The sequence below is a fragment of the Amblyomma maculatum genome, unplaced genomic scaffold (genome assembly GCF_055883805.1).
Source record: "Amblyomma maculatum isolate TAMU_Amacu unplaced genomic scaffold, ASM5588380v1 scaffold_23, whole genome shotgun sequence".
Lineage (NCBI taxonomy): Eukaryota > Metazoa > Arthropoda > Arachnida > Ixodida > Ixodidae > Amblyomma > Amblyomma maculatum.
The window spans coordinates 3093603-3236529 of record NW_028146748.1 but is presented as its reverse complement, the minus strand read 5'-3'; the positions used below and the strand labels follow the sequence as shown (position 1 = coordinate 3236529).

The 142927-nt window shown below is 41.6% G+C and overlaps 3 protein-coding genes, 8 non-coding genes and 30 pseudogenes across 11 annotated transcripts; all 41 read left to right on the top strand.

Moving 5' to 3' along the window:
- The first annotated feature begins 1271 nt into the window (after nucleotides 1–1271).
- On the top strand, nucleotides 1272–1442 carry LOC146171392 (U2 spliceosomal RNA; annotated as a pseudogene).
- A 5409-nt stretch (nucleotides 1443–6851) lies between these two features.
- On the top strand, nucleotides 6852–7024 carry LOC146171391 (U2 spliceosomal RNA; annotated as a pseudogene).
- Nucleotides 7025–10912: 3888 nt separating this feature from the next.
- LOC146171390 (U2 spliceosomal RNA) lies at nucleotides 10913–11083 on the top strand (annotated as a pseudogene).
- An 816-nt stretch (nucleotides 11084–11899) lies between these two features.
- On the top strand, nucleotides 11900–12092 carry LOC146171389 (U2 spliceosomal RNA). The gene has a single exon (XR_014702924.1). It is a non-coding gene; the product is annotated as a U2 spliceosomal RNA (small nuclear RNA).
- A 3192-nt stretch (nucleotides 12093–15284) lies between these two features.
- Nucleotides 15285–15455, top strand: LOC146171388 (U2 spliceosomal RNA; annotated as a pseudogene).
- A 418-nt stretch (nucleotides 15456–15873) lies between these two features.
- On the top strand, nucleotides 15874–16056 carry LOC146171387 (U2 spliceosomal RNA). The gene has a single exon (XR_014702941.1). It is a non-coding gene; the product is annotated as a U2 spliceosomal RNA (small nuclear RNA).
- Nucleotides 16057–16287: 231 nt separating this feature from the next.
- Nucleotides 16288–16478, top strand: LOC146171386 (U2 spliceosomal RNA). The gene has a single exon (XR_014702919.1). It is a non-coding gene; the product is annotated as a U2 spliceosomal RNA (small nuclear RNA).
- Nucleotides 16479–19210: 2732 nt separating this feature from the next.
- Nucleotides 19211–19381, top strand: LOC146171385 (U2 spliceosomal RNA; annotated as a pseudogene).
- A 3795-nt stretch (nucleotides 19382–23176) lies between these two features.
- LOC146171384 (uncharacterized) lies at nucleotides 23177–24631 on the top strand. Its single transcript, XM_084586548.1, has one exon. It carries the CDS (start codon nucleotides 23354–23356, stop codon nucleotides 24629–24631), a length of 1278 nt encoding a protein of 425 aa, XP_084442674.1. The 5' UTR covers nucleotides 23177–23353.
- A 168-nt stretch (nucleotides 24632–24799) lies between these two features.
- LOC146171383 (U2 spliceosomal RNA) lies at nucleotides 24800–24972 on the top strand (annotated as a pseudogene).
- Nucleotides 24973–26589: 1617 nt separating this feature from the next.
- Nucleotides 26590–26762, top strand: LOC146171382 (U2 spliceosomal RNA; annotated as a pseudogene).
- Nucleotides 26763–31198: 4436 nt separating this feature from the next.
- On the top strand, nucleotides 31199–31369 carry LOC146171381 (U2 spliceosomal RNA; annotated as a pseudogene).
- Nucleotides 31370–31845: 476 nt separating this feature from the next.
- On the top strand, nucleotides 31846–32018 carry LOC146171380 (U2 spliceosomal RNA; annotated as a pseudogene).
- Nucleotides 32019–36456: 4438 nt separating this feature from the next.
- LOC146171379 (U2 spliceosomal RNA) lies at nucleotides 36457–36627 on the top strand (annotated as a pseudogene).
- A 379-nt stretch (nucleotides 36628–37006) lies between these two features.
- LOC146171378 (U2 spliceosomal RNA) lies at nucleotides 37007–37198 on the top strand. Its single transcript, XR_014702966.1, has one exon. It is a non-coding gene; the product is annotated as a U2 spliceosomal RNA (small nuclear RNA).
- Nucleotides 37199–40396: 3198 nt separating this feature from the next.
- LOC146171377 (U2 spliceosomal RNA) lies at nucleotides 40397–40567 on the top strand (annotated as a pseudogene).
- Nucleotides 40568–45338: 4771 nt separating this feature from the next.
- Nucleotides 45339–45511, top strand: LOC146171376 (U2 spliceosomal RNA; annotated as a pseudogene).
- Nucleotides 45512–48270: 2759 nt separating this feature from the next.
- LOC146171375 (U2 spliceosomal RNA) lies at nucleotides 48271–48441 on the top strand (annotated as a pseudogene).
- A 4767-nt stretch (nucleotides 48442–53208) lies between these two features.
- Nucleotides 53209–53381, top strand: LOC146171374 (U2 spliceosomal RNA; annotated as a pseudogene).
- Nucleotides 53382–56139: 2758 nt separating this feature from the next.
- On the top strand, nucleotides 56140–56310 carry LOC146171373 (U2 spliceosomal RNA; annotated as a pseudogene).
- A 10790-nt stretch (nucleotides 56311–67100) lies between these two features.
- LOC146171372 (U2 spliceosomal RNA) lies at nucleotides 67101–67273 on the top strand (annotated as a pseudogene).
- A 4450-nt stretch (nucleotides 67274–71723) lies between these two features.
- On the top strand, nucleotides 71724–71894 carry LOC146171371 (U2 spliceosomal RNA; annotated as a pseudogene).
- A 413-nt stretch (nucleotides 71895–72307) lies between these two features.
- LOC146171370 (U2 spliceosomal RNA) lies at nucleotides 72308–72489 on the top strand (annotated as a pseudogene).
- Nucleotides 72490–72720: 231 nt separating this feature from the next.
- Nucleotides 72721–72911, top strand: LOC146171369 (U2 spliceosomal RNA). Its single transcript, XR_014702928.1, has one exon. It is a non-coding gene; the product is annotated as a U2 spliceosomal RNA (small nuclear RNA).
- A 2368-nt stretch (nucleotides 72912–75279) lies between these two features.
- On the top strand, nucleotides 75280–75450 carry LOC146171368 (U2 spliceosomal RNA; annotated as a pseudogene).
- Nucleotides 75451–86240: 10790 nt separating this feature from the next.
- LOC146171367 (U2 spliceosomal RNA) lies at nucleotides 86241–86413 on the top strand (annotated as a pseudogene).
- Nucleotides 86414–90863: 4450 nt separating this feature from the next.
- Nucleotides 90864–91034, top strand: LOC146171366 (U2 spliceosomal RNA; annotated as a pseudogene).
- A 413-nt stretch (nucleotides 91035–91447) lies between these two features.
- LOC146171365 (U2 spliceosomal RNA) lies at nucleotides 91448–91629 on the top strand (annotated as a pseudogene).
- Nucleotides 91630–91860: 231 nt separating this feature from the next.
- On the top strand, nucleotides 91861–92051 carry LOC146171364 (U2 spliceosomal RNA). The gene has a single exon (XR_014702927.1). It is a non-coding gene; the product is annotated as a U2 spliceosomal RNA (small nuclear RNA).
- Nucleotides 92052–94419: 2368 nt separating this feature from the next.
- LOC146171363 (U2 spliceosomal RNA) lies at nucleotides 94420–94590 on the top strand (annotated as a pseudogene).
- A 5420-nt stretch (nucleotides 94591–100010) lies between these two features.
- Nucleotides 100011–100183, top strand: LOC146171362 (U2 spliceosomal RNA; annotated as a pseudogene).
- A 3255-nt stretch (nucleotides 100184–103438) lies between these two features.
- LOC146171361 (U2 spliceosomal RNA) lies at nucleotides 103439–103609 on the top strand (annotated as a pseudogene).
- A 6204-nt stretch (nucleotides 103610–109813) lies between these two features.
- Nucleotides 109814–114027, top strand: LOC146171360 (uncharacterized). Its single transcript, XM_084586530.1, has 3 exons — nucleotides 109814–110187; nucleotides 112445–112536; nucleotides 113313–114027. The coding sequence occupies exons 1-3, from the start codon at nucleotides 109957–109959 to the stop codon at nucleotides 113803–113805; spliced, it is 816 nt and encodes a 271-aa protein (XP_084442656.1). The 5' UTR covers nucleotides 109814–109956; the 3' UTR covers nucleotides 113806–114027.
- Nucleotides 114028–115898: 1871 nt separating this feature from the next.
- On the top strand, nucleotides 115899–116071 carry LOC146171359 (U2 spliceosomal RNA; annotated as a pseudogene).
- A 4440-nt stretch (nucleotides 116072–120511) lies between these two features.
- LOC146171358 (U2 spliceosomal RNA) lies at nucleotides 120512–120682 on the top strand (annotated as a pseudogene).
- Nucleotides 120683–121262: 580 nt separating this feature from the next.
- On the top strand, nucleotides 121263–121455 carry LOC146171357 (U2 spliceosomal RNA). The gene has a single exon (XR_014702922.1). It is a non-coding gene; the product is annotated as a U2 spliceosomal RNA (small nuclear RNA).
- A 7270-nt stretch (nucleotides 121456–128725) lies between these two features.
- LOC146171356 (U2 spliceosomal RNA) lies at nucleotides 128726–128896 on the top strand (annotated as a pseudogene).
- A 580-nt stretch (nucleotides 128897–129476) lies between these two features.
- Nucleotides 129477–129669, top strand: LOC146171355 (U2 spliceosomal RNA). The gene has a single exon (XR_014702921.1). It is a non-coding gene; the product is annotated as a U2 spliceosomal RNA (small nuclear RNA).
- A 5646-nt stretch (nucleotides 129670–135315) lies between these two features.
- Nucleotides 135316–135486, top strand: LOC146171354 (U2 spliceosomal RNA; annotated as a pseudogene).
- A 3817-nt stretch (nucleotides 135487–139303) lies between these two features.
- Nucleotides 139304–140758, top strand: LOC146171353 (uncharacterized). The gene has a single exon (XM_084586547.1). It carries the CDS (start codon nucleotides 139481–139483, stop codon nucleotides 140756–140758), a length of 1278 nt encoding a protein of 425 aa, XP_084442673.1. The 5' UTR covers nucleotides 139304–139480.
- A 168-nt stretch (nucleotides 140759–140926) lies between these two features.
- LOC146171352 (U2 spliceosomal RNA) lies at nucleotides 140927–141099 on the top strand (annotated as a pseudogene).
- Nucleotides 141100–142927: the final 1828 nt, after the last annotated feature.

Sequence of the window (142927 nt, the reverse complement as noted above, 5' to 3'; positions counted from 1 at the left end):
ATAATTAGTAAGTATACTATGCAACTATAAATAATTAGTAATAATTGTTTATCTAGCCAATGTGGTTGGTTTTACAGTGTGGTAATAATTAGTAATTATATTTTCGCAACTGTAAATAATTAGTAATAGTTTACCTAGCCATTGTGGTTGGTTTTGCAGAGTGTGGAAGTAATTGGTAATTATATTTACGCAAATGTAAATAATTAGTATTAAAAGTTTACCTAGCCATTGTGGTTGGTTTTACAGTGTGGTAATAATTAGTAATTATATTTACGCAACTGTAAATAATTAGTAATAATTGTTTACCTAGCCAATGTGGTTGGTTTTACAGAGTGTAGTAATTATTTACGCAACTGTAAATATTTATTAATAATTGTTTATCTAGCCAATGTGGTTGGTTTTACAGAGTGTGGTAATAATTAGTAAGTATACTATGCAACTATAAATAATTAGTAATAATTGTTTATCTAGCCAATGTGGTTGGTTTTACAGTGTGGTAATAATTAGTAATTATATTTTCGCAACTGTAAATAATTAGTAATAGTTTACCTAGCCATTGTGGTTGGTTTTGCAGAGTGTGGAAGTAATTGGTAATTATATTTACGCAAATGTAAATAATTAGTATTAAAAGTTTACCTAGCCATTGTGGTTGGTTTTACAGTGTGGTAATAATTAGTAATTATATTTACGTAACTGTAAATAATTAGTAATAACTGTTTACCTAGCCAATGTGGTTGGTTTTACAGAGTGTAGTAATTATTTACGCAACTGTAAATAATTATTAATAATTGTTTATGTAGCCAATGTGGTTGGTTTTACAGATTGTGGTAATAATTAGTAAGTATACTATGCAACTATAAATAATTAGTAATAATTGTTTATCTAGCCAATGTGGTTGGTTTTACAGTGTGGTAATAATTAGTAATTATATTTTCGCAACTGTAAATAATTAGTAATAATTGTTTACCTAGCCAATATTGAGTAATTAGTGCAATAACCAGGACATAGCATATAAATAATTATTTACTTATTTATTTCCTTTTTAATTAGTAACTGCTCATTGATTGACATATGGACATATAAGCTATGCATTTGCACATACTGTGGTGTTGCTCTGTGATTGGTCGACACCTCCACGACGTCTTCCCTTCGCGACCAATAAGTGCTGTGGCAAAAATGTGACACTTTTGCTAACGACAACTATGAGGCAATAAAGGCTTTTGCCTTAATAGCAGTAGGTATCTGCAATAAAGCATTGCTTGCAAATGTACAAAACATTTCTGGAAAACACTGTTTTAACAGCTTGATATCAGTTGCCAGTTGTAATTTGTAACCCTGACATTATACTATTTTTTGTAATGCGGCAGAGCATTCTGGGCTTGCTGTACCTCTGCCACGGGTCTACCCGGTACTGCACTACTTCCGGGACTAGCTAAGCGACTCACGGTTTTTGGGGGAGGACAATCACAACTCAAAGATGAGGCCAACTAACTTTTTTCATTCGAGCTCACTGCTATCCATGTGCCTAACACAGCAATCCTCTCAATGCCTGTCTTATTGCATTGTTGGGCGCCTCGTGCATGCAGTGACACCTTGGGTTACTTTTTCCGCATGTCATTGCATGTGAGTCCATTATTTGAGGCAATAAAGAATGGTTTGATTAAGAATCCCCTTCAAGGGATGTGTCGAGATTTGGTAAACCATAGCTCAAGTGCTACAAACAAAAAACGGTGGACCGACGCTGTTTCTGCAACAACCGATAAGTGGCACCACTTGGGCATACATTTTTGATGGGATCGAACTGCAGTTCCTTGTCAATTTATCGCTTCTCGGCCTTTTGGCTAAGATCAAAGTGTAGTAGTATCCTGGACCCCTGGACCCCCTGCTGTTCCTGGACCCCCTGCTGACCCTGGACCCCCCTGCTGACCCTGGACCCCTGGACTCATGGACCATCCGGACCTGCTGTTCTTGGAACCCCTGCTGTCCCTGGATTCCCGGTTGCTGTGAGAGCTTGGTGAGAGCTCTCTTTTTTTACTAGTTCATTTAGTGTTTCCTATCCCCATTGTTGGCTTGTTTATGTAGTATCTGGCAGTGTTTTTTGTCCTTCAAGTGTTCTTTTTGCTTAATTTGCTAGTTTATTTTTTTTTTTGGTCCTTCTAGTTTTCCTTTTTTTTTCTTTTTTTTGCTTGTTCTTTAACCTCTCCATTCTGTTTGTGCTCACATTCTTTGCAATCGGTTTATTCATGTAGTGCTTTCTGCCCTTAAACTTTTTTTTTACTTTTTTGTTTGTGTTCAAATTCTTTGCCATCCTTGTTGGTTTGTTCATGTAGTATCTGCCGCTGTTTCTCTCCGGTTGTGCCTTTATTTATTATTATTTTATTACTTTTTGTTGCATTGCCACCAGTTTTTTTTTTTTTTTCTTTTTTTTTTCTTTTTTTTTTTGAGAGCTTAGTGCAAATTCTTTGCATGTGTGCCCTTTTATTTTAGTTGAGGTGCTGATTTATTGGGTTCCTGCAATGTGATTTCATTGACAAGAGCCGTTTTCCAGTCAAGTGTGGTGTTTCCCATGTCTCGCTCCCGTTAAACCTCTTTTTTTTTTTTTTTTTTTTCTTTGAGCTTGGTGAGGGCTCTTTGCCGCGTCTGCCTGGTAATTGAGTGACGATTTTTATTAGTTGCTGCGTTGCTCTTTTTCACTTGTATTGTGTTGAGGGTGATTTGTGTGTGGTGTTTACTGGTGTTTCTCTCCTGTTCAGCTCCATCTTTTGTTTTGCTTTGCTACGAGCTTGGTGAGGGCTCTCATATTGTTTTTTTTTTTTTTTTTTTGGTGTTGAGCATTCTCCTTTTTTTTTTTTTTTTTTTTTCTGCGCGCACTTTGGTTTTTCAGTCTCATTATTAGTGTATGTTAGCTGTTCTTTCTGGATAGTCTTTTTCCCCGTGGGAGCTGCAGCGCTGACCTCTTCTGCGGAAGGAAATCCATTATCGCAGTATGTCGCGCGGATACACCCCGCCATTTCTTCCAGACGACCGCCGCCGCTAGAAGTGATGTCATCGCCCCCGACAAGCAGCGCCTTCACCGCCAGCAGAAGCCGCATTCCAGTCCGATCGCCGTCCACCAGTCCAAGCCCGGCCAACATTCAAGAACCGCCACAGCCCGGATCGCAACCTCGCCGTGATGGGAACAGCCTTACGCTGTTCTTTCCGCTGGCGAGGACGTTCCGATGTACGGAAGAGGGATGCGCTACCGCGTACTCCCCGGTATTGTGGACGTCCAGGCGGCAGTCCCTGACTCGGCATCTTGAAAGTGAGCATGGGGTGCGCATAAGCCAGGTCACGCATTTTTGCACTCTCTGCCACAGAGAGGTCGGTCCTCGGCCAAAAGCGCATCCCTGTCTTACTGGAGAGAAGCTCGAGGTGGCCAGCACTGACTTGCACAGCCACAAGTGCGGTGATTGCCAGCTCTCTTTTCCTCAAAAAGAGGGCTGGAAAATCATCACATGTGGCACCGCAAACAGACTGCCATGCAGGGATTACCGCCTCGTCCCGTGCCACCGTTAGCGGCGACGAGAAGACTAAGACGGACGCCATCACGGGACGCACGACCACCGGATCTAGAGCCCCCACAAGCCGAGGACATCAGCCAAGATGCAAGGACACCACCAGCAACGCCTCAACAAGACACCAATGGGGAGGAAGCGGGCCAGGAAGAGCCACGAACGCTAACCCCCATCTCTCCTCCTCCAGAGAGCAGCACCACGAGAGCAGCAACACCAGCACTAATTTTTCCCACCTCCCCATCCCAGCAGGATGACCAGGGAATTCCCGTGCCTGCCAGCAGCACACCCAACAGCAGCAGGGAGATGGAGAATTCACAAGATTCTCCTTCCTTGCAGGCAGGCGACGGACTACAGGCTCACCTGTCAACAATCAGCGAGGAAAGCAATACATCGCAGCTTCAAGACGACGACGGCGGCGGCCACCATGACGCAACTGCCACCCAGGGAGCACTAACTGATTCTCTTTCTGATGAACTGGAGTGCGAGGGCATACTCGTCGACCACACCAGGCGCCTCCGGTGTTTGCTGCGTGAGCCTGTGTCTGCTGAGGGTTGGGATGGTTTTCTTTCCATCTTGGAGGAGGCCATCACCGAGGTTGGAAAGGCGGTAAAGCTGCCAAAGGCTCCGGCCGGAGGTAAGCCGCGCCGTCCGACCAACCCCGACAACGCTCAGCAGATCCAGTCTCTTTACCGCAGGAATCGCCGCCGAGCAGTACGCCTGATTGTGGACGGCGAGTCGCCTATGTGCACGGTTCCTTTACAGGATCTCGAGAACCACTTCACTGCAATGTGGGGCCCCAAGGAGGTGGACACCAGCCTTCTTCTCAACAAGGCCAAGAGCAGCGACCTCACGGAATTCCCTCTAGACAAGTTCACCGAAGAGGAGGTCCTGACGAAGCTGAGGAAATGTGAGAACACCGCGCCCGGCAACGACCGAATCACCTACCAGCACTGGAAGACGACAGACCCTGAAGCAGCCTTCCTGACAGCAGCATTCAACGCCTGCCTCAAGTTCAAGAGAGTGCCCCCAGCATGGAAGGAGTCCCGGACCATCCTCATCCACAAGAAGGGACCTGCGGAGGACGTCACAAACTGGCGCCCCATCGCACTCGGGTCGACGATTTCAAAGCTGTATGCTGGGTGTCTCGCCACTCGGCTGCAGCGATGGATCGCTGAACACGAGCTGCTCTCTCGTTGTCAAAAGGGGTTCCTGCCGCACGATGGTGTGTTTGAGCACAACTTCGTGCTGCAGGAGCGCCTTGACGCAGCGAGGGGTGGCGGTGGGGAGCTGTGCGTGGCGTTCCTTGACTTCAGCAACGCCTTTGGATCTGTCGCCCACAACGCCCTCATCGACGCACTACGTGGAGCAGGCGCCGGCAGCGAATTCTGTTCGATCGTCGCTGACCTCTACAGGGACAACACCACCACCATCATAGGACAAGAAGGATCAACACGGCCGATCGACATTTCTGCAGGGATTCGACAGGGATGCCCACTGAGCGGGCTCTTGTTTAATTTTGTCATTGACCCTGTTTTGCGTGCTGTGCAGGGAGGCGAGAGGCAGCACAACATCCTGGCCTACGCCGATGACCTCACCCCCCTGGCCAATGACCCGGAGATGCTTCAAGCCCGCATTAATACTGTTGAATCCCTTTCTTCTAGGCTGGGACTACAGCTTAACCCAGCGAAGTGCCGCACTCTTCATCTGAGCGGCAAAACACCGGTTGGTACAAGACTGACTCCTTTTTTTATTGCAGGAGCTGAGATCCCAATTATCCAGGATTTTGAAAGCCAGACGTTCCTGGGCCGCCCTGTGGGGTTCAACGTCTTCCCGGACAGAGCTACTGTGGACCAGGCCATCAACACCGGCCGCCGCCTGCTTAGCTCAATGCTCGCCCCTTGGCAGAGATTGGACGCTGTGAAAACATTTGTATATCCAGCGCTCAATTTCTCCATGCGGTGCGGTGTGTTGGGCAAGTCAGAGTGGGCGCGCCTCGACGATGCACTGCGGCCACTAATCAAAAAATCCCTTTATCTTCCAGGAACCGCAGCCAATGAATACCTCTACGGCAGCGCAGCATCGGGCTCGGTCGGCATCCCCCTCGCAGCGGAGCTGAGCGACATCTGCCGCATTGACAATGCATTTAAGCTCCTCTCCTCTCTTGATCTAGAGGTGCGAGATCTAGCGCTGCATGCCGTTACTGCCATCACGACGAAGAGACTACGCCGACCAGCCACGGATGAGGACATCGCTGCCTACCTGACAGGGGAGACGGAGGGAGACTTCCGAGCTAGGGCAACGCAGCTTCAGTCTGTATGGACGGAGGCTCGCAAGGCTTCCCGGCGCCTGGCGGTCACGTGGGAGATGCAGGAGGGGGGCCCCAGCATCACTCGCGCCGACGTGACCGTCACGCAGAAGCAGCGCACGAAAGTGGTGAGGACACTCCACGAAAAGCCTAACCAGGGGAAAGTGATGGAGTGCGTAGCAGCCGACCGTAGCAGTTCCCACTTCATGAGGACGGGGCGCTTCACTCGCTTCTGCGATTGGCGCTTCGTGCACCGTGCGAGGCTGAACCTGCTGCCCCTCAACGGAGCCAGGCCGTGGGATGTCGCTGCTGACCAGCGGTGTCGGAGATGCGGGCAAGACAAGGAATCCCTCCCGCATGTTCTCTGTCACTGCATGCGCCAGAGCGTCGCCTACACCAGCCGACACAACAGGATCGTCGACCGGCTGAAGACAGCCGCTGAGAAGCGATTCACCGTCACCCATGAGAACCGGCCCGTGGGTGACACGAACCTCCGCCCAGATCTTGTTCTGGCGCGCGGGGAAACGGCGATTGTCATTGATGTCACATGCCCCTTTGACAATCGCAAAACCGCCTTCGATGCTGCACGGGAGAGTAAGGTCGCCAAGTACGAACCCGTTCGCCAATACCTGCTCCGGAAATTCCAACGGGTCAGCATTGAGGCAGTCGTTGTTGGGGCCCTGGGCTCCTGGGACCCCAACAATGACAAAGTGTTGAGGCGCCTCTGTAGCAAACGCTACATGCGTCTCTTCAAGAAGCTGGCGGTGAGCGATACCATCGCAGCTTCTCGTGAAGTCTATGCTAAACACGTAGCTGCAAATTGAAGGGCTCGCACTTCGGTGGACTTCAGCAGCTCGAGTTAGAAAGACTTCCTACACGCACAACAATACACTCACCCCACAGCAGGAATAAAACTTTACAGATGAGATTTCCCCTAAAAAGGAATGAACAACAACAGTAGGTGTCTGCAATAAAACTGCTAGGAAATGTACAAAACATTTCTGAAAAACACTCTGTTCTTAACAGCTTAATATCTGTTACGGGTTCTAATTGTACCCATGATATTAAACTGATTTTTGTAGCGCGGCGGAGTGTTCGGGGCTTGCTCCAACTCCGCCACGGGTCGACCCGGTACTGCACTACTTCCGGGACCGGCCCAGCATCTCCCCCTTTTGGGGGGAGAAGGCACAATTGAAAAAAAACAGAAAAACTGCTTTGTTTTGTTCTAGAAATTTTTGGACTTTTTTTTTCCGACTTTTTTTTCCGACTTTTTTTTCCGACTTTTTTTTCCGACTTTTTTTTCCGACTTTTTTTTCCGACTTTTTTTCCGACTTTTACTGTTATGTGGTTGGTTTTACAGAGTGTAGTAATTATTTACGCAACTGTAAATAATTATTAATAATTGTTTATGTAGCCAATGTGGTTGGTTTTACAGAGTGTGGTAATAATTAGTAAGTATACTATGCAACTATAAATAATTAGTAATAAAAGTTTACCTAGCCATTGTGGTTGGTTTTACAGTGTGGTAATAATTAGTAATTATATTTACGCAACTGTAAATAATTAGTAATAATAGTTTACCTAGCAATTGTGGTTGGTTTTACAGAGTGTGGTTATAATTAGTAATTATATTCACGCAACTGTCAATAATTAGTAATAATTATTTACGCAACTGTAAATAATTATTAATAATTGTTTATGTAGCCAATGTGGTTGGTTTTACAGAGTGTGGTAATAATTAGTAAGTATACTATGCAACTATAAATAATTAGTAATAATTGTTTATCTAGCCAATGTGGTTGGTTTTACAGTGTGGTAATAATTAGTAATTATATTTTCGCAACTGTAAATAATTAGTAATAATAGTTTACCTAGCCATTGTGGTTGGTTTTGCAGAGTGTGGAAGTAATTGGTAATTATATTTACGCAAATGTAAATAATTAGTATTAAAAGTTTACCTACCCATTGTGGTTGGTTTTACAGTGTGGTAATAATTAGTAATTATATTTACGCAACTGTAAATAATTAGTAATAACAGTTTACCTAGCAATTGTGGTTGGTTTTAAAGAGTGTGGTTATAATTAGTAATTATATTCACGCAACTGTCAATAATTAGTAATAATTGTTTACCTAGCCAATGTGGTTGGTTTTAAAGAGTGTAGTAATTATTTACGACTGTAAATAATTATTAATAATTGTTTATGTAGCCAATGTGGTTGGTTTTACAGAGTGTGGTAATAATTAGTAAGTATACTATGCGACTATAAATAATTAGTAATAAAAGTTTACCTAGCCATTGTGGTTGGTTTTACAGTGTGGTAATAATTAGTAATTATATTTACGCAACTGTAAATAATTAGTAATAATAGTTTACCTAGCAATTGTGGTTGGTTTTACAGAGTGTGGTTATAATTAGTAATTATATTCACGCAACTGTCAATAATTAGTAATAATTATTTACGCAACTGTAAATAATTATTAATAATTGTTTATGTAGCCAATGTGGTTGGTTTTACAGAGTGTGGTAATAATTAGTAAGTATACTATGCAACTATAAATAATTAGTAATAATTGTTTATCTAGCCAATGTGGTTGGTTTTACAGTGTGGTAATAATTAGTAATTATATTTTCGCAACTGTAAATAATTAGTAATAATAGTTTACCTAGCCATTGTGGTTGGTTTTGCAGAGTGTGGAAGTAATTGGTAATTATATTTACGCAAATGTAAATAATTAGTATTAAAAGTTTACCTAGCCATTGTGGTTGGTTTTACAGAGTGTGGTTATAATTAGTAATTATATTCACGCAACTGTCAATAATTAGTAATAATTGTTTACCTAGCCAATGTGGTTGGTTTTAAAGAGTGTAGTAATTATTTACGACTGTAAATAATTATTAATAATTGTTTATGTAGCCAATGTGGTTGGTTTTACAGAGTGTGGTAATAATTAGTAAGTACACTATGCAACTATAAATAATTAGTAATAATTGTTTATCTAGCCAATGTGGTTGGTTTTACAGTGTGGTAATAATTAGTAATTATATTTTCGCAACTGTAAATAATTAGTAATAATAGTTTACCTAGCCATTGTGGTTGGTTTTGCAGAGAGTGGAAGTAATTGGTAATTATATTTACGCAAATGTAAATAATTAGTATTAAAAGTTTACCTAGCCATTGTGGTTGGTTTTACAGTGTGGTAATAATTAGTAATTATATTTACGCAACTGTAAATAATTAGTAATAATTGTTTACCTAGCCAATGTGGTTGGTTTTACAGAGTGTAGTAATTATTTACGCAACTGTAAATAATTATTAATAATTGTTTATGTAGCCAATGTGGTTGGTTTTACAGAGTGTGGTAATAATTAGTAAGTATACTATGCAACTATAAATAATTAGTAATAATTGTTTATCTAGCCAATGTGGTTGGTTTTACAGTGTGGTAATAATTAGTAATTATATTTTCGCAACTGTAAATAATTAGTAATAATAGTTTACCTAGCCATTGTGGTTGGTTTTGCAGAGTGTGGAAGTAATTGGTAATTATATTTATGCAAATGTAAATAATTAGTATTAAAAGTTTACCTAGCCATTGTGGTTGGTTTTACAGTGTGGTAATAATTAGTAATTATATTTACGCAACTGTAAATAATTAGTAATAATTGTTTACCTAGCCAATGTGGTTGGTTTTACAGAGTGTAGTAATTATTTACGCAACTGTAAATAATTATTAATAATTGTTTATGTAGCCAATGTGGTTGGTTTTACAGAGTGTGGTAATAATTAGTAAGTATACTATGCAACTATAAATAATTAGTAATAATTGTTTATCTAGCCAATGTGGTTGGTTTTACAGTGTGGTAATAATTAGTAATTATATTTTCGCAACTGTAAATAATTAGTAATAGTTTACCTAGCCATTGTGGTTGGTTTTGCAGAGTGTGGAAGTAATTGGTAATTATATTTACGCAAATGTAAATAATTAGTATTAAAAGTTTACCTAGCCATTGTGGTTGGTTTTACAGTGTGGTAATAATTAGTAATTATATTTACGCAACTGTAAATAATTAGTAATAATTGTTTACCTAGCCAATGTGGTTGGTTTTACAGAGTGTAGTAATTATTTACGCAACTGTAAATATTTATTAATAATTGTTTATCTAGCCAATGTGGTTGGTTTTACAGAGTGTGGTAATAATTAGTAAGTATACTATGCAACTATAAATAATTAGTAATAATTGTTTATCTAGCCAATGTGGTTGGTTTTACAGTGTGGTAATAATTAGTAATTATATTTTCGCAACTGTAAATAATTAGTAATAGTTTACCTAGCCATTGTGGTTGGTTTTGCAGAGTGTGGAAGTAATTGGTAATTATATTTACGCAAATGTAAATAATTAGTATTAAAAGTTTACCTAGCCATTGTGGTTGGTTTTACAGTGTGGTAATAATTAGTAATTATATTTACGTAACTGTAAATAATTAGTAATAACTGTTTACCTAGCCAATGTGGTTGGTTTTACAGAGTGTAGTAATTATTTACGCAACTGTAAATAATTATTAATAATTGTTTATGTAGCCAATGTGGTTGGTTTTACAGATTGTGGTAATAATTAGTAAGTATACTATGCAACTATAAATAATTAGTAATAATTGTTTATCTAGCCAATGTGGTTGGTTTTACAGTGTGGTAATAATTAGTAATTATATTTTCGCAACTGTAAATAATTAGCAATAATTGTTTACCTAGCCAATATTGAGTAATTAGTGCAATAACCAGGACATAGCATATAAATAATTATTTACTTATTTATTTCCCTTTTTAATTAGTAACTGCTCATTGATTGACATATGGACATATAAGCTATGCATTTGCACATACTGTGGTGTTGCTCTGTGATTGGTCGACACCTCCACGACGTCTTCCCTTCGCGACCAATAAGTGCTGTGGCAAAAATGTGACACTTTTGCTAACGACAACTATGAGGCAATAAAGGCTTTTGCCTTAATAGCAGTAGGTATCTGCAATAAAGCATTGCTTGCAAATGTACAAAACATTTCTGGAAAACACTGTTTTAACAGCTTGATATCAGTTGCCAGTTGTAATTTGTAACCCTGACATTATACTATTTTTTGTAATGCGGCAGAGCATTCTGGGCTTGCTGTACCTCTGCCACGGGTCTACCCGGTACTGCACTACTTCCGGGACTAGCTAAGCGACTCACGGTATTTGGGGGAGGACAATCACAACTCAAAGATGAGGCCAACTAACTTTTTTCATTCGAGCTCACTGCTATCCATGTGCCTAACACAGCAATCCTCTCAATGCCTGTCTTATTGCATTGTTGGGCGCCTCGTGCATGCAGTGACACCTTGGGTTACTTTTTCCGCATGTCATTGCATGTGAGTCCATTATTTGAGGCAATAAAGAATGGTTTGATTAAGAATCCCCTTCAAGGGATGTGTCGAGATTTGGTAAACCATAGCTCAAGTGCTACAAACAAAAAACGGTGGACCGACGCTGTTTCTGCAACAACCGATAAGTGGCACCACTTGGGCATACATTTTTGATGGGATCGAACTGCAGTTCCTTGTCAATTTATCGCTTCTCGGCCTTTTGGCTAAGATCAAAGTGTACCTTTTGGCTAAGATCAAAGTGTAGTACTGTACCTTCGGGTCAGTATATCTCGGCCTTTGGCCGAGTGTTGCGCTTTGACTGATGCCAGGGGTCGGGATTCTACTCAAGGTCTTGGTTCTTAGAACCAGCCTTTAACCATTCCCTTTCCGGGAATGCTTGGGACCCCCCTTGCCCTTCGGATGATTGGGTGCCCTGAATGGCTGGCGTGAAGGCTCGGTGCTCCGGCACCGGTTCTTCATGCCACCGTCACGACACTGCCCGATCGGCTGATCTCTTGTGCGGCCGGGTCTTTTGTATGCCACTGCAATTGGTCTCCCATTTGCATTGACATTCCGAAGACTTGGTAAACCTGGAGATCCCCCCCCTATGGATGTTCCCGCTCTAGGGGAACCCATGACCATTTTCTTGTTCCAATGTCCCAAGCATTGTCGAAAGCCATCTCTGTTCTTAACAGCTTAATATCTGTTACGGGTTCTAATTGTACCCATGATATTAAACTGATTTTTGTAGCGCGGCGGAGTGTTCGGGGCTTGCTCCAACTCCGCCACGGGTCGACCCGGTACTGCACTACTTCCGGGACCGGCCCAGCATCTCCCCCTTTTGGGGGGAGAAGGCACAATTGAAAAAAAACAGAAAAACTGCTTTGTTTTGTTCTAGAAATTTTTGGACTTTTTTTTTCCGACTTTTTTTTCCGACTTTTTTTTCCGACTTTTTTTTCCGACTTTTTTTTCCGACTTTTTTTTCCGACTTTTTTTTCCGACTTTTTTTCCGACTTTTACTGTTATGTGGTTGGTTTTACAGAGTGTAGTAATTATTTACGCAACTGTAAATAATTATTAATAATTGTTTATGTAGCCAATGTGGTTGGTTTTACAGAGTGTGGTAATAATTAGTAAGTATACTATGCAACTATAAATAATTAGTAATAAAAGTTTACCTAGCCATTGTGGTTGGTTTTACAGTGTGGTAATAATTAGTAATTATATTTACGCAACTGTAAATAATTAGTAATAATAGTTTACCTAGCAATTGTGGTTGGTTTTACAGAGTGTGGTTATAATTAGTAATTATATTCACGCAACTGTCAATAATTAGTAATAATTATTTACGCAACTGTAAATAATTATTAATAATTGTTTATGTAGCCAATGTGGTTGGTTTTACAGAGTGTGGTAATAATTAGTAAGTATACTATGCAACTATAAATAATTAGTAATAATTGTTTATCTAGCCAATGTGGTTGGTTTTACAGTGTGGTAATAATTAGTAATTATATTTTCGCAACTGTAAATAATTAGTAATAATAGTTTACCTAGCCATTGTGGTTGGTTTTGCAGAGTGTGGAAGTAATTGGTAATTATATTTACGCAAATGTAAATAATTAGTATTAAAAGTTTACCTAGCCATTGTGGTTGGTTTTACAGTGTGGTAATAATTAGTAATTATATTTACGCAACTGTAAATAATTAGTAATAACAGTTTACCTAGCAATTGTGGTTGGTTTTACAGAGTGTGGTTATAATTAGTAATTATATTCACGCAACTGTCAATAATTAGTAATAATTGTTTACCTAGCCAATGTGGTTGGTTTTAAAGAGTGTAGTAATTATTTACGACTGTAAATAATTATTAATAATTGTTTATGTAGCCAATGTGGTTGGTTTTACAGAGTGTGGTAATAATTAGTAAGTACACTATGCAACTATAAATAATTAGTAATAATTGTTTATCTAGCCAATGTGGTTGGTTTTACAGTGTGGTAATAATTAGTAATTATATTTTCGCAACTGTAAATAATTAGTAATAATAGTTTACCTAGCCATTGTGGTTGGTTTTGCAGAGAGTGGAAGTAATTGGTAATTATATTTACGCAAATGTAAATAATTAGTATTAAAAGTTTACCTAGCCATTGTGGTTGGTTTTACAGTGTGGTAATAATTAGTAATTATATTTACGCAACTGTAAATAATTAGTAATAATTGTTTACCTAGCCAATGTGGTTGGTTTTACAGAGTGTAGTAATTATTTACGCAACTGTAAATAATTATTAATAATTGTTTATGTAGCCAATGTGGTTGGTTTTACAGAGTGTGGTAATAATTAGTAAGTATACTATGCAACTATAAATAATTAGTAATAATTGTTTATCTAGCCAATGTGGTTGGTTTTACAGTGTGGTAATAATTAGTAATTATATTTTCGCAACTGTAAATAATTAGTAATAATAGTTTACCTAGCCATTGTGGTTGGTTTTGCAGAGTGTGGAAGTAATTGGTAATTATATTTATGCAAATGTAAATAATTAGTATTAAAAGTTTACCTAGCCATTGTGGTTGGTTTTACAGTGTGGTAATAATTAGTAATTATATTTACGCAACTGTAAATAATTAGTAATAATTGTTTACCTAGCCAATGTGGTTGGTTTTACAGAGTGTAGTAATTATTTACGCAACTGTAAATAATTATTAATAATTGTTTATGTAGCCAATGTGGTTGGTTTTACAGAGTGTGGTAATAATTAGTAAGTATACTATGCAACTATAAATAATTAGTAATAATTGTTTATCTAGCCAATGTGGTTGGTTTTACAGTGTGGTAATAATTAGTAATTATATTTTCGCAACTGTAAATAATTAGTAATAGTTTACCTAGCCATTGTGGTTGGTTTTGCAGAGTGTGGAAGTAATTGGTAATTATATTTACGCAAATGTAAATAATTAGTATTAAAAGTTTACCTAGCCATTGTGGTTGGTTTTACAGTGTGGTAATAATTAGTAATTATATTTACGCAACTGTAAATAATTAGTAATAATTGTTTACCTAGCCAATGTGGTTGGTTTTACAGAGTGTAGTAATTATTTACGCAACTGTAAATATTTATTAATAATTGTTTATCTAGCCAATGTGGTTGGTTTTACAGAGTGTGGTAATAATTAGTAAGTATACTATGCAACTATAAATAATTAGTAATAATTGTTTATCTAGCCAATGTGGTTGGTTTTACAGTGTGGTAATAATTAGTAATTATATTTTCGCAACTGTAAATAATTAGTAATAGTTTACCTAGCCATTGTGGTTGGTTTTGCAGAGTGTGGAAGTAATTGGTAATTATATTTACGCAAATGTAAATAATTAGTATTAAAAGTTTACCTAGCCATTGTGGTTGGTTTTACAGTGTGGTAATAATTAGTAATTATATTTACGTAACTGTAAATAATTAGTAATAACTGTTTACCTAGCCAATGTGGTTGGTTTTACAGAGTGTAGTAATTATTTACGCAACTGTAAATAATTATTAATAATTGTTTATGTAGCCAATGTGGTTGGTTTTACAGATTGTGGTAATAATTAGTAAGTATACTATGCAACTATAAATAATTAGTAATAATTGTTTATCTAGCCAATGTGGTTGGTTTTACAGTGTGGTAATAATTAGTAATTATATTTTCGCAACTGTAAATAATTAGTAATAATTGTTTACCTAGCCAATATTGAGTAATTAGTGCAATAACCAGGACATAGCATATAAATAATTATTTACTTATTTATTTCCTTTTTAATTAGTAACTGCTCATTGATTGACATATGGACATATAAGCTATGCATTTGCACATACTGTGGTGTTGCTCTGTGATTGGTCGACACCTCCACGACGTCTTCCCTTCGCGACCAATAAGTGCTGTGGCAAAAATGTGACACTTTTGCTAACGACAACTATGAGGCAATAAAGGCTTTTGCCTTAATAGCAGTAGGTATCTGCAATAAAGCATTGCTTGCAAATGTACAAAACATTTCTGGAAAACACTGTTTTAACAGCTTGATATCAGTTGCCAGTTGTAATTTGTAACCCTGACATTATACTATTTTTTGTAATGCGGCAGAGCATTCTGGGCTTGCTGTACCTCTGCCACGGGTCTACCCGGTACTGCACTACTTCCGGGACTAGCTAAGCGACTCACGGTTTTTGGGGGAGGACAATCACAACTCAAAGATGAGGCCAACTAACTTTTTTCATTCGAGCTCACTGCTATCCATGTGCCTAACACAGCAATCCTCTCAATGCCTGTCTTATTGCATTGTTGGGCGCCTCGTGCATGCAGTGACACCTTGGGTTACTTTTTCCGCATGTCATTGCATGTGAGTCCATTATTTGAGGCAATAAAGAATGGTTTGATTAAGAATCCCCTTCAAGGGATGTGTCGAGATTTGGTAAACCATAGCTCAAGTGCTACAAACAAAAAACGGTGGACCGACGCTGTTTCTGCAACAACCGATAAGTGGCACCACTTGGGCATACATTTTTGATGGGATCGAACTGCAGTTCCTTGTCAATTTATCGCTTCTCGGCCTTTTGGCTAAGATCAAAGTGTAGTAATCGCTTCTCGGCCTTTTGGCTAAGATCAAAGTGTAGTACTGTACCTTCGGGTCAGTATATCTCGGCCTTTGGCCGAGTGTTGCGCTTTGACTGATGCCAGGGGTCGGGATTCTACTTAAGGTCTTGGTTCTTAGAACCAGCCTTTAACCATTCCCTTTCCGGGAATGCTTGGGACCCCCCTTGCCCTTCGGATGATTGGGTGCCCTGAATGGCTGGCGTGAGGGCTCGGTGCTCCGGCACCGGTTCTTCATGCCACCGTCACGACACTGCCCGATCGGCTGATCTCTTGTGCGGCCGGGTCTTTTGTATGCCACTGCAATTGGTCTCCCATTTGCATTGACATTCCGAAGACTTGGTAAACCTGGAGATCCCCCCCCCTATGGATGTTCCCGCTCTAGGGGAACCCATGACCATTTTCTTGTTCCAATGTCCCAAGCATTGTCGAAAGCTATCTGTTCTTAACAGCTTAATATCTGTTACGGGTTCTAATTGTACCCATGATATTAAACTGATTTTTGTAGCGCGGCGGAGTGTTCGGGGCTTGCTCCAACTCCGCCACGGGTCGACCTGGTACTGCACTACTTCCGGGACCGGCCCAGCATCTCCCCCTTTTGGGGGGAGAAGGCACAATTGAAAAAAAACAGAAAAACTGCTTTGTTTTGTTCTAGAAATTTTTGGACTTTTTTTTTCCGACTTTTTTTTCCGACTTTTTTTTCCGACTTTTTTTTCCGACTTTTTTCCGACTTTTACTGTTATGTGGTTGGTTTTACAGAGTGTAGTAATTATTTACGCAACTGTAAATAATTATTAATAATTGTTTATGTAGCCAATGTGGTTGGTTTTACAGAGTGTGGTAATAATTAGTAAGTATACTATGCAACTATAAATAATTAGTAATAAAAGTTTACCTAGCCATTGTGGTTGGTTTTACAGTGTGGTAATAATTAGTAATTATATTTACGCAACTGTAAATAATTAGTAATAATAGTTTACCTAGCAATTGTGGTTGGTTTTACAGAGTGTGGTTATAATTAGTAATTATATTCACGCAACTGTCAATAATTAGTAATAATTATTTACGCAACTGTAAATAATTATTAATAATTGTTTATGTAGCCAATGTGGTTGGTTTTACAGAGTGTGGTAATAATTAGTAAGTATACTATGCAACTATAAATAATTAGTAATAATTGTTTATCTAGCCAATGTGGTTGGTTTTACAGTGTGGTAATAATTAGTAATTATATTTTCGCAACTGTAAATAATTAGTAATAATAGTTTACCTAGCCATTGTGGTTGGTTTTACAGTGTGGAAGTAATTGGTAATTATATTTACGCAAATGTAAATAATTAGTATTAAAAGTTTACCTAGCCATTGTGGTTGGTTTTACTGTGTGGTAATAATTAGTAATTATATTTACGCAACTGTAAATAATTAGTAATAACAGTTTACCTAGCAATTGTGGTTGGTTTTACAGAGTGTGGTTATAATTAGTAATTATATTCACGCAACTGTCAATAATTAGTAATAATTGTTTACCTAGCCAATGTGGTTGGTTTTAAAGAGTGTAGTAATTATTTACGACTGTAAATAATTATTAATAATTGTTTATGTAGCCAATGTGGTTGGTTTTACAGAGTGTGGTAATAATTAGTAAGTACACTATGCAACTATAAATAATTAGTAATAATTGTTTATCTAGCCAATGTGGTTGGTTTTACAGTGTGGTAATAATTAGTAATTATATTTTCGCAACTGTAAATAATTAGTAATAATAGTTTACCTAGCCATTGTGGTTGGTTTTGCAGAGTGTGGAAGTAATTGGTAATTATATTTACGCAAATGTAAATAATTAGTATTAAAAGTTTACCTAGCCATTGTGGTTGGTTTTACAGTGTGGTAATAATTAGTAATTATATTTACGCAACTGTAAATAATTAGTAATAATTGTTTACCTAGCCAATGTGGTTGGTTTTACAAAGTGTAGTAATTATTTACGCAACTGTAAATAATTATTAATAATTGTTTATGTAGCCAATGTGGTTGGTTTTACAGAGTGTGGTAATAATTAGTAAGTATACTATGCAACTATAAATAATTAGTAATAATTGTTTATCTAGCCAATGTGGTTGGTTTTACAGTGTGGTAATAATTAGTAATTATATTTTCGCAACTGTAAATAATTAGTAATAGTTTACCTAGCCATTGTGGTTGGTTTTGCAGAGTGTGGAAGTAATTGGTAATTATATTTACGCAAATGTAAATAATTAGTATTAAAAGTTTACCTAGCCATTGTGGTTGGTTTTACAGTGTGGTAATAATTAGTAATTATATTTACGCAACTGTAAATAATTAGTAATAATTGTTTACCTAGCCAATGTGGTTGGTTTTACAGAGTGTAGTAATTATTTACGCAACTGTAAATAATTATTAATAATTGTTTATCTAGCCAATGTGGTTGGTTTTACAGAGTGTGGTAATAATTAGTAAGTATACTATGCAACTATAAATAATTAGTAATAATTGTTTATCTAGCCAATGTGGTTGGTTTTACAGTGTGGTAATAATTAGTAATTATATTTTCGCAACTGTAAATAATTAGTAATAGTTTACCTAGCCATTGTGGTTGGTTTTGCAGAGTGTGGAAGTAATTGGTAATTATATTTACGCAAATGTAAATAATTAGTATTAAAAGTTTACCTAGCCATTGTGGTTGGTTTTACAGTGTGGTAATAATTAGTAATTATATTTACGTAACTGTAAATAATTAGTAATAATTGTTTACCTAGCCAATGTGGTTGGTTTTACAGAGTGTAGTAATTATTTACGCAACTGTAAATAATTATTAATAATTGTTTATGTAGCCAATGTGGTTGGTTTTACAGAGTGTGGTAATAATTAGTAAGTATACTATGCAACTATAAATAATTAGTAATAATTGTTTATCTAGCCAATGTGGTTGGTTTTACAGTGTGGTAATAATTAGTAATTATATTTTCGCAACTGTAAATAATTAGTAATAATTGTTTACCTAGCCAATATTGAGTAATTAGTGCAATAACCAGGACATAGCATATAAATAATTATTTACTTATTTATTTCCTTTTTAATTAGTAACTGCTCATTGATTGACATATGGACATATAAGCTATGCATTTGCACATACTGTGGTGTTGCTCTGTGATTGGTCGACACCTCCACGACGTCTTCCCTTCGCGACCAATAAGTGCTGTGGCAAAAATGTGACACTTTTGCTAACGACAACTATGAGGCAATAAAGGCTTTTGCCTTAATAGCAGTAGGTATCTGCAATAAAGCATTGCTTGCAAATGTACAAAACATTTCTGGAAAACACTGTTTTAACAGCTTGATATCAGTTGCCAGTTGTAATTTGTAACCCTGACATTATACTATTTTTTGTAATGCGGCAGAGCATTCTGGGCTTGCTGTACCTCTGCCACGGGTCTACCCGGTACTGCACTACTTCCGGGACTAGCTAAGCGACTCACGGTTTTTGGGGGAGGACAATCACAACTCAAAGATGAGGCCAACTAACTTTTTTCATTCGAGCTCACTGCTATCCATGTGCCTAACACAGCAATCCTCTCAATGCCTGTCTTATTGCATTGTTGGGCGCCTCGTGCATGCAGTGACACCTTGGGTTACTTTTTCTGCATGTCATTGCATGTGAGTCCATTATTTGAGGCAATAAAGAATGGTTTGATTAAGAATCCCCTTCAAGGGATGTGTCGAGATTTGGTAAACCATAGCTCAAGTGCTACAAACAAAAAACGGTGGACCGACGCTGTTTCTGCAACAACCGATAAGTGGCACCACTTGGGCATACATTTTTGATGGGATCGAACTGCAGTTCCTTGTCAATTTATCGCTTCTCGGCCTTTTGGCTAAGATCAAAGTGTAGTAGTATCCTGGACCCCTGGACCCCCTGCTGTTCCTGGACCCCCTGCTGACCCTGGACCCCTGGACTCATGGACCATCCGGACCTGCTGTTCTTGGAACCCCTGCTGTCCCTGGATTCCCGGTTGCTGTGAGAGCTTGGTGAGAGCTCTCTTTTTTTTACTAGTTCATTTAGTGTTTCCTATCCCCATTGTTGGCTTGTTTATGTAGTATCTGGCAGTGTTTTTTGTCCTTCAAGTGTTCTTTTTTCTTAATTTGCTAGTTTTTTTGTTTTTTTTTGTCCTTCTAGTTTTCCTTTTTTTTTTTTTTTTTTTTTTTTTGCTTGTTCTTTAACCTCTCCGTTCTGTTTGTGCTCACATTCTTTGCAATCGGTTTATTCATGTAGTGCTTTCTGCCCTTAAACTTTTTTTTTCTTTTTACATCTTTGCTAGTTTTTTTTTTTTTTTACTTTTTTGTTTGTGTTCAAATTCTTTGCCATCCTTGTTGGTTTGTTCATGTAGTATCTGCCGCTGTTTCTCGCCGGTTGTGCCTTTAATTATTATTATTTATTACTTTTTGTTGCATTGCCACCAGCTTTTTTTTTTTTTTTCTTTTTTTTTTTTGAGAGCTTAGTGCGAATTCTTTGCATGTGTGCCCTTTTATTTTAGTTGAGGTGCTGATTTATTGGGTTCCTGCAATGTGATTTCATTGACAAGAGCCGTTTTCCAGTCAAGTGTGGTGTTTCCCATGTTTCGCTCCCGTTAAACTGTTTTTTTTTTTTTTTTTTTTTTTGAGCTTGGTGAGGGCTCTTTGCCGCGTTTGCCTGGTAATTGAGTGACGATTTTTATTAGTTGCTGCGTTGCTCTTTTTCACTTGTATTGTGTTGAGGGTGATTTGTGTGTGGTGTTTACTGGTGTTTCTCTCCTGTTCAGCTCCATCTTTTGTTTTGCTTTGCTACGAGCTTGGTGAGGGCTCTCATATTGTTTTTTTCTTTTTTTTTCTGTGCGCACTTTGGTTTTTCAGTCCCATTATTAGTGTATGTTAGTTGTTCTTTCTGGATAGTCTTTTTCCCCGTTGGAGCTGCAGCGCTGACCTCTTCTGCGGAAGGAAATCCATTATCGCAGTATGTCGCGCGGATACACCCCGCCATTTCTTCCAGACGACCGCCGCTGCTAGAAGTGATGTCATCGCCTCCGACAAGCAGCGCCTTCACCGCCAGCAGAAGCCGCATCCCAGTCCGATCGCCGTCTACCAGTCCAAGCCCGGCCAACAATGAAGAACCGCCACAGCCCGGATCGCAACCTCGCCGTGATGGGAACAGCCTTACGCTGTTCTTTCCGCTGGCGAGGACGTTCCGATGTACGGAAGAGGGATGCGCTACCGCGTACTCCCCGGTATTGTGGACGTCCAGGCGGCAGTCCCTGACTCGGCATCTTGAAAGTGAGCATGGGGCGCGCATAAGCCAGGTCACGCATTTTTGCACTCTCTGCCACAGAGAGGTCGGTCCTCGGCCAAAAGCGCATCCCTGTCTTACTGGAGAGAAGCTCGAGGTGGCCAGCACTGACTTGCACAGCCACAAGTGCGGTGATTGCCAGCTCTCTTTTCCATCGAAAAGAGGGCTGGAAAATCATCACATGTGGCACCGCAAACAGACTGCCATGCAGGGATTACCGCCTCGTCCCGTGCCACCGTTAGCGGCGACGAGAAGACTAAGAAGGACACCATCCCGGGACGCCAGACCACCGGATCTAGAGCCCCCACAAGAAGAGGACATCAGCCAAGACGCAAGGACACCACCAGCAACGCCTCAACAAGACACCAATGTGGAGGAAGCGGGCCAGGAAGAGCCACGAACGCTAACCCCCGTCTCTCCTCCTCCAGAGAGCAGCACCACGAGAGCAGCAACACCAGCACTAATTTTTCCCACCTCCCCATCCCAGCAGGATGACCAAGGAATTCCCGTGCCTGCCAGCAGCACACCCAACAGCAGCAGGGAGATGGAGAATTCACAAGATTCTCCTTCCTTGCAGGTAGGCGACGGACAACAGGCTCACCTGTCAACAATCAGCGAGGAAAGCAATACATCGCAGCTTCAAGACGACGACGGCGGCGGGCACCATGACGCAACTGCCACCCAGGGAGCACTAACTGATTCTCTTTCTGATGAACTGGAGTGCGAGGGCATACTCGTCGACCACACCAGGCGCCTCCGGTGTTTGCTGCGTGAGCCTGCGTCTGCTGAGGGTTGGGATGGTTTTCTTTCCATCTTGGAGGAGGCCATCACCGAGGTTGGAAAGGCGGTAAAGCTGCCGAAGGCTCCGGCCGGAGGTAAGCCGCGCCGTCCGACCAACCCCGACAACGCTCAGCAGATCCAGTCTCTTTACCGCAGGAATCGCCGCCGAGCAGTACGCCTGATTGTGGACGGCGAGTCGCCTATGTGCACGGTTCCTTTACAGGATCTCGAGGACCACTTCACTGCAACGTGGGGCCCCAAGGAGGTGGACACCAGCCTTCTTCTCAACAAGGCCAAGAGCAGCGACCTCACGGAATTCCCTCTAGACAAGTTCACCGAAGAGGAGGTCCTGACGAAGCTGAGGAAATGTGAGAACACCGCGCCCGGCAACGACCGAATCACCTACCAGCACTGGAAGACGACAGACCCTGAAGCAGCCTTCCTGACAGCAGCATTCAACGCCTGCCTCAAGTTCAAGAGAGTGCCCCCAGCATGGAAGGAGTCCCGGACCATCCTCATCCACAAGAAGGGACCTGTGGAGGACGTCACGAACTGGCGCCCCATCGCACTCGGGTCGACGATTTCAAAGCTGTATGCTGGGTGTCTCGCCACTCGGCTGCAGCGATGGATCGCTGAACACGAGCTGCTCTCTCGTTGTCAAAAGGGGTTCCTGCCGCACGATGGTGTGTTTGAGCACAACTTCGTGCTGCAGGAGCGCCTCGACGCAGCGAGGGGTGGCGGTGGGGAGCTGTGCGTGGCGTTCCTTGACTTCAGCAACGCCTTTGGATCTGTCGCCCACAATGCCCTCATCGACGCACTACGTGGAGCAGGCGCCGGCAGCGACTTCTGTTCGATCGTCGCTGACCTCTACAGGGACAACACCACCACCATCGTAGGACAAGAAGGGTCAACACGGCCGATCGCTATTTCTGCAGGGATTCGACAGGGATGCCCACTGAGCGGGCTCTTGTTTAATTTTGTCATTGATCCTGTTTTGCGTGCTGTGCAGGGAGGCGAGAGGCAGCACAACATCCTGGCCTACGCCGATGACCTCACCCCCCTGGCCAATGACCCGGAGATGCTTCAAGCCCGCATTAATACTGTTGAATCCCTTTCTTCTAGGCTGGGATTACAGCTTAACCCAGCGAAGTGCCGCACTCTTCATCTGAGCGGCAAAACACCAGTTGGTACAAGACTGACCCCTTTCTTTATTGCAGGAGCTGAGATCCCAATTATCCAGGATTTTGAAAGCCAGACGTTCCTGGGCCGCCCTGTAGGGTTCAACGTCTTCCCGGACAGAGCTACTGTGGACCAGGCCATCAACACCGGCCGCCGCCTGCTTAGCTCAATGCTCGCCCCTTGGCAGAGATTGGACGCTGTGAAAACATTTGTATATCCAGCGCTCAATTTCTCCATGCGGTGCGGTGTGTTGGGCAAGTCAGAGTGGGCACGCCTCGACGATGCACTGCGGCCACTAATCAAAAAATCCCTTTATCTTCCAGGAACCGCAGCCAATGAATACCTCTACGGCAGTGCAGCATCGGGCTCGGTCGGCATCCCCCTCGCAGCGGAGCTGAGCGACATCTGCCGCATTGACAATGCATTTAAGCTCCTCTCCTCTCTTGATCTAGAGGTGCGAGATCTAGCGCTGCATGCCGTTACTGCCATCACGACGAAGAGACTACGCCGACCAGCCACGGATGAGGACATCGCTGCCTACCTGACAGGGGAGACGGAGGAAGACTTCCGAGCTAGGGCAACGCAGCTTCAGTCTGTATGGACGGAGGCTCGCAAAGCTTCCCGGCGCCTGGCGGTCACGTGGGAGATGCAAGAGGGGGGCCCCAGCATCACTCGCGCCGACGTGACCGTCACGCAGAAGCAGCGCACGAAAGTGGTGAGGACACTTCGGAGCATCGCTATGCGCGCACGAGATCACAATCTCCACGAAAAGCCTAACCAGGGGAAAGTGATGGAGTGCGTAGCAGCCGACCGTAGCAGTTCCCACTTCATGAGGACGGGGCGCTTCACTCGCTTCTGCGATTGGCGCTTCGTGCACCGTGCGAGGCTGAACCTGCTGCCCCTCAACGGAGCCAGGCCGTGGGATGTCGCTGCTGACCAGCGGTGTCGGAGATGCGGGCAAGACAAGGAATCCCTCCCGCATGTTCTCTGCCACTGCATGCGCCAGAGCGTCGCCTACACCAGCCGACACAACAGGATCGTCGACCGGCTGAAGACAGCCGCTGAGAAGCGATTCACCGTCACCCATGAGAACCGGCCCGTGGGTGACACGAACCTCCGCCCAGATCTTGTTCTGGCGCGCGGGGAAACGGCGATTGTCATTGATGTCACATGCCCCTTTGACAATCGCAAAACCGCCTTCGATGCTGCACGGGAGAGTAAGGTCGCCAAGTACGAACCCGTTCGCCAATACCTGCTCCGGAAATTCCAGCGGGTCAGCATCGAGGCAGTCGTTGTTGGGGCCCTGGGCTCCTGGGACCCCAACAATGACAAAGTGATGAGGCGCCTCTGTAGCAAACGCTACATGCGTCTCTTCAAGAAGCTGGCGGTGAGCGATACCATCGCAGCTTCTCGTGAAGTCTATGCTAAACACGTAGCTGCAAATTGAAGGGCTCGCACTTCGGTGGACTTCAGCAGCTCGAGTTAGAAAGACTTCCTACACGCACAACAATACACTCACCCCACACCAGGAATAAAACTTTACAGATGAGATTTCCCCTAAAAAGGAATGAACAACAACAGTAGGTGTCTGCAATAAAACTGCTAGGAAATGTACAAAACATTTCTGAAAAACACTCTGTTCTTAACAGCTTAATATCTGTTACGGGTTCTAATTGTACCCATGATATTAAACTGATTTTTGTAGCGCGGCGGAGTGTTCGGGGCTTGCTCCAACTCCGCCACGGGTCGACCCGGTACTGCACTACTTCCGGGACCGGCCCAGCATCTCCCCCTTTTGGGGGGAGAAGGCACAATTGAAAAAAAACAGAAAAACTGCTTTGTTTTGTTCTAGAAATTTTCGGACTTTTTTTTTCCGACTTTTTTTTCCGACTTTTTTTTCCGACTTTTTTTTCCGACTTTTTTTTCCGACTTTTTTTTCCGACTTTTTTTTCCGACTTTTTTTCCGACTTTTACTGTTATGTGGTTGGTTTTACAGAGTGTAGTAATTATTTACGCAACTGTAAATAATTATTAATAATTGTTTATGTAGCCAATGTGGTTGGTTTTACAGAGTGTGGTTTTACAGAGTGTGGTAAATCCCTTTATCTTCCAGGAACCGCAGCCAATGAATACCTCTACAGCAGCGCAGCATCGGGCTCGGTCGGCATCCCCCTCGCAGCGGAGCTGAGCGACATCTGCCGCATTGACAATGCATTTAAGCTCCTCTCCTCTCTTGATCTAGAGGTGCGAGATCTAGCGCTGCATGCCGTTACTGCCATCACGACGAAGAGACTACGCCGACCAGCCACGGATGAGGACATCGCTGCCTACCTGACAGGGGAGACGGAGGGAGACTTCCGAGCTAGGGCAACGCAGCTTCAGTCTGTATGGACGGAGGCTCGCAAGGCTTCCCGGCGCCTGGCGGTCACGTGGGAGATGCAGGAGGGGGGCCCCAGCATCACTCGCGCCGACGTGACCGTCACGCAGAAGCAGCGCACGAAAGTGGTGAGGACACTTCGGAGCATCGCTATGCGCGCACGAGATCACAATCTCCACGAAAAGCCTAACCAGGGGAAAGTGATGGAGTGCGTAGCAGCCGACCGTAGCAGTTCCCACTTCATGAGGACGGGGCGCTTCACTCGCTTCTGCGATTGGCGCTTCGTGCACCGTGCGAGGCTGAACCTGCTGCCCCTCAACGGAGCCAGGCCGTGGGATGTCGCTGCTGACCAGCGGTGTCGGAGATGCGGGCAAGACAAGGAATCCCTCCCGCATGTTCTCTGCCACTGCATGCGCCAGAGCGTCGCCTATACCAGCCGACACAACAGGATCGTCGACCGGCTGAAGACAGCCGCTGAGAAGCGATTCACCGTCACCCATGAGAACCGGCCCGTGGGTGACACGAACCTCCGCCCAGATCTTGTTCTGGCGCGCGGGGAAACGGCGATTGTCATTGATGTCACATGCCCCTTTGACAATCGCAAAACCGCCTTCGATGCTGCACGGGAGAGTAAGGTCGCCAAGTACGAACCCGTTCGCCAATACCTGCTCCGGAAATTCCAGCGGGTCAGCATTGAGGCAGTCGTTGTTGGGGCCCTGGGCTCCTGGGACCCCAACAATGACAAAGTGATGAGGCGCCTCTGTAGCAAACGCTACATGCGTCTCTTCAAGAAGCTGGCGGTGAGCGATACCATCGCAGCTTCTCGTGAAGTCTATGCTAAACACGTAGCTGCAAATTGAAGGGCTCGCACTTCGGTGGACTTCAGCAGCTCGAGTTAGAAAGACTTCCTACACGCACAACAATACACTCACCCCACAGCAGGAATAAAACTTTACAGATGAGATTTCCCCTAAAAAGGAATGAACAACAACAGTAGGTGTCTGCAATAAAACTGCTAGGAAATGTACAAAACATTTCTGAAAAACACTCTGTTCTTAACAGCTTAATATCTGTTACGGGTTCTAATTGTACCCATGATATTAAACTGATTTTTGTAGCGCGGCGGAGTGTTCGGGGCTTGCTCCAACTCCGCCACGGGTCGACCCGGTACTGCACTACTTCCGGGACCGGCCCAGCATCTCCCCCTTTTGGGGGGAGAAGGCACAATTGAAAAAAAAACAGAAAAACTGCTTTGTTTTGTTCTAGAAATTTTTGGACTTTTTTTTTCCGACTTTTTTTTCCGACTTTTTTTTCCGACTTTTTTTCCGACTTTTTTTTCCGACTTTTTTTTCCGACTTTTTTTTCCGACTTTTTTTTCCGACTTTTTTTTCCGACTTTTTTTTCCGACTTTTTTTTCCGACTTTTACTGTTATGTGGTTGGTTTTACAGAGTGTAGTAATTATTTACGCAACTGTAAATAATTATTAATAATTGTTTATGTAGCCAATGTGGTTGGTTTTACAGAGTGTGGTAATAATTAGTAAGTATACTATGCAACTATAAATAATTAGTAATAAAAGTTTACCTAGCCATTGTGGTTGGTTTTACAGTGTGGTAATAATTAGTAATTATATTTACGCAACTGTAAATAATTAGTAATAATAGTTTACCTAGCAATTGTGGTTGGTTTTACAGAGTGTGGTTATAATTAGTAATTATATTCACGCAACTGTCAATAATTAGTAATAATTATTTACGCAACTGTAAATAATTATTAATAATTGTTTATGTAGCCAATGTGGTTGGTTTTACAGAGTGTGGTAATAATTAGTAAGTATACTATGCAACTATAAATAATTAGTAATAATTGTTTATCTAGCCAATGTGGTTGGTTTTACAGTGTGGTAATAATTAGTAATTATATTTTCGCAACTGTAAATAATTAGTAATAATAGTTTACCTAGCCATTGTGGTTGGTTTTACAGTGTGGAATTAATTGGTAATTATATTTACGCAAATGTAAATAATTAGTATTAAAAGTTTACCTAGCCATTGTGGTTGGTTTTACAGTGTGGTAATAATTAGTAATTATATTTACGCAACTGAAAATAATTAGTAATAACAGTTTACCTAGCAATTGTGGTTGGTTTTACAGAGTGTGGTTATAATTAGTAATTATATTCACGCAACTGTCAATAATTAGTAATAATTGTTTACCTAGCCAATGTGGTTGGTTTTAAAGAGTGTAGTAATTATTTACGACTGTAAATAATTATTAATAATTGTTTATGTAGCCAATGTGGTTGGTTTTACAGAGTGTGGTAATAATTAGTAAGTACACTATGCAACTATAAATAATTAGTAATAATTGTTTATCTAGCCAATGTGGTTGGTTTTACAGTGTGGTAATAATTAGTAATTATATTTTCGCAACTGTAAATAATTAGTAATAATAGTTTACCTAGCCATTGTGGTTGGTTTTGCAGAGTGTGGAAGTAATTGGTAATTATATTTACGCAAATGTAAATAATTAGTATTAAAAGTTTACCTAGCCATTGTGGTTGGTTTTACAGTGTGGTAATAATTAGTAATTATATTTACGCAACTGTAAATAATTAGTAATAATTGTTTACCTAGCCAATGTGGTTGGTTTTACAGAGTGTAGTAATTATTTACGCAACTGTAAATAATTATTAATAATTGTTTATGTAGCCAATGTGGTTGGTTTTACAGAGTGTGGTAATAATTAGTAAGTATACTATGCAACTATAAATAATTAGTAATAATTGTTTATCTAGCCAATGTGGTTGGTTTTACAGTGTGGTAATAATTAGTAATTATATTTTCGCAACTGTAAATAATTAGTAATAGTTTACCTAGCCATTGTGGTTGGTTTTGCAGAGTGTGGAAGTAATTGGTAATTATATTTACGCAAATGTAAATAATTAGTATTAAAAGTTTACCTAGCCATTGTGGTTGGTTTTACAGTGTGGTAATAATTAGTAATTATATTTACGCAACTGTAAATAATTAGTAATAATTGTTTACCTAGCCAATGTGGTTGGTTTTACAGAGTGTAGTAATTATTTACGCAACTGTAAATAATTATTAATAATTGTTTATGTAGCCAATGTGGTTGGTTTTACAGAGTGTGGTAATAATTAGTAAGTATACTATGCAACTATAAATAATTAGTAATAAAAGTTTACCTAGCCATTGTGGTTGGTTTTACAGTGTGGTAATAATTAGTAATTATATTTACGCAACTGTAAATAATTAGTAATAATAGTTTACCTAGCAATTGTGGTTGGTTTTACAGAGTGTGGTTATAATTAGTAATTATATTCACGCAACTGTCAATAATTAGTAATAATTATTTACGCAACTGTAAATAATTATTAATAATTGTTTATGTAGCCAATGTGGTTGGTTTTACAGAGTGTGGTAATAATTAGTAAGTATACTATGCAACTATAAATAATTAGTAATAATTGTTTATCTAGCCAATGTGGTTGGTTTTACAGTGTGGTAATAATTAGTAATTATATTTTCGCAACTGTAAATAATTAGTAATAATAGTTTACCTAGCCATTGTGGTTGGTTTTACAGTGTGGAAGTAATTGGTAATTATATTTACGCAAATGTAAATAATTAGTATTAAAAGTTTACCTAGCCATTGTGGTTGGTTTTACAGTGTGGTAATAATTAGTAATTATATTTACGCAACTGTAAATAATTAGTAATAACAGTTTACCTAGCAATTGTGGTTGGTTTTACAGAGTGTGGTTATAATTAGTAATTATATTCACGCAACTGTCAATAATTAGTAATAATTGTTTACCTAGCCAATGTGGTTGGTTTTAAAGAGTGTAGTAATTATTTACGACTGTAAATAATTATTAATAATTGTTTATGTAGCCAATGTGGTTGGTTTTACAGAGTGTGGTAATAATTAGTAAGTACACTATGCAACTATAAATAATTAGTAATAATTGTTTATCTAGCCAATGTGGTTGGTTTTACAGTGTGGTAATAATTAGTAATTATATTTTCGCAACTGTAAATAATTAGTAATAATAGTTTACCTAGCCATTGTGGTTGGTTTTGCAGAGTGTGGAAGTAATTGGTAATTATATTTACGCAAATGTAAATAATTAGTATTAAAAGTTTACCTAGCCATTGTGGTTGGTTTTACAGTGTGGTAATAATTAGTAATTATATTTACGCAACTGTAAATAATTAGTAATAATTGTTTACCTAGCCAATGTGGTTGGTTTTACAAAGTGTAGTAATTATTTACGCAACTGTAAATAATTATTAATAATTGTTTATGTAGCCAATGTGGTTGGTTTTACAGAGTGTGGTAATAATTAGTAAGTATACTATGCAACTATAAATAATTAGTAATAATTGTTTATCTAGCCAATGTGGTTGGTTTTACAGTGTGGTAATAATTAGTAATTATATTTTCGCAACTGTAAATAATTAGTAATAGTTTACCTAGCCATTGTGGTTGGTTTTGCAGAGTGTGGAAGTAATTGGTAATTATATTTACGCAAATGTAAATAATTAGTATTAAAAGTTTACCTAGCCATTGTGGTTGGTTTTACAGTGTGGTAATAATTAGTAATTATATTTACGCAACTGTAAATAATTAGTAATAATTGTTTACCTAGCCAATGTGGTTGGTTTTACAGAGTGTAGTAATTATTTACGCAACTGTAAATAATTATTAATAATTGTTTATCTAGCCAATGTGGTTGGTTTTACAGAGTGTGGTAATAATTAGTAAGTATACTATGCAACTATAAATAATTAGTAATAATTGTTTATCTAGCCAATGTGGTTGGTTTTACAGTGTGGTAATAATTAGTAATTATATTTTCGCAACTGTAAATAATTAGTAATAGTTTACCTAGCCATTGTGGTTGGTTTTGCAGAGTGTGGAAGTAATTGGTAATTATATTTACGCAAATGTAAATAATTAGTATTAAAAGTTTACCTAGCCATTGTGGTTGGTTTTACAGTGTGGTAATAATTAGTAATTATATTTACGTAACTGTAAATAATTAGTAATAATTGTTTACCTAGCCAATGTGGTTGGTTTTACAGAGTGTAGTAATTATTTACGCAACTGTAAATAATTATTAATAATTGTTTATGTAGCCAATGTGGTTGGTTTTACAGAGTGTGGTAATAATTAGTAAGTATACTATGCAACTATAAATAATTAGTAATAATTGTTTATCTAGCCAATGTGGTTGGTTTTACAGTGTGGTAATAATTAGTAATTATATTTTCGCAACTGTAAATAATTAGTAATAATTGTTTACCTAGCCAATATTGAGTAATTAGTGCAATAACCAGGACATAGCATATAAATAATTATTTACTTATTTATTTCCTTTTTAATTAGTAACTGCTCATTGATTGACATATGGACATATAAGCTATGCATTTGCACATACTGTGGTGTTGCTCTGTGATTGGTCGACACCTCCACGACGTCTTCCCTTCGCGACCAATAAGTGCTGTGGCAAAAATGTGACACTTTTGCTAACGACAACTATGAGGCAATAAAGGCTTTTGCCTTAATAGCAGTAGGTATCTGCAATAAAGCATTGCTTGCAAATGTACAAAACATTTCTGGAAAACACTGTTTTAACAGCTTGATATCAGTTGCCAGTTGTAATTTGTAACCCTGACATTATACTATTTTTTGTAATGCGGCAGAGCATTCTGGGCTTGCTGTACCTCTGCCACGGGTCTACCCGGTACTGCACTACTTCCGGGACTAGCTAAGCGACTCACGGTTTTTGGGGGAGGACAATCACAACTCAAAGATGAGGCCAACTAACTTTTTTCATTCGAGCTCACTGCTATCCATGTGCCTAACACAGCAATCCTCTCAATGCCTGTCTTATTGCATTGTTGGGCGCCTCGTGCATGCAGTGACACCTTGGGTTACTTTTTCTGCATGTCATTGCATGTGAGTCCATTATTTGAGGCAATAAAGAATGGTTTGATTAAGAATCCCCTTCAAGGGATGTGTCGAGATTTGGTAAACCATAGCTCAAGTGCTACAAACAAAAAACGGTGGACCGACGCTGTTTCTGCAACAACCGATAAGTGGCACCACTTGGGCATACATTTTTGATGGGATCGAACTGCAGTTCCTTGTCAATTTATCGCTTCTCAGCCTTTTGGCTAAGATCAAAGTTTTCCCCTAAAAAGGAATGAACAACAACAGTAGGTGTCTGCAATAAAACTGCTAGGAAATGTACAAAACATTTCTGAAAAACACTCTGTTCTTAACAGCTTAATATCTGTTACGGGTTCTAATTGTACCCATGATATTAAACTGATTTTTGTAGCGCGGCGGAGTGTTCGGGGCTTGCTCCAACTCCGCCACGGGTCGACCCGGTACTGCACTACTTCCGGGACCGGCCCAGCATCTCCCCCTTTTGGGGGGAGAAGGCACAATTGAAAAAAAAACAGAAAAACTGCTTTGTTTTGTTCTAGAAATTTTTGGACTTTTTTTTTCCGACTTTTTTTTCCGACTTTTTTTTCCGACTTTTTTTCCGACTTTTTTTTCCGACTTTTTTTTCCGACTTTTTTTTCCGACTTTTTTTTCCGACTTTTTTTTCCGACTTTTTTATTTCCGACTTTTTTTTCCGACTTTTACTGTTATGTGGTTGGTTTTACAGAGTGTAGTAATTATTTACGCAACTGTAAATAATTATTAATAATTGTTTATGTAGCCAATGTGGTTGGTTTTACAGAGTGTGGTAATAATTAGTAAGTATACTATGCAACTATAAATAAGTAGTAATAAAAGTTTACCTAGCCATTGTGGTTGGTTTTACAGTGTGGTAATAATTAGTAATTATATTTACGCAACTGTAAATAATTAGTAATAATAGTTTACCTAGCAATTGTGGTTGGTTTTACAGAGTGTGGTTATAATTAGTAATTATATTCACGCAACTGTCAATAATTAGTAATAATTATTTACGCAACTGTAAATAATTATTAATAATTGTTTATGTAGCCAATGTGGTTGGTTTTACAGAGTGTGGTAATAATTAGTAAGTATACTATGCAACTATAAATAATTAGTAATAATTGTTTATCTAGCCAATGTGGTTGGTTTTACAGTGTGGTAATAATTAGTAATTATATTTTCGCAACTGTAAATAATTAGTAATAATAGTTTACCTAGCCATTGTGGTTGGTTTTACAGTGTGGAAGTAATTGGTAATTATATTTACGCAAATGTAAATAATTAGTATTAAAAGTTTACCTAGCCATTGTGGTTGGTTTTACAGTGTGGTAATAATTAGTAATTATATTTACGCAACTGTAAATAATTAGTAATAACAGTTTACCTAGCAATTGTGGTTGGTTTTACAGAGTGTGGTTATAATTAGTAATTATATTCACGCAACTGTCAATAATTAGTAATAATTGTTTACCTAGCCAATGTGGTTGGTTTTAAAGAGTGTAGTAATTATTTACGACTGTAAATAATTATTAATAATTGTTTATGTAGCCAATGTGGTTGGTTTTACAGAGTGTGGTAATAATTAGTAAGTACACTATGCAACTATAAATAATTAGTAATAATTGTTTATCTAGCCAATGTGGTTGGTTTTACAGTGTGGTAATAATTAGTAATTATATTTTCGCAACTGTAAATAATTAGTAATAATAGTTTACCTAGCCATTGTGGTTGGTTTTGCAGAGTGTGGAAGTAATTGGTAATTATATTTACGCAAATGTAAATAATTAGTATTAAAAGTTTACCTAGCCATTGTGGTTGGTTTTACAGTGTGGTAATAATTAGTAATTATATTTACGCAACTGTAAATAATTAGTAATAATTGTTTACCTAGCCAATGTGGTTGGTTTTACAGAGTGTAGTAATTATTTACGCAACTGTAAATAATTATTAATAATTGTTTATGTAGCCAATGTGGTTGGTTTTACAGAGTGTGGTAATAATTAGTAAGTATACTATGCAACTATAAATAATTAGTAATAATTGTTTATCTAGCCAATGTGGTTGGTTTTACAGTGTGGTAATAATTAGTAATTATATTTTCGCAACTGTAAATAATTAGTAATAGTTTACCTAGCCATTGTGGTTGGTTTTGCAGAGTGTGGAAGTAATTGGTAATTATATTTACGCAAATGTAAATAATTAGTATTAAAAGTTTACCTAGCCATTGTGGTTGGTTTTACAGTGTGGTAATAATTAGTAATTATATTTACGCAACTGTAAATAATTAGTAATAATTGTTTACCTAGCCAATGTGGTTGGTTTTACAGAGTGTAGTAATTATTTACGCAACTGTAAATAATTATTAATAATTGTTTATGTAGCCAATGTGGTTGGTTTTACAGAGTGTGGTAATAATTAGTAAGTATACTATGCAACTATAAATAATTAGTAATAAAAGTTTACCTAGCCATTGTGGTTGGTTTTACAGTGTGGTAATAATTAGTAATTATATTTACGCAACTGTAAATAATTAGTAATAATAGTTTACCTAGCAATTGTGGTTGGTTTTACAGAGTGTGGTTATAATTAGTAATTATATTCACGCAACTGTCAATAATTAGTAATAATTATTTACGCAACTGTAAATAATTATTAATAATTGTTTATGTAGCCAATGTGGTTGGTTTTACAGAGTGTGGTAATAATTAGTAAGTATACTATGCAACTATAAATAATTAGTAATAATTGTTTATCTAGCCAATGTGGTTGGTTTTACAGTGTGGTAATAATTAGTAATTATATTTTCGCAACTGTAAATAATTAGTAATAATAGTTTACCTAGCCATTGTGGTTGGTTTTACAGTGTGGAAGTAATTGGTAATTATATTTACGCAAATGTAAATAATTAGTATTAAAAGTTTACCTAGCCATTGTGGTTGGTTTTACAGTGTGGTAATAATTAGTAATTATATTTACGCAACTGTAAATAATTAGTAATAACAGTTTACCTAGCAATTGTGGTTGGTTTTACAGAGTGTGGTTATAATTAGTAATTATATTCACGCAACTGTCAATAATTAGTAATAATTGTTTACCTAGCCAATGTGGTTGGTTTTAAAGAGTGTAGTAATTATTTACGACTGTAAATAATTATTAATAATTGTTTATGTAGCCAATGTGGTTGGTTTTACAGAGTGTGGTAATAATTAGTAAGTACACTATGCAACTATAAATAATTAGTAATAATTGTTTATCTAGCCAATGTGGTTGGTTTTACAGTGTGGTAATAATTAGTAATTATATTTTCGCAACTGTAAATAATTAGTAATAATAGTTTACCTAGCCATTGTGGTTGGTTTTGCAGAGTGTGGAAGTAATTGGTAATTATATTTACGCAAATGTAAATAATTAGTATTAAAAGTTTACCTAGCCATTGTGGTTGGTTTTACAGTGTGGTAATAATTAGTAATTATATTTACGCAACTGTAAATAATTAGTAATAATTGTTTACCTAGCCAATGTGGTTGGTTTTACAAAGTGTAGTAATTATTTACGCAACTGTAAATAATTATTAATAATTGTTTATGTAGCCAATGTGGTTGGTTTTACAGAGTGTGGTAATAATTAGTAAGTATACTATGCAACTATAAATAATTAGTAATAATTGTTTATCTAGCCAATGTGGTTGGTTTTACAGTGTGGTAATAATTAGTAATTATATTTTCGCAACTGTAAATAATTAGTAATAGTTTACCTAGCCATTGTGGTTGGTTTTGCAGAGTGTGGAAGTAATTGGTAATTATATTTACGCAAATGTAAATAATTAGTATTAAAAGTTTACCTAGCCATTGTGGTTGGTTTTACAGTGTGGTAATAATTAGTAATTATATTTACGCAACTGTAAATAATTAGTAATAATTGTTTACCTAGCCAATGTGGTTGGTTTTACAGAGTGTAGTAATTATTTACGCAACTGTAAATAATTATTAATAATTGTTTATCTAGCCAATGTGGTTGGTTTTACAGAGTGTGGTAATAATTAGTAAGTATACTATGCAACTATAAATAATTAGTAATAATTGTTTATCTAGCCAATGTGGTTGGTTTTACAGTGTGGTAATAATTAGTAATTATATTTTCGCAACTGTAAATAATTAGTAATAGTTTACCTAGCCATTGTGGTTGGTTTTGCAGAGTGTGGAAGTAATTGGTAATTATATTTACGCAAATGTAAATAATTAGTATTAAAAGTTTACCTAGCCATTGTGGTTGGCTTTACAGTGTGGTAATAATTAGTAATTATATTTACGTAACTGTAAATAATTAGTAATAATTGTTTACCTAGCCAATGTGGTTGGTTTTACAGAGTGTAGTAATTATTTACGCAACTGTAAATAATTATTAATAATTGTTTATGTAGCCAATGTGGTTGGTTTTACAGAGTGTGGTAATAATTAGTAAGTATACTATGCAACTATAAATAATTAGTAATAATTGTTTATCTAGCCAATGTGGTTGGTTTTACAGTGTGGTAATAATTAGTAATTATATTTTCGCAACTGTAAATAATTAGTAATAATTGTTTACCTAGCCAATATTGAGTAATTAGTGCAATAACCAGGACATAGCATATAAATAATTATTTACTTATTTATTTCCTTTTTAATTAGTAACTGCTCATTGATTGACATATGGACATATAAGCTATGCATTTGCACATACTGTGGTGTTGCTCTGTGATTGGTCGACACCTCCACGACGTCTTCCCTTCGCGACCAATAAGTGCTGTGGCAAAAATGTGACACTTTTGCTAACGACAACTATGAGGCAATAAAGGCTTTTGCCTTAATAGCAGTAGGTATCTGCAATAAAGCATTGCTTGCAAATGTACAAAACATTTCTGGAAAACACTGTTTTAACAGCTTGATATCAGTTGCCAGTTGTAATTTGTAACCCTGACATTATACTATTTTTTGTAATGCGGCAGAGCATTCTGGGCTTGCTGTACCTCTGCCACGGGTCTACCCGGTACTGCACTACTTCCGGGACTAGCTAAGCGACTCACGGTTTTTGGGGGAGGACAATCACAACTCAAAGATGAGGCCAACTAACTTTTTTCATTCGAGCTCACTGCTATCCATGTGCCTAACACAGCAATCCTCTCAATGCCTGTCTTATTGCATTGTTGGGCGCCTCGTGCATGCAGTGACACCTTGGGTTACTTTTTCCGCATGTCATTGCATGTGAGTCCATTATTTGAGGCAATAAAGAATGGTTTGATTAAGAATCCCCTTCAAGGGATGTGTCGAGATTTGGTAAACCATAGCTCAAGTGCTACAAACAAAAAACGGTGGACCGACGCTGTTTCTGCAACAACCGATAAGTGGCACCACTTGGGCATACATTTTTGATGGGATCGAACTGCAGTTCCTTGTCAATTTATCGCTTCTCGGCCTTTTGGCTAAGATCAAAGTGTAGTATCTGTTCTTAACAGCTTAATATCTGTTACGGGTTCTAATTGTACCCATGATATTAAACTGATTTTTGTAGCGCGGCGGAGTGTTCGGGGCTTGCTCCAACTCCGCCACGGGTCGACCCGGTACTGCACTACTTCCGGGACCGGCCCAGCATCTCCCCCTTTTGGGGGGAGAAGGCACAATTGAAAAAAAACAGAAAAACTGCTTTGTTTTGTTCTAGAAATTTTTGGACTTTTTTTTTCCGACTTTTTTTTCCGACTTTTTTTTCCGACTTTTTTTCCGACTTTTTTTTCCGACTTTTTTTTCCGACTTTTTTTTCCGACTTTTTTTTCCGACTTTTTTTTCCGACTTTTACTGTTATGTGGTTGGTTTTACAGAGTGTAGTAATTATTTACGCAACTGTAAATAATTATTAATAATTGTTTATGTAGCCAATGTGGTTGGTTTTACAGAGTGTGGTAATAATTAGTAAGTATACTATGCAACTATAAATAATTAGTAATAAAAGTTTACCTAGCCATTGTGGTTGGTTTTACAGTGTGGTAATAATTAGTAATTATATTTACGCAACTGTAAATAATTAGTAATAATAGTTTACCTAGCAATTGTGGTTGGTTTTACAGAGTGTGGTTATAATTAGTAATTATATTCACGCAACTGTCAATAATTAGTAATAATTATTTACGCAACTGTAAATAATTATTAATAATTGTTTATGTAGCCAATGTGGTTGGTTTTACAGAGTGTGGTAATAATTAGTAAGTATACTATGCAACTATAAATAATTAGTAATAATTGTTTATCTAGCCAATGTGGTTGGTTTTACAGTGTGGTAATAATTAGTAATTATATTTTCGCAACTGTAAATAATTAGTAATAATAGTTTACCTAGCCATTGTGGTTGGTTTTACAGTGTGGAAGTAATTGGTAATTATATTTACGCAAATGTAAATAATTAGTATTAAAAGTTTACCTAGCCATTGTGGTTGGTTTTACAGTGTGGTAATAATTAGTAATTATATTTACGCAACTGTAAATAATTAGTAATAACAGTTTACCTAGCAATTGTGGTTGGTTTTACAGAGTGTGGTTATAATTAGTAATTATATTCACGCAACTGTCAATAATTAGTAATAATTGTTTACCTAGCCAATGTGGTTGGTTTTAAAGAGTGTAGTAATTATTTACGACTGTAAATAATTATTAATAATTGTTTATGTAGCCAATGTGGTTGGTTTTACAGAGTGTGGTAATAATTAGTAAGTACACTATGCAACTATAAATAATTAGTAATAATTGTTTATCTAGCCAATGTGGTTGGTTTTACAGTGTGGTAATAATTAGTAATTATATTTTCGCAACTGTAAATAATTAGTAATAATAGTTTACCTAGCCATTGTGGTTGGTTTTGCAGAGTGTGGAAGTAATTGGTAATTATATTTACGCAAATGTAAATAATTAGTATTAAAAGTTTACCTAGCCATTGTGGTTGGTTTTACAGTGTGGTAATAATTAGTAATTATATTTACGCAACTGTAAATAATTAGTAATAATTGTTTACCTAGCCAATGTGGTTGGTTTTACAAAGTGTAGTAATTATTTACGCAACTGTAAATAATTATTAATAATTGTTTATGTAGCCAATGTGGTTGGTTTTACAGAGTGTGGTAATAATTAGTAAGTATACTATGCAACTATAAATAATTAGTAATAATTGTTTATCTAGCCAATGTGGTTGGTTTTACAGTGTGGTAATAATTAGTAATTATATTTTCGCAACTGTAAATAATTAGTAATAGTTTACCTAGCCATTGTGGTTGGTTTTGCAGAGTGTGGAAGTAATTGGTAATTATATTTACGCAAATGTAAATAATTAGTATTAAAAGTTTACCTAGCCATTGTGGTTGGTTTTACAGTGTGGTAATAATTAGTAATTATATTTACGCAACTGTAAATAATTAGTAATAATTGTTTACCTAGCCAATGTGGTTGGTTTTACAAAGTGTAGTAATTATTTACGCAACTGTAAATAATTATTATTAATTGTTTATGTAGCCAATGTGGTTGGTTTTACAGAGTGTGGTAATAATTAGTAAGTATACTATGCAACTATAAATAATTAGTAATAATTGTTTATCTAGCCAATGTGGTTGGTTTTACAGTGTGGTAATAATTAGTAATTATATTTTCGCAACTGTAAATAATTAGTAATAGTTTACCTAGCCATTGTGGTTGGTTTTGCAGAGTGTGGAAGTAATTGGTAATTATATTTACGCAAATGTAAATAATTAGTATTAAAAGTTTACCTAGCCATTGTGGTTGGTTTTACAGTGTGGTAATAATTAGTAATTATATTTACGCAACTGTAAATAATTAGTAATAATTGTTTACCTAGCCAATGTGGTTGGTTTTACAGAGTGTAGTAATTATTTACGCAACTGTAAATAATTATTAATAATTGTTTATCTAGCCAATGTGGTTGGTTTTACAGTGTGGTAATAATTAGTAAGTATACTATGCAACTATAAATAATTAGTAATAATTGTTTATCTAGCCAATGTGGTTGGTTTTACAGTGTGGTAATAATTAGTAATTATATTTTCGCAACTGTAAATAATTAGTAATAGTTTACCTAGCCATTGTGGTTGGTTTTGCAGAGTGTGGAAGTAATTGGTAATTATATTTACGCAAATGTAAATAATTAGTATTAAAAGTTTACCTAGCCATTGTGGTTGGTTTTACAGTGTGGTAATAATTAGTAATTATATTTACGTAACTGTAAATAATTAGTAATAATTGTTTACCTAGCCAATGTGGTTGGTTTTACAGAGTGTAGTAATTATTTACGCAACTGTAAATAATTATTAATAATTGTTTATGTAGCCAATGTGGTTGGTTTTACAGAGTGTGGTAATAATTAGTAAGTATACTATGCAACTATAAATAATTAGTAATAATTGTTTATCTAGCCAATGTGGTTGGTTTTACAGTGTGGTAATAATTAGTAATTATATTTTCGCAACTGTAAATAATTAGTAATAATTGTTTACCTAGCCAATATTGAGTAATTAGTGCAATAACCAGGACATAGCATATAAATAATTATTTACTTATTTATTTCCTTTTTAATTAGTAACTGCTCATTGATTGACATATGGACATATAAGCTATGCATTTGCACATACTGTGGTGTTGCTCTGTGATTGGTCGACACCTCCACGACGTCTTCCCTTCGCGACCAATAAGTGCTGTGGCAAAAATGTGACACTTTTGCTAACGACAACTATGAGGCAATAAAGGCTTTTGCCTTAATAGCAGTAGGTATCTGCAATAAAGCATTGCTTGCAAATGTACAAAACATTTCTGGAAAACACTGTTTTAACAGCTTGATATCAGTTGCCAGTTGTAATTTGTAACCCTGACATTATACTATTTTTTGTAATGCGGCAGAGCATTCTGGGCTTGCTGTACCTCTGCCACGGGTCTACCCGGTACTGCACTACTTCCGGGACTAGCTAAGCGACTCACGGTTTTTGGGGGAGGACAATCACAACTCAAAGATGAGGCCAACTAACTTTTTTCATTCGAGCTCACTGCTATCCATGTGCCTAACACAGCAATCCTCTCAATGCCTGTCTTATTGCATTGTTGGGCGCCTCGTGCATGCAGTGACACCTTGGGTTACTTTTTCCGCATGTCATTGCATGTGAGTCCATTATTTGAGGCAATAAAGAATGGTTTGATTAAGAATCCCCTTCAAGGGATGTGTCGAGATTTGGTAAACCATAGCTCAAGTGCTACAAACAAAAAACGGTGGACCGACGCTGTTTCTGCAACAACCGATAAGTGGCACCACTTGGGCATACATTTTTGATGGGATCGAACTGCAGTTCCTTGTCAATTTATCGCTTCTCGGCCTTTTGGCTAAGATCAAAGTGTAGTAAGAGCCGTTTTCCAGTCAAGTGTGGTGTTTCCCATGTTTCGCTCCCGTTAAACTTTTTTTTTTTTTTTTTTTTTTGAGCTTGGTGAGGGCTCTTTGCCGCGTTTGCCTGGTAATTGAGTGACGATTTTGATTAGTTGCTGCGTTGCTCTTTTTCACTTGTATTGTGTTGAGGGTGATTTGTGTGTGGTGTTTACTGGTGTTTCTCTCCTGTTCAGCTCCATCTTTTGTTTTGCTTTGCTACGAGCTTGGTGAGGGCTCTCATATTGTTTTTTTTTTTTTTTTTGGTGTTGAGCATTCTCTCTTTTTTTTTTTTTTTTTTTTCTTTTCTGTGCGCACTTTGGTTTTTCAGTCTCATTATTAGTGTATGTTAGTTGTTCTTTCTGGATAGTCTTTTTCCCCGTTGGAGCTGCAGCGCTGACCTCTTCTGCGGAAGGAAATCCATTATCGCAGTATGTCGCGCGGATACACCCCGCCATTTCTTCCAGACGACCGCCGCTGCTAGAAGTGATGTCATCGCCTCCGACAAGCAGCGCCTTCACCGCCAGCAGAAGCCGCATCCCAGTCCGATCGCCGTCTACCAGTCCAAGCCCGGCCAACAATGAAGAACCGCCACAGCCCGGATCGCAACCTCGCCGTGATGGGAACAGCCTTACGCTGTTCTTTCCGCTGGCGAGGACGTTCCGATGTACGGAAGAGGGATGCGCTACCGCGTACTCCCCGGTATTGTGGACGTCCAGGCGGCAGTCCCTGACTCGGCATCTTGAAAGTGAGCATGGGGTGCGCATAAGCCAGGTCACGCATTTTTGCACTCTCTGCCACAGAGAGGTCGGTCCTCGGCCAAAAGCGCATCCCTGTCTTACTGGAGAGAAGCTCGAGGTGGCCAGCACTGACTTGCACAGCCACAAGTGCGGTGATTGCCAGCTCTCTTTTCCATCGAAAAGAGGGCTGGAAAATCATCACATGTGGCACCGCAAACAGACTGCCATGCAGGGATTACCGCCTCGTCCCGTGCCACCGTTAGCGGCGACGAGAAGACTAAGAAGGACACCATCCCGGGACGCCAGACCACCGGATCTAGAGCCCCCACAAGAAGAGGACATCAGCCAAGACGCAAGGACACCACCAGCAACGCCTCAACAAGACACCAATGTGGAGGAAGCGGGCCAGGAAGAGCCACGAACGCTAACCCCCATCTCTCCTCCTCCAGAGAGCAGCACCACGAGAGCAGCAACACCAGCACTAAATTTTCCCACCTCCCCATCCCAGCAGGATGACCAAGGAATTCCCGTGCCTGCCAGCAGCACACCCAACAGCAGCAGGGAGATGGAGAATTCACAAGATTCTCCTTCCTTGCAGGTAGGCGACGGACAACAGGCTCACCTGTCAACAATCAGCGAGGAAAGCAATACATCGCAGCTTCAAGACGACGACGGCGGCGGGCACCATGACGCAACTGCCACCCAGGGAGCACTAACTGATTCTCTTTCTGATGAACTGGAGTGCGAGGGCATACTCGTCGACCACACCAGGCGCCTCCGGTGTTTGCTGCGTGAGCCTGCGTCTGCTGAGGGTTGGGATGGTTTTCTTTCCATCTTGGAGGAGGCCATCACCGAGGTTGGAAAGGCGGTAAAGCTGCCGAAGGCTCCGGCCGGAGGTAAGCCGCGCCGTCCGACCAACCCCGACAACGCTCAGCAGATCCAGTCTCTTTACCGCAGGAATCGCCGCCGAGCAGTACGCCTGATTGTGGACGGCGAGTCGCCTATGTGCACGGTTCCTTTACAGGATCTCGAGGACCACTTCACTGCAACGTGGGGCCCCAAGGAGGTGGACACCAGCCTTCTTCTCAACAAGGCCAAGAGCAGCGACCTCACGGAATTCCCTCTAGACAAGTTCACCGAAGAGGAGGTCCTGACGAAGCTGAGGAAATGTGAGAACACCGCGCCCGGCAACTACCGAATCACCTACCAGCACTGGAAGACGACAGACCCTGAAGCAGCCTTCCTGACAGCAGCATTCAACGCCTGCCTCAAGTTCAAGAGAGTGCCCCCAGCATGGAAGGAGTCCCGGACCATCCTCATCCACAAGAAGGGACCTGTGGAGGACGTCACGAACTGGCGCCCCATCGCACTCGGGTCGACGATTTCAAAGCTGTATGCTGGGTGTCTCGCCACTCGGCTGCAGCGATGGATCGCTGAACACGAGCTGCTCTCTCGTTGTCAAAAGGGGTTCCTGCCGCACGATGGTGTGTTTGAGCACAACTTCGTGCTGCAGGAGCGCCTCGACGCAGCGAGGGGTGGCGGTGGGGAGCTGTGCGTGGCGTTCCTTGACTTCAGCAACGCCTTTGGATCTGTCGCCCACAATGCCCTCATCGACGCACTACGTGGAGCAGGCGCCGGCAGCGACTTCTGTTCGATCGTCGCTGACCTCTACAGGGACAACACCACCACCATCGTAGGACAAGAAGGGTCAACACGGCCGATCGCTATTTCTGCAGGGATTCGACAGGGATGCCCACTGAGCGGGCTCTTGTTTAATTTTGTCATTGACCCTGTTTTGCGTGCTGTGCAGGGAGGCGAGAGGCAGCACAACATCCTGGCCTACGCCGATGACCTCACCCCCCTGGCCAATGACCCGGAGATGCTTCAAGCCCGCATTAATACTGTTGAATCCCTTTCTTCTAGGCTGGGATTACAGCTTAACCCAGCGAAGTGCCGCACTCTTCATCTGAGCGGCAAAACACCGGTTGGTACAAGACTGACCCCTTTCTTTATTGCAGGAGCTGAGATCCCAATTATCCAGGATTTTGAAAGCCAGACGTTCCTGGGCCGCCCTGTAGGGTTCAACGTCTTCCCGGACAGAGCTACTGTGGACCAGGCCATCAACACCGGCCGCCGCCTGCTTAGCTCAATGCTCGCCCCTTGGCAGAGATTGGACGCTGTGAAAACATTTGTATATCCAGCGCTGAATTTCTCCATGCGGTGCGGTGTGTTGGGCAAGTCAGAGTGGGCACGCCTCGACGATGCACTGCGGCCACTAATCAAAAAATCCCTTTATCTTCCAGGAACCGCAGCCAATGAATACCTCTACGGCAGTGCAGCATCGGGCTCGGTCGGCATCCCCCTCGCAGCGGAGCTGAGCGACATCTGCCGCATTGACAATGCATTTAAGCTCCTCTCCTCTCTTGATCTAGAGGTGCGAGATCTAGCGCTGCATGCCGTTACTGCCATCACGACGAAGAGACTACGCCGACCAGCCACGGATGAGGACATCGCTGCCTACCTGACAGGGGAGACGGAGGGAGACTTCCGAGCTAGGGCAACGCAGCTTCAGTCTGTATGGACGGAGGCTCGCAAAGCTTCCCGGCGCCTGGCGGTCACGTGGGAGATGCAAGAGGGGGGCCCCAGCATCACTCGCGCCGACGTGACCGTCACGCAGAAGCAGCGCACGAAAGTGGTGAGGACACTTCGGAGCATCGCTATGCGCGCACGAGATCACAATCTCCACGAAAAGCCTAACCAGGGGAAAGTGATGGAGTGCGTAGCAGCCGACCGTAGCAGTTCCCACTTCATGAGGACGGGGCGCTTCACTCGCTTCTGCGATTGGCGCTTCGTGCACCGTGCGAGGCTGAACCTGCTGCCCCTCAACGGAGCCAGGCCGTGGGATGTCGCTGCTGACCAGCGGTGTCGGAGATGCGGGCAAGACAAGGAATCCCTCCCGCATGTTCTCTGCCACTGCATGCGCCAGAGCGTCGCCTACACCAGCCGACACAACAGGATCGTCGACCGGCTGAAGACAGCCGCTGAGAAGCGATTCACCGTCACCCATGAGAACCGGCCCGTGGGTGACACGAACCTCCGCCCAGATCTTGTTCTGGCGCGCGGGGAAACAGCGATTGTCATCGATGTCACATGTCCCTTTGACAATCGCAAAACCGCCTTCGATGCTGCACGGGAGAGTAAGATCGCCAAGTACGAACCCGTTCGCCAATACCTGCTCCGGAAATTCCAGCGGGTCAGCATCGAGGCAGTCGTTGTTGGGGCCCTGGGCTCCTGGGACCCCAACAATGACAAAGTGATGAGGCGCCTCTGTAGCAAACGCTACATGCGTCTCTTCAAGAAGCTGGCGGTGAGCGATACCATCGCAGCTTCTCGTGAAGTCTATGCTAAACACGTAGCTGCAAATTGAAGGGCTCGCACTTCGGTGGACTTCAGCAGCTCGAGTTAGAAAGACTTCCTACACGCACAACAATACACTCACCCCACACCAGGAATAAAACTTTACAGATGAGATTTCCCCTAAAAAGGAATGAACAACAACAGTAGGTGTCTGCAATAAAACTGCTAGGAAATGTACAAAACATTTCTGAAAAACACTCTGTTCTTAACAGCTTAATATCTGTTACGGGTTCTAATTGTACCCATGATATTAAACTGATTTTTGTAGCGCGGCGGAGTGTTCGGGGCTTGCTCCAACTCCGCCACGGGTCGACCCGGTACTGCACTACTTCCGGGACCGGCCCAGCATCTCCCCCTTTTGGGGGGAGAAGGCACAATTGAAAAAAAAACAGAAAAACTGCTTTGTTTTGTTCTAGAAATTTTTGGACTTTTTTTTTCCGACTTTTTTTTCCGACTTTTTTTTCCGACTTTTTTTTCCGACTTTTTTTTCCGACTTTTTTTTCCGACTTTTTTCCGACTTTTAAAGTTATGTGGTTGGTTTTACAGAGTGTAGTAATTATTTACGCAACTGTAAATAATTATTAATAATTGTTTATGTAGCCAATGTGGTTGGTTTTACAGAGTGTGATAATAATTAGTAAGTATACTATGCAACTATAAATAATTAGTAATAAAAGTTTACCTAGCCATTGTGGTTGGTTTTACAGTGTGGTAATAATTAGTAATTATATTTACGCAACTGTAAATAATTAGTAATAATAGTTTACCTAGCAATTGTGGTTGGTTTTACAGAGTGTGGTTATAATTAGTAATTATATTCACGCAACTGTCAATAATTAGTAATAATTATTTACGCAACTGTAAATAATTATTAATAATTGTTTATGTAGCCAATGTGGTTGGTTTTACAGAGTGTGGTAATAATTAGTAAGTATACTATGCAACTATAAATAATTAGTAATAATTGTTTATCTAGCCAATGTGGTTGGTTTTACAGTGTGGTAATAATTAGTAATTATATTTTCGCAACTGTAAATAATTAGTAATAATAGTTTACCTAGCCATTGTGGTTGGTTTTACAGTGTGGAAGTAATTGGTAATTATATTTACGCAAATGTAAATAATTAGTATTAAAAGTTTACCTAGCCATTGTGGTTGGTTTTACAGTGTGGTAATAATTAGTAATTATATTTACGCAACTGTAAATAATTAGTAATAACAGTTTACCTAGCAATTGTGGTTGGTTTTACAGAGTGTGGTTATAATTAGTAATTATATTCACGCAACTGTCAATAATTAGTAATAATTGTTTACCTAGCCAATGTGGTTGGTTTTAAAGAGTGTAGTAATTATTTACGACTGTAAATAATTATTAATAATTGTTTATGTAGCCAATGTGGTTGGTTTTACAGAGTGTGGTAATAATTAGTAAGTACACTATGCAACTATAAATAATTAGTAATAATTGTTTATCTAGCCAATGTGGTTGGTTTTACAGTGTGGTAATAATTAGTAATTATATTTTCGCAACTGTAAATAATTAGTAATAATAGTTTACCTAGCCATTGTGGTTGGTTTTGCAGAGTGTGGAAGTAATTGGTAATTATATTTACGCAAATGTAAATAATTAGTATTAAAAGTTTACCTAGCCATTGTGGTTGGTTTTACAGTGTGGTAATAATTAGTAATTATATTTACGCAACTGTAAATAATTAGTAATAATTGTTTACCTAGCCAATGTGGTTGGTTTTACAAAGTGTAGTAATTATTTACGCAACTGTAAATAATTATTAATAATTGTTTATGTAGCCAATGTGGTTGGTTTTACAGAGTGTGGTAATAATTAGTAAGTATACTATGCAACTATAAATAATTAGTAATAATTGTTTATCTAGCCAATGTGGTTGGTTTTACAGTGTGGTAATAATTAGTAATTATATTTTCGCAACTGTAAATAATTAGTAATAGTTTACCTAGCCATTGTGGTTGGTTTTGCAGAGTGTGGAAGTAATTGGTAATTATATTTACGCAAATGTAAATAATTAGTATTAAAAGTTTACCTAGCCATTGTGGTTGGTTTTACAGTGTGGTAATAATTAGTAATTATATTTACGCAACTGTAAATAATTAGTAATAATTGTTTACCTAGCCAATGTGGTTGGTTTTACAGAGTGTAGTAATTATTTACGCAACTGTAAATAATTATTAATAATTGTTTATCTAGCCAATGTGGTTGGTTTTACAGAGTGTGGTAATAATTAGTAAGTATACTATGCAACTATAAATAATTAGTAATAATTGTTTATCTAGCCAATGTGGTTGGTTTTACAGTGTGGTAATAATTAGTAATTATATTTTCGCAACTGTAAATAATTAGTAATAGTTTACCTAGCCATTGTGGTTGGTTTTGCAGAGTGTGGAAGTAATTGGTAATTATATTTACGCAAATGTAAATAATTAGTATTAAAAGTTTACCTAGCCATTGTGGTTGGTTTTACAGTGTGGTAATAATTAGTAATTATATTTACGTAACTGTAAATAATTAGTAATAATTGTTTACCTAGCCAATGTGGTTGGTTTTACAGAGTGTAGTAATTATTTACGCAACTGTAAATAATTATTAATAATTGTTTATGTAGCCAATGTGGTTGGTTTTACAGAGTGTGGTAATAATTAGTAAGTATACTATGCAACTATAAATAATTAGTAATAATTGTTTATCTAGCCAATGTGGTTGGTTTTACAGTGTGGTAATAATTAGTAATTATATTTTCGCAACTGTAAATAATTAGTAATAATTGTTTACCTAGCCAATATTGAGTAATTAGTGCAATAACCAGGACATAGCATATAAATAATTATTTACTTATTTATTTCCTTTTTAATTAGTAACTGCTCATTGATTGACATATGGACATATAAGCTATGCATTTGCACATACTGTGGTGTTGCTCTGTGATTGGTCGACACCTCCACGACGTCTTCCCTTCGCGACCAATAAGTGCTGTGGCAAAAATGTGACACTTTTGCTAACGACAACTATGAGGCAATAAAGGCTTTTGCCTTAATAGCAGTAGGTATCTGCAATAAAGCATTGCTTGCAAATGTACAAAACATTTCTGGAAAACACTGTTTTAACAGCTTGATATCAGTTGCCAGTTGTAATTTGTAACCCTGACATTATACTATTTTTTGTAATGCGGCAGAGCATTCTGGGCTTGCTGTACCTCTGCCACGGGTCTACCCGGTACTGCACTACTTCCGGGACTAGCTAAGCGACTCACGGTTTTTGGGGGAGGACAATCACAACTCAAAGATGAGGCCAACTAACTTTTTTCATTCGAGCTCACTGCTATCCATGTGCCTAACACAGCAATCCTCTCAATGCCTGTCTTATTGCATTGTTGGGCGCCTCGTGCATGCAGTGACACCTTGGGTTACTTTTTCCGCATGTCATTGCATGTGAGTCCATTATTTGAGGCAATAAAGAATGGTTTGATTAAGAATCCCCTTCAAGGGATGTGTCGAGATTTGGTAAACCATAGCTCAAGTGCTACAAACAAAAAACGATGGACCGACGCTGTTTCTGCAACAACCGATAAGTGGCACCACTTGGGCATACATTTTTGATGGGATCGAACTGCAGTTCCTTGTCAATTTATCGCTTCTCGGCCTTTTGGCTAAGATCAAAGTGTAGTAAGAGCCGTTTTCCAGTCAAGTGTGGTGTTTCCCATGTTTCGCTCCCATTAAACTTTTTTTTTTTTTTTTTTTTTTGAGCTTGGTGAGGGCTCTTTGCCGCGTTTGCCTGGTAATTGAGTGACGATTTTGATTAGTTGCTGCGTTGCTCTTTTTCACTTGTATTGTGTTGAGGGTGATTTGTGTGTGGTGTTTACTGGTGTTTCTCTCCTGTTCAGCTCCATCTTTTGTTTTGCTTTGCTACGAGCTTGGTGAGGGCTCTCATATTGTTTTTTTTTTTTTTTTTGGTGTTGAGCATTCTCTCTTTTTTTTTTTTTTTTCTTTTCTGTGCGCACTTTGGTTTTTCAGTCTCATTATTAGTGTATGTTAGTTGTTCTTTCTGGATAGTCTTTTTCCCCGTTGGAGCTGCAGCGCTGACCTCTTCTGCGGAAGGAAATCCATTATCGCAGTATGTCGCGCGGATACACCCCGCCATTTCTTCCAGACGACCGCCGCTGCTAGAAGTGATGTCATCGCCTCCGACAAGCAGCGCCTTCACCGCCAGCAGAAGCCGCATCCCAGTCCGATCGCCGTCTACCAGTCCAAGCCCGGCCAACAATGAAGAACCGCCACAGCCCGGATCGCAACCTCGCCGTGATGGGAACAGCCTTACGCTGTTCTTTCCGCTGGCGAGGACGTTCCGATGTACGGAAGAGGGATGCGCTACCGCGTACTCCCCGGTATTGTGGACGTCCAGGCGGCAGTCCCTGACTCGGCATCTTGAAAGTGAGCATGGGGTGCGCATAAGCCAGGTCACGCATTTTTGCACTCTCTGCCACAGAGAGGTCGGTCCTCGGCCAAAAGCGCATCCCTGTCTTACTGGAGAGAAGCTCGAGGTGGCCAGCACTGACTTGCACAGCCACAAGTGCGGTGATTGCCAGCTCTCTTTTCCATCGAAAAGAGGGCTGGAAAATCATCACATGTGGCACCGCAAACAGACTGCCATGCAGGGATTACCGCCTCGTCCCGTGCCACCGTTAGCGGCGACGAGAAGACTAAGAAGGACACCATCCCGGGACGCCAGACCACCGGATCTAGAGCCCCCACAAGAAGAGGACATCAGCCAAGACGCAAGGACACCACCAGCAACGCCTCAACAAGACACCAATGTGGAGGAAGCGGGCCAGGAAGAGCCACGAACGCTAACCCCCATCTCTCCTCCTCCAGAGAGCAGCACCACGAGAGCAGCAACACCAGCACTAATTTTTCCCACCTCCCCATCCCAGCAGGATGACCAAGGAATTCCCGTGCCTGCCAGCAGCACACCCAACAGCAGCAGGGAGATGGAGAATTCACAAGATTCTCCTTCCTTGCAGGTAGGCGACGGACAACAGGCTCACCTGTCAACAATCAGCGAGGAAAGCAATACATCGCAGCTTCAAGACGACGACGGCGGCGGGCACCATGACGCAACTGCCACCCAGGGAGCACTAACTGATTCTCTTTCTGATGAACTGGAGTGCGAGGGCATACTCGTCGACCACACCAGGCGCCTCCGGTGTTTGCTGCGTGAGCCTGCGTCTGCTGAGGGTTGGGATGGTTTTCTTTCCATCTTGGAGGAGGCCATCACCGAGGTTGGAAAGGCGGTAAAGCTGCCGAAGGCTCCGGCCGGAGGTAAGCCGCGCCGTCCGACCAACCCCGACAACGCTCAGCAGATCCAGTCTCTTTACCGCAGGAATCGCCGCCGAGCAGTACGCCTGATTGTGGACGGCGAGTCGCCTATGTGCACGGTTCCTTTACAGGATCTCGAGGACCACTTCACTGCAACGTGGGGCCCCAAGGAGGTGGACACCAGCCTTCTTCTCAACAAGGCCAAGAGCAGCGACCTCACGGAATTCCCTCTAGACAAGTTCACCGAAGAGGAGGTCCTGACGAAGCTGAGGAAATGTGAGAACACCGCGCCCGGCAACGACCGAATCACCTACCAGCACTGGAAGACGACAGACCCTGAAGCAGCCTTCCTGACAGCAGCATTCAACGCCTGCCTCAAGTTCAAGAGAGTGCCCCCAGCATGGAAGGAGTCCCGGACCATCCTCATCCACAAGAAGGGACCTGTGGAGGACGTCACGAACTGGCGCCCCATCGCACTCGGGTCGACGATTTCAAAGCTGTATGCTGGGTGTCTCGCCACTCGGCTGCAGCGATGGATCGCTGAACACGAGCTGCTCTCTCGTTGTCAAAAGGGGTTCCTGCCGCACGATGGTGTGTTTGAGCACAACTTCGTGCTGCAGGAGCGCCTCGACGCAGCGAGGGGTGGCGGTGGGGAGCTGTGCGTGGCGTTCCTTGACTTCAGCAACGCCTTTGGATCTGTCGCCCACAATGCCCTCATCGACGCACTACGTGGAGCAGGCGCCGGCAGCGACTTCTGTTCGATCGTCGCTGACCTCTACAGGGACAACACCACCACCATCTTAGGACAAGAAGGGTCAACACGGCCGATCGCTATTTCTGCAGGGATTCGACAGGGATGCCCACTGAGCGGGCTCTTGTTTAATTTTGTCATTGACCCTGTTTTGCGTGCTGTGCAGGGAGGCGAGAGGCAGCACAACATCCTGGCCTACGCCGATGACCTCACCCCCCTGGCCAATGACCCGGAGATGCTTCAAGCCCGCATTAATACTGTTGAATCCCTTTCTTCTAGGCTGGGATTACAGCTTAACCCAGCGAAGTGCCGCACTCTTCATCTGAGCGGCAAAACACCGGTTGGTACAAGACTGACCCCTTTCTTTATTGCAGGAGCTGAGATCCCAATTATCCAGGATTTTGAAAGCCAGACGTTCCTGGGCCGCCCTGTAGGGTTCAACGTCTTCCCGGACAGAGCTACTGTGGACCAGGCCATCAACACCGGCCGCCGCCTGCTTAGCTCAATGCTCGCCCCTTGGCAGAGATTGGACGCTGTGAAAACATTTGTATATCCAGCGCTGAATTTCTCCATGCGGTGCGGTGTGTTGGGCAAGTCAGAGTGGGCACGCCTCGACGATGCACTGCGGCCACTAATCAAAAAATCCCTTTATCTTCCAGGAACCGCAGCCAATGAATACCTCTACGGCAGTGCAGCATCGGGCTCGGTCGGCATCCCCCTCGCAGCGGAGCTGAGCGACATCTGCCGCATTGACAATGCATTTAAGCTCCTCTCCTCTCTTGATCTAGAGGTGCGAGATCTAGCGCTGCATGCCGTTACTGCCATCACGACGAAGAGACTACGCCGACCAGCCACGGATGAGGACATCGCTGCCTACCTGACAGGGGAGACGGAGGGAGACTTCCGAGCTAGGGCAACGCAGCTTCAGTCTGTATGGACGGAGGCTCGCAAAGCTTCCCGGCGCCTGGCGGTCACGTGGGAGATGCAAGAGGGGGGCCCCAGCATCACTCGCGCCGACGTGACCGTCACGCAGAAGCAGCGCACGAAAGTGGTGAGGACACTTCGGAGCATCGCTATGCGCGCACGAGATCACAATCTCCACGAAAAGCCTAACCAGGGGAAAGTGATGGAGTGCGTAGCAGCCGACCGTAGCAGTTCCCACTTCATGAGGACGGGGCGCTGCACTCGCTTCTGCGATTGGCGCTTCGTGCACCGTGCGAGGCTGAACCTGCTGCCCCTCAACGGAGCCAGGCCGTGGGATGTCGCTGCTGACCAGCGGTGTCGGAGATGCGGGCAAGACAAGGAATCCCTCCCGCATGTTCTCTGCCACTGCATGCGCCAGAGCGTCGCCTACACCAGCCGACACAACAGGATCGTCGACCGGCTGAAGACAGCCGCTGAGAAGCGATTCACCGTCACCCATGAGAACCGGCCCGTGGGTGACACGAACCTCCGCCCAGATCTTGTTCTGGCGCGCGGGGAAACAGCGATTGTCATCGATGTCACATGTCCCTTTGACAATCGCAAAACCGCCTTCGATGCTGCACGGGAGAGTAAGATCGCCAAGTACGAACCCGTTCGCCAATACCTGCTCCGGAAATTCTAGCGGGTCAGCATCGAGGCAGTCGTTGTTGGGGCCCTGGGCTCCTGGGACCCCAACAATGACAAAGTGATGAGGCGCCTCTGTAGCAAACGCTACATGCGTCTCTTCAAGAAGCTGGCGGTGAGCGATACCATCGCAGCTTCTCGTGAAGTCTATGCTAAACACGTAGCTGCAAATTCAAGGGCTCGCACTTCGGTGGACTTCAGCAGCTCGAGTTAGAAAGACTTCCTACACGCACAACAATACACTCACCCCACACCAGGAATAAAACTTTACAGATGAGATTTCCCCTAAAAAGGAATGAACAACAACAGTAGGTGTCTGCAATAAAACTGCTAGGAAATGTACAAAACATTTCTGAAAAACACTCTGTTCTTAACAGCTTAATATCTGTTACGGGTTCTAATTGTACCCATGATATTAAACTGATTTTTGTAGCGCGGCGGAGTGTTCGGGGCTTGCTCCAACTCCGCCACGGGTCGACCCGGTACTGCACTACTTCCGGGACCGGCCCAGCATCTCCCCCTTTTGGGGGGAGAAGGCACAATTGAAAAAAAACAGAAAAACTGCTTTGTTTTGTTCTAGAAATTTTTGGACTTTTTTTTTCCGACTTTTTTTTCCGACTTTTTTTTCCGACTTTTTTTTCCGACTTTTTTTTCCGACTTTTTTTTCCGACTTTTTTCCGACTTTTAAAGTTATGTGGTTGGTTTTACAGAGTGTAGTAATTATTTACGCAACTGTAAATAATTATTAATAATTGTTTATGTAGCCAATGTGGTTGGTTTTACAGAGTGTGGTAATAATTAGTAAGTATACTATGCAACTATAAATAATTAGTAATAAAAGTTTACCTAGCCATTGTGGTTGGTTTTACAGTGTGGTAATAATTAGTAATTATATTTACGCAACTGTAAATAATTAGTAATAATAGTTTACCTAGCAATTGTGGTTGGTTTTACAGAGTGTGGTTATAATTAGTAATTATATTCACGCAACTGTCAATAATTAGTAATAATTATTTACGCAACTGTAAATAATTATTAATAATTGTTTATGTAGCCAATGTGGTTGGTTTTACAGAGTGTGGTAATAATTAGTAAGTATACTATGCAACTATAAATAATTAGTAATAATTGTTTATCTAGCCAATGTGGTTGGTTTTACAGTGTGGTAATAATTAGTAATTATATTTTCGCAACTGTAAATAATTAGTAATAATAGTTTACCTAGCCATTGTGGTTGGTTTTACAGTGTGGAAGTAATTGGTAATTATATTTACGCAAATGTAAATAATTAGTATTAAAAGTTTACCTAGCCATTGTGGTTGGTTTTACAGTGTGGTAATAATTAGTAATTATATTTACGCAACTGTAAATAATTAGTAATAACAGTTTACCTAGCAATTGTGGTTGGTTTTACAGAGTGTGGTTATAATTAGTAATTATATTCACGCAACTGTCAATAATTAGTAATAATTGTTTACCTAGCCAATGTGGTTGGTTTTAAAGAGTGTAGTAATTATTTACGACTGTAAATAATTATTAATAATTGTTTATGTAGCCAATGTGGTTGGTTTTACAGAGTGTGGTAATAATTAGTAAGTACACTATGCAACTATAAATAATTAGTAATAATTGTTTATCTAGCCAATGTGGTTGGTTTTACAGTGTGGTAATAATTAGTAATTATATTTTCGCAACTGTAAATAATTAGTAATAATAGTTTACCTAGCCATTGTGGTTGGTTTTGCAGAGTGTGGAAGTAATTGGTAATTATATTTACGCAAATGTAAATAATTAGTATTAAAAGTTTACCTAGCCATTGTGGTTGGTTTTACAGTGTGGTAATAATTAGTAATTATATTTACGCAACTGTAAATAATTAGTAATAATTGTTTACCTAGCCAATGTGGTTGGTTTTACAAAGTGTAGTAATTATTTACGCAACTGTAAATAATTATTAATAATTGTTTATGTAGCCAATGTGGTTGGTTTTACAGAGTGTGGTAATAATTAGTAAGTATACTATGCAACTATAAATAATTAGTAATAATTGTTTATCTAGCCAATGTGGTTGGTTTTACAGTGTGGTAATAATTAGTAATTATATTTTCGCAACTGTAAATAATTAGTAATAGTTTACCTAGCCATTGTGGTTGGTTTTGCAGAGTGTGGAAGTAATTGGTAATTATATTTACGCAAATGTAAATAATTAGTATTAAAAGTTTACCTAGCCATTGTGGTTGGTTTTACAGTGTGGTAATAATTAGTAATTATATTTACGCAACTGTAAATAATTAGTAATAATTGTTTACCTAGCCAATGTGGTTGGTTTTACAGAGTGTAGTAATTATTTACGCAACTGTAAATAATTATTAATAATTGTTTATCTAGCCAATGTGGTTGGTTTTACAGAGTGTGGTAATAATTAGTAAGTATACTATGCAACTATAAATAATTAGTAATAATTGTTTATCTAGCCAATGTGGTTGGTTTTACAGTGTGGTAATAATTAGTAATTATATTTTCGCAACTGTAAATAATTAGTAATAGTTTACCTAGCCATTGTGGTTGGTTTTGCAGAGTGTGGAAGTAATTGGTAATTATATTTACGCAAATGTAAATAATTAGTATTAAAAGTTTACCTAGCCATTGTGGTTGGTTTTACAGTGTGGTAATAATTAGTAATTATAATTACGTAACTGTAAATAATTAGTAATAATTGTTTACCTAGCCAATGTGGTTGGTTTTACAGAGTGTAGTAATTATTTACGCAACTGTAAATAATTATTAATAATTGTTTATGTAGCCAATGTGGTTGGTTTTACAGAGTGTGGTAATAATTAGTAAGTATACTATGCAACTATAAATAATTAGTAATAATTGTTTATCTAGCCAATGTGGTTGGTTTTACAGTGTGGTAATAATTAGTAATTATATTTTCGCAACTGTAAATAATTAGTAATAATTGTTTACCTAGCCAATATTGAGTAATTAGTGCAATAACCAGGACATAGCATATAAATAATTATTTACTTATTTATTTCCTTTTTAATTAGTAACTGCTCATTGATTGACATATGGACATATAAGCTATGCATTTGCACATACTGTGGTGTTGCTCTGTGATTGGTCGACACCTCCACGACGTCTTCCCTTCGCGACCAATAAGTGCTGTGGCAAAAATGTGACACTTTTGCTAACGACAACTATGAGGCAATAAAGGCTTTTGCCTTAATAGCAGTAGGTATCTGCAATAAAGCATTGCTTGCAAATGTACAAAACATTTCTGGAAAACACTGTTTTAACAGCTTGATATCAGTTGCCAGTTGTAATTTGTAACCCTGACATTATACTATTTTTTGTAATGCGGCAGAGCATTCTGGGCTTGCTGTACCTCTGCCACGGGTCTACCCGGTACTGCACTACTTCCGGGACTAGCTAAGCGACTCACGGTTTTTGGGGGAGGACAATCACAACTCAAAGATGAGGCCAACTAACTTTTTTCATTGGAGCTCACTGCTATCCATGTGCCTAACACAGCAATCCTCTCAATGCCTGTCTTATTGCATTGTTGGGCGCCTCGTGCATGCAGTGACACCTTGGGTTACTTTTTCTGCATGTCATTGCATGTGAGTCCATTATTTGAGGCAATAAAGAATGGTTTGATTAAGAATCCCCTTCAAGGGATGTGTCGAGATTTGGTAAACCATAGCTCAAGTGCTACAAACAAAAAACGGTGGACCGACGCTGTTTCTGCAACAACCGATAAGTGGCACCACTTGGGCATACATTTTTGATGGGATCGAACTGCAGTTCCTTGTCAATTTATCGCTTCTCGGCCTTTTGGCTAAGATCAAAGAGGGGTCCTGCTGCTCAGCGTCGTGCCCTGGTGCCTGGCCTGCTGCCTGGTGTCCTGGGCCCCTCCACCTGGCGGAACCCCCCCCTCCTGAGGTCCTGCTGCCCGCGGCCTGCAGTCCTCGGCCGGGTTTCCTGCCTGGCGCCCTGGTCCTGCAGTGATGGACCATCCACCTCCGAGCACTCGGCCCTCAAAGGCCCAGTGCTTCACCTTCCAGTTGCCGGAGCCCGCTCCGGCAGACGACATCATTGATGCCCTCGAGGGTGTCGTCGGTGTCGGGGGGCTGCAGTACTTGCAGCACCTCGGCGGAACCACGTTCCTGGCTGCTGTTTCTTCAATGGCACAAGCCACCAAAGTTGTTGCCGCGGGCACTGTGCTCGTCGGCAGTCATCATGTGCCGCTGGTGCAGCTTGCTGCTCCAGTGGTTTTTGTTACTGTTTTTAGGCTGCCGCCATGTGTCAGCGACGATGCCCTGACTACAGCATTGACACCGTATGGAAAGGTGCGAGCCATCACGGAGCCCGGCTTCAAAGGGAAAAGCCATGTACGAAATGGGTGCCGCCTCGTTAAACTGGACATGGTACGAGCCCCACCGAATTTTCTCTCTGTCGCGGGCTATCGAGTTATGCTCGAATACCGCGGCATGAAGAGGGTATGCTCGCGGTGCGGAGGGGAAGGCCACATGGGTGCTGCCTGCCAAGCAACCAAGTGCGGACGCTGCTCAGCATACGGACACAGCACAGAGACTTGTAATACTGGTTGCAAGCGCTGTAGTGGGGCACATGCCACATCGGATTGTGTCCTGCCACGTACCTATGCTACGGCTGTAGCAGCGGCTGCTGCCGCTCACCGTGAAGGGCCAAGCGGTGCTGCTGTGTCTCTGCAGGAACCATCGGACGGTGGCCACGAGTCCCGAGACTTCGAACCTGATGACGATAGATCCTCGACGATCACCATTGCTGCGGATGAGCAAGGAGCCGCCGCCAACCTGGATTCTGATGACGAGGAAGGGTCCCACGTACCGGAGCTTCCATCCTTGGAGGAGGCTTTGTTTGAGCAGGATCTTACCGCTGCACAACGGACACCATCTAAGACCTCCAGGGAATTGTCCGAGTCCTTAACAGAAGATTCTCCGCTGCATACACCTATTAAATTGCAGGTGGAACCAGGGAGAGCCAGGAGTGAAGAACGGCCTGTTCCTGGTTCATTGGCAGCCGCAATGCCCCAGCGACCAAATAGTGGGGACTCTTCGCTGCGGCCAATGCGTAAGACGTCCTGTGCAGACGAGGACCTGGTAAAGCGGACTCTTTCTTCGGACAGCGGATCGGGCCCGTGCGGTTCGGCGCCGAAGAAAAAGCCCAAGAAGGTGGACGGCAACGAGGCAGATGAAATGGACACCAGGCCGCCAGAGAACTAAGCACCATGGCGCCAGCAGAAGAGCGACAGGGCCGTAACGGTCCACATCCCTTCCCTTTGACCTTCAGTGGTCCCGGCGTCCATTCCAAGGCGCCATCAAGGGACCGTGCACCGTGCTGCACCGTGCTGTGAGTCTGTCTGCATCGTTTGTTTGTTCTATAGTTTCTCAGTTTGCTGTGTTATTTGAGTTCATTCCATTTATTTGTCATGGCTTCTTTTAAGTTTGTTACCTTTAACGTTAGAGGGTTTCGCAACCCTGACAAGCAGCGCGAAATTATTCATTTTGCGCGACTACACCAAATTGATGTCTTATTTTTGCAAGAGTGCAATTTACGCACTCCATCCGATGTACTATCTTTTCGTTCTCGCTTTCATGTTGATGCTTTTTTTTCGCTAACAGACTCACGGTGCTGTGGTGTAGGGGTTATTTTCATATCTCCCGCGTTTCGCAATGGAGCGCATTGCACATACGGTCCTGACGGGCGGGTTATTGCGGTGGATTTGTTCTTAGAAGGGCGGAAGACTCGTTTCGTGAACGTGTATGCTCCAGTTACAAGGGCACTCACCAATGACTTCTTCAAATCCATTGCGCCCTTCTTTCTGGATTCCACCCCTCATGTTTTGTTGGGAGATTTTAACTGTGTCCTAGATTCGGAGCGAGACCTTAGAGGACCAGGGCAGGGCTCATCCTGCTACCACGCAAAAGAGCTACGGAAACTCGTGCGCCAGGTCCACCTCTCGGATGCGTGGGTGGTGCTACATGGAGATGAATTTATGGCCACTCGCACGAGCACACGTAGCTCTAGCCGTATAGATAGAGTCTACGTCCCTCCCTGTTTGATGCCCCTCCTGGTCTCCTGCGAGGTGCTAAATCTCCCGCAAGATATGGCAAAGTTTAGTGATCATGTACCTGTCATGGCCACATTGAAATGTTCAGCAGGCCGCCCGACGCGCCCGAATCTGTGGCGTATGGACGCATCGTTAATGCTGGATGGCAAGAGTGTCAGCGACATTCGGGCGGAGGTGTCGAACTCTATTGCTGACATTAACCAGCTGTCACCCGAGGGGTGGGACAACCTCAAGACCGAATGGCGGGCAATTCTCGTCCGGGCAGGAAAGAAGAAAAGTGCACGGCGTACCGCTGCGCTGAACGATGTACTAAGAAGGATGAAGATAATTCAAAGGGCCGACGAGTTATCGTTCGCCATGCGAGAATACCTGGATATCTTGAGGATAAGATATCACCGCATCCTGCAAGATGGGTACCAGGATACACAAAGCAGGGATGCGCCGCCCACAGCCGAGTGCACGGCGGATTTGATGCACAGTCGAAGCACGCGCAGGCACGATGGCCGGACAGAACGGGTGGAGAGTGTGGACATGGGCGAGGGCACAATTTTGGAGGATCCGGCTGTGATCGCGCAAGTCTTTCGAGAACACTTTGCCGCGCGATTTACGTCGGCCTCCCGAAACGAAGCTGATGGAGAGACAGATATTGCCTCCTTCTGTGACGACTTACCAGCTCTGCCCGAAGCCGAGGGTGCGGCACTTAGTGCCCCAGCGTCACGCACAGAAGTGTTGGAAGCCTTAAGAGACATGACACACTCATCCGCGCCCGGTCCGGACGGCATTATGGCGGCCTTCTACTGGCAATTCTTTGATGTTCTTGGCGGCCTGATAACTACCTTGGTCAACATGGTCATCAGGGATGGACGGAAACCTGCATCCTTCTCAGCAGGACGCATAATTTTGATCCCCAAAGAAGGAGCATCGCCGTCATCTCCAGAGGCATGGCGACCAATAACGTTATTAAATAGTGATTACAAGTTGGTTACTTCTCTGCTTGCCAAGCGCCTCCGGCCCTTTTTGGCAGATTTAATCTGCCCCTATCAATCGTCGGCGGTACCGGGACGCTCCGTATTTGCAGCGCTCACGTTCACCCGGGACGTTTTCGCATATGCACAGGAGAAAAGAGTGAGCGGAGTGTTTGTTTCACTGGATCAGGCTAAGGCCTTCGACAGGGTCGAACACCCATATTTATATCAAGTTTTAAGGTCCTATGGGATCCCAGAAGAAGTCATAGGGATCATAAAGCTTCTGTATGAAGATGTGTCGTGTGACATGTTATTGAACGGGGAGTTGCTCCCCAATTTTGCGGTAACCCGAGGAGTGCGGCAGGGTTGCCCATTGTCTCCAGCACTGTTTGTCCTGTCACTGGACCCACTGCTGCGGCGCGTCGTCAGCGAGCGTCGCATCCGCGGCTTTCCGGGGATAGGACAAGACGAGGTGAAGATAATGGCGTACGCCGATGATATCTCCCTGTTTGTGCGTGATGGACAAAGCCTGCAGAGGTTCATGACAGTCTTTAGAGAATATGCATCGCTCTCGGGAGCAAAACTGAATGTAGGAAAAAGTCACGCTCTCCGCTTTGGCAGCTTCCAAGAGGCACTACCAGAACCGATCCCCTTGGTAGAAGCTGTTAGGGTACTGGGAGTACTCTTTCAAGAAGGAGGAGTATCCCCAGCTACTTGGACCCTGAGTATCGACAAAGCCAACAGGGTTTTCGCAAACGCTGCGCGGTTTGACTTGTCAACGGCCGCCAAAATTGCGGTAATTAAGAACAGCGCGCTTGCCTTTGCGTTCTACGTGGCAAGAGTGGCAGTGATGCCAAGGCGCACGGCAGGGAGACTCTCCTCCCTTGTAGGCACTTTCCTATGGGGAGGACAGACAGCCCTAGTGGCGCGACATCTTGTGCAACTTCCCCGTAGTAGAGGAGGCCTCGGTGTACCGTGCGTCCAAACGGTTGCGCGGACTATGCTGACCAAGCTTGTCGTCGGCCTTTTGGACCAAGCAGATTACCCAGGACGGCCCCTGTTCTTGTACTGGCTAAGCACTGCGAGGAGGGCCTTCACCCCTCAAAGACATTTGGGGCCGCGAGCAGAAACGCCGCACCCTTTCTACCAAGCGGCCGCCAGGTTCCAGGAAACGCTTAATGTAGAGCTGCCAGAGGTAAACATAGAGGAAGTGCCGCCAACCGAGATAAGCGCCCTCATGGCGTGTGCTCGCCTCAGCGCAGAAGAGGCGGAGCGAACCGATTCTAGGAGATGGAGAACATGGGCCGCAAGCACAATGCCAGACCAAGTTAAAGACTTCGAGTGGCGACAGCGGTGGGGCGTACTCCCGACCCGGGATCGCCTCTATCGATGGGGGGTTGTCCCCAACAATCAGTGCCCGCAGTGCGGAGCACCGGAGATTGGCGATCATTTCGCTTTTGAGTGTTGGGTGTCAAAGGTTATGTGGCACCTAGTACACCGTATGTTTTCGGTGCGGAGAAACCAACCGCGGGGTGCATTCGCGCGGCTAGTTGTGGCATGTACCCTTTTTGTCTTGTGGAAGCGCCGCTGCCTGGCGGAAGCACGCAGGCAGCCAGTACGAGCCATGTACCCGGCGCTGCAGAGCCTGCGCCTCCTGCTCTGGGAATACCTGTCAGAGCGGCTCGAACTAGACGGGGAGGCGCGGTTTCTGCAGCGTTGGCACACACGGTTCTTTGTTGTGAGACCAAATGGGCTAACGATGCCGACATTGTTGTATTGATGACCACATGTAACGCGCGTTGGATCATAACATGTATGCATGTACATCCCCCCCCCTTTTTTTCCCTTTCCCCTTCTAGTGCATTGGGATGGAGAGATTTGAGTGGTTCTCCCATTATTATTGTATATCCCTTTTTTGTACCAATTGATTGAAATTGTATAAAGGATAAGCAGACTCTGATACGAAGATAAGACTGTTAATGTAAAGTGACTTACAACATCTGTATTGTATTGGCACATTATTCGCTATCCTTTACATATAAGTGTATGTATATTGTGGTTCACATTGTCAATGTATCGTGCTCTATCAGTTTGGAAGTCAATAAACTTCTCTTTGTGTAGTAGTATCCTGGACCCCTGGACCCCCTGCTGTTCCTGGACCCCCTGCTGACCCTGGACCCCCCTGCTGACCCTGGACCCCTGGACTCATGGACCATCCGGACCTGCTGTTCTTGGAACCCCTGCTGTCCCTGGATTCCCGGTTGCTGTGAGAGCTTGGTGAGAGCTCTCTTTTTTTACTAGTTCATTTAGTGTTTCCTATCCCCATTGTTGGCTTGTTTATGTAGTATCTGGCAGTGTTTTTTGTCCTTCAAGTGTTCTTTTTGCTTAATTTGCTAGTTTATTTTTTTTTTTGGTCCTTCTAGTTTTCCTTTTTTTTTCTTTTTTTTGCTTGTTCTTTAACCTCTCCGTTCTGTTTGTGCTCACATTCTTTGCAATCGGTTTATTCATGTAGTGCTTTCTGCCCTTAAACTTTTTTTTTACTTTTTTGTTTGTGTTCAAATTCTTTGCCATCCTTGTTGGTTTGTTCATGTAGTATCTGCCGCTGTTTCTCTCCGGTTGTGCCTTTAATTATTATTATTTTATTACTTTTTGTTGCATTGCCACCAGTTTTTTTTTTTTTTTTTTTTTTTTTCTTTTTCTTTTTTTTTTGAGAGCTTAGTGCGAATTCTTTGCATGTGTGCCCTTTTATTTTAGTTGAGGTGCTGATTTATTGGGTTCCTGCAATGTGATTTCATTGACAAGAGCCGTTTTCCAGTCAAGTGTGGTGTTTCCCATGTCTCGCTCCCGTTAAACCTCTTTTTTTTTTTTTTTTTTTCTTTGAGCTTGGTGAGGGCTCTTTGCCGCGTCTGCCTGGTAATTGAGTGACGATTTTTATTAGTTGCTGCGTTGCTCTTTTTCACTTGTATTGTGTTGAGGGTGATTTGTGTGTGGTGTTTACTGGTGTTTCTCTCCTGTTCAGCTCCATCTTTTGTTTTGCTTTGCTACGAGCTTGGTGAGGGCTCTCATATTGTTTTTTTTTTTTTTTTTTTTGGTGTTGAGCATTCTCCTTTTTTTTTTTTTTTTTTCTGCGCGCACTTTGGTTTTTCAGTCTCATTATTAGTGTATGTTAGCTGTTCTTTCTGGATAGTCTTTTTCCCCGTGGGAGCTGCAGCGCTGACCTCTTCTGCTTAAGGAAATCCATTATCGCAGTATGTCGCGCGGATACACCCCGCCATTTCTTCCAGACGACCGCCGCCGCTAGAAGTGATGTCATCGCCCCCGACAAGCAGCGCCTTCACCGCCAGCAGAAGCCGCATTCCAGTCCGATCGCCGTCCACCAGTCCAAGCCCGGCCAACATTCAAGAACCGCCACAGCCCGGATCGCAACCTCGCCGTGATGGGAACAGCCTTACACTGTTCTTTCCGCTGGCGAGGACGTTCCGATGTACGGAAGAGGGATGCGCTACCGCGTACTCCCCGGTATTGTGGACGTCCAGGCGGCAGTCCCTGACTCGGCATCTTGAAAGTGAGCATGGGGTGCGCATAAGCCAGGTCACGCATTTTTGCACTCTCTGCCACAGAGAGGTCGGTCCTCGGCCAAAAGCGCATCCCTGTCTTACTGGAGAGAAGCTCGAGGTGGCCAGCACTGACTTGCACAGCCACAAGTGCGGTGATTGCCAGCTCTCTTTTCCATCAAAAAGAGGGCTGGAAAATCATCACATGTGGCACCGCAAACAGACTGCCATGCAGGGATTACCGCCTCGTCCCGTGCCACCGTTAGCGGCGACGAGAAGACTAAGACGGACGCCATCACGGGACGCACGACCACCGGATCTAGAGCCCCCACAAGCCGAGGACATCAGCCAAGATGCAAGGACACCACCAGCAACGCCTCAACAAGACACCAATGGGGAGGAAGCGGGCCAGGAAGAGCCACGAACGCTAACCCCCATCTCTCCTCCTCCAGAGAGCAGCACCACGAGAGCAGCAACACCAGCACTAATTTTTCCCACCTCCCCATCCCAGCAGGATGACCAGGGAATTCCCGTGCCTGCCAGCAGCACACCCAACAGCAGCAGGGAGATGGAGAATTCACAAGATTCTCCTTCCTTGCAGGCAGGCGACGGACTACAGGCTCACCTGTCAACAATCAGCGAGGAAAGCAATACATCGCAGCTTCAAGACGACGACGGCGGCGGCCACCATGACGCAACTGCCACCCAGGGAGCACTAACTGATTCTCTTTCTGATGAACTGGAGTGCGAGGGCATACTCGTCGACCACACCAGGCGCCTCCGGTGTTTGCTGCGTGAGCCTGTGTCTGCTGAGGGTTGGGATGGTTTTCTTTCCATCTTGGAGGAGGCCATCACCGAGGTTGGAAAGGCGGTAAAGCTGCCAAAGGCTCCGGCCGGAGGTAAGCCGCGCCGTCCGACCAACCCCGACAACGCTCAGCAGATCCAGTCTCTTTACCGCAGGAATCGCCGCCGAGCAGTACGCCTGATTGTGGACGGCGAGTCGCCTATGTGCACGGTTCCTTTACAGGATCTCGAGAACCACTTCACTGCAATGTGGGGCCCCAAGGAGGTGGACACCAGCCTTCTTCTCAACAAGGCCAAGAGCAGCGACCTCACGGAATTCCCTCTAGACAAGTTCACCGAAGAGGAGGTCCTGACGAAGCTGAGGAAATGTGAGAACACCGCGCCCGGCAACGACCGAATCACCTACCAGCACTGGAAGACGACAGACCCTGAAGCAGCCTTCCTGACAGCAGCATTCAACGCCTGCCTCAAGTTCAAGAGAGTGCCCCCAGCATGGAAGGAGTCCCGGACCATCCTCATCCACAAGAAGGGACCTGCGGAGGACGTCACAAACTGGCGCCCCATCGCACTCGGGTCGACGATTTCAAAGCTGTATGCTGGGTGTCTCGCCACTCGGCTGCAGCGATGGATCGCTGAACACGAGCTGCTCTCTCGTTGTCAAAAGGGGTTCCTGCCGCACGATGGTGTGTTTGAGCACAACTTCGTGCTGCAGGAGCGCCTTGACGCAGCGAGGGGTGGCGGTGGGGAGCTGTGCGTGGCGTTCCTTGACTTCAGCAACGCCTTTGGATCTGTCGCCCACAACGCCCTCATCGACGCACTACGTGGAGCAGGCGCCGGCAGCGAATTCTGTTCGATCGTTGCTGACCTCTACAGGGACAACACCACCACCATCATAGGACAAGAAGGATCAACACGGCCGATCGACATTTCTGCAGGGATTCGACAGCGATGCCCACTGAGCGGGCTCTTGTTTAATTTTGTCATTGACCCTGTTTTGCGTGCTGTGCAGGGAGGCGAGAGGCAGCACAACATCCTGGCCTACGCCGATGACCTCACCCCCCTGGCCAATGACCCGGAGATGCTTCAAGCCCGCATTAATACTGTTGAATCCCTTTCTTCTAGGCTGGGACTACAGCTTAACCCAGCGAAGTGCCGCACTCTTCATCTGAGCGGCAAAACACCGGTTGGTACAAGACTGACTCCTTTTTTTATTGCAGGAGCTGAGATCCCAATTATCCAGGATTTTGAAAGCCAGACGTTCCTGGGCCGCCCTGTGGGGTTCAACGTCTTCCCGGACAGAGCTACTGTGGACCAGGCCATCAACACCGGCCGCCGCCTGCTTAGCTCAATGCTCGCCCCTTGGCAGAGATTGGACGCTGTGAAAACATTTGTATATCCAGCGCTCAATTTCTCCATGTGGTGCGGTGTGTTGGGCAAGTCAGAGTGGGCGCGCCTCGACGATGCACTGCGGCCACTAATCAAAAAATCCCTTTATCTTCCAGGAACCGCAGCCAATGAATACCTCTACGGCAGCGCAGCATCGGGCTCGGTCGGCATCCCCCTCGCAGCGGAGCTGAGCGACATCTGCCGCATTGACAATGCATTTAAGCTCCTCTCCTCTCTTGATCTAGAGGTGCGAGATCTAGCGCTGCATGCCGTTACTGCCATCACGACGAAGAGACTACGCCGACCAGCCACGGATGAGGACATCGCTGCCTACCTGACAGGGGAGACGGAGGGAGACTTCCGAGCTAGGGCAACGCAGCTTCAGTCTGTATGGACGGAGGCTCGCAAGGCTTCCCGGCGCCTGGCGGTCACGTGGGAGATGCAGGAGGGGGGCCCCAGCATCACTCGCGCCGACGTGACCGTCACACAGAAGCAGCGCACGAAAGTGGTGAGGACACTTCGGAGCATCGCTATGCGCGCACGAGATCACAATCTCCACGAAAAGCCTAACCAGGGGAAAGTGATGGAGTGCGTAGCAGCCGACCGTAGCAGTTCCCACTTCATGAGGACGGGGCGCTTCACTCGCTTCTGCGATTGGCGCTTCGTGCACCGTGCGAGGCTGAACCTGCTGCCCCTCAACGGAGCCAGGCCGTGGGATGTCGCTGCTGACCAGCGGTGTCGGAGATGCGGGCAAGACAAGGAATCCCTCCCGCATGTTCTCTGTCATTGCATGCGCCAGAGCGTCGCCTACACCAGCCGACACAACAGGATCGTCGACCGGCTGAAGACAGCCGCTGAGAAGCGATTCACCGTCACCCATGAGAACCGGCCCGTGGGTGACACGAACCTCCGCCCAGATCTTGTTCTGGCGCGCGGGGAAACGGCGATTGTCATTGATGTCACATGCCCCTTTGACAATCGCAAAACCGCCTTCGATGCTGCACGGGAGAGTAAGGTCGCCAAGTACGAACCCGTTCGCCAATACCTGCTCCGGAAATTCCAGCGGGTCAGCATTGAGGCAGTCGTTGTTGGGGCCCTGGGCTCCTGGGACCCCAACAATGACAAAGTGTTGAGGCGCCTCTGTAGCAAACGCTACATGCGTCTCTTCAAGAAGCTGGCGGTGAGCGATACCATCGCAGCTTCTCGTGAAGTCTATGCTAAACACGTAGCTGCAAATTGAAGGGCTCGCACTTCGGTGGACTTCAGCAGCTCGAGTTAGAAAGACTTCCTACACGCACAACAATACACTCACCCCACAGCAGGAATAAAACTTTACAGATGAGATTTCCCCTAAAAAGGAATGAACAACAACAGTAGGTGTCTGCAATAAAACTGCTAGGAAATGTACAAAACATTTCTGAAAAACACTCTGTTCTTAACAGCTTAATATCTGTTACGGGTTCTAATTGTACCCATGATATTAAACTGATTTTTGTAGCGCGGCGGAGTGTTCGGGGCTTGCTCCAACTCCGCCACGGGTCGACCCGGTACTGCACTACTTCCGGGACCGGCCCAGCATCTCCCCCTTTTGGGGGGAGAAGGCACAATTGAAAAAAAAAACAGAAAAACTGCTTTGTTTTGTTCTAGAAATTTTTGGACTTTTTTTTTCCGACTTTTTTTTCCGACTTTTTTTTCCGACTTTTTTTCCGACTTTTTTTTCCGACTTTTTTTTCCGACTTTTTTTTCCGACTTTTTTTTCCGACTTTTTTTTCCGACTTTTTTTTCCGACTTTTTTTTCCGACTTTTTTTTCCGACTTTTACTGTTATGTGGTTGGTTTTACAGAGTGTAGTAATTATTTACGCAACTGTAAATAATTATTAATAATTGTTTATGTAGCCAATGTGGTTGGTTTTACAGAGTGTGGTAATAATTAGTAAGTATACTATGCAACTATAAATAATTAGTAATAAAAGTTTACCTAGCCATTGTGGTTGGTTTTACAGTGTGGTAATAATTAGTAATTATATTTACGCAACTGTAAATAATTAGTAATAATAGTTTACCTAGCAATTGTGGTTGGTTTTACAGAGTGTGGTTATAATTAGTAATTATATTCACGCAACTGTCAATAATTAGTAATAATTATTTACGCAACTGTAAATAATTATTAATAATTGTTTATGTAGCCAATGTGGTTGGTTTTACAGAGTGTGGTAATAATTAGTAAGTATACTATGCAACTATAAATAATTAGTAATAATTGTTTATCTAGCCAATGTGGTTGGTTTTACAGTGTGGTAATAATTAGTAATTATATTTTCGCAACTGTAAATAATTAGTAATAATAGTTTACCTAGCCATTGTGGTTGGTTTTACAGTGTGGAAGTAATTGGTAATTATATTTACGCAAATGTAAATAATTAGTATTAAAAGTTTACCTAGCCATTGTGGTTGGTTTTACAGTGTGGTAATAATTAGTAATTATATTTACGCAACTGTAAATAATTAGTAATAACAGTTTACCTAGCAATTGTGGTTGGTTTTACAGAGTGTGGTTATAATTAGTAATTATATTCACGCAACTGTCAATAATTAGTAATAATTGTTTACCTAGCCAATGTGGTTGGTTTTAAAGAGTGTAGTAATTATTTACGACTGTAAATAATTATTAATAATTGTTTATGTAGCCAATGTGGTTGGTTTTACAGAGTGTGGTAATAATTAGTAAGTACACTATGCAACTATAAATAATTAGTAATAATTGTTTATCTAGCCAATGTGGTTGGTTTTACAGTGTGGTAATAATTAGTAATTATATTTTCAAAACTGTAAATAATTAGTAATAATAGTTTACCTAGCCATTGTGGTTGGTTTTGCAGAGTGTGGAAGTAATTGGTAATTATATTTACGCAAATGTAAATAATTAGTATTAAAAGTTTACCTAGCCATTGTGGTTGGTTTTACAGTGTGGTAATAATTAGTAATTATATTTACGCAACTGTAAATAATTAGTAATAATTGTTTACCTAGCCAATGTGGTTGGTTTTACAGAGTGTAGTAATTATTTACGCAACTGTAAATAATTATTAATAATTGTTTATGTAGCCAATGTGGTTGGTTTTACAGAGTGTGGTAATAATTAGTAAGTATACTATGCAACTATAAATAATTAGTAATAATTGTTTATCTAGCCAATGTGGTTGGTTTTACAGTGTGGTAATAATTAGTAATTATATTTTCGCAACTGTAAATAATTAGTAATAGTTTACCTAGCCATTGTGGTTGGTTTTGCAGAGTGTGGAAGTAATTGGTAATTATATTTACGCAAATGTAAATAATTAGTATTAAAAGTTTACCTAGCCATTGTGGTTGGTTTTACAGTGTGGTAATAATTAGTAATTATATTTACGCAACTGTAAATAATTAGTAATAATTGTTTACCTAGCCAATGTGGTTGGTTTTACAGAGTGTAGTAATTATTTACGCAACTGTAAATAATTATTAATAATTGTTTATGTAGCCAATGTGGTTGGTTTTACAGAGTGTGGTAATAATTAGTAAGTATACTATGCAACTATAAATAATTAGTAATAAAAGTTTACCTAGCCATTGTGGTTGGTTTTACAGTGTGGTAATAATTAGTAATTATATTTACGCAACTGTAAATAATTAGTAATAATAGTTTACCTAGCAATTGTGGTTGGTTTTACAGAGTGTGGTTATAATTAGTAATTATATTCACGCAACTGTCAATAATTAGTAATAATTATTTACGCAACTGTAAATAATTATTAATAATTGTTTATGTAGCCAATGTGGTTGGTTTTACAGAGTGTGGTAATAATTAGTAAGTATACTATGCAACTATAAATAATTAGTAATAATTGTTTATCTAGCCAATGTGGTTGGTTTTACAGTGTGGTAATAATTAGTAATTATATTTTCGCAACTGTAAATAATTAGTAATAATAGTTTACCTAGCCATTGTGGTTGGTTTTACAGTGTGGAAGTAATTGGTAATTATATTTACGCAAATGTAAATAATTAGTATTAAAAGTTTACCTAGCCATTGTGGTTGGTTTTACAGTGTGGTAATAATTAGTAATTATATTTACGCAACTGTAAATAATTAGTAATAACAGTTTACCTAGCAATTGTGGTTGGTTTTACAGAGTGTGGTTATAATTAGTAATTATATTCACGCAACTGTCAATAATTAGTAATAATTGTTTACCTAGCCAATGTGGTTGGTTTTAAAGAGTGTAGTAATTATTTACGACTGTAAATAATTATTAATAATTGTTTATGTAGCCAATGTGGTTGGTTTTACAGAGTGTGGTAATAATTAGTAAGTACACTATGCAACTATAAATAATTAGTAATAATTGTTTATCTAGCCAATGTGGTTGGTTTTACAGTGTGGTAATAATTAGTAATTATATTTTCGCAACTGTAAATAATTAGTAATAATAGTTTACCTAGCCATTGTGGTTGGTTTTGCAGAGTGTGGAAGTAATTGGTAATTATATTTACGCAAATGTAAATAATTAGTATTAAAAGTTTACCTAGCCATTGTGGTTGGTTTTACAGTGTGGTAATAATTAGTAATTATATTTACGCAACTGTAAATAATTAGTAATAATTGTTTACCTAGCCAATGTGGTTGGTTTTACAAAGTGTAGTAATTATTTACGCAACTGTAAATAATTATTAATAATTGTTTATGTAGCCAATGTGGTTGGTTTTACAGAGTGTGGTAATAATTAGTAAGTATACTATGCAACTATAAATAATTAGTAATAATTGTTTATCTAGCCAATGTGGTTGGTTTTACAGTGTGGTAATAATTAGTAATTATATTTTCGCAACTGTAAATAATTAGTAATAGTTTACCTAGCCATTGTGGTTGGTTTTGCAGAGTGTGGGAGTAATTGGTAATTATATTTACGCAAATGTAAATAATTAGTATTAAAAGTTTACCTAGCCATTGTGGTTGGTTTTACAGTGTGGTAATAATTAGTAATTATATTTACGCAACTGTAAATAATTAGTAATAATTGTTTACCTAGCCAATGTGGTTGGTTTTACAGAGTGTAGTAATTATTTACGCAACTGTAAATAATTATTAATAATTGTTTATCTAGCCAATGTGGTTGGTTTTACAGAGTGTGGTAATAATTAGTAAGTATACTATGCAACTATAAATAATTAGTAATAATTGTTTATCTAGCCAATGTGGTTGGTTTTACAGTGTGGTAATAATTAGTAATTATATTTTCGCAACTGTAAATAATTAGTAATAGTTTACCTAGCCATTGTGGTTGGTTTTGCAGAGTGTGGAAGTAATTGGTAATTATATTTACGCAAATGTAAATAATTAGTATTAAAAGTTTACCTAGCCATTGTGGTTGGTTTTACAGTGTGGTAATAATTAGTAATTATATTTACGTAACTGTAAATAATTAGTAATAATTGTTTACCTAGCCAATGTGGTTGGTTTTACAGAGTGTAGTAATTATTTACGCAACTGTAAATAATTATTAATAATTGTTTATGTAGCCAATGTGGTTGGTTTTACAGAGTGTGGTAATAATTAGTAAGTATACTATGCAACTATAAATAATTAGTAATAATTGTTTATCTAGCCAATGTGGTTGGTTTTACAGTGTGGTAATAATTAGTAATTATATTTTCGCAACTGTAAATAATTAGTAATAATTGTTTACCTAGCCAATATTGAGTAATTAGTGCAATAACCAGGACATAGCATATAAATAATTATTTACTTATTTATTTCCTTTTTAATTAGTAACTGCTCATTGATTGACATATGGACATATAAGCTATGCATTTGCACATACTGTGGTGTTGCTCTGTGATTGGTCGACACCTCCACGACGTCTTCCCTTCGCGACCAATAAGTGCTGTGGCAAAAATGTGACACTTTTGCTAACGACAACTATGAGGCAATAAAGGCTTTTGCCTTAATAGCAGTAGGTATCTGCAATAAAGCATTGCTTGCAAATGTACAAAACATTTCTGGAAAACACTGTTTTAACAGCTTGATATCAGTTGCCAGTTGTAATTTGTAACCCTGACATTATACTATTTTTTGTAATGCGGCAGAGCATTCTGGGCTTGCTGTACCTCTGCCACGGGTCTACCCGGTACTGCACTACTTCCGGGACTAGCTAAGCGACTCACGGTTTTTGGGGGAGGACAATCACAACTCAAAGATGAGGCCAACTAACTTTTTTCATTCGAGCTCACTGCTATCCATGTGCCTAACACAGCAATCCTCTCAATGCCTGTCTTATTGCATTGTTGGGCGCCTCGTGCATGCAGTGACACCTTGGGTTACTTTTTCCGCATGTCATTGCATGTGAGTCCATTATTTGAGGCAATAAAGAATGGTTTGATTAAGAATCCCCTTCAAGGGATGTGTCGAGATTTGGTAAACCATAGCTCAAGTGCTACAAACAAAAAACGGTGGACCGACGCTGTTTCTGCAACAACCGATAAGTGGCACCACTTGGGCATACATTTTTGATGGGATCGAACAGCAGTTCCTTGTCAATTTATCGCTTCTCGGCCTTTTGGCTAAGATCAAAGTAATCGCTTCTCGGCCTTTTGGCTAAGATCAAAGTGTAGTACTGTACCTTCGGGTCAGTATATCTCGGCCTTTGGCCGAGTGTTGCGCTTTGACTGATGCCAGGGGTCGGGATTCTACTCAAGGTCTTGGTTCTTAGAACCAGCCTTTAACCATTCCCTTTCCGGGAATGCTTGGGTCCCCCCTTGCCCTTCGGATGATTGGGTGCCCTGAATGGCTGGCGTGAGGGCTCGGTGCTCCGGCACCGGTCCTTCATGCCACCGTCACGACACTGCCCGATCGGCTGATCTCTTGTGCGGCCGGGTCTTTTGTATGCCACTGCAATTGGTCTCCCATTTGCATTGACATTCCGAAGACTTGGTAAACCTGGAGATCCCCCCCCTATGGATGTTCCCGCTCTAGGGGAACCCATGACCATTTTCTTGTTCCAATGTCCCAAGCATTGTCGAAACCCATCTGTTCTTAACAGCTTAATATCTGTTACGGGTTCTAATTGTACCCATGATATTAAACTGATTTTTGTAGCGCGGCGGAGTGTTCGGGGCTTGCTCCAACTCCGCCACGGGTCGACCCGGTACTGCACTACTTCCGGGACCGGCCCAGCATCTCCCCCTTTTGGGGGGAGAAGGCACAATTGAAAAAAAACAGAAAAACTGCTTTGTTTTGTTCTAGAAATTTTTGGACTTTTTTTTTTCCGACTTTTTTTTCCGACTTTTTTTTCCGACTTTTTTTCCGACTTTTTTTTCCGACTTTTTTTTCCGACTTTTTTTTCCGACTTTTTTTTCCGACTTTTTTTTCCGACTTTTACTGTTATGTGGTTGGTTTTACAGAGTGTAGTAATTATTTACGCAACTGTAAATAATTATTAATAATTGTTTATGTAGCCAATGTGGTTGGTTTTACAGAGTGTGGTAATAATTAGTAAGTATACTATGCAACTATAAATAATTAGTAATAAAAGTTTACCTAGCCATTGTGGTTGGTTTTACAGTGTGGTAATAATTAGTAATTATATTTACGCAACTGTAAATAATTAGTAATAATAGTTTACCTAGCAATTGTGGTTGGTTTTACAGAGTGTGGTTATAATTAGTAATTATATTCACGCAACTGTCAATAATTAGTAATAATTATTTACGCAACTGTAAATAATTATTAATAATTGTTTATGTAGCCAATGTGGTTGGTTTTACAGAGTGTGGTAATAATTAGTAAGTATACTATGCAACTATAAATAATTAGTAATAATTGTTTATCTAGCCAATGTGGTTGGTTTTACAGTGTGGTAATAATTAGTAATTATATTTTCGCAACTGTAAATAATTAGTAATAATAGTTTACCTAGCCATTGTGGTTGGTTTTACAGTGTGGAAGTAATTGGTAATTATATTTACGCAAATGTAAATAATTAGTATTAAAAGTTTACCTAGCCATTGTGGTTGGTTTTACAGTGTGGTAATAATTAGTAATTATATTTACGCAACTGTAAATAATTAGTAATAACAGTTTACCTAGCAATTGTGGTTGGTTTTACAGAGTGTGGTTATAATTAGTAATTATATTCACGCAACTGTCAATAATTAGTAATAATTGTTTACCTAGCCAATGTGGTTGGTTTTAAAGAGTGTAGTAATTATTTACGACTGTAAATAATTATTAATAATTGTTTATGTAGCCAATGTGGTTGGTTTTACAGAGTGTGGTAATAATTAGTAAGTACACTATGCAACTATAAATAATTAGTAATAATTGTTTATCTAGCCAATGTGGTTGGTTTTACAGTGTGGTAATAATTAGTAATTATATTTTCGCAACTGTAAATAATTAGTAATAGTTTACCTAGCCATTGTGGTTGGTTTTGCAGAGTGTGGAAGTAATTGGTAATTATATTTACGCAAATGTAAATAATTAGTATTAAAAGTTTACCTAGCCATTGTGGTTGGTTTTACAGTGTGGTAATAATTAGTAATTATATTTACGCAACTGTAAATAATTAGTAATAATTGTTTACCTAGCCAATGTGGTTGGTTTTACAGAGTGTAGTAATTATTTACGCAACTGTAAATAATTATTAATAATTGTTTATCTAGCCAATGTGGTTGGTTTTACAGAGTGTGGTAATAATTAGTAAGTATACTATGCAACTATAAATAATTAGTAATAATTGTTTATCTAGCCAATGTGGTTGGTTTTACAGTGTGGTAATAATTAGTAATTATATTTTCGCAACTGTAAATAATTAGTAATAGTTTACCTAGCCATTGTGGTTGGTTTTGCAGAGTGTGGAAGTAATTGGTAATTATATTTACGCAAATGTAAATAATTAGTATTAAAAGTTTACCTAGCGATTGTGGTTGGTTTTACAGTGTGGTAATAATTAGTAATTATATTTACGTAACTGTAAATAATTAGTAATAATTGTTTACCTAGCCAATGTGGTTGGTTTTACAGAGTGTAGTAATTATTTACGCAACTGTAAATAATTATTAATAATTGTTTATGTAGCCAATGTGGTTGGTTTTACAGAGTGTGGTAATAATTAGTAAGTATACTATGCAACTATAAATAATTAGTAATAATTGTTTATCTAGCCAATGTGGTTGGTTTTACAGTGTGGTAATAATTAGTAATTATATTTTCGCAACTGTAAATAATTAGTAATAATTGTTTACCTAGCCAATATTGAGTAATTAGTGCAATAACCAGGACATAGCATATAAATAATTATTTACTTATTTATTTCCTTTTTAATTAGTAACTGCTCATTGATTGACATATGGACATATAAGCTATGCATTTGCACATACTGTGGTGTTGCTCTGTGATTGGTCGACACCTCCACGACGTCTTCCCTTCGCGACCAATAAGTGCTGTGGCAAAAATGTGACACTTTTGCTAACGACAACTATGAGGCAATAAAGGCTTTTGCCTTAATAGCAGTAGGTATCTGCAATAAAGCATTGCTTGCAAATGTACAAAACATTTCTGGAAAACACTGTTTTAACAGCTTGATATCAGTTGCCAGTTGTAATTTGTAACCCTGACATTATACTATTTTTTGTAATGCGGCAGAGCATTCTGGGCTTGCTGTACCTCTGCCACGGGTCTACCCGGTACTGCACTACTTCCGGGACTAGCTAAGCGACTCACGGTTTTTGGGGGAGGACAATCACAACTCAAAGATGAGGCCAACTAACTTTTTTCATTGGAGCTCACTGCTATCCATGTGCCTAACACAGCAATCCTCTCAATGCCTGTCTTATTGCATTGTTGGGCGCCTCGTGCATGCAGTGACACCTTGGGTTACTTTTTCTGCATGTCATTGCATGTGAGTCCATTATTTGAGGCAATAAAGAATGGTTTGATTAAGAATCCCCTTCAAGGGATGTGTCGAGATTTGGTAAACCATAGCTCAAGTGCTACAAACAAAAAACGGTGGACCGACGCTGTTTCTGCAACAACCGATAAGTGGCACCACTTGGGCATACATTTTTGATGGGATCGAACTGCAGTTCCTTGTCAATTTATCGCTTCTCGGCCTTTTGGCTAAGATCAAAGAGGGGTCCTGCTGCTCAGCGTCGTGCCCTGGTGCCTGGCCTGCTGCCTGGTGTCCTGGGCCCCTCCACCTGGCGGAACCCCCCCCTCCTGAGGTCCTGCTGCCCGCGGCCTGCAGTCCTCGGCCGGGTTTCCTGCCTGGCGCCCTGGTCCTGCAGTGATGGACCATCCACCTCCGAGCACTCGGCCCTCAAAGGCCCAGTGCTTCACCTTCCAGTTGCCGGAGCCCGCTCCGGCAGACGACATCATTGATGCCCTCGAGGGTGTCGTCGGTGTCGGGGGGCTGCAGTACTTGCAGCACCTCGGCGGAACCACGTTCCTGGCTGCTGTTTCTTCAATGGCACAAGCCACCAAAGTTGTTGCCGCGGGCACTGTGCTCGTCGGCAGTCATCATGTGCCGCTGGTGCAGCTTGCTGCTCCAGTGGTTTTTGTTACTGTTTTTAGGCTGCCGCCATGTGTCAGCGACGATGCCCTGACTACAGCATTGACACCGTATGGAAAGGTGCGAGCCATCACGGAGCCCGGCTTCAAAGGGAAAAGCCATGTACGAAATGGGTGCCGCCTCGTTAAACTGGACATGGTACGAGCCCCACCGAATTTTCTCTCTGTCGCGGGCTATCGAGTTATGCTCGAATACCGCGGCATGAAGAGGGTATGCTCGCGGTGCGGAGGGGAAGGCCACATGGGTGCTGCCTGCCAAGCAACCAAGTGCGGACGCTGCTCAGCATACGGACACAGCACAGAGACTTGTAATACTGGTTGCAAGCGCTGTAGTGGGGCACATGCCACATCGGATTGTGTCCTGCCACGTACCTATGCTACGGCTGTAGCAGCGGCTGCTGCCGCTCACCGTGAAGGGCCAAGCGGTGCTGCTGTGTCTCTGCAGGAACCATCGGACGGTGGCCACGAGTCCCGAGACTTCGAACCTGATGACGATAGATCCTCGACGATCACCATTGCTGCGGATGAGCAAGGAGCCGCCGCCAACCTGGATTCTGATGACGAGGAAGGGTCCCACGTACCGGAGCTTCCATCCTTGGAGGAGGCTTTGTTTGAGCAGGATCTTACCGCTGCACAACGGACACCATCTAAGACCTCCAGGGAATTGTCCGAGTCCTTAACAGAAGATTCTCCGCTGCATACACCTATTAAATTGCAGGTGGAACCAGGGAGAGCCAGGAGTGAAGAACGGCCTGTTCCTGGTTCATTGGCAGCCGCAATGCCCCAGCGACCAAATAGTGGGGACTCTTCGCTGCGGCCAATGCGTAAGACGTCCTGTGCAGACGAGGACCTGGTAAAGCGGACTCTTTCTTCGGACAGCGGATCGGGCCCGTGCGGTTCGGCGCCGAAGAAAAAGCCCAAGAAGGTGGACGGCAACGAGGCAGATGAAATGGACACCAGGCCGCCAGAGAACTAAGCACCATGGCGCCAGCAGAAGAGCGACAGGGCCGTAACGGTCCACATCCCTTCCCTTTGACCTTCAGTGGTCCCGGCGTCCATTCCAAGGCGCCATCAAGGGACCGTGCACCGTGCTGCACCGTGCTGTGAGTCTGTCTGCATCGTTTGTTTGTTCTATAGTTTCTCAGTTTGCTGTGTTATTTGAGTTCATTCCATTTATTTGTCATGGCTTCTTTTAAGTTTGTTACCTTTAACGTTAGAGGGTTTCGCAACCCTGACAAGCAGCGCGAAATTATTCATTTTGCGCGACTACACCAAATTGATGTCTTATTTTTGCAAGAGTGCAATTTACGCACTCCATCCGATGTACTATCTTTTCGTTCTCGCTTTCATGTTGATGCTTTTTTTTCGCTAACAGACTCACGGTGCTGTGGTGTAGGGGTTATTTTCATATCTCCCGCGTTTCGCAATGGAGCGCATTGCACATACGGTCCTGACGGGCGGGTTATTGCGGTGGATTTGTTCTTAGAAGGGCGGAAGACTCGTTTCGTGAACGTGTATGCTCCAGTTACAAGGGCACTCACCAATGACTTCTTCAAATCCATTGCGCCCTTCTTTCTGGATTCCACCCCTCATGTTTTGTTGGGAGATTTTAACTGTGTCCTAGATTCGGAGCGAGACCTTAGAGGACCAGGGCAGGGCTCATCCTGCTACCACGCAAAAGAGCTACGGAAACTCGTGCGCCAGGTCCACCTCTCGGATGCGTGGGTGGTGCTACATGGAGATGAATTTATGGCCACTCGCACGAGCACACGTAGCTCTAGCCGTATAGATAGAGTCTACGTCCCTCCCTGTTTGATGCCCCTCCTGGTCTCCTGCGAGGTGCTAAATCTCCCGCAAGATATGGCAAAGTTTAGTGATCATGTACCTGTCATGGCCACATTGAAATGTTCAGCAGGCCGCCCGACGCGCCCGAATCTGTGGCGTATGGACGCATCGTTAATGCTGGATGGCAAGAGTGTCAGCGACATTCGGGCGGAGGTGTCGAACTCTATTGCTGACATTAACCAGCTGTCACCCGAGGGGTGGGACAACCTCAAGACCGAATGGCGGGCAATTCTCGTCCGGGCAGGAAAGAAGAAAAGTGCACGGCGTACCGCTGCGCTGAACGATGTACTAAGAAGGATGAAGATAATTCAAAGGGCCGACGAGTTATCGTTCGCCATGCGAGAATACCTGGATATCTTGAGGATAAGATATCACCGCATCCTGCAAGATGGGTACCAGGATACACAAAGCAGGGATGCGCCGCCCACAGCCGAGTGCACGGCGGATTTGATGCACAGTCGAAGCACGCGCAGGCACGATGGCCGGACAGAACGGGTGGAGAGTGTGGACATGGGCGAGGGCACAATTTTGGAGGATCCGGCTGTGATCGCGCAAGTCTTTCGAGAACACTTTGCCGCGCGATTTACGTCGGCCTCCCGAAACGAAGCTGATGGAGAGACAGATATTGCCTCCTTCTGTGACGACTTACCAGCTCTGCCCGAAGCCGAGGGTGCGGCACTTAGTGCCCCAGCGTCACGCACAGAAGTGTTGGAAGCCTTAAGAGACATGACACACTCATCCGCGCCCGGTCCGGACGGCATTATGGCGGCCTTCTACTGGCAATTCTTTGATGTTCTTGGCGGCCTGATAACTACCTTGGTCAACATGGTCATCAGGGATGGACGGAAACCTGCATCCTTCTCAGCAGGACGCATAATTTTGATCCCCAAAGAAGGAGCATCGCCGTCATCTCCAGAGGCATGGCGACCAATAACGTTATTAAATAGTGATTACAAGTTGGTTACTTCTCTGCTTGCCAAGCGCCTCCGGCCCTTTTTGGCAGATTTAATCTGCCCCTATCAATCGTCGGCGGTACCGGGACGCTCCGTATTTGCAGCGCTCACGTTCACCCGGGACGTTTTCGCATATGCACAGGAGAAAAGAGTGAGCGGAGTGTTTGTTTCACTGGATCAGGCTAAGGCCTTCGACAGGGTCGAACACCCATATTTATATCAAGTTTTAAGGTCCTATGGGATCCCAGAAGAAGTCATAGGGATCATAAAGCTTCTGTATGAAGATGTGTCGTGTGACATGTTATTGAACGGGGAGTTGCTCCCCAATTTTGCGGTAACCCGAGGAGTGCGGCAGGGTTGCCCATTGTCTCCAGCACTGTTTGTCCTGTCACTGGACCCACTGCTGCGGCGCGTCGTCAGCGAGCGTCGCATCCGCGGCTTTCCGGGGATAGGACAAGACGAGGTGAAGATAATGGCGTACGCCGATGATATCTCCCTGTTTGTGCGTGATGGACAAAGCCTGCAGAGGTTCATGACAGTCTTTAGAGAATATGCATCGCTCTCGGGAGCAAAACTGAATGTAGGAAAAAGTCACGCTCTCCGCTTTGGCAGCTTCCAAGAGGCACTACCAGAACCGATCCCCTTGGTAGAAGCTGTTAGGGTACTGGGAGTACTCTTTCAAGAAGGAGGAGTATCCCCAGCTACTTGGACCCTGAGTATCGACAAAGCCAACAGGGTTTTCGCAAACGCTGCGCGGTTTGACTTGTCAACGGCCGCCAAAATTGCGGTAATTAAGAACAGCGCGCTTGCCTTTGCGTTCTACGTGGCAAGAGTGGCAGTGATGCCAAGGCGCACGGCAGGGAGACTCTCCTCCCTTGTAGGCACTTTCCTATGGGGAGGACAGACAGCCCTAGTGGCGCGACATCTTGTGCAACTTCCCCGTAGTAGAGGAGGCCTCGGTGTACCGTGCGTCCAAACGGTTGCGCGGACTATGCTGACCAAGCTTGTCGTCGGCCTTTTGGACCAAGCAGATTACCCAGGACGGCCCCTGTTCTTGTACTGGCTAAGCACTGCGAGGAGGGCCTTCACCCCTCAAAGACATTTGGGGCCGCGAGCAGAAACGCCGCACCCTTTCTACCAAGCGGCCGCCAGGTTCCAGGAAACGCTTAATGTAGAGCTGCCAGAGGTAAACATAGAGGAAGTGCCGCCAACCGAGATAAGCGCCCTCATGGCGTGTGCTCGCCTCAGCGCAGAAGAGGCGGAGCGAACCGATTCTAGGAGATGGAGAACATGGGCCGCAAGCACAATGCCAGACCAAGTTAAAGACTTCGAGTGGCGACAGCGGTGGGGCGTACTCCCGACCCGGGATCGCCTCTATCGATGGGGGGTTGTCCCCAACAATCAGTGCCCGCAGTGCGGAGCACCGGAGATTGGCGATCATTTCGCTTTTGAGTGTTGGGTGTCAAAGGTTATGTGGCACCTAGTACACCGTATGTTTTCGGTGCGGAGAAACCAACCGCGGGGTGCATTCGCGCGGCTAGTTGTGGCATGTACCCTTTTTGTCTTGTGGAAGCGCCGCTGCCTGGCGGAAGCACGCAGGCAGCCAGTACGAGCCATGTACCCGGCGCTGCAGAGCCTGCGCCTCCTGCTCTGGGAATACCTGTCAGAGCGGCTCGAACTAGACGGGGAGGCGCGGTTTCTGCAGCGTTGGCACACACGGTTCTTTGTTGTGAGACCAAATGGGCTAACGATGCCGACATTGTTGTATTGATGACCACATGTAACGCGCGTTGGATCATAACATGTATGCATGTACATCCCCCCCCCTTTTTTTCCCTTTCCCCTTCTAGTGCATTGGGATGGAGAGATTTGAGTGGTTCTCCCATTATTATTGTATATCCCTTTTTTGTACCAATTGATTGAAATTGTATAAAGGATAAGCAGACTCTGATACGAAGATAAGACTGTTAATGTAAAGTGACTTACAACATCTGTATTGTATTGGCACATTATTCGCTATCCTTTACATATAAGTGTATGTATATTGTGGTTCACATTGTCAATGTATCGTGCTCTATCAGTTTGGAAGTCAATAAACTTCTCTTTGTGTAGTAGTATCCTGGACCCCTGGACCCCCTGCTGTTCCTGGACCCCCTGCTGACCCTGGACCCCCCTGCTGACCCTGGACCCCTGGACTCATGGACCATCCGGACCTGCTGTTCTTGGAACCCCTGCTGTCCCTGGATTCCCGGTTGCTGTGAGAGCTTGGTGAGAGCTCTCTTTTTTTACTAGTTCATTTAGTGTTTCCTATCCCCATTGTTGGCTTGTTTATGTAGTATCTGGCAGTGTTTTTTGTCCTTCAAGTGTTCTTTTTGCTTAATTTGCTAGTTTATTTTTTTTTTTGGTCCTTCTAGTTTTCCTTTTTTTTTCTTTTTTTTGCTTGTTCTTTAACCTCTCCGTTCTGTTTGTGCTCACATTCTTTGCAATCGGTTTATTCATGTAGTGCTTTCTGCCCTTAAACTTTTTTTTTACTTTTTTGTTTGTGTTCAAATTCTTTGCCATCCTTGTTGGTTTGTTCATGTAGTATCTGCCGCTGTTTCTCTCCGGTTGTGCCTTTAATTATTATTATTTTATTACTTTTTGTTGCATTGCCACCAGTTTTTTTTTTTTTTTTTTTTTTTTTCTTTTTCTTTTTTTTTTGAGAGCTTAGTGCGAATTCTTTGCATGTGTGCCCTTTTATTTTAGTTGAGGTGCTGATTTATTGGGTTCCTGCAATGTGATTTCATTGACAAGAGCCGTTTTCCAGTCAAGTGTGGTGTTTCCCATGTCTCGCTCCCGTTAAACCTCTTTTTTTTTTTTTTTTTTTCTTTGAGCTTGGTGAGGGCTCTTTGCCGCGTCTGCCTGGTAATTGAGTGACGATTTTTATTAGTTGCTGCGTTGCTCTTTTTCACTTGTATTGTGTTGAGGGTGATTTGTGTGTGGTGTTTACTGGTGTTTCTCTCCTGTTCAGCTCCATCTTTTGTTTTGCTTTGCTACGAGCTTGGTGAGGGCTCTCATATTGTTTTTTTTTTTTTTTTTTTTGGTGTTGAGCATTCTCCTTTTTTTTTTTTTTTTTTCTGCGCGCACTTTGGTTTTTCAGTCTCATTATTAGTGTATGTTAGCTGTTCTTTCTGGATAGTCTTTTTCCCCGTGGGAGCTGCAGCGCTGACCTCTTCTGCTTAAGGAAATCCATTATCGCAGTATGTCGCGCGGATACACCCCGCCATTTCTTCCAGACGACCGCCGCCGCTAGAAGTGATGTCATCGCCCCCGACAAGCAGCGCCTTCACCGCCAGCAGAAGCCGCATTCCAGTCCGATCGCCGTCCACCAGTCCAAGCCCGGCCAACATTCAAGAACCGCCACAGCCCGGATCGCAACCTCGCCGTGATGGGAACAGCCTTACACTGTTCTTTCCGCTGGCGAGGACGTTCCGATGTACGGAAGAGGGATGCGCTACCGCGTACTCCCCGGTATTGTGGACGTCCAGGCGGCAGTCCCTGACTCGGCATCTTGAAAGTGAGCATGGGGTGCGCATAAGCCAGGTCACGCATTTTTGCACTCTCTGCCACAGAGAGGTCGGTCCTCGGCCAAAAGCGCATCCCTGTCTTACTGGAGAGAAGCTCGAGGTGGCCAGCACTGACTTGCACAGCCACAAGTGCGGTGATTGCCAGCTCTCTTTTCCATCAAAAAGAGGGCTGGAAAATCATCACATGTGGCACCGCAAACAGACTGCCATGCAGGGATTACCGCCTCGTCCCGTGCCACCGTTAGCGGCGACGAGAAGACTAAGACGGACGCCATCACGGGACGCACGACCACCGGATCTAGAGCCCCCACAAGCCGAGGACATCAGCCAAGATGCAAGGACACCACCAGCAACGCCTCAACAAGACACCAATGGGGAGGAAGCGGGCCAGGAAGAGCCACGAACGCTAACCCCCATCTCTCCTCCTCCAGAGAGCAGCACCACGAGAGCAGCAACACCAGCACTAATTTTTCCCACCTCCCCATCCCAGCAGGATGACCAGGGAATTCCCGTGCCTGCCAGCAGCACACCCAACAGCAGCAGGGAGATGGAGAATTCACAAGATTCTCCTTCCTTGCAGGCAGGCGACGGACTACAGGCTCACCTGTCAACAATCAGCGAGGAAAGCAATACATCGCAGCTTCAAGACGACGACGGCGGCGGCCACCATGACGCAACTGCCACCCAGGGAGCACTAACTGATTCTCTTTCTGATGAACTGGAGTGCGAGGGCATACTCGTCGACCACACCAGGCGCCTCCGGTGTTTGCTGCGTGAGCCTGTGTCTGCTGAGGGTTGGGATGGTTTTCTTTCCATCTTGGAGGAGGCCATCACCGAGGTTGGAAAGGCGGTAAAGCTGCCAAAGGCTCCGGCCGGAGGTAAGCCGCGCCGTCCGACCAACCCCGACAACGCTCAGCAGATCCAGTCTCTTTACCGCAGGAATCGCCGCCGAGCAGTACGCCTGATTGTGGACGGCGAGTCGCCTATGTGCACGGTTCCTTTACAGGATCTCGAGAACCACTTCACTGCAATGTGGGGCCCCAAGGAGGTGGACACCAGCCTTCTTCTCAACAAGGCCAAGAGCAGCGACCTCACGGAATTCCCTCTAGACAAGTTCACCGAAGAGGAGGTCCTGACGAAGCTGAGGAAATGTGAGAACACCGCGCCCGGCAACGACCGAATCACCTACCAGCACTGGAAGACGACAGACCCTGAAGCAGCCTTCCTGACAGCAGCATTCAACGCCTGCCTCAAGTTCAAGAGAGTGCCCCCAGCATGGAAGGAGTCCCGGACCATCCTCATCCACAAGAAGGGACCTGCGGAGGACGTCACAAACTGGCGCCCCATCGCACTCGGGTCGACGATTTCAAAGCTGTATGCTGGGTGTCTCGCCACTCGGCTGCAGCGATGGATCGCTGAACACGAGCTGCTCTCTCGTTGTCAAAAGGGGTTCCTGCCGCACGATGGTGTGTTTGAGCACAACTTCGTGCTGCAGGAGCGCCTTGACGCAGCGAGGGGTGGCGGTGGGGAGCTGTGCGTGGCGTTCCTTGACTTCAGCAACGCCTTTGGATCTGTCGCCCACAACGCCCTCATCGACGCACTACGTGGAGCAGGCGCCGGCAGCGAATTCTGTTCGATCGTTGCTGACCTCTACAGGGACAACACCACCACCATCATAGGACAAGAAGGATCAACACGGCCGATCGACATTTCTGCAGGGATTCGACAGCGATGCCCACTGAGCGGGCTCTTGTTTAATTTTGTCATTGACCCTGTTTTGCGTGCTGTGCAGGGAGGCGAGAGGCAGCACAACATCCTGGCCTACGCCGATGACCTCACCCCCCTGGCCAATGACCCGGAGATGCTTCAAGCCCGCATTAATACTGTTGAATCCCTTTCTTCTAGGCTGGGACTACAGCTTAACCCAGCGAAGTGCCGCACTCTTCATCTGAGCGGCAAAACACCGGTTGGTACAAGACTGACTCCTTTTTTTATTGCAGGAGCTGAGATCCCAATTATCCAGGATTTTGAAAGCCAGACGTTCCTGGGCCGCCCTGTGGGGTTCAACGTCTTCCCGGACAGAGCTACTGTGGACCAGGCCATCAACACCGGCCGCCGCCTGCTTAGCTCAATGCTCGCCCCTTGGCAGAGATTGGACGCTGTGAAAACATTTGTATATCCAGCGCTCAATTTCTCCATGTGGTGCGGTGTGTTGGGCAAGTCAGAGTGGGCGCGCCTCGACGATGCACTGCGGCCACTAATCAAAAAATCCTTTTATCTTCCAGGAACCGCAGCCAATGAATACCTCTACGGCAGCGCAGCATCGGGCTCGGTCGGCATCCCCCTCGCAGCGGAGCTGAGCGACATCTGCCGCATTGACAATGCATTTAAGCTCCTCTCCTCTCTTGATCTAGAGGTGCGAGATCTAGCGCTGCATGCCGTTACTGCCATCACGACGAAGAGACTACGCCGACCAGCCACGGATGAGGACATCGCTGCCTACCTGACAGGGGAGACGGAGGGAGACTTCCGAGCTAGGGCAACGCAGCTTCAGTCTGTATGGACGGAGGCTCGCAAGGCTTCCCGGCGCCTGGCGGTCACGTGGGAGATGCAGGAGGGGGGCCCCAGCATCACTCGCGCCGACGTGACCGTCACACAGAAGCAGCGCACGAAAGTGGTGAGGACACTTCGGAGCATCGCTATGCGCGCACGAGATCACAATCTCCACGAAAAGCCTAACCAGGGGAAAGTGATGGAGTGCGTAGCAGCCGACCGTAGCAGTTCCCACTTCATGAGGACGGGGCGCTTCACTCGCTTCTGCGATTGGCGCTTCGTGCACCGTGCGAGGCTGAACCTGCTGCCCCTCAACGGAGCCAGGCCGTGGGATGTCGCTGCTGACCAGCGGTGTCGGAGATGCGGGCAAGACAAGGAATCCCTCCCGCATGTTCTCTGTCATTGCATGCGCCAGAGCGTCGCCTACACCAGCCGACACAACAGGATCGTCGACCGGCTGAAGACAGCCGCTGAGAAGCGATTCACCGTCACCCATGAGAACCGGCCCGTGGGTGACACGAACCTCCGCCCAGATCTTGTTCTGGCGCGCGGGGAAACGGCGATTGTCATTGATGTCACATGCCCCTTTGACAATCGCAAAACCGCCTTCGATGCTGCACGGGAGAGTAAGGTCGCCAAGTACGAACCCGTTCGCCAATACCTGCTCCGGAAATTCCAGCGGGTCAGCATTGAGGCAGTCGTTGTTGGGGCCCTGGGCTCCTGGGACCCCAACAATGACAAAGTGTTGAGGCGCCTCTGTAGCAAACGCTACATGCGTCTCTTCAAGAAGCTGGCGGTGAGCGATACCATCGCAGCTTCTCGTGAAGTCTATGCTAAACACGTAGCTGCAAATTGAAGGGCTCGCACTTCGGTGGACTTCAGCAGCTCGAGTTAGAAAGACTTCCTACACGCACAACAATACACTCACCCCACAGCAGGAATAAAACTTTACAGATGAGATTTCCCCTAAAAAGGAATGAACAACAACAGTAGGTGTCTGCAATAAAACTGCTAGGAAATGTACAAAACATTTCTGAAAAACACTCTGTTCTTAACAGCTTAATATCTGTTACGGGTTCTAATTGTACCCATGATATTAAACTGATTTTTGTAGCGCGGCGGAGTGTTCGGGGCTTGCTCCAACTCCGCCACGGGTCGACCCGGTACTGCACTACTTCCGGGACCGGCCCAGCATCTCCCCCTTTTGGGGGGAGAAGGCACAATTGAAAAAAAAAACAGAAAAACTGCTTTGTTTTGTTCTAGAAATTTTTGGACTTTTTTTTTCCGACTTTTTTTTCCGACTTTTTTTTCCGACTTTTTTTCCGACTTTTTTTTCCGACTTTTTTTTCCGACTTTTTTTTCCGACTTTTTTTTCCGACTTTTTTTTCCGACTTTTTTTTCCGACTTTTTTTTCCGACTTTTTTTTCCGACTTTTACTGTTATGTGGTTGGTTTTACAGAGTGTAGTAATTATTTACGCAACTGTAAATAATTATTAATAATTGTTTATGTAGCCAATGTGGTTGGTTTTACAGAGTGTGGTAATAATTAGTAAGTATACTATGCAACTATAAATAATTAGTAATAAAAGTTTACCTAGCCATTGTGGTTGGTTTTACAGTGTGGTAATAATTAGTAATTATATTTACGCAACTGTAAATAATTAGTAATAATAGTTTACCTAGCAATTGTGGTTGGTTTTACAGAGTGTGGTTATAATTAGTAATTATATTCACGCAACTGTCAATAATTAGTAATAATTATTTACGCAACTGTAAATAATTATTAATAATTGTTTATGTAGCCAATGTGGTTGGTTTTACAGAGTGTGGTAATAATTAGTAAGTATACTATGCAACTATAAATAATTAGTAATAATTGTTTATCTAGCCAATGTGGTTGGTTTTACAGTGTGGTAATAATTAGTAATTATATTTTCGCAACTGTAAATAATTAGTAATAATAGTTTACCTAGCCATTGTGGTTGGTTTTACAGTGTGGAAGTAATTGGTAATTATATTTACGCAAATGTAAATAATTAGTATTAAAAGTTTACCTAGCCATTGTGGTTGGTTTTACAGTGTGGTAATAATTAGTAATTATATTTACGCAACTGTAAATAATTAGTAATAACAGTTTACCTAGCAATTGTGGTTGGTTTTACAGAGTGTGGTTATAATTAGTAATTATATTCACGCAACTGTCAATAATTAGTAATAATTGTTTACCTAGCCAATGTGGTTGGTTTTAAAGAGTGTAGTAATTATTTACGACTGTAAATAATTATTAATAATTGTTTATGTAGCCAATGTGGTTGGTTTTACAGAGTGTGGTAATAATTAGTAAGTACACTATGCAACTATAAATAATTAGTAATAATTGTTTATCTAGCCAATGTGGTTGGTTTTACAGTGTGGTAATAATTAGTAATTATATTTTCAAAACTGTAAATAATTAGTAATAATAGTTTACCTAGCCATTGTGGTTGGTTTTGCAGAGTGTGGAAGTAATTGGTAATTATATTTACGCAAATGTAAATAATTAGTATTAAAAGTTTACCTAGCCATTGTGGTTGGTTTTACAGTGTGGTAATAATTAGTAATTATATTTACGCAACTGTAAATAATTAGTAATAATTGTTTACCTAGCCAATGTGGTTGGTTTTACAGAGTGTAGTAATTATTTACGCAACTGTAAATAATTATTAATAATTGTTTATGTAGCCAATGTGGTTGGTTTTACAGAGTGTGGTAATAATTAGTAAGTATACTATGCAACTATAAATAATTAGTAATAATTGTTTATCTAGCCAATGTGGTTGGTTTTACAGTGTGGTAATAATTAGTAATTATATTTTCGCAACTGTAAATAATTAGTAATAGTTTACCTAGCCATTGTGGTTGGTTTTGCAGAGTGTGGAAGTAATTGGTAATTATATTTACGCAAATGTAAATAATTAGTATTAAAAGTTTACCTAGCCATTGTGGTTGGTTTTACAGTGTGGTAATAATTAGTAATTATATTTACGCAACTGTAAATAATTAGTAATAATTGTTTACCTAGCCAATGTGGTTGGTTTTACAGAGTGTAGTAATTATTTACGCAACTGTAAATAATTATTAATAATTGTTTATGTAGCCAATGTGGTTGGTTTTACAGAGTGTGGTAATAATTAGTAAGTATACTATGCAACTATAAATAATTAGTAATAAAAGTTTACCTAGCCATTGTGGTTGGTTTTACAGTGTGGTAATAATTAGTAATTATATTTACGCAACTGTAAATAATTAGTAATAATAGTTTACCTAGCAATTGTGGTTGGTTTTACAGAGTGTGGTTATAATTAGTAATTATATTCACGCAACTGTCAATAATTAGTAATAATTATTTACGCAACTGTAAATAATTATTAATAATTGTTTATGTAGCCAATGTGGTTGGTTTTACAGAGTGTGGTAATAATTAGTAAGTATACTATGCAACTATAAATAATTAGTAATAATTGTTTATCTAGCCAATGTGGTTGGTTTTACAGTGTGGTAATAATTAGTAATTATATTTTCGCAACTGTAAATAATTAGTAATAATAGTTTACCTAGCCATTGTGGTTGGTTTTACAGTGTGGAAGTAATTGGTAATTATATTTACGCAAATGTAAATAATTAGTATTAAAAGTTTACCTAGCCATTGTGGTTGGTTTTACAGTGTGGTAATAATTAGTAATTATATTTACGCAACTGTAAATAATTAGTAATAACAGTTTACCTAGCAATTGTGGTTGGTTTTACAGAGTGTGGTTATAATTAGTAATTATATTCACGCAACTGTCAATAATTAGTAATAATTGTTTACCTAGCCAATGTGGTTGGTTTTAAAGAGTGTAGTAATTATTTACGACTGTAAATAATTATTAATAATTGTTTATGTAGCCAATGTGGTTGGTTTTACAGAGTGTGGTAATAATTAGTAAGTACACTATGCAACTATAAATAATTAGTAATAATTGTTTATCTAGCCAATGTGGTTGGTTTTACAGTGTGGTAATAATTAGTAATTATATTTTCGCAACTGTAAATAATTAGTAATAATAGTTTACCTAGCCATTGTGGTTGGTTTTGCAGAGTGTGGAAGTAATTGGTAATTATATTTACGCAAATGTAAATAATTAGTATTAAAAGTTTACCTAGCCATTGTGGTTGGTTTTACAGTGTGGTAATAATTAGTAATTATATTTACGCAACTGTAAATAATTAGTAATAATTGTTTACCTAGCCAATGTGGTTGGTTTTACAAAGTGTAGTAATTATTTACGCAACTGTAAATAATTATTAATAATTGTTTATGTAGCCAATGTGGTTGGTTTTACAGAGTGTGGTAATAATTAGTAAGTATACTATGCAACTATAAATAATTAGTAATAATTGTTTATCTAGCCAATGTGGTTGGTTTTACAGTGTGGTAATAATTAGTAATTATATTTTCGCAACTGTAAATAATTAGTAATAGTTTACCTAGCCATTGTGGTTGGTTTTGCAGAGTGTGGGAGTAATTGGTAATTATATTTACGCAAATGTAAATAATTAGTATTAAAAGTTTACCTAGCCATTGTGGTTGGTTTTACAGTGTGGTAATAATTAGTAATTATATTTACGCAACTGTAAATAATTAGTAATAATTGTTTACCTAGCCAATGTGGTTGGTTTTACAGAGTGTAGTAATTATTTACGCAACTGTAAATAATTATTAATAATTGTTTATCTAGCCAATGTGGTTGGTTTTACAGAGTGTGGTAATAATTAGTAAGTATACTATGCAACTATAAATAATTAGTAATAATTGTTTATCTAGCCAATGTGGTTGGTTTTACAGTGTGGTAATAATTAGTAATTATATTTTCGCAACTGTAAATAATTAGTAATAGTTTACCTAGCCATTGTGGTTGGTTTTGCAGAGTGTGGAAGTAATTGGTAATTATATTTACGCAAATGTAAATAATTAGTATTAAAAGTTTACCTAGCCATTGTGGTTGGTTTTACAGTGTGGTAATAATTAGTAATTATATTTACGTAACTGTAAATAATTAGTAATAATTGTTTACCTAGCCAATGTGGTTGGTTTTACAGAGTGTAGTAATTATTTACGCAACTGTAAATAATTATTAATAATTGTTTATGTAGCCAATGTGGTTGGTTTTACAGAGTGTGGTAATAATTAGTAAGTATACTATGCAACTATAAATAATTAGTAATAATTGTTTATCTAGCCAATGTGGTTGGTTTTACAGTGTGGTAATAATTAGTAATTATATTTTCGCAACTGTAAATAATTAGTAATAATTGTTTACCTAGCCAATATTGAGTAATTAGTGCAATAACCAGGACATAGCATATAAATAATTATTTACTTATTTATTTCCTTTTTAATTAGTAACTGCTCATTGATTGACATATGGACATATAAGCTATGCATTTGCACATACTGTGGTGTTGCTCTGTGATTGGTCGACACCTCCACGACGTCTTCCCTTCGCGACCAATAAGTGCTGTGGCAAAAATGTGACACTTTTGCTAACGACAACTATGAGGCAATAAAGGCTTTTGCCTTAATAGCAGTAGGTATCTGCAATAAAGCATTGCTTGCAAATGTACAAAACATTTCTGGAAAACACTGTTTTAACAGCTTGATATCAGTTGCCAGTTGTAATTTGTAACCCTGACATTATACTATTTTTTGTAATGCGGCAGAGCATTCTGGGCTTGCTGTACCTCTGCCACGGGTCTACCCGGTACTGCACTACTTCCGGGACTAGCTAAGCGACTCACGGTTTTTGGGGGAGGACAATCACAACTCAAAGATGAGGCCAACTAACTTTTTTCATTCGAGCTCACTGCTATCCATGTGCCTAACACAGCAATCCTCTCAATGCCTGTCTTATTGCATTGTTGGGCGCCTCGTGCATGCAGTGACACCTTGGGTTACTTTTTCCGCATGTCATTGCATGTGAGTCCATTATTTGAGGCAATAAAGAATGGTTTGATTAAGAATCCCCTTCAAGGGATGTGTCGAGATTTGGTAAACCATAGCTCAAGTGCTACAAACAAAAAACGGTGGACCGACGCTGTTTCTGCAACAACCGATAAGTGGCACCACTTGGGCATACATTTTTGATGGGATCGAACAGCAGTTCCTTGTCAATTTATCGCTTCTCGGCCTTTTGGCTAAGATCAAAGTAATCGCTTCTCGGCCTTTTGGCTAAGATCAAAGTGTAGTACTGTACCTTCGGGTCAGTATATCTCGGCCTTTGGCCGAGTGTTGCGCTTTGACTGATGCCAGGGGTCGGGATTCTACTCAAGGTCTTGGTTCTTAGAACCAGCCTTTAACCATTCCCTTTCCGGGAATGCTTGGGTCCCCCCTTGCCCTTCGGATGATTGGGTGCCCTGAATGGCTGGCGTGAGGGCTCGGTGCTCCGGCACCGGTCCTTCATGCCACCGTCACGACACTGCCCGATCGGCTGATCTCTTGTGCGGCCGGGTCTTTTGTATGCCACTGCAATTGGTCTCCCATTTGCATTGACATTCCGAAGACTTGGTAAACCTGGAGATCCCCCCCCTATGGATGTTCCCGCTCTAGGGGAACCCATGACCATTTTCTTGTTCCAATGTCCCAAGCATTGTCGAAACCCATCTGTTCTTAACAGCTTAATATCTGTTACGGGTTCTAATTGTACCCATGATATTAAACTGATTTTTGTAGCGCGGCGGAGTGTTCGGGGCTTGCTCCAACTCCGCCACGGGTCGACCCGGTACTGCACTACTTCCGGGACCGGCCCAGCATCTCCCCCTTTTGGGGGGAGAAGGCACAATTGAAAAAAAACAGAAAAACTGCTTTGTTTTGTTCTAGAAATTTTTGGACTTTTTTTTTTCCGACTTTTTTTTCCGACTTTTTTTTCCGACTTTTTTTCCGACTTTTTTTTCCGACTTTTTTTTCCGACTTTTTTTTCCGACTTTTTTTTCCGACTTTTTTTTCCGACTTTTACTGTTATGTGGTTGGTTTTACAGAGTGTAGTAATTATTTACGCAACTGTAAATAATTATTAATAATTGTTTATGTAGCCAATGTGGTTGGTTTTACAGAGTGTGGTAATAATTAGTAAGTATACTATGCAACTATAAATAATTAGTAATAAAAGTTTACCTAGCCATTGTGGTTGGTTTTACAGTGTGGTAATAATTAGTAATTATATTTACGCAACTGTAAATAATTAGTAATAATAGTTTACCTAGCAATTGTGGTTGGTTTTACAGAGTGTGGTTATAATTAGTAATTATATTCACGCAACTGTCAATAATTAGTAATAATTATTTACGCAACTGTAAATAATTATTAATAATTGTTTATGTAGCCAATGTGGTTGGTTTTACAGAGTGTGGTAATAATTAGTAAGTATACTATGCAACTATAAATAATTAGTAATAATTGTTTATCTAGCCAATGTGGTTGGTTTTACAGTGTGGTAATAATTAGTAATTATATTTTCGCAACTGTAAATAATTAGTAATAATAGTTTACCTAGCCATTGTGGTTGGTTTTACAGTGTGGAAGTAATTGGTAATTATATTTACGCAAATGTAAATAATTAGTATTAAAAGTTTACCTAGCCATTGTGGTTGGTTTTACAGTGTGGTAATAATTAGTAATTATATTTACGCAACTGTAAATAATTAGTAATAACAGTTTACCTAGCAATTGTGGTTGGTTTTACAGAGTGTGGTTATAATTAGTAATTATATTCACGCAACTGTCAATAATTAGTAATAATTGTTTACCTAGCCAATGTGGTTGGTTTTAAAGAGTGTAGTAATTATTTACGACTGTAAATAATTATTAATAATTGTTTATGTAGCCAATGTGGTTGGTTTTACAGAGTGTGGTAATAATTAGTAAGTACACTATGCAACTATAAATAATTAGTAATAATTGTTTATCTAGCCAATGTGGTTGGTTTTACAGTGTGGTAATAATTAGTAATTATATTTTCGCAACTGTAAATAATTAGTAATAGTTTACCTAGCCATTGTGGTTGGTTTTGCAGAGTGTGGAAGTAATTGGTAATTATATTTACGCAAATGTAAATAATTAGTATTAAAAGTTTACCTAGCCATTGTGGTTGGTTTTACAGTGTGGTAATAATTAGTAATTATATTTACGCAACTGTAAATAATTAGTAATAATTGTTTACCTAGCCAATGTGGTTGGTTTTACAGAGTGTAGTAATTATTTACGCAACTGTAAATAATTATTAATAATTGTTTATCTAGCCAATGTGGTTGGTTTTACAGAGTGTGGTAATAATTAGTAAGTATACTATGCAACTATAAATAATTAGTAATAATTGTTTATCTAGCCAATGTGGTTGGTTTTACAGTGTGGTAATAATTAGTAATTATATTTTCGCAACTGTAAATAATTAGTAATAGTTTACCTAGCCATTGTGGTTGGTTTTGCAGAGTGTGGAAGTAATTGGTAATTATATTTACGCAAATGTAAATAATTAGTATTAAAAGTTTACCTAGCGATTGTGGTTGGTTTTACAGTGTGGTAATAATTAGTAATTATATTTACGTAACTGTAAATAATTAGTAATAATTGTTTACCTAGCCAATGTGGTTGGTTTTACAGAGTGTAGTAATTATTTACGCAACTGTAAATAATTATTAATAATTGTTTATGTAGCCAATGTGGTTGGTTTTACAGAGTGTGGTAATAATTAGTAAGTATACTATGCAACTATAAATAATTAGTAATAATTGTTTATCTAGCCAATGTGGTTGGTTTTACAGTGTGGTAATAATTAGTAATTATATTTTCGCAACTGTAAATAATTAGTAATAATTGTTTACCTAGCCAATATTGAGTAATTAGTGCAATAACCAGGACATAGCATATAAATAATTATTTACTTATTTATTTCCTTTTTAATTAGTAACTGCTCATTGATTGACATATGGACATATAAGCTATGCATTTGCACATACTGTGGTGTTGCTCTGTGATTGGTCGACACCTCCACGACGTCTTCCCTTCGCGACCAATAAGTGCTGTGGCAAAAATGTGACACTTTTGCTAACGACAACTATGAGGCAATAAAGGCTTTTGCCTTAATAGCAGTAGGTATCTGCAATAAAGCATTGCTTGCAAATGTAAAAAACATTTCTGGAAAACACTGTTTTAACAGCTTGATATCAGTTGCCAGTTGTAATTTGTAACCCTGACATTATACTATTTTTTGTAATGCGGCAGAGCATTCTGGGCTTGCTGTACCTCTGCCACGGGTCTACCCGGTACTGCACTACTTCCGGGACTAGCTAAGCGACTCACGGTTTTTGGGGGAGGACAATCACAACTCAAAGATGAGGCCAACTAACTTTTTTCATTCGAGCTCACTGCTATCCATGTGCCTAACACAGCAATCCTCTCAATGCCTGTCTTATTGCATTGTTGGGCGCCTCGTGCATGCAGTGACACCTTGGGTTACTTTTTCCGCATGTCATTGCATGTGAGTCCATTATTTGAGGCAATAAAGAATGGTTTGATTAAGAATCCCCTTCAAGGGATGTGTCGAGATTTGGTAAACCATAGCTCAAGTGCTACAAACAAAAAACGGTGGACCGACGCTGTTTCTGCAACAACCGATAAGTGGCACCACTTGGGCATACATTTTTGATGGGATCGAACTGCAGTTCCTTGTCAATTTATCGCTTCTCGGCCTTTTGGCTAAGATCAAAGTGTAGTAGTATCCTGGACCCCCTGCTGTTCCTGGACCCCCTGCTGACCCTGGACCCCTGGACTCATGGACCATCCGGACCTGCTGTTCTTGGAACCCCTGCTGTCCCTGGATTCCCGGTTGCTGTGAGAGCTTGGTGAGAGCTCTCTTTTTTTTACTAGTTCATTTAGTGTTTCCTATCCCCATTGTTGGCTTGTTTATGTAGTATCTGGCAGTGTTTTTTGTCCTTCAAGTGTTCTTTTTTCTTAATTTGCTAGTTTTTTTGTTTTTTTTTTGTCCTTCTAGTTTTCCTTTTTTTTTTTTTTTGCTTGTTCTTTAACCTCTCCGTTCTGTTTGTGCTCACATTCTTTGCAATCGGTTTATTCATGTAGTGCTTTCTGCCCTTAAACTTTTTTTTTTCTTTTTACGTCTTTGCTAGTTTTTTTTTTTTTTACTTTTTTGTTTGTGTTCAAATTCTTTGCCATCCTTGTTGGTTTGTTCATGTAGTATCTGCCGCTGTTTCTCGCCGGTTGTGCCTTTAATTATTATTATTTTATTACTTTTTGTTGCATTGCCACCAGTTTTTTTTTTTCTTTTTTTTTGAGCTTAGTGCGAATTCTTTGCATGTGTGCCCTTTTATTTTAGTTGAGGTGCTGATTTATTGGGTTCCTGCAATGTGATTTCATTGACAAGAGCCGTTTTCCAGTCAAGTGTGGTGTTTCCCATGTTTCGCTCCCGTTAAACTTTTTTTTTTTTTTTTTTTTTGAGCTTGGTGAGGGCTCTTTGCCGCGTTTGCCTGGTAATTGAGTGACGATTTTTATTAGTTGCTGCGTTGCTCTTTTTCACTTGTATTGTGTTGAGGGTGATTTGTGTGTGGTGTTTACTGGTGTTTCTCTCCTGTTCAGCTCCATCTTTTGTTTTGCTTTGCTACGAGCTTGGTGAGGGCTCTCATATTGTTTTTTTTTTTTTTTTGTTGTTGTTGAGCATTCTCTTTTTTTTTTTTTTCTGTGCGCACTTTGGTTTTTCAGTCTCATTATTAGTGTATGTTAGTTGTTCTTTCTGGATAGTCTTTTTCCCCGTGGGAGCTGCAGCGCTGACCTCTTCTGCGGAAGGAAATCCATTATCGCAGTATGTCGCGCGGATACACCCCGCCATTTCTTCCAGACGACCGCCGCTGCTAGAAGTGATGTCATCGCCTCCGACAAGCAGCGCCTTCACCGCCAGCAGAAGCCGCATCCCAGTCCGATCGCCGTCTACCAGTCCAAGCCCGGCCAACAACGAAGAACCGCCACAGCCCGGATCGCAACCTCGCCGTGATGGAAACAGCCTTACGCTGTTCTTTCCGCTGGCGAGGACGTTCCGATGTACGGAAGAGGGATGCGCTACCGCGTACTCCCCGGTATTGTGGACGTCCAGGCGGCAGTCCCTGACTCGGCATCTTGAAAGTGAGCATGGGGTGCGCATAAGCCAGGTCACGCATTTTTGCACTCTCTGCCACAGAGAGGTCGGTCCTCGGCCAAAAGCGCATCCCTGTCTTACTGGAGAGAAGCTCGAGGTGGCCAGCACTGACTTGCACAGCCACAAGTGCGGTGATTGCCAGCTCTCTTTTCCATCGAAAAGAGGGCTGGAAAATCATCACATGTGGCACCGCAAACAGACTGCCATGCAGGGATTACCGCCTCGTCCCGTGCCACCGTTAGCGGCGACGAGAAGACTAAGAAGGACACCATCCCGGGACGCCAGACCACCGGATCTAGAGCCCCCACAAGAAGAGGACATCAGCCAAGACGCAAGGACACCACCAGCAATGCCTCAACAAGACACCAATGTGGAGGAAGCGGGCCAGGAAGAGCCACGAACGCTAACCCCCATCTCTCCTCCTCCAGAGAGCAGCACCACGAGAGCAGCAACACCAGCACTAATTTTTCCCACCTCCCCATCCCAGCAGGATGACCAGGGAATTCCCGTGCCTGCCAGCAGCACACCCAACAGCAGCAGGGAGATGGAGAATTCACAAGATTCTCCTTCCTTGCAGGTAGGCGACGGACAACAGGCTCACCTGTCAACAATCAGCGAGGAAAGCAATACATCGCAGCTTCAAGACGACGACGGCGGCGGGCACCATGACGCAACTGCCACCCAGGGAGCACTAACTGATTCTCTTTCTGATGAACTGGAGTGCGAGGGCATACTCGTCGACCACACCAGGCGCCTCCGGTGTTTGCTGCGTGAGCCTGCGTCTGCTGAGGGTTGGGATGGTTTTCTTTCCATCTTGGAGGAGGCCATCACCGAGGTTGGAAAGGCGGTAAAGCTGCCGAAGGCTCCGGCCGGAGGTAAGCCGCGCCGTCCGACCAACCCCGACAACGCTCAGCAGATCCAGTCTCTTTACCGCAGGAATCGCCGCCGAGCAGTACGCCTGATTGTGGACGGCGAGTCGCCTATGTGCACGGTTCCTTTACAGGATCTCGAGGACCACTTCACTGCAACGTGGGGCCCCAAGGAGGTGGACACCAGCCTTCTTCTCAACAAGGCCAAGAGCAGCGACCTCACGGAATTCCCTCTAGACAAGTTCACCGAAGAGGAGGTCCTGACGAAGCTGAGGAAATGTGAGAACACCGCGCCCGGCAACGACCGAATCACCTACCAGCACTGGAAGACGACAGACCCTGAAGCAGCCTTCCTGACAGCAGCATTCAACGCCTGCCTCAAGTTCAAGAGAGTGCCCCCAGCATGGAAGGAGTCCCGGACCATCCTCATCCACAAGAAGGGACCTGTGGAGGACGTCACGAACTGGCGCCCCATCGCACTCGGGTCGACGATTTCAAAGCTGTATGCTGGGTGTCTCGCCACTCGGCTGCAGCGATGGATCGCTGAACACGAGCTGCTCTCTCGTTGTCAAAAGGGGTTCCTGCCGCACGATGGTGTGTTTGAGCACAACTTCGTGCTGCAGGAGCGCCTCGACGCAGCGAGGGGTGGCGGTGGGGAGCTGTGCGTGGCGTTCCTTGACTTCAGCAATGCCTTTGGATCTGTCGCCCACAACGCCCTCATCGACGCACTACGTGGAGCAGGCGCCGGCAGCGACTTCTGTTCGATCGTCGCTGACCTCTACAGGGACAACACCACCACCATCGTAGGACAAGAAGGGTCAACACGGCCGATCGCTATTTCTGCAGGGATTCGACAGGGATGCCCACTGAGCGGGCTCTTGTTTAATTTTGTCATTGACCCTGTTTTGCATGCTGTGCAGGGAGGCGAGAGGCAGCACAACATCCTGGCCTACGCCGATGACCTCACCCCCCTGGCCAATGACCCGGAGATGCTTCAAGCCCGCATTAATACTGTTGAATCCCTTTCTTCTAGGCTGGGATTACAGCTTAACCCAGCGAAGTGCCGCACTCTTCATCTGAGCGGCAAAACACCGGTTGGTACAAGACTGACCCCTTTCTTTATTGCAGGAGCTGAGATCCCAATTATCCAGGATTTTGAAAGCCAGACGTTCCTGGGCCGCCCTGTAGGGTTCAACGTCTTCCCGGACAGAGCTACTGTGGACCAGGCCATCAACACCGGCCGCCGCCTGCTTAGCTCAATGCTCGCCCCTTGGCAGAGATTGGACGCTGTGAAAACATTTGTATATCCAGCGCTCAATTTCTCCATGCGGTGCGGTGTGTTGGGCAAGTCAGAGTGGGCACGCCTCGACGATGCACTGCGGCCACTAATCAAAAAATCCCTTTATCTTCCAGGAACCGCAGCCAATGAATACCTCTACGGCAGTGCAGCATCGGGCTCGGTCGGCATCCCCCTCGCAGCGGAGCTGAGCGACATCTGCCGCATTGACAATGCATTTAAGCTCCTCTCCTCTCTTGATCTAGAGGTGCGAGATCTAGCGCTGCATGCCGTTACTGCCATCACGACGAAGAGACTACGCCGACCAGCCACGGATGAGGACATCGCTGCCTACCTGACAGGGGAGACGGAGGGAGACTTCCGAGCTAGGGCAACGCAGCTTCAGTCTGTATGGACGGAGGCTCGCAAAGCTTCCCGGCGCCTGGCGGTCACGTGGGAGATGCAAGAGGGGGGCCCCAGCATCACTCGCGCCGACGTGACCGTCACGCAGAAGCAGCGCACGAAAGTGGTGAGGACACTTCGGAGCATCGCTATGCGCGCACGAGATCACAATCTCCACGAAAAGCCTAACCAGGGGAAAGTGATGGAGTGCGTAGCAGCCGACCGTAGCAGTTCCCACTTCATGAGGACGGGGCGCTTCACTCGCTTCTGCGATTGGCGCTTCGTGCACCGTGCGAGGCTGAACCTGCTGCCCCTCAACGGAGCCAGGCCGTGGGATGTCGCTGCTGACCAGCGGTGTCGGAGATGCGGGCAAGACAAGGAATCCCTCCCGCATGTTCTCTGCCACTGCATGCGCCAGAGCGTCGCCTACACCAGCCGACACAACAGGATCGTCGACCGGCTGAAGACAGCCGCTGAGAAGCGATTCACCGTCACCCATGAGAACCGGCCCGTGGGTGACACGAACCTCCGCCCAGATCTTGTTCTGGCGCGCGGGGAAACAGCGATTGTCATCGATGTCACATGTCCCTTTGACAATCGCAAAACCGCCTTCGATGCTGCACGGGAGAGTAAGATCGCCAAGTACGAACCCGTTCGCCAATACCTGCTCCGGAAATTCCAGCGGGTCAGCATCGAGGCAGTCGTTGTTGGGGCCCTGGGCTCCTGGGACCCCAACAATGACAAAGTGATGAGGCGCCTCTGTAGCAAACGCTACATGCGTCTCTTCAAGAAGCTGGCGGTGAGCGATACCATCGCAGCTTCTCGTGAAGTCTACGCTAAACACGTAGCTGCAAATTGAAGGGCTCGCACTTCGGTGGACTTCAGCAGCTCGAGTTAGAAAGACTTCCTACACGCACAACAATACACTCACCCCACACCAGGAATAAAACTTTACAGATGAGATTTCCCCTAAAAAGGAATGAACAACAACAGTAGGTGTCTGCAATAAAACTGCTAGGAAATGTACAAAACATTTCTGAAAAACACTCTGTTCTTAACAGCTTAATATCTGTTACGGGTTCTAATTGTACCCATGATATTAAACTGATTTTTGTAGCGCGGCGGAGTGTTCGGGGCTTGCTCCAACTCCGCCACGGGTCGACCCGGTACTGCACTACTTCCGGGACCGGCCCAGCATCTCCCCCTTTTGGGGGGAGAAGGCACAATTGAAAAAAAACAGAAAAACTGCTTTGTTTTGTTCTAGAAATTTTTGGACTTTTTTTTTCCGACTTTTTTTTCCGACTTTTTTTTCCGACTTTTTTTTCCGACTTTTTTTTCCGACTTTTTTTCCGACTTTTTTTTCCGACTTTTTTTTCCGACTTTTTTTTCCGACTTTTTTTTCCGACTTTTTTTTCCGACTTTTTTTTCCGACTTTTTTTTCCGACTTTTACTGTTATGTGGTTGGTTTTACAGAGTGTAGTAATTATTTACGCAACTGTAAATAATTATTAATAATTGTTTATGTAGCCAATGTGGTTGGTTTTACAGAGTGTGGTAATAATTAGTAAGTATACTATGCAACTATAAATAATTAGTAATAAAAGTTTACCTAGCCATTGTGGTTGGTTTTACAGTGTGGTAATAATTAGTAATTATATTTACGCAACTGTAAATAATTAGTAATAATAGTTTACCTAGCAATTGTGGTTGGTTTTACAGAGTGTGGTTATAATTAGTAATTATATTCACGCAACTGTCAATAATTAGTAATAATTATTTACGCAACTGTAAATAATTATTAATAATTGTTTATGTAGCCAATGTGGTTGGTTTTACAGAGTGTGGTAATAATTAGTAAGTATACTATGCAACTATAAATAATTAGTAATAATTGTTTATCTAGCCAATGTGGTTGGTTTTACAGTGTGGTAATAATTAGTAATTATATTTTCGCAACTGTAAATAATTAGTAATAATAGTTTACCTAGCCATTGTGGTTGGTTTTACAGTGTGGAAGTAATTGGTAATTATATTTACGCAAATGTAAATAATTAGTATTAAAAGTTTACCTAGCCATTGTGGTTGGTTTTACAGTGTGGTAATAATTAGTAATTATATTTACGCAACTGTAAATAATTAGTAATAACAGTTTACCTAGCAATTGTGGTTGGTTTTACAGAGTGTGGTTATAATTAGTAATTATATTCACGCAACTGTCAATAATTAGTAATAATTGTTTACCTAGCCAATGTGGTTGGTTTTAAAGAGTGTAGTAATTATTTACGACTGTAAATAATTATTAATAATTGTTTATGTAGCCAATGTGGTTGGTTTTACAGAGTGTGGTAATAATTAGTAAGTACACTATGCAACTATAAATAATTAGTAATAATTGTTTATCTAGCCAATGTGGTTGGTTTTACAGTGTGGTAATAATTAGTAATTATATTTTCGCAACTGTAAATAATTAGTAATAATAGTTTACCTAGCCATTGTGGTTGGTTTTGCAGAGTGTGGAAGTAATTGGTAATTATATTTACGCAAATGTAAATAATTAGTATTAAAAGTTTACCTAGCCATTGTGGTTGGTTTTACAGTGTGGTAATAATTAGTAATTATATTCACGCAACTGTAAATAATTAGTAATAATTGTTTACCTAGCCAATGTGGTTGGTTTTACAAAGTGTAGTAATTATTTACGCAACTGTAAATAATTATTAATAATTGTTTATGTAGCCAATGTGGTTGGTTTTACAGAGTGTGGTAATAATTAGTAAGTATACTATGCAACTATAAATAATTAGTAATAATTGTTTATCTAGCCAATGTGGTTGGTTTTACAGTGTGGTAATAATTAGTAATTATATTTTCGCAACTGTAAATAATTAGTAATAGTTTACCTAGCCATTGTGGTTGGTTTTGCAGAGTGTGGAAGTAATTGGTAATTATATTTACGCAAATGTAAATAATTAGTATTAAAAGTTTACCTAGCCATTGTGGTTGGTTTTACAGTGTGGTAATAATTAGTAATTATATTTACGCAACTGTAAATAATTAGTAATAATTGTTTACCTAGCCAATGTGGTTGGTTTTACAGAGTGTAGTAATTATTTACGCAACTGTAAATAATTATTAATAATTGTTTATGTAGCCAATGTGGTTGGTTTTACAGAGTGTGGTAATAATTAGTAAGTATACTATGCAACTATAAATAATTAGTAATAATTGTTTATCTAGCCAATGTGGTTGGTTTTACAGTGTGGTAATAATTAGTAATTATATTTTCGCAACTGTAAATAATTAGTAATAGTTTACCTAGCCATTGTGGTTGGTTTTGCAGAGTGTGGAAGTAATTGGTAATTATATTTACGCAAATGTAAATAATTAGTATTAAAAGTTTACCTAGCCATTGTGGTTGGTTTTACAGTGTGGTAATAATTAGTAATTATATTTACGTAACTGTAAATAATTAGTAATAATTGTTTACCTAGCCAATGTGGTTGGTTTTACAGAGTGTAGTAATTATTTACGCAACTGTAAATAATTATTAATAATTGTTTATGTAGCCAATGTGGTTGGTTTTACAGAGTGTGGTAATAATTAGTAAGTATACTATGCAACTATAAATAATTAGTAATAATTGTTTATCTAGCCAATGTGGTTGGTTTTACAGTGTGGTAATAATTAGTAATTATATTTTCGCAACTGTAAATAATTAGTAATAATTGTTTACCTAGCCATTGTGGTTGGTTTTGCAGAGTGTGGAAGTAATTGGTAATTATATTTACGCAAATGTAAATAATTAGTATTAAAAGTTTACCTAGCCATTGTGGTTGGTTTTACAGTGTGGTAATAATTAGTAATTATATTTACGTAACTGTAAATAATTAGTAATAATTGTTTACCTAGCCAATGTGGTTGGTTTTACAGAGTGTAGTAATTATTTACGCAACTGTAAATAATTATTAATAATTGTTTATGTAGCCAATGTGGTTGGTTTTACAGAGTGTGGTAATAATTAGTAAGTATACTATGCAACTATAAATAATTAGTAATAATTGTTTATCTAGCCAATGTGGTTGGTTTTACAGTGTGGTAATAATTAGTAATTATATTTTCGCAACTGTAAATAATTAGTAATAATTGTTTACCTAGCCAATATTGAGTAATTAGTGCAATAACCAGGACATAGCATATAAATAATTATTTACTTATTTATTTCCTTTTTAATTAGTAACTGCTCATTGATTGACATATGGACATATAAGCTATGCATTTGCACATACTGTGGTGTTGCTCTGTGATTGGTCGACACCTCCACGACGTCTTCCCTTCGCGACCAATAAGTGCTGTGGCAAAAATGTGACACTTTTGCTAACGACAACTATGAGGCAATAAAGGCTTTTGCCTTAATAGCAGTAGGTATCTGCAATAAAGCATTGCTTGCAAATGTACAAAACATTTCTGGAAAACACTGTTTTAACAGCTTGATATCAGTTGCCAGTTGTAATTTGTAACCCTGACATTATACTATTTTTTGTAATGCGGCAGAGCATTCTGGGCTTGCTGTACCTCTGCCACGGGTCTACCCGGTACTGCACTACTTCCGGGACTAGCTAAGCGACTCACGGTTTTTGGGGGAGGACAATCACAACTCAAAGATGAGGCCAACTAACTTTTTTCATTCGAGCTCACTGCTATCCATGTGCCTAACACAGCAATCCTCTCAATGCCTGTCTTATTGCATTGTTGGGCGCCTCGTGCATGCAGTGACACCTTGGGTTACTTTTTCCGCATGTCATTGCATGTGAGTCCATTATTTGAGGCAATAAAGAATGGTTTGATTAAGAATCCCCTTCAAGGGATGTGTCGAGATTTGGTAAACCATAGCTCAAGTGCTACAAACAAAAAACGGTGGACCGACGCTGTTTCTGCAACAACCGATAAGTGGCACCACTTGGGCATACATTTTTGATGGGATCGAACTGCAGTTCCTTGTCAATTTATCGCTTCTCGGCCTTTTGGCTAAGATCAAAGTGTAGTATCCTGGACCCCTGGACCCCTGGACCCCTGGACCCCCTGCTGTTCCTGGACCCCCCTGGACCCCCCTGCTGACCCTGGACCCCTGGACTCATGGACCATCTGGACCTGCTGTTCTTGGAACCCCTGCTGTCCCTGGATTCCCGGTTGCTGTGAGAGCTTGGTGAGAGCTCTCTTTTTTTTTACTAGTTCATTTAGTGTTTCCTATCCCCATTGTTGGCTTGTTTATGTAGTATCTGGCAGTGTTTTTTGTCCTTCAAGTGTTCCTTTTTCTTAATTTGCTAGTTTTTTTTTTTTGTTTTGTCCTTCTAGTTTTCTTTTTTTTTTTTTTTTTGCTTGTTCTTTAACCTCTCCGTTCTGTTTGTGCTCACATTCTTTGCAATCGGTTTATTCATGTAGTGCTTTCTGCCCTTAAACTTTTTTTTTCTTTTTCCGTCTTTGCTAGTTTTGTTTTTTTTTTTTTTTTACATTTTTGTTTGTGTTCAAATTCTTTGCCATCCTTGTTGGTTTGTTCATGTAGTATCTGCCGCTGTTTCTCGCCGGTTGTGCCTTTAATTATTATTATTTTATTACTTTTTGTTGCATTGCCACCAGTTTTTTTTTTTTTTTTTTTTCTTTTTTTTTGAGAGCTTAGTGCGAATTCTTTGCATGTGTGCCCTTTTATTTTAGTTGAGGTGCTGATTTATTGGGTTCCTGCAATGTGATTTCATTGACAAGAGCCGTTTTCCAGTCAAGTGTGGTGTTTCCCATGTTTCCCATGTTTTTTTTTTTTTTTTTTTTTTTTTTTCTTTGAGCTTGGTGAGGGCTCTTTGCCGCGTTTGCCTGGTAATTGAGTGACGATTTTTATTAGTTGCTGCGTTGCTCTTTTTCACTTGTATTGTGTTGAGGGTGATTTGTGTGTGGTGTTTACTGGTGTTTCTCTCCTGTTCAGCTCCATCTTTTGTTTTGCTTTGCTACGAGCTTGGTGAGGGCTCTCATATTGTTTTTTTTTTTTTTTTTTTTTTTTTTGGTGTTGAGCATTCTCTTTTTTTTTTTTTTTTTTTCTGCGCGCACTTTGGTTTTTCAGTCTCATTATTAGTGTATGTTAGCTGTTCTTTCTGGATAGTCTTTTTCCCCGTGGGAGCTGCAGCGCTGACCTCTTCTGCGGAAGGAAATCCATTATCGCAGTATGTCGCGCGGATACACCCCGCCATTTCTTCCAGACGACCGCCGCCGCTAGAAGTGATGTCATCGCCCCCGACAAGCAGCGCCTTCACCGCCAGCAGAAGCCGCATTCCAGTCCGATCGCCGTCCACCAGTCCAAGCCCGGCCAACAATGAAGAACCGCCACAGCCCGGATCGCAACCTCGCCGTGATGGGAACAGCCTTACGCTGTTCTTTCCGCTGGCGAGGACGTTCCGATGTACGGAAGAGGGATGCGCTACCGCGTACTCCCCGGTATTGTGGACGTCCAGGCGGCAGTCCCTGACTCGGCATCTTGAAAGTGAGCATGGGGTGCGCATAAGCCAGGTCACGCATTTTTGCACTCTCTGCCGCAGAGAGGTCGGTCCTCGGCCAAAAGCGCATCCCTGTCTTACTGGAGAGAAGCTCGAGGTGGCCAGCACTGACTTGCACAGCCACAAGTGCGGTGATTGCCAGCTCTCTTTTCCATCAAAAAGAGGGCTGGAAAATCATCACATGTGGCACCGCAAACAGACTGCCATGCAGGGATTACCGCCTCGTCCCGTGCCACCGTTAGCGGCGACGAGAAGACTAAGACGGACACCATCACGGGATGCCAGACCACCGGATCTAGAGCCCCCACAAGCAGAGGACATCAGCCAAGATGCAAGGACACCACCAGCAACGCCTCAACAGGACACCAATGGGGAGGAAGCGGGCCAGGAAGAGCCACGACCGCTCACCCCCATCTCTCCTCCCCCAGAGAGCAGCACCACAACGAGAGCAGCAACACCAGCACTAATTTTTCCCGCCTCCCCATCCCAGCAGGATGACCAGGGAATTCCCGTGCCTGCCAGCAGCACACCCAACAGCAGCAGGGAGATGGAGAATTCACAAGATTCTCCTTCCTTGCAGGCAGGTGACGGACTACAGGCTCACCTGTCAACAATCAGCGAGGAAAGCAATACATCGCAGCTTCAAGACGACGACGGCGGCGGCCACCATGACGCAACTGCCACCCAGGGAGCACTAACTGATTCTCTTTCTGATGAACTGGAGTGCGAGGGCATACTCGTCGACCACACCAGGCGCCTCCGGTGTTTGCTGCGTGAGCCTGTGTCTGCTGAGGGTTGGGATGGTTTTCTTTCCATCTTGGAGGAGGCCATCACCGGGGTTGGAAAGGCGGTAAAGCTGCCAAAGGCTCCGGCCGGAGGTAAGCCGCGCCGTCCGACCAACCCCGACAGCGCTCAGCAGATCCAGTCTCTTTACCGCAGGAATCGCCGCCGAGCAGTACGCCTGATTGTGGACGGCGAGTCGCCTATGTGCACGGTTCCTTTACAGGATCTCGAGAACCACTTCACTGCAATGTGGGGCCCCAAGGAGGTGGACACCAGCCTTCTTCTCAACAAGGCCAAGAGCAGCGACCTCACGGAATTCCCTCTAGACAAGTTCACCGAAGAGGAGGTCCTGACGAAGCTGAGGAAATGTGAGAACACCGCGCCCGGCAACGACCGAATCACCTACCAGCACTGGAAGACGACAGACCCTGAAGCAGCCTTCCTGACAGCAGCATTCAACGCCTGCCTCAAGTTCAAGAGAGTGCCCCCAGCATGGAAGGAGTCCCGGACCATCCTCATCCACAAGAAGGGACCTGCGGAGGACGTCACGAACTGGCGCCCCATCGCACTCGGGTCGACGATTTCAAAGCTGTATGCTGGGTGTCTCGCCACTCGGCTGCAGCGATGGATCGCTGAACACGAGCTGCTCTCTCGTTGTCAAAAGGGGTTCCTGCCGCACGATGGTGTGTTTGAGCACAACTTCGTGCTGCAGGGGCGCCTTGACGCAGCGAGGGGTGGCGGTGGGGAGCTGTGCGTGGCGTTCCTTGACTTCAGCAACGCCTTTGGATCTGTCGCCCACAACGCCCTCATCGACGCACTACGTGGAGCAGGCGCCGGCAGCGACTTCTGTTCGATCGTCGCTGACCTCTACAGGGACAACACCACCACCATCATAGGACAAGAAGGATCAACACGGCCGATCGACATTTCTGCAGGGATTCGACAGGGATGCCCACTGAGCGGCCTCTTGTTTAATTTTGTCATTGACCCTGTTTTGCGTGCTGTGCAGGGAGGCGAGAGGCAGCACAACATCCTGGCCTACGCCGATGACCTCACCCCCCTGGCCAATGACCCGGAGATGCTTCAAGCCCGCATTAATACTGTTGAATCCCTTTCTTCTAGGCTGGGACTACAGCTTAACCCAGCGAAGTGCCGCACTCTTCATCTGAGCGGCAAAACACCGGTTGGTACAAGACTGACTCCTTTCTTTATTGCAGGAGCTGAGATCCCAATTATCCAGGATTTTGAAAGCCAGACGTTCCTGGGCCGCCCTGTGGGGTTCAACGTCTTCCCGGACAGAGCTACTGTGGACCAGGCCATCAACACCGGCCGCCGCCTGCTTAGCTCAATGCTCGCCCCTTGGCAGAGATTGGATGCTGTGAAAACATTTGTATATCCAGCGCTCAATTTCTCCATGCGGTGCGGTGTGTTGGGCAAGTCAGAGTGGGCGCGCCTCGACGATGCACTGCGGCCACTAATCAAAAAATCCCTTTATCTTCCAGGAACCGCAGCCAATGAATACCTCTACGGCAGCGCAGCATCGGGCTCGGTCGGCATCCCCCTCGCAGCGGAGCTGAGCGACATCTGCCGCATTGACAATGCATTTAAGCTCCTCTCCTCTCTTGATCTAGAGGTGCGAGATCTAGCGCTGCATGCCGTTACTGCCATCACGACGAAGAGACTACGCCGACCAGCCACGGATGAGGACATCGCTGCCTACCTGACAGGGGAGACGGAGGGAGACTTCCGAGCTAGGGCAACGCAGCTTCAGTCTGTATGGACGGAGGCTCGCAAGGCTTCCCGGCGCCTGGCGGTCACGTGGGAGATGCAGGAGGGGGGCCCCAGCATCACTCGCGCCGACGTGACCGTCACGCAGAAGCAGCGCACGAAAGTGGTGAGGACACTTCGGAGCATCGCTATGCGCGCACGAGATCACAATCTCCACGAAAAGCCTAACCAGGGGAAAGTGATGGAGTGCGTAGCAGCCGACCGTAGCAGTTCCCACTTCATGAGGACGGGGCGCTTCACTCGCTTCTGCGATTGGCGCTTCGTGCACCGTGCGAGGCTGAACCTGCTGCCCCTCAACGGAGCCAGGCCGTGGGATGTCGCTGCTGACCAGCGGTGTCGGAGATGCGGGCAAGACAAGGAATCCCTCCCGCATGTTCTCTGCCACTGCATGCGCCAGAGCGTCGCCTACACCAGCCGACACAACAGGATCGTCGACCGGCTGAAGACAGCCGCTGAGAAGCGATTCACCGTCACCCATGAGAACCGGCCCGTGGGTGACACGAACCTCCGCCCAGATCTTGTTCTGGCGCGCGGGGAAACGGCGATTGTCATTGATGTCACATGCCCCTTTGACAATCGCAAAACCGCCTTCGATGCTGCACGGGAGAGTAAGGTCGCCAAGTACGAACCCGTTCGCCAATACCTGCTCCGGAAATTCCAGCGGGTCAGCATTGAGGCAGTCGTTGTTGGGGCCCTGGGCTCCTGGGACCCCAACAATGACAAAGTGATGAGGCGCCTCTGTAGCAAACGCTACATGCGTCTCTTCAAGAAGCTGGCGGTGAGCGATACCATCGCAGCTTCTCGTGAAGTCTATGCTAAACACGTAGCTGCAAATTGAAGGGCTCGCACTTCGGTGGACTTCAGCAGCTCGAGTTAGAAAGACTTCCTACACGCACAACAATACACTCACCCCACAGCAGGAATAAAACTTTACAGATGAGATTTCCCCTAAAAAGGAATGAACAACAACAGTAGGTGTCTGCAATAAAACTGCTAGGAAATGTACAAAACATTTCTGAAAAAACACTCTGTTCTTAACAGCTTAATATCTGTTACGGGTTCTAATTGTACCCATGATATAGAGGAGGTCCTGACGAAGCTGAGGAAATGTGAGAACACCGCGCCCGGCAACGACCGAATCACCTACCAGCACTGGAAGACGACAGACCCTGAAGCAGCCTTCCTGACAGCAGCATTCAACGCCTGCCTCAAGTTCAAGAGAGTGCCCCCAGCATGGAAGGAGTCCCGGACCATCCTCATCCACAAGAAGGGACCTGCGGAGGACGTCACAAACTGGCGCCCCATCGCACTCGGGTCGACGATTTCAAAGCTGTATGCTGGGTGTCTCGCCACTCGGCTGCAGCGATGGATCGCTGAACACGAGCTGCTCTCTCGTTGTCAAAAGGGGTTCCTGCCGCACGATGGTGTGTTTGAGCACAACTTCGTGCTGCAGGAGCGCCTTGACGCAGCGAGGGGTGGCGGTGGGGAGCTGTGCGTGGCGTTCCTTGACTTCAGCAACGCCTTTGGATCTGTCGCCCACAACGCCCTCATCGACGCACTACGTGGAGCAGGCGCCGGGAGCGACTTCTGTTCGATCGTCGCTGACCTCTACAGGGACAACACCACCACCATCATAGGACAAGAAGGATCAACACGGCCGATCGACATTTCTGCAGGGATTCGACAGGGATGCCCACTGAGTGTATCGTATGCATCAGGGACAGCATGCGCAGTGCGGCCTCAAAATGTACAACTGATACGCAACAGCCGATACGCTGCTGTCCAAGCCATCTGTATAAATACGCGTTGCTCAAATAAAGCTGTGCTCTTTTCCCCCTGGCATTCAGTGTACCATGACGTCGATACATGGTGTCAGAAGTGGCTAACGCCGACGAGCAGACCGAAGAAATAAGCCACGAAATGGATTTCTTAAGGCCACCGGACGCACTTCACCTGAAAGGGGACATCGCAAAGAATTGGCAGCTGTTCAAGCAGAAGTTCCAGCTTTTCCTGACGGCGACAGAAACAGCAAAGCCTCGACCAGAGCCAGCGAAAACAGCGCTACTGCTGACTACCGCAGGTGAAGAAGCAATTGAGGTATTTAACACCTTTACTTTTTCGGAAGATGAAAGCAGCAGTGACTACGCGACGGTAATCAAAAAGTTTGACGAGTATTGCGCAGCCCAGAGCAATGAAGTATATGAGCGCTACTTATTCAGGAGGCGAGTGCAGGAACCTGGCGAGCCATTCGAGCACTTTTTGAGAGATTTGAAGACTCAAGCACGACTTTGTAACTTTGCTGGGTTACTCGATTCAGTGATCAGAGACCAAATTGTTTTTGGTATAACTGACGACAAGATACGCGAGAAGTTATTGAGAGATAACAAGCTCACCCTCCAGAAAGCAGAACAGATCTGCAAGGCTGCCGAAGCAGCCGCGGCGCACAAGGAAATATGGGAACAAGACCATCATCAGGTCGACCCAGTCCACAAAACGAGCTCTACCCATCGTAAAAGGCAGCAGGCCTATATCTGCCAAAGCTGCGCACGAACGCACGCACCGCGGAGCTGCCCTGCTTTTGGTCGTACTTGTTATAAGTGCCAGCGGAAAAACCACTTTGCGGTCTGCTGTAAAGCAAAGCAGCAAATAAGTGAGCTCACTGGTTCCGAGGAAGTGTTCGATGTACTCAACGTGGCTGTCAGAAACACTGTCCGTGAGCGCGATTGGCTTGCTCAAGCACAAGTTGGCAACTTGTCGGTGTGCATGAAAGTTGACACCGGTTCACAAGCCAATATTCTTCCCCTCAGTGTCCTAAACAAGATGCTGCCAAAACCACCGCTGAAGCCCAGTTGCGCGACATTGCGGTCCTTCGGCGGAAGCGAAATTCAACACTTTGGCACGATCACTACGGAAGTGAAGCTTAATGGTCACAACGCCGTTCTACAGTTTTTCATTGTGCGCAAAGGGCAAGCGATACTAGGCCTTCAAGCCTGCGAACGCCTTAGACTCCTTTCGCGGCAGGTGCACGCCGTGTCTCAAGATTCAACACAAACAGTGGTAGACGAATTCCGTCATCTGTTCAGCGGCACGGGTTGCGTTGAGCGTCGATACCATATGGTACTCCGCGATGACGCCGTGCCGGTAGTGCAGCCAGCGCGACGAGTTCCACTAGCCTTGCGGGAGCCACTACGGGAAGAGCTGCGACGCATGCAACAGGGTGGAATCATTTCCAAGGTGTCGGAGCCCACTGACTGGGTAAGCCCTCTTGTGATAGTACGAAAAAAGGATGGAAAACTTCGGGTATGCATGGACCCCAGGAAGATTAATGAATGTATTAAAAGAGAACATTACCAGATGCCAACGCGAGAAGACATAGAGGCGGAGCTGGCCGGGGCAACTGTTTTCTCGCGCCTCGATGCGAACGCCGGATTCCACCAGATACCCTTGGACGAGGAAACGTCAAAACTGTGCACATTTGCAACGCCTTTCGGGCGGTACCGTTTTCTTAGGTTACCTTTTGGGATTTCATCTGCTTCAGAGGTTTTCCAAAAGATTCTGAATGAAATCTTCGATGGACTACAAGGTGTTAGAGTATATGTTGACGACGTATTAGTCTGGGGCAAATCGATGAAAGAGCACAATGACCGGCTGAGGCTAGCGCTAGAAGCGGCAGAACGAGCTGGCTTGACTTTCAACCCGACCAAATGCACAGTTGGCGTGACAGAAATAGAATTCCTAGGTGACACAATCAGCAGTGAGGGAGTAAGACCTAGCCACTCATTGATACAATGCATGACACAAATGCCTGAGCCGAAGGACAAACAAGCAGTGCAAAGAATGCTCGGCGTAGCAAACTACTTCAGCAAATTTCTGCCATCGTTGGCGCGCAGGACAGCACTACTACGAGGTTTGCTGAAGCAGGACACTGTGTTTGAATGGACGGCGAACCACGCCAAAGAGTGGAACCAGCTTTGCGACAGCATGAGCAAACAACCACTCCTATCGCTTTTCGACCCTGCAAAAGAAACTAAAATTTCATGCGATGCATCGCAAAACGGCTTAGGTGCTGCATTATTACAGCTTCACGATAATGAGTGGAAGCCGGTCGCATACGCGTCTAAAGCTCTGACGGAAGCCCAGCAGCGATACTCGCAGATAGAAAAAGAAGCCATGGCGATTATGTACGGTTGTGAAAGGTTCAATCATTTCACATACGGTCGTCACATTATCGTGGAAACCGATCATCAACCTTTGATAGCGATATCTCAAAAAGCGATTGGTGACATGCCGCCAAGGCTGCAACGCTTCTTTCTGCGACTGCTTCGTTACGATATCAAGATTGTTTTTGTTCCAGGAAAGCACCTCTTCCTGGCCGATATGCTGTCCCGGGCTTCACTCAACTGTGACAAGACCGACATCGACAGCCAAGATGCAGAAGTACACGCCGTGAGTGTAGTTTCGTCTCGCGTGAGCCATAGAACTTTAACTCGACTGGTCGCCGAGACAAACAAAGATGAATATCTGTGCAGTGTACTCAAAAGTCTGAGAGAAGGTGCACCGGTTGAAGGTCAGCTGAAGCCATTTACTGGCGAGCTCTCGCAGGTTCAGGGCGTTTTGTTAAAGGGCTCCAAAGTGGTGATTCCCACTAGCATGAAGCACGAAATTCTGGAAAAAATTCATCAAGGCCACTTGGGTATAAGCAAATGCAAATCCAGAGCCCGGGAAGCGATATTCTGGCCAGGCATGAATAGTGCCATTGAAGCCTTTGTCCAGAAATGCGCAGTCTGCCGGAAATATGCATACAGCCAGCCGCGTGAGCCGCTGCAGATGCGCTCAGTGCCCACGCAAGCGTGGTACCGAGTTGGAATCGACATTTTTTACTATGGGGGTAGACCTTATCTTTGTGTTTACGATGCGCTCTCAAGCTTTCCGGAGGTGGAATTACTTCAGGATACATCGGCCAGGACTGTCATTCAAGCAACAAGCGCTATTTTCGCTAGATATGGCATACCAATGGAGGTATGCTCAGACAACGGACCCCCTTTTTCAAGCTACCAGTTCGCTGCATTTGCAAGAGAATATGATTTCCAGCACATTACTTCTAGCCCTAGATACCCACAGTCGAATGGCCTGGCAGAAAAGGGGGTACAGGTGGTGAAGCGAATATTAAAGAAAACTGCTGAAGCCAATCAAGATTTCTGGCTTGGTTTGCTCGCTTACAGGACAACCCCACTGGAAGGTGCTGCGGCACCCGCAGAGATTCTTCAGGCCAGAAAGCTGCGAACAACGCTACCAGACACTCAAGAAGGTCCCAGTTTGCATATTTCCAAGCATCGCCAGAGTAAGAGAGACCGGCAACTCCTACCACCCCTGAGACAAGGTGACGTTGTGCGCGTGAAGAAAGTTGTCTGGGACAAAAAAGCAAAGGTCGTGCAGCGCTGTGCTGAACCAAGGTCCTACAATGTTCTAACAGAAGACGGCAGACTTCTGCGTCGCAATCGAAAACATCTCATGTCTACGAAAGAAAACTTTCTGAGTGAACTTGACGACGACAGCGATGACACCATTGAGGACAGCACGCCGCAGCATCAGCCGCGACCAGTGACATCTGATGGTGATGCAGTGTCAAGCGCTCCGGGGTTAAGACGATCGCAGAGACAACGTGCACCCCCGCGACGCTTGGAATACGGCAGAGACTTTCAGCAAATGTCTTAAGTTATTCTTTTGTGCACTGAGCCCATGTCGTGCTTGCAACTTTGCTTTGTTGTTGTTGTTTTTAGTTTTCTTTCCAAAAGAAGGAAGATGTATCGTATGCGTCAGGGACAGCATGCGCAGTGCGGCCTCAAAATGTACAACTGATACGCAACAGCCGATACGCTGCTGTCCAAGCCATCTGTATAAATACGCGTTGCTCAAATAAAGCTGTGCTCTTTTCCCCCTGGCATTCAGTGTACCATGACGTCGATACACTGAGCGGGCTCTTGTTTAATTTTGTCATTGACCCTGTTTTGCGTGCTGTGCAGGGAGGCGAGAGGCAGCACAACATCCTGGCCTACGCCGATGACCTCACCCCCCTGGCCAATGACCCGGAGATGCTTCAAGCCCGCATTAATACTGTTGAATCCCTTTCTTCTAGGCTGGGACTACAGCTTAACCCAGCGAAGTGCCGCACTCTTCATCTGAGCGGCAAAACACCGGTTGGTACAAGACTGACTCCTTTTTTTATTGCAGGAGCTGAGATCCCAATTATCCAGGATTTTGAAAGCCAGACGTTCCTGGGCCGCCCTGTGGGGTTCAACGTCTTCCCGGACAGAGCTACTGTGGACCAGGCCATCAACACCGGCCGCCGCCTGCTTAGCTCAATGCTCGCCCCTTGGCAGAGATTGGACGCTGTGAAAACATTTGTATATCCAGCGCTCAATTTCTCCATGCGGTGCGGTGTGTTGGGCAAGTCAGAGTGGGCGCGCCTCGACGATGCACTGCGGCCACTAATCAAAAAATCCCTTTATCTTCCAGGAACCGCAGCCAATGAATACCTCTACGGCAGCACAGCATCGGGCTCGGTCGGCATCCCCCTCGCAGCGGAGCTGAGCGACATCTGCCGCATTGACAATGCATTTAAGCTCCTCTCCTCTCTTGATCTAGAGGTGCGAGATCTAGCGCTGCATGCCGTTACTGCCATCACGACGAAGAGACTACGCCGACCAGCCACGGATGAGGACATCGCTGCCTACCTGACAGGGGAGACGGAGGGAGACTTCCGAGCTAGGGCAACGCAGCTTCAGTCTGTATGGACGGAGGCTCGCAAGGCTTCCCGGTGCCTGGCGGTCACGTGGGAGATGCAGGAGGGGGGCCCCAGCATCACTCGCGCCGACGTGACCGTCACGCAGAAGCAGCGCACGAAAGTGGTGAGGACACTTCGGAGCATCGCTATGCGCGCACGAGATCACAATCTCCACGAAAAGCCTAACCAGGGGAAAGTGATGGAGTGCGTAGCAGCCGACCGTAGCAGTTCCCACTTCATGAGGACGGGGCGCTTCACTCGCTTCTGCGATTGGCGCTTCGTGCACCGTGCGAGGCTGAACCTGCTGCCCCTCAACGGAGCCAGGCCGTGGGATGTCGCTGCTGACCAGCGGTGTCGGAGATGCGGGCAAGACAAGGAATCCCTCCCGCATGTTCTCTGTCACTGCATGCGCCAGAGCGTCGCCTACACCAGCCGACACAACAGGATCGTCGACCGGCTGAAGACAGCCGCTGAGAAGCGATTCACCGTCACCCATGAGAACCGGCCCGTGGGTGACACGAACCTCCGCCCAGATCTTGTTCTGGCGCGCGGGGAAACGGCGATTGTCATTGATGTCACATGCCCCTTTGACAATCGCAAAACCGCCTTCGATGCTGCACGGGAGAGTAAGGTCGCCAAGTACGAACCCGTTCGCCAATACCTGCTCCGGAAATTCCAGCGGGTCAGCATTGAGGCAGTCGTTGTTGGGGCCCTGGGCTCCTGGGACCCCAACAATGACAAAGTGATGAGGCGCCTCTGTAGCAAACGCTACATGCGTCTCTTCAAGAAGCTGGCGGTGAGCGATACCATCGCAGCTTCTCGTGAAGTCTATGCTAAACACGTAGCTGCAAATTGAAGGGCTCGCACTTCGGTGGACTTCAGCAGCTCGAGTTAGAAAGACTTCCTACACGCACAACAATACACTCACCCCACAGCAGGAATAAAACTTTACAGATGAGATTTCCCCTAAAAAGGAATGAACAACAACAGTAGGTGTCTGCAATAAAACTGCTAGGAAATGTACAAAACATTTCTGAAAAACACTCTGTTCTTAACAGCTTAATATCTGTTACGGGTTCTAATTGTACCCATGATATTAAACTGATTTTTGTAGCGCGGCGGAGTGTTCGGGGCTTGCTCCAACTCCGCCACGGGTCGACCCGGTACTGCACTACTTCCGGGACCGGCCCAGCATCTCCCCCTTTTGGGGGGAGAAGGCACAATTGAAAAAAAACAGAAAAACTGCTTTGTTTTGTTCTAGAAATTTTTGGACTTTTTTTTTCCGACTTTTTTTTCCGACTTTTTTTCCGACTTTTTTTTCCGACTTTTTTTTCCGACTTTTTTTTCCGACTTTTTTTTCCGACTTTTTTTTCCGACTTTTACTGTTATGTGGTTGGTTTTACAGAGTGTAGTAATTATTTACGCAACTGTAAATAATTATTAATAATTGTTTATGTAGCCAATGTGGTTGGTTTTACAGAGTGTGGTAATAATTAGTAAGTATACTATGCAACTATAAATAATTAGTAATAAAAGTTTACCTAGCCATTGTGGTTGGTTTTACAGTGTGGTAATAATTAGTAATTATATTTACGCAACTGTAAATAATTAGTAATAATAGTTTACCTAGCAATTGTGGTTGGTTTTACAGAGTGTGGTTATAATTAGTAATTATATTCACGCAACTGTCAATAATTAGTAATAATTATTTACGCAACTGTAAATAATTATTAATAATTGTTTATGTAGCCAATGTGGTTGGTTTTACAGAGTGTGGTAATAATTAGTAAGTATACTATGCAACTATAAATAATTAGTAATAATTGTTTATCTAGCCAATGTGGTTGGTTTTACAGTGTGGTAATAATTAGTAATTATATTTTCGCAACTGTAAATAATTAGTAATAATAGTTTACCTAGCCATTGTGGTTGGTTTTACAGTGTGGAAGTAATTGGTAATTATATTTACGCAAATGGCTCCTCTTTCTCTCTTTCCACTTTCATTCCCACCTTCCTCCCTTCCCTTACGGCGCGGTTCGGGTGTCCACAGAGCAAGTGTGACAGTTACTGCGCCTTTCCCTTCCTGTGAACCAATTTATTTATGTATTAAAAGTTTACCTAGCCATTGTGGTTGGTTTTACAGTGTGGTAATAATTAGTAATTATATTTACGCAACTGTAAATAATTAGTAATAACAGTTTACCTAGCAATTTGGTTGGTTTTACAGAGTGTGGTTATAATTAGTAATTATATTCACGCAACTATCAATAATTAGTAATAATTGTTTACCTAGCCAATGTGGTTGGTTTTAAAGAGTGTAGTAATTATTTACGACTGTAAATAATTATTAATAATTGTTTATGTAGCCAATGTGGTTGGTTTTACAGAGTGTGGTAATAATTAGTAAGTACACTATGCAACTATAAATAATTAGTAATAATTGTTTATCTAGCCAATGTGGTTGGTTTTACAGTGTGGTAATAATTAGTAATTATATTTTCGCAACTGTAAATAATTAGTAATAATAGTTTACCTAGCCATTGTGGTTGGTTTTGCAGAGTGTGGAAGTAATTGGTAATTATATTTACACAAATGTAAATAATTAGTATTAAAAGTTTACCTAGCCATTGTGGTTGGTTTTACAGTGTGGTAATAATTAGTAATTATATTTACGCAACTGTAAATAATTAGTAATAATTGTTTACCTAGCCAATGTGGTTGGTTTTACAGAGTGTAGTAATTATTTACGCAACTGTAAATAATTATTAATAATTGTTTATGTAGCCAATGTGGTTGGTTTTACAGAGTGTGGTAATAATTAGTAAGTATACTATGCAACTATAAATAATTAGTAATAATTGTTTATCTAGCCAATGTGGTTGGTTTTACAGTGTGGTAATAATTAGTAATTATATTTTCGCAACTGTAAATAATTAGTAATAGTTTACCTAGCCATTGTGGTTGGTTTTGCAGAGTGTGGAAGTAATTGGTAATTATATTTACGCAAATGTAAATAATTAGTATTAAAAGTTTACCTAGCCATTGTGGTTGGTTTTACAGTGTGGTAATAATTAGTAATTATATTTACGCAACTGTAAATAATTAGTAATAATTGTTTACCTAGCCAATGTGGTTGGTTTTACAGAGTGTAGTAATTATTTACGCAACTGTAAATAATTATTAATAATTGTTTATGTAGCCAATGTGGTTGGTTTTACAGAGTGTGGTAATAATTAGTAAGTATACTATGCAACTATAAATAATTAGTAATAAAAGTTTACCTAGCCATTGTGGTTGGTTTTACAGTGTGGTAATAATTAGTAATTATATTTACGCAACTGTAAATAATTAGTAATAATAGTTTACCTAGCAATTGTGGTTGGTTTTACAGAGTGTGGTTATAATTAGTAATTATATTCACGCAACTGTCAATAATTAGTAATAATTATTTACGCAACTGTAAATAATTATTAATAATTGTTTATGTAGCCAATGTGGTTGGTTTTACAGAGTGTGGTAATAATTAGTAAGTATACTATGCAACTATAAATAATTAGTAATAATTGTTTATCTAGCCAATGTGGTTGGTTTTACAGTGTGGTAATAATTAGTAATTATATTTTCGCAACTGTAAATAATTAGTAATAATAGTTTACCTAGCCATTGTGGTTGGTTTTACAGTGTGGAAGTAATTGGTAATTATATTTACGCAAATGTAAATAATTAGTATTAAAAGTTTACCTAGCCATTGTGGTTGGTTTTACAGTGTGGTAATAATTAGTAATTATATTTACGCAACTGTAAATAATTAGTAATAACAGTTTACCTAGCAATTGTGGTTGGTTTTACAGAGTGTGGTTATAATTAGTAATTATATTCACGCAACTGTCAATAATTAGTAATAATTGTTTACCTAGCCAATGTGGTTGGTTTTAAAGAGTGTAGTAATTATTTACGACTGTAAATAATTATTAATAATTGTTTATGTAGCCAATGTGGTTGGTTTTACAGAGTGTGGTAATAATTAGTAAGTACACTATGCAACTATAAATAATTAGTAATAATTGTTTATCTAGCCAATGTGGTTGGTTTTACAGTGTGGTAATAATTAGTAATTATATTTTCGCAACTGTAAATAATTAGTAATAATAGTTTACCTAGCCATTGTGGTTGGTTTTGCAGAGTGTGGAAGTAATTGGTAATTATATTTACGCAAATGTAAATAATTAGTATTAAAAGTTTACCTAGCCATTGTGGTTGGTTTTACAGTGTGGTAATAATTAGTAATTATATTTACGCAACTGTAAATAATTAGTATTAATTGTTTATGTAGCCAATGTGGTTGGTTTTACAGAGTGTGGTAATAATTAGTAAGTACACTATGCAACTATAAATAATTAGTAATAATTGTTTATCTAGCCAATGTGGTTGGTTTTACAGTGTGGTAATAATTAGTAATTATATTTTCGCAACTGTAAATAATTAGTAATAATAGTTTACCTAGCCATTGTGGTTGGTTTTGCAGAGTGTGGAAGTAATTGGTAATTATATTTACGCAAATGTAAATAATTAGTATTAAAAGTTTTCCTAGCCATTGTGGTTGGTTTTACAGTGTGGTAATAATTAGTAATTATATTTACGCAACTGTAAATAATTAGTAATAATTGTTTACCTAGCCAATGTGGTTGGTTTTACAGAGTGTAGTAATTATTTACGCAACTGTAAATAATTATTAATAATTGTTTATGTAGCCAATGTGGTTGGTTTTACAGAGTGTGGTAATAATTAGTAAGTATACTATGCAACTATAAATAATTAGTAATAATTGTTTATCTAGCCAATGTGGTTGGTTTTACAGTGTGGTAATAATTAGTAATTATATTTTCGCAACTGTAAATAATTAGTAATAGTTTACCTAGCCATTGTGGTTGGTTTTGCAGAGTGTGGAAGTAATTGGTAATTATATTTACGCAAATGTAAATAATTAGTATTAAAAGTTTACCTAGCCATTGTGGTTGGTTTTACAGTGTGGTAATAATTAGTAATTATATTTACGTAACTGTAAATAATTAGTAATAATTGTTTACCTAGCCAATGTGGTTGGTTTTACAGAGTGTAGTAATTATTTACGCAACTGTAAATAATTATTAATAATTGTTTATGTAGCCAATGTGGTTGGTTTTACAGAGTGTGGTAATAATTAGTAAGTATACTATGCAACTATAAATAATTAGTAATAATTGTTTATCTAGCCAATGTGGTTGGTTTTACAGTGTGGTAATAATTAGTAATTATATTTTCGCAACTGTAAATAATTAGTAATAATTGTTTACCTAGCCAATATTGAGTAATTAGTGCAATAACCAGGACATAGCATATAAATAATTATTTACTTATTTATTTCCTTTTTAATTAGTAACTGCTCATTGATTGACATATGGACATATAAGCTATGCATTTGCACATACTGTGGTGTTGCTCTGTGATTGGTCGACACCTCCACGACGTCTTCCCTTCGCGACCAATAAGTGCTGTGGCAAAAATGTGACACTTTTGCTAACGACAACTATGAGGCAATAAAGGCTTTTGCCTTAATAGCAGTAGGTATCTGCAATAAAGCATTGCTTGCAAATGTACAAAACATTTCTGGAAAACACTGTTTTAACAGCTTGATATCAGTTGCCAGTTGTAATTTGTAACCCTGATATTATACTATTTTTTGTAATGCGGCAGAGCATTCTGGGCTTGCTGTACCTCTGCCACGGGTCTACCCGGTACTGCACTACTTCCGGGACTAGCTAAGCGACTCACGGTTTTTGGGGGAGGACAATCACAACTCAAAGATGAGGCCAACTAACTTTTTTCATTCGAGCTCACTGCTATCCATGTGCCTAACACAGCAATCCTCTCAATGCCTGTCTTATTGCATTGTTGGGCGCCTCGTGCATGCAGTGACACCTTGGGTTACTTTTTCCGCATGTCATTGCATGTGAGTCCATTATTTGAGGCAATAAAGAATGGTTTGATTAAGAATCCCCTTCAAGGGATGTGTCGAGATTTGGTAAACCATAGCTCAAGTGCTACAAACAAAAAACGGTGGACCGACGCTGTTTCTGCAACAACCGATAAGTGGCACCACTTGGGCATACATTTTTGATGGGATCGAACTGCAGTTCCTTGTCAATTTATCGCTTCTCGGCCTTTTGGCTAAGATCAAAGTGTACATGCCACCGTCACGACACTGCCCGATCGGCTGATCTCTTGTGCGGCCGGGTCTTTTGTATGCCACTGCAATTGGTCTCCCATTTGCATTGACATTCCGAAGACTTGGTAAACCTGGAGATCCCCCCCCCTATGGATGTTCCCGCTCTAGGGGAACCCATGACCATTTTCTTGTTCCAATGTCCCAAGCATTGTCGAAAGCCATCTCTGTTCTTAACAGCTTAATATCTGTTACGGGTTCTAATTGTACCCATGATATTAAACTGATTTTTGTAGCGCGGCGGAGTGTTCGGGGCTTGCTCCAACTCCGCCACGGGTCGACCCGGTACTGCACTACTTCCGGGACCGGCCCAGCATCTCCCCCTTTTGGGGGGAGAAGGCACAATTGAAAAAAAACAGAAAAACTGCTTTGTTTTGTTCTAGAAATTTTTGGACTTTTTTTTTCCGACTTTTTTTTCCGACTTTTTTTTCCGACTTTTTTTTCCGACTTTTTTTTCCGACTTTTTTTTCCGACTTTTTTTTCCGACTTTTTTTTCCGACTTTTACTGTTATGTGGTTGGTTTTACAGAGTGTAGTAATTATTTAGGCAACTGTAAATAATTATTAATAATTGTTTATGTAGCCAATGTGGTTGGTTTTACAGAGTGTGGTAATAATTAGTAAGTATACTATGCAACTATAAATAATTAGTAATAAAAGTTTACCTAGCCATTGTGGTTGGTTTTACAGTGTGGTAATAATTAGTAATTATATTTACGCAACTGTAAATAATTAGTAATAATAGTTTACCTAGCAATTGTGGTTGGTTTTACAGAGTGTGGTTATAATTAGTAATTATATTCACGCAACTGTCAATAATTAGTAATAATTATTTACGCAACTGTAAATAATTATTAATAATTGTTTATGTAGCCAATGTGGTTGGTTTTACAGAGTGTGGTAATAATTAGTAAGTATACTATGCAACTATAAATAATTAGTAATAATTGTTTATCTAGCCAATGTGGTTGGTTTTACAGTGTGGTAATAATTAGTAATTATATTTTCGCAACTGTAAATAATTAGTAATAATAGTTTACCTAGCCATTGTGGTTGGTTTTACAGTGTGGAAGTAATTGGTAATTATATTTACGCAAATGTAAATAATTAGTATTAAAAGTTTACCTAGCCATTGTGGTTGGTTTTACAGTGTGGTAATAATTAGTAATTATATTTACGCAACTGTAAATAATTAGTAATAACAGTTTACCTAGCAATTGTGGTTGGTTTTACAGAGTGTGGTTATAATTAGTAATTATATTCACGCAACTGTCAATAATTAGTAATAATTGTTTACCTAGCCAATATGGTTGGTTTTAAAGAGTGTAGTAATTATTTACGACTGTAAATAATTATTAATAATTGTTTATGTAGCCAATGTGGTTGGTTTTACAGAGTGTGGTAATAATTAGTAAGTACACTATGCAACTATAAATAATTAGTAATAATTGTTTATCTAGCCAATGTGGTTGGTTTTACAGTGTGGTAATAATTAGTAATTATATTTTCGCAACTGTAAATAATTAGTAATAATAGTTTACCTAGCCATTGTGGTTGGTTTTGCAGAGTGTGGAAGTAATTGGTAATTATATTTACGCAAATGTAAATAATTAGTATTAAAAGTTTTCCTAGCCATTGTGGTTGGTTTTACAGTGTGGTAATAATTAGTAATTATATTTACGCAACTGTAAATAATTAGTAATAATTGTTTACCTAGCCAATGTGGTTGGTTTTACAGAGTGTAGTAATTATTTACGCAACTGTAAATAATTATTAATAATTGTTTATGTAGCCAATGTGGTTGGTTTTACAGAGTGTGGTAATAATTAGTAAGTATACTATGCAACTATAAATAATTAGTAATAATTGTTTATCTAGCCAATGTGGTTGGTTTTACAGTGTGGTAATAATTAGTAATTATATTTTCGCAACTGTAAATAATTAGTAATAGTTTACCTAGCCATTGTGGTTGGTTTTGCAGAGTGTGGAAGTAATTGGTAATTATATTTACGCAAATGTAAATAATTAGTATTAAAAGTTTACCTAGCCATTGTGGTTGGTTTTACAGTGTGGTAATAATTAGTAATTATATTTACGTAACTGTAAATAATTAGTAATAATTGTTTACCTAGCCAATGTGGTTGGTTTTACAGAGTGTAGTAATTATTTACGCAACTGTAAATAATTATTAATAATTGTTTATGTAGCCAATGTGGTTGGTTTTACAGAGTGTGGTAATAATTAGTAAGTATACTATGCAACTATAAATAATTAGTAATAAAAGTTTACCTAGCCATTGTGGTTGGTTTTACAGTGTGGTAATAATTAGTAATTATATTTACGCAACTGTAAATAATTAGTAATAATAGTTTACCTAGCAATTGTGGTTGGTTTTACAGAGTGTGGTTATAATTAGTAATTATATTCACGCAACTGTCAATAATTAGTAATAATTATTTACGCAACTGTAAATAATTATTAATAATTGTTTATGTAGCCAATGTGGTTGGTTTTACAGAGTGTGGTAATAATTAGTAAGTATACTATGCAACTATAAATAATTAGTAATAATTGTTTATCTAGCCAATGTGGTTGGTTTTACAGTGTGGTAATAATTAGTAATTATATTTTCGCAACTGTAAATAATTAGTAATAATAGTTTACCTAGCCATTGTGGTTGGTTTTACAGTGTGGAAGTAATTGGTAATTATATTTACGCAAATGTAAATAATTAGTATTAAAAGTTTACCTAGCCATTGTGGTTGGTTTTACAGTGTGGTAATAATTAGTAATTATATTTACGCAACTGTAAATAATTAGTAATAACAGTTTACCTAGCAATTGTGGTTGGTTTTACAGAGTGTGGTTATAATTAGTAATTATATTCACGCAACTGTCAATAATTAGTAATAATTGTTTACCTAGCCAATGTGGTTGGTTTTAAAGAGTGTAGTAATTATTTACGACTGTAAATAATTATTAATAATTGTTTATGTAGCCAATGTGGTTGGTTTTACAGAGTGTGGTAATAATTAGTAAGTACACTATGCAACTATAAATAATTAGTAATAATTGTTTATCTAGCCAATGTGGTTGGTTTTACAGTGTGGTAATAATTAGTAATTATATTTTCGCAACTGTAAATAATTAGTAATAATAGTTTACCTAGCCATTGTGGTTGGTTTTGCAGAGTGTGGAAGTAATTGGTAATTATATTTACGCAAATGTAAATAATTAGTATTAAAAGTTTACCTAGCCATTGTGGTTGGTTTTACAGTGTGGTAATAATTAGTAATTATATTTACGCAACTGTAAATAATTAGTAATAATTGTTTACCTAGCCAATGTGGTTGGTTTTACAGAGTGTAGTAATTATTTACGCAACTGTAAATAATTATTAATAATTGTTTATGTAGCCAATGTGGTTGGTTTTACAGAGTGTGGTAATAATTAGTAAGTATACTATGCAACTATAAATAATTAGTAATAATTGTTTATCTAGCCAATGTGGTTGGTTTTACAGTGTGGTAATAATTAGTAATTATATTTTCGCAACTGTAAATAATTAGTAATAGTTTACCTAGCCATTGTGGTTGGTTTTGCAGAGTGTGGAAGTAATTGGTAATTATATTTACGCAAATGTAAATAATTAGTATTAAAAGTTTACCTAGCCATTGTGGTTGGTTTTACAGTGTGGTAATACTTAGTAATTATATTTACGCAACTGTAAATAATTAGTAATAATTGTTTACCTAGCCAATGTGGTTGGTTTTACAGAGTGTAGTAATTATTTACGCAACTGTAAATAATTATTAATAATTGTTTATGTAGCCAATGTGGTTGGTTTTACAGAGTGTGGTAATAATTAGTAAGTATACTATGCAACTATAAATAATTAGTAATAAAAGTTTACCTAGCCATTGTGGTTGGTTTTACAGTGTGGTAATAATTAGTAATTATATTTACGCAACTGTAAATAATTAGTAATAATAGTTTACCTAGCAATTGTGGTTGGTTTTACAGAGTGTGGTTATAATTAGTAATTATATTCACGCAACTGTCAATAATTAGTAATAATTATTTACGCAACTGTAAATAATTATTAATAATTGTTTATGTAGCCAATGTGGTTGGTTTTACAGAGTGTGGTAATAATTAGTAAGTATACTATGCAACTATAAATAATTAGTAATAATTGTTTATCTAGCCAATGTGGTTGGTTTTACAGTGTCGTAATAATTAGTAATTATATTTTCGCAACTGTAAATAATTAGTAATAATAGTTTACCTAGCCATTGTGGTTGGTTTTACAGTGTGGAAGTAATTGGTAATTATATTTACGCAAATGTAAATAATTAGTATTAAAAGTTTACCTAGCCATTGTGGTTGGTTTTACAGTGTGGTAATAATTAGTAATTATATTTACGCAACTGTAAATAATTAGTAATAACAGTTTACCTAGCAATTGTGGTTGGTTTTACAGAGTGTGGTTATAATTAGTAATTATATTCACGCAACTGTCAATAATTAGTAATAATTGTTTACCTAGGCAATGTGGTTGGTTTTAAAGAGTGTAGTAATTATTTACGACTGTAAATAATTATTAATAATTGTTTATGTAGCCAATGTGGTTGGTTTTACAGAGTGTGGTAATAATAAGTAAGTACACTATGCAACTATAAATAATTAGTAATAATTGTTTATCAAGCCAATGTGGTTGGTTTTACAGTGTGGTAATAATTAGTAATTATATTTTCGCAACTGTAAATAATTAGTAATAATAGTTTACCTAGCAATTGTGGTTGGTTTTACAGAGTGTGGTTATAATTAGTAATTATATTCACGCAACTGTCAATAATTAGTAATAATTGTTTACCTAGCCAATGTGGTTGGTTTTAAAGAGTGTAGTAATTATTTACGACTGTAAATAATTATTAATAATTGTTTATGTAGCCAATGTGGTTGGTTTTACAGAGTGTGGTAATAATTAGTAAGTACACTATGCAACTATAAATAATTAGTAATAATTGTTTATCTAGCCAATGTGGTTGGTTTTACAGTGTGGTAATAATTAGTAATTATATTTTCGCAACTGTAAATAATTAGTAATAATAGTTTACCTAGCCATTGTGGTTGGTTTTGCAGAGTGTGGAAGTAATTGGTAATTATATTTACGCAAATGTAAATAATTAGTATTAAAAGTTTACCTAGCCATTGTGGTTGGTTTTACAGTGTGGTAATAATTAGTAATTATATTTACGCAACTGTAAATAATTAGTAATAATTGTTTACCTAGCCAATGTGGTTGGTTTTACAAAGTGTAGTAATTATTTACGCAACTGTAAATAATTATTAATAATTGTTTATGTAGCCAATGTGGTTGGTTTTACAGAGTGTGGTAATAATTAGTAAGTATACTATGCAACTATAAATAATTAGTAATAATTGTTTATCTAGCCAATGTGGTTGGTTTTACAGTGTGGTAATAATTAGTAATTATATTTTCGCAACTGTAAATAATTAGTAATAGTTTACCTAGCCATTGTGGTTGGTTTTGCAGAGTGTGGAAGTAATTGGTAATTATATTTACGCAAATGTAAATAATTAGTATTAAAAGTTTACCTAGCCATTGTGGTTGGTTTTACAGTGTGGTAATAATTAGTAATTATATTTACGCAACTGTAAATAATTAGTAATAACAGTTTACCTAGCAATTGTGGTTGGTTTTACAGAGTGTGGTTATAATTAGTAATTATATTCACGCAACTGTCAATAATTAGTAATAATTGTTTACCTAGCCAATGTGGTTGGTTTTAAAGAGTGTAGTAATTATTTACGACTGTAAATAATTATTAATAATTGTTTATGTAGCCAATGTGGTTGGTTTTACAGAGTGTGGTAATAATTAGTAAGTACACTATGCAACTATAAATAATTAGTAATAATTGTTTATCTAGCCAATGTGGTTGGTTTTACAGTGTGGTAATAATTAGTAATTATATTTTCGCAACTGTAAATAATTAGTAATAATAGTTTACCTAGCCATTGTGGTTGGTTTTGCAGAGTGTGGAAGTAATTGGTAATTATATTTACGCAAATGTAAATAATTAGTATTAAAAGTTTACCTAGCCATTGTGGTTGGTTTTACAGTGTGGTAATAATTAGTAATTATATTTACGCAACTGTAAATAATTAGTAATAATTGTTTACCTAGCCAATGTGGTTGGTTTTACAGAGTGTAGTAATTATTTACGCAACTGTAAATAATTATTAATAATTGTTTATGTAGCCAATGTGGTTGGTTTTACAGAGTGTGGTAATAATTAGTAAGTATACTATGCAACTATAAATAATTAGTAATAATTGTTTATCTAGCCAATGTGGTTGGGTTTACAGTGTGGTAATAATTAGTAATTATATTTTCGCAACTGTAAATAATTAGTAATAGTTTACCTAGCCATTGTGGTTGGTTTTGCAGAGTGTGGAAGTAATTGGTAATTATATTTACGCAAATGTAAATAATTAGTATTAAAAGTTTACCTAGCCATTGTGGTTGGTTTTACAGTGTGGTAATAATTAGTAATTATATTTACGCAACTGTAAATAATTAGTAATAATTGTTTACCTAGCCAATGTGGTTGGTTTTACAGAGTGTAGTAATTATTTACGCAACTGTAAATAATTATTAATAATTGTTTATCTAGCCAATGTGGTTGGTTTTACAGAGTGTGGTAATAATTAGTAAGTATACTATGCAACTATAAATAATTAGTAATAATTGTTTATCTAGCCAATGTGGTTGGTTTTACAGTGTGGTAATAATTAGTAATTATATTTTCGCAACTGTAAATAATTAGTAATAGTTTACCTAGCCATTGTGGTTGGTTTTGCAGAGTGTGGAAGTAATTGGTAATTATATTTACGCAAATGTAAATAATTAGTATTAAAAGTTTACCTAGCCATTGTGGTTGGTTTTACAGTGTGGTAATAATTAGTAATTATATTTACGTAACTGTAAATAATTAGTAATAATTGTTTACCTAGCCAATGTGGTTGGTTTTACAGAGTGTAGTAATTATTTACGCAACTGTAAATAATTATTAATAATTGTTTATGTAGCCAATGTGGTTGGTTTTACAGAGTGTGGTAATAATTAGTAAGTATACTATGCAACTATAAATAATTAGTAATAATTGTTTATCTAGCCAATGTGGTTGGTTTTACAGTGTGGTAATAATTAGTAATTATATTTTCGCAACTGTAAATAATTAGTAATAATTGTTTACCTAGCCAATATTGAGTAATTAGTGCAATAACCAGGACATAGCATATAAATAATTATTTACTTATTTATTTCCTTTTTAATTAGTAACTGCTCATTGATTGACATATGGACATATAAGCTATGCATTTGCACATACTGTGGTGTTGCTCTGTGATTGGTCGACACCTCCACGACGTCTTCCCTTCGCGACCAATAAGTGCTGTGGCAAAAATGTGACACTTTTGCTAACGACAACTATGAGGCAATAAAGGCTTTTGCCTTAATAGCAGTAGGTATCTGCAATAAAGCATTGCTTGCAAATGTACAAAACATTTCTGGAAAACACTGTTTTAACAGCTTGATATCAGTTGCCAGTTGTAATTTGTAACCCTGACATTATACTATTTTTTGTAATGCGGCAGAGCATTCTGGGCTTGCTGTACCTCTGCCACGGGTCTACCCGGTACTGCACTACTTCCGGGACTAGCTAAGCGACTCACGGTTTTTGGGGGAGGACAATCACAACTCAAAGATGAGGCCAACTAACTTTTTTCATTCGAGCTCACTGCTATCCATGTGCCTAACACAGCAATCCTCTCAATGCCTGTCTTATTGCATTGTTGGGCGCCTCGTGCATGCAGTGACACCTTGGGTTACTTTTTCCGCATGTCATTACATGTGAGTCCATTATTTGAGGCAATAAAGAATGGTTTGATTAAGAATCCCCTTCAAGGGATGTGTCGAGATTTGGTAAACCATAGCTCAAGTGCTACAAACAAAAAACGGTGGACCGACGCTGTTTCTGCAACAACCGATAAGTGGCACCACTTGGGCATACATTTTTGATGGGATCGAACTGCAGTTCCTTGTCAATTTATCGCTTCTCGGCCTTTTGGCTAAGATCAAAGTGTACATGCCACCGTCACGACACTGCCCGATCGGCTGATCTCTTGTGCGGCCGGGTCTTTTGTATGCCACTGCAATTGGTCTCCCATTTGCATTGACATTCCGAAGACTTGGTAAACCTGGAGATCCCCCCCCCTATGGATGTTCCCGCTCTAGGGGAACCCATGACCATTTTCTTGTTCCAATGTCCCAAGCATTGTCGAAAGCCATCTCTGTTCTTAACAGCTTAATATCTGTTACGGGTTCTAATTGTACCCATGATATTAAACTGATTTTTGTAGCGCGGCGGAGTGTTCGGGGCTTGCTCCAACTCCGCCACGGGTCGACCCGGTACTGCACTACTTCCGGGACCGGCCCAGCATCTCCCCCTTTTGGGGGGAGAAGGCACAATTGAAAAAAAACAGAAAAACTGCTTTGTTTTGTTCTAGAAATTTTTGGACTTTTTTTTTCCGACTTTTTTTTCCGACTTTTTTTTCCGACTTTTTTTTCCGACTTTTTTTTCCGACTTTTTTTTCCGACTTTTTTTTCCGACTTTTTTTTCCGACTTTTACTGTTATGTGGTTGGTTTTACAGAGTGTAGTAATTATTTAGGCAACTGTAAATAATTATTAATAATTGTTTATGTAGCCAATGTGGTTGGTTTTACAGAGTGTGGTAATAATTAGTAAGTATACTATGCAACTATAAATAATTAGTAATAAAAGTTTACCTAGCCATTGTGGTTGGTTTTACAGTGTGGTAATAATTAGTAATTATATTTACGCAACTGTAAATAATTAGTAATAATAGTTTACCTAGCAATTGTGGTTGGTTTTACAGAGTGTGGTTATAATTAGTAATTATATTCACGCAACTGTCAATAATTAGTAATAATTATTTACGCAACTGTAAATAATTATTAATAATTGTTTATGTAGCCAATGTGGTTGGTTTTACAGAGTGTGGTAATAATTAGTAAGTATACTATGCAACTATAAATAATTAGTAATAATTGTTTATCTAGCCAATGTGGTTGGTTTTACAGTGTGGTAATAATTAGTAATTATATTTTCGCAACTGTAAATAATTAGTAATAATAGTTTACCTAGCCATTGTGGTTGGTTTTACAGTGTGGAAGTAATTGGTAATTATATTTACGCAAATGTAAATAATTAGTATTAAAAGTTTACCTAGCCATTGTGGTTGGTTTTACAGTGTGGTAATAATTAGTAATTATATTTACGCAACTGTAAATAATTAGTAATAACAGTTTACCTAGCAATTGTGGTTGGTTTTACAGAGTGTGGTTATAATTAGTAATTATATTCACGCAACTGTCAATAATTAGTAATAATTGTTTACCTAGCCAATGTGGTTGGTTTTAAAGAGTGTAGTAATTATTTACGACTGTAAATAATTATTAATAATTGTTTATGTAGCCAATGTGGTTGGTTTTACAGAGTGTGGTAATAATTAGTAAGTACACTATGCAACTATAAATAATTAGTAATAATTGTTTATCTAGCCAATGTGGTTGGTTTTACAGTGTGGTAATAATTAGTAATTATATTTTCGCAACTGTAAATAATTAGTAATAATAGTTTACCTAGCCATTGTGGTTGGTTTTGCAGAGTGTGGAAGTAATTGGTAATTATATTTACGCAAATGTAAATAATTAGTATTAAAAGTTTACCTAGCCATTGTGGTTGGTTTTACAGTGTGGTAATAATTAGTAATTATATTTACGCAACTGTAAATAATTAGTAATAATTGTTTACCTAGCCAATGTGGTTGGTTTTACAGAGTGTAGTAATTATTTACGCAACTGTAAATAATTATTAATAATTGTTTATGTAGCCAATGTGGTTGGTTTTACAGAGTGTGGTAATAATTAGTAAGTATACTATGCAACTATAAATAATTAGTAATAATTGTTTATCTAGCCAATGTGGTTGGTTTTACAGTGTGGTAATAATTAGTAATTATATTTTCGCAACTGTAAATAATTAGTAATAGTTTACCTAGCCATTGTGGTTGGTTTTGCAGAGTGTGGAAGTAATTGGTAATTATATTTACGCAAATGTAAATAATTAGTATTAAAAGTTTACCTAGCCATTGTGGTTGGTTTTACAGTGTGGTAATACTTAGTAATTATATTTACGCAACTGTAAATAATTAGTAATAATTGTTTACCTAGCCAATGTGGTTGGTTTTACAGAGTGTAGTAATTATTTACGCAACTGTAAATAATTATTAATAATTGTTTATGTAGCCAATGTGGTTGGTTTTACAGAGTGTGGTAATAATTAGTAAGTATACTATGCAACTATAAATAATTAGTAATAAAAGTTTACCTAGCCATTGTGGTTGGTTTTACAGTGTGGTAATAATTAGTAATTATATTTACGCAACTGTAAATAATTAGTAATAATAGTTTACCTAGCAATTGTGGTTGGTTTTACAGAGTGTGGTTATAATTAGTAATTATATTCACGCAACTGTCAATAATTAGTAATAATTATTTACGCAACTGTAAATAATTATTAATAATTGTTTATGTAGCCAATGTGGTTGGTTTTACAGAGTGTGGTAATAATTAGTAAGTATACTATGCAACTATAAATAATTAGTAATAATTGTTTATCTAGCCAATGTGGTTGGTTTTACAGTGTCGTAATAATTAGTAATTATATTTTCGCAACTGTAAATAATTAGTAATAATAGTTTACCTAGCCATTGTGGTTGGTTTTACAGTGTGGAAGTAATTGGTAATTATATTTACGCAAATGTAAATAATTAGTATTAAAAGTTTACCTAGCCATTGTGGTTGGTTTTACAGTGTGGTAATAATTAGTAATTATATTTACGCAACTGTAAATAATTAGTAATAACAGTTTACCTAGCAATTGTGGTTGGTTTTACAGAGTGTGGTTATAATTAGTAATTATATTCACGCAACTGTCAATAATTAGTAATAATTGTTTACCTAGGCAATGTGGTTGGTTTTAAAGAGTGTAGTAATTATTTACGACTGTAAATAATTATTAATAATTGTTTATGTAGCCAATGTGGTTGGTTTTACAGAGTGTGGTAATAATAAGTAAGTACACTATGCAACTATAAATAATTAGTAATAATTGTTTATCAAGCCAATGTGGTTGGTTTTACAGTGTGGTAATAATTAGTAATTATATTTTCGCAACTGTAAATAATTAGTAATAATAGTTTACCTAGCAATTGTGGTTGGTTTTACAGAGTGTGGTTATAATTAGTAATTATATTCACGCAACTGTCAATAATTAGTAATAATTGTTTACCTAGCCAATGTGGTTGGTTTTAAAGAGTGTAGTAATTATTTACGACTGTAAATAATTATTAATAATTGTTTATGTAGCCAATGTGGTTGGTTTTACAGAGTGTGGTAATAATTAGTAAGTACACTATGCAACTATAAATAATTAGTAATAATTGTTTATCTAGCCAATGTGGTTGGTTTTACAGTGTGGTAATAATTAGTAATTATATTTTCGCAACTGTAAATAATTAGTAATAATAGTTTACCTAGCCATTGTGGTTGGTTTTGCAGAGTGTGGAAGTAATTGGTAATTATATTTACGCAAATGTAAATAATTAGTATTAAAAGTTTACCTAGCCATTGTGGTTGGTTTTACAGTGTGGTAATAATTAGTAATTATATTTACGCAACTGTAAATAATTAGTAATAATTGTTTACCTAGCCAATGTGGTTGGTTTTACAAAGTGTAGTAATTATTTACGCAACTGTAAATAATTATTAATAATTGTTTATGTAGCCAATGTGGTTGGTTTTACAGAGTGTGGTAATAATTAGTAAGTATACTATGCAACTATAAATAATTAGTAATAATTGTTTATCTAGCCAATGTGGTTGGTTTTACAGTGTGGTAATAATTAGTAATTATATTTTCGCAACTGTAAATAATTAGTAATAGTTTACCTAGCCATTGTGGTTGGTTTTGCAGAGTGTGGAAGTAATTGGTAATTATATTTACGCAAATGTAAATAATTAGTATTAAAAGTTTACCTAGCCATTGTGGTTGGTTTTACAGTGTGGTAATAATTAGTAATTATATTTACGCAACTGTAAATAATTAGTAATAACAGTTTACCTAGCAATTGTGGTTGGTTTTACAGAGTGTGGTTATAATTAGTAATTATATTCACGCAACTGTCAATAATTAGTAATAATTGTTTACCTAGCCAATGTGGTTGGTTTTAAAGAGTGTAGTAATTATTTACGACTGTAAATAATTATTAATAATTGTTTATGTAGCCAATGTGGTTGGTTTTACAGAGTGTGGTAATAATTAGTAAGTACACTATGCAACTATAAATAATTAGTAATAATTGTTTATCTAGCCAATGTGGTTGGTTTTACAGTGTGGTAATAATTAGTAATTATATTTTCGCAACTGTAAATAATTAGTAATAATAGTTTACCTAGCCATTGTGGTTGGTTTTGCAGAGTGTGGAAGTAATTGGTAATTATATTTACGCAAATGTAAATAATTAGTATTAAAAGTTTACCTAGCCATTGTGGTTGGTTTTACAGTGTGGTAATAATTAGTAATTATATTTACGCAACTGTAAATAATTAGTAATAATTGTTTACCTAGCCAATGTGGTTGGTTTTACAGAGTGTAGTAATTATTTACGCAACTGTAAATAATTATTAATAATTGTTTATGTAGCCAATGTGGTTGGTTTTACAGAGTGTGGTAATAATTAGTAAGTATACTATGCAACTATAAATAATTAGTAATAATTGTTTATCTAGCCAATGTGGTTGGGTTTACAGTGTGGTAATAATTAGTAATTATATTTTCGCAACTGTAAATAATTAGTAATAGTTTACCTAGCCATTGTGGTTGGTTTTGCAGAGTGTGGAAGTAATTGGTAATTATATTTACGCAAATGTAAATAATTAGTATTAAAAGTTTACCTAGCCATTGTGGTTGGTTTTACAGTGTGGTAATAATTAGTAATTATATTTACGCAACTGTAAATAATTAGTAATAATTGTTTACCTAGCCAATGTGGTTGGTTTTACAGAGTGTAGTAATTATTTACGCAACTGTAAATAATTATTAATAATTGTTTATCTAGCCAATGTGGTTGGTTTTACAGAGTGTGGTAATAATTAGTAAGTATACTATGCAACTATAAATAATTAGTAATAATTGTTTATCTAGCCAATGTGGTTGGTTTTACAGTGTGGTAATAATTAGTAATTATATTTTCGCAACTGTAAATAATTAGTAATAGTTTACCTAGCCATTGTGGTTGGTTTTGCAGAGTGTGGAAGTAATTGGTAATTATATTTACGCAAATGTAAATAATTAGTATTAAAAGTTTACCTAGCCATTGTGGTTGGTTTTACAGTGTGGTAATAATTAGTAATTATATTTACGTAACTGTAAATAATTAGTAATAATTGTTTACCTAGCCAATGTGGTTGGTTTTACAGAGTGTAGTAATTATTTACGCAACTGTAAATAATTATTAATAATTGTTTATGTAGCCAATGTGGTTGGTTTTACAGAGTGTGGTAATAATTAGTAAGTATACTATGCAACTATAAATAATTAGTAATAATTGTTTATCTAGCCAATGTGGTTGGTTTTACAGTGTGGTAATAATTAGTAATTATATTTTCGCAACTGTAAATAATTAGTAATAATTGTTTACCTAGCCAATATTGAGTAATTAGTGCAATAACCAGGACATAGCATATAAATAATTATTTACTTATTTATTTCCTTTTTAATTAGTAACTGCTCATTGATTGACATATGGACATATAAGCTATGCATTTGCACATACTGTGGTGTTGCTCTGTGATTGGTCGACACCTCCACGACGTCTTCCCTTCGCGACCAATAAGTGCTGTGGCAAAAATGTGACACTTTTGCTAACGACAACTATGAGGCAATAAAGGCTTTTGCCTTAATAGCAGTAGGTATCTGCAATAAAGCATTGCTTGCAAATGTACAAAACATTTCTGGAAAACACTGTTTTAACAGCTTGATATCAGTTGCCAGTTGTAATTTGTAACCCTGACATTATACTATTTTTTGTAATGCGGCAGAGCATTCTGGGCTTGCTGTACCTCTGCCACGGGTCTACCCGGTACTGCACTACTTCCGGGACTAGCTAAGCGACTCACGGTTTTTGGGGGAGGACAATCACAACTCAAAGATGAGGCCAACTAACTTTTTTCATTCGAGCTCACTGCTATCCATGTGCCTAACACAGCAATCCTCTCAATGCCTGTCTTATTGCATTGTTGGGCGCCTCGTGCATGCAGTGACACCTTGGGTTACTTTTTCCGCATGTCATTACATGTGAGTCCATTATTTGAGGCAATAAAGAATGGTTTGATTAAGAATCCCCTTCAAGGGATGTGTCGAGATTTGGTAAACCATAGCTCAAGTGCTACAAACAAAAAACGGTGGACCGACGCTGTTTCTGCAACAACCGATAAGTGGCACCACTTGGGCATACATTTTTGATGGGATCGAACTGCAGTTCCTTGTCAATTTATCGCTTCTCGGCCTTTTGGCTAAGATCAAAGTGTAGTAGTATCCTGGACCCCTGGACCCCCTGCTGTTCCTGGACCCCCTGCTGACCCTGGACCCCTGGACTAATGGACCATCCGGACCTGCTGTTCTTGGAACCCCTGCTGTCCCTGGATTCCCGGTTGCTGTGAGAGCTTGGTGAGAGCTCTCTTTTTTTTACTAGTTCATTTAGTGTTTCCTATCCCCATTGTTGGCTTGTTTATGTAGTATCTGGCAGTGTTTTTTGTCCTTCAAGTGTTCTTTTTTCTTAATTTGCTAGTTTTTTTGTTTTTTTTTGTCCTTCTAGTTTTCCTTTTTTTTTTGCTTGTTCTTTAACCTCTCCGTTCTGTTTGTGCTCACATTCTTTGCAATCGGTTTATTCATGTAGTGCTTTCTGCCCTTAAACTTTTTTTTTCTTTTTACGTCTTTGCTAGTTATTTTTTTTTTTTTTTACTTTTTTGTTTGTGTTCAAATTCTTTGCCATCCTTGGTGGTTTGTTCATGTAGTATCTGCCGCTGTTTCTCGCCGGTTGTGCCTTTAATTATTATTATTTATTACTTTTTGTTGCATTGCCACCAGTTTTTTTTTTTTTTCTTTTTTTTTTGAGAGCTTAGTGCGAATTCTTTGCATGTGTGCCCTTTTATTTTAGTTGAGGTGCTGATTTATTGGGTTCCTGCAATGTGATTTCATTGACAAGAGCCGTTTTCCAGTCAAGTGTGGTGTTTCCCATGTTTCGCTCCCGTTAAACCTTTTTTTTTTTTTTTTTTTTTTGAGCTTGGTGAGGGCTCTTTGCCGCGTTTGCCTGGTAATTGAGTGACGATTTTTATTAGTTGCTGCGTTGCTCTTTTTCACTTGTATTGTGTTGAGGGTGATTTGTGTGTGGTGTTTACTGGTGTTTCTCTCCTGTTCAGCTCCATCTTTTGTCTTGCTTTGCTACGAGCTTGGTGAGGGCTCTCATATTGTTTTGTTTTTTTTTGGTGTTGAGCATTCTCTCTTTTTTTTTTTTTTTTTTTTCTTTTCTGTGCGCACTTTGGTTTTTCAGTCTCATTATTAGTGTATGTTAGTTGTTCTTTCTGGATAGTCTTTTTCCCCGTTGGAGCTGCAGCGCTGACCTCTTCTGCGGAAGGAAATCCATTATCGCAGTATGTCGCGCGGATACACCCCGCCATTTCTTCCAGACGACCGCCGCTGCTAGAAGTGATGTCATCGCCTCCGACAAGCAGCGCCTTCACCGCCAGCAGAAGCCGCATCCCAGTCCGATCGCCGTCTACCAGTCCAAGCCCGGCCAACAATGAAGAACCGCCACAGCCCGGATCGCAACCTCGCCGTGATGGGAACAGCCTTACGCTGTTCTTTCCTCTGGCGAGGACGTTCCGATGTACGGAAGAGGGATGCGCTACCGCGTACTCCCCGGTATTGTGGACGTCCAGGCGGCAGTCCCTGACTCGGCATCTTGAAAGTGAACATGGGGTGCGCATAAGCCAGGTCACGCATTTTTGCACTCTCTGCCACAGAGAGGTCGGTCCTCGGCCAAAAGCGCATCCCTGTCTTACTGGAGAGAAGCTAGAGGTGGCCAGCACTGACTTGCACAGCCACAAGTGCGGTGATTGCCAGCTCTCTTTTCCATCGAAAAGAGGGCTGGAAAATCATCACATGTGGCACCGCAAACAGACTGCCATGCAGGGATTACCGCCTCGTCCCGTGCCACCGTTAGCGGCGACGAGAAGACTAAGACGGACACCATCACGGGACGCCAGACCACCGGATCTAGAGCCCCCACAAGAAGAGGACATCAGCCAAGACGCAAGGACACCACCAGCAACGCCTCAACAAGACACCAATGTGGAGGAAGCGGGCCAGGAAGAGCCACGAACGCTAACCCCCATCTCTCCTCCTCCAGAGAGCAGCACCACGAGAGCAGCAACACCAGCACTAATTTTTCCCACCTCCCCATCCCAGCAGGATGACCAGGGAATTCCCGTGCCTGCCAGCAGCACACCCAACAGCAGCAGGGAGATGGAGAATTCACAAGATTCTCCTTCCTTGCAGGTAGGCGACGGACAACAGGCTCACCTGTCAACAATCAGCGAGGAAAGCAATACATCGCAGCTTCAAGACGACGACGGCGGCGGGCACCATGACGCAACTGCCACCCAGGGAGCACTAACTGATTCTCTTTCTGATGAACTGGAGTGCGAGGGCATACTCGTCGACCACACCAGGCGCCTCCGGTGTTTGCTGCGTGAGCCTGCGTCTGCTGAGGGTTGGGATGGTTTTCTTTCCATCTTGGAGGAGGCCATCACCGAGGTTGGAAAGGCGGTAAAGCTGCCGAAGGCTCCGGCCGGAGGTAAGCCGCGCCGTCCGACCAACCCCGACAACGCTCAGCAGATCCAGTCTCTTTACCGCAGGAATCGCCGCCGAGCAGTACGCCTGATTGTGGACGGCGAGTCGCCTATGTGCACGGTTCCTTTACAGGATCTCGAGGACCACTTCACTGCAACGTGGGGCCCCAAGGAGGTGGACACCAGCCTTCTTCTCAACAAGGCCAAGAGCAGCGACCTCACGGAATTCCCTCTAGACAAGTTCACCGAAGAGGAGGTCCTGACGAAGCTGAGGAAATGTGAGAACACCGCGCCCGGCAACGACCGAATCACCTACCAGCACTGGAAGACAACAGACCCTGAAGCAGCCTTCCTGACAGCAGCATTCAACGCCTGCCTCAAGTTCAAGAGAGTGCCCCCAGCATGGAAGGAGTCCCGGACCATCCTCATCCACAAGAAGGGACCTGTGGAGGACGTCACGAACTGGCGCCCCATCGCACTCGGGTCGACGATTTCAAAGCTGTATGCTGGGTGTCTCGCCACTCGGCTGCAGCGATGGATCGCTGAACACGAGCTGCTCTCTCGTTGTCAAAAGGGGTTCCTGCCGCACGATGGTGTGTTTGAGCACAACTTCGTGCTGCAGGAGCGCCTCGACGCAGCGAGGGGTGGCGGTGGGGAGCTGTGCGTGGCGTTCCTTGACTTCAGCAACGCCTTTGGATCTGTCGCCCACAACGCCCTCCTCGACGCACTACGTGGAGCAGGCGCCGGCAGCGACTTCTGTTCGATCGTCGCTGACCTCTACAGGGACAACACCACCACCATCGTAGGACAAGAAGGGTCAACACGGCCGATCGCTATTTCTGCAGGGATTCGACAGGGATGCCCACTGAGCGGGCTCTTGTTTAATTTTGTCATTGACCCTGTTTTGCGTGCTGTGCAGGGAGGCGAGAGGCAGCACAACATCCTGGCCTACGCCGATGACCTCACCCCCCTGGCCAATGACCCGGAGATGCTTCAAGCCCGCATTAATACTGTTGAATCCCTTTCTTCTAGGCTGGGATTACAGCTTAACCCAGCGAAGTGCCGCACTCTTCATCTGAGCGGCAAAACACCGGTTGGTACAAGACTGACCCCTTTCTTTATTGCAGGAGCTGAGATCCCAATTATCCAGGATTTTGAAAGCCAGACGTTCCTGGGCCGCCCTGTAGGGTTCAACGTCTTCCCGGACAGAGCTACTGTGGACCAGGCCATCAACACCGGCCGCCGCCTGCTTAGCTCAATGCTCGCCCCTTGGCAGAGATTGGACGCTGTGAAAACATTTGTATATCCAGCGCTCAATTTCTCCATGCGGTGCGGTGTGTTGGGCAAGTCAGAGTGGGCGCGCCTCGACGATGCACTGCGGCCACTAATCAAAAAATCCCTTTATCTTCCAGGAACCGCAGCCAATGAATACCTCTACGGCAGTGCAGCATCGGGCTCGGTCGGCATCCCCCTCGCAGCGGAGCTGAGCGACATCTGCCGCATTGACAATGCATTTAAGCTCCTCTCCTCTCTTGATCTAGAGGTGCGAGATCTAGCGCTGCATGCCGTTACTGCCATCACGACGAAGAGACTACGCCGACCAGCCACGGATGAGGACATCGCTGCCTACCTGACAGGGGAGACGGAGGGAGACTTCCGAGCTAGGGCAACGCAGCTTCAGTCTGTATGGACGGAAGCTCGCAAAGCTTCCCGGCGCCTGGCGGTCACGTGGGAGATGCAAGAGGGGGGCCCCAGCATCACTCGCGCCGACGTGACCGTCACGCAGAAGCAGCGCACGAAAGTGGTGAGGACACTTCGGAGCATCGCTATGCGCGCACGAGATCACAATCTCCACGAAAAGCCTAACCAGGGGAAAGTGATGGAGTGCGTAGCAGCCGACCGTAGCAGTTCCCACTTCATGAGGACGGGGCGCTTCACTCGCTTCTGCGATTGGCGCTTCGTGCACCGTGCGAGGCTGAACCTGCTGCCCCTCAACGGAGCCAGGCCGTGGGATGTCGCTGCTGACCAGCGGTGTCGGAGATGCGGGCAAGACAAGGAATCCCTCCCGCATGTTCTCTGCCACTGCATGCGCCAGAGCGTCGCCTACACCAGCCGACACAACAGGATCGTCGACCGGCTGAAGACAGCCGCTGAGAAGCGATTCACCGTCACCCATGAGAACCGGCCCGTGGGTGACACGAACCTCCGCCCAGATCTTGTTCTGGCGCGCGGGGAAACAGCGATTGTCATCGATGTCACATGTCCCTTTGACAATCGCAAAACCGCCTTCGATGCTGCACGGGAGAGTAAGATCGCCAAGTACGAACCCGTTCGCCAATACCTGCTCCGGAAATTCCAGCGGGTCAGCATCGAGGCAGTCGTTGTTGGGGCCCTGGGCTCCTGGGACCCCAACAATGACAAAGTGATGAGGCGCCTCTGTAGCAAACGCTACATGCGTCTCTTCAAGAAGCTGGCGGTGAGCGATACCATCGCAGCTTCTCGTGAAGTCTATGCTAAACACGTAGCTGCAAATTGAAGGGCTCGCACTTCGGTGGACTTCAGCAGCTCGAGTTAGAAAGACTTCCTACACGCACAACAATACACTCACCCCACACCAGGAATAAAACTTTACAGATGAGATTTCCCCTAAAAAGGAATGAACAACAACAGTAGGTGTCTGCAATAAAACTGCTAGGAAATGTACAAAACATTTCTGAAAAACACTCTGTTCTTAACAGCTTAATATCTGTTACGGGTTCTAATTGTACCCATGATATTAAACTGATTTTTGTAGCGCGGCGGAGTGTTCGGGGCTTGCTCCAACTCCGCCACGGGTCGACCCGGTACTGCACTACTTCCGGGACCGGCCCAGCATCTCCCCCTTTTGGGGGGAGAAGGCACAATTGAAAAAAAACAGAAAAACTGCTTTGTTTTGTTCTAGAAATTTTTGGACTTTTTTTTTCCGACTTTTTTTTCCGACTTTTTTTTCCCGACTTTTTTTTCCGACTTTTTTTTCCGACTTTTACTGTTATGTGGTTGGTTTTACAGAGTGTAGTAATTATTTACGCAACTGTAAATAATTATTAATAATTGTTTATGTAGCCAATGTGGTTGGTTTTACAGAGTGTGGTAATAATTAGTAAGTATACTATGCAACTATAAATAATTAGTAATAAAAGTTTACCTAGCCATTGTGGTTGGTTTTACAGTGTGGTAATAATTAGTAATTATATTTACGCAACTGTAAATAATTAGTAATAATAGTTTACCTAGCAATTGTGGTTGGTTTTACAGAGTGTGGTTATAATTAGTAATTATATTCACGCAACTGTCAATAATTAGTAATAATTATTTACGCAACTGTAAATAATTATTAATAATTGTTTATGTAGCCAATGTGGTTGGTTTTACAGAGTGTGGTAATAATTAGTAAGTATACTATGCAACTATAAATAATTAGTAATAATTGTTTATCTAGCCAATGTGGTTGGTTTTACAGTGTGGTAATAATTAGTAATTATATTTTCGCAACTGTAAATAATTAGTAATAATAGTTTACCTAGCCATTGTGGTTGGTTTTACAGTGTGGAAGTAATTGGTAATTATATTTACGCAAATGTAAATAATTAGTATTAAAAGTTTACCTAGCCATTGTGGTTGGTTTTACAGTGTGGTAATAATTAGTAATTATATTTACGCAACTGTAAATAATTAGTAATAACAGTTTACCTAGCAATTGTGGTTGGTTTTACAGAGTGTGGTTATAATTAGTAATTATATTCACGCAACTGTCAATAATTAGTAATAATTGTTTACCTAGCCAATATGGTTGGTTTTAAAGAGTGTAGTAATTATTTACGACTGTAAATAATTATTAATAATTGTTTATGTAGCCAATGTGGTTGGTTTTACAGAGTGTGGTAATAATTAGTAAGTACACTATGCAACTATAAATAATTAGTAATAATTGTTTATCTAGCCAATGTGGTTGGTTTTACAGTGTGGTAATAATTAGTAATTATATTTTCGCAACTGTAAATAATTAGTAATAATTGTTTACCTAGCCAATGTGGTTGGTTTTACAGAGTGTAGTAATTATTTACGCAACTGTAAATAATTATTAATAATTGTTTATGTAGCCAATGTGGTTGGTTTTACAGAGTGTGGTAATAATTAGTAAGTATATTTACGCAACTGTAAATAATTAGTAATAATTGTTTACCTAGCCAATGTGGTTGGTTTTACAGAGTGTAGTAATTATTTACGCAACTGTAAATAATTATTAATAATTGTTTATGTAGCCAATGTGGTTGGTTTTACAGAGTGTGGTAATAATTAGTAAGTATACTATGCAACTATAAATAATTAGTAATAAAAGTTTACCTAGCCATTGTGGTTGGTTTTACAGTGTGGTAATAATTAGTAATTATATTTACGCAACTGTAAATAATTAGTAATAATTGTTTACCTAGCCAATGTGGTTGGTTTTACAGAGTGTAGTAATTATTTACGCAACTGTAAATAATTATTAATAATTGTTTATGTAGCCAATGTGGTTGGTTTTACAGAGTGTGGTAATAATTAGTAAGTATACTATGCAACTATAAATAATTAGTAATAAAAGTTTACCTAGCCATTGTGGTTGGTTTTACAGTGTGGTAATAATTAGTAATTATATTTACGCAACTGTAAATAATTAGTAATA

Coding starts and splice junctions, on each gene's coding strand:
- LOC146171384 (XM_084586548.1), top strand. CDS start 23,354: ATGCTCGCCCCTTGGCAGAGATTGGACGCTGTGAAAACATTTGTATAT.
- LOC146171360 (XM_084586530.1), top strand. CDS start 109,957: ATGGTGTCAGAAGTGGCTAACGCCGACGAGCAGACCGAAGAAATAAGC. Junction 110,188..112,444: donor CAGGTGAAGAAGCAATTGAG/GTATTTAACACC, acceptor TTTTTGTTCCAG/GAAAGCACCTCTTCCTGGCC. Junction 112,537..113,312: donor AAGATGCAGAAGTACACGCC/GTGAGTGTAGTT, acceptor GCTCGCTTACAG/GACAACCCCACTGGAAGGTG.
- LOC146171353 (XM_084586547.1), top strand. CDS start 139,481: ATGCTCGCCCCTTGGCAGAGATTGGACGCTGTGAAAACATTTGTATAT.